The sequence below is a fragment of the Argopecten irradians genome, chromosome 6, assembly GCF_041381155.1.
Source record: "Argopecten irradians isolate NY chromosome 6, Ai_NY, whole genome shotgun sequence".
Taxonomy (NCBI): domain Eukaryota; kingdom Metazoa; phylum Mollusca; class Bivalvia; order Pectinida; family Pectinidae; genus Argopecten; species Argopecten irradians.
The window spans coordinates 44,174,449-44,296,344 of record NC_091139.1 but is presented as its reverse complement, the minus strand read 5'-3'; the positions used below and the strand labels follow the sequence as shown (position 1 = coordinate 44,296,344).

The window sequence follows — 121,896 nt, the reverse complement described above, 5'->3', positions numbered from 1 at the left end:
TCACAAGTTCACAGGTCATTGCTATGATTTTCACAATTTCACAGGTCATTGGTATAGTTTTATCAAGTTCACAAGTCATTGCTATAGTTATATCAAGTTCACAGGTCATTGTTATAATTTTATCAAGTTCACAGGTCATTGCTATAATTTTATCTAGTTCACAAGTCATTGCTAGGATTTTCACAATTTCACAGGTCATTGCTATAATTACAAGTTCACAGGTCATTGCTATAATTTTATCAATTTTAATTCTAATCACGAAGATTTTGACCAGTAAAAATAACCGAGGGTATATGGTACTTTATCCTCAGAAATTTTATGAAGATACTGTGAATATACATATTTTAGTCTTTTTGTCTTGTTTTGACATTGAAATGTTGATGCATTGCTAGATAATCTAATTAAAATTAGACTTGTAGTTCCGCTCCACTATGATACTCTACATTACGCTCCAATACAAGATTTAAGAGCCCTGTTCGGGGTCACCTCAGCATGACCCCTATGGTTAGCCAATCAGCGTGTCACCTACGGAATCTTCAGTGTGGTTGATTCATTAAGAAGTGTACGTCCCGAGATGCTCCGATTCTAGACCAGATGTCATTCTGAGGTGACCCCAAACGGGCATCGTTAGATCTTGTATTGGAGCGTAACGTAGATTATCGTAGTGGAGCAGAATTACAAGTCTAATTTTAATTAGATTGCATTGCTAGACTATTGAAATTTTTAAACATGTTTTAAGGAAGTACATCGGTATGAGACTGTTACAGCATCTGTTTTCTTCCTACAGAAAATTTAAATTCTCAGCTCAAATAAATTAGTCAAAAAAGACAACAAAACATGATTTCAATCTTATGCAGATTTTTGTTTATTTAGCTCAAAATATGAACTTGATACAAATTGCTAAGTGAAGTAAAAGCAATCTTTAAAAAGATTTGCGCACACATCTCGATCGCCTTATACGGCTTTAGTTGTGCTACATTCTCCTGTTGCTATAGTAACATAGTGATGGACAGACTTTGATTACAAAAAAAGTATTTCAACTCAAAAACTCATTGTATGTTCCAATGTCTATAGTAAAACAAGAAATTTGTGTAAATATATCCACACTCGGCACACATCGCAACTCTGTATCAAAATTGCATAGACTGGAGTCAACATATGAGCGTCAGCGTCTAAAATCAATAAAACAAGCATTGGTTAACGGGAGACGGTTGTATTGGTCTCTATAATGATGAACATTGGTGCCACATAATTTTCCTGCAAATCATCGTCAATGTTTCTTTCTATAAAGTAGCCATTTGTAGCGTTCCGATTGTAACCAACTACAACCTTAACAAAAATGTCAAATAGGGTGAAGGTCACACATTGACAGTCAGGTCAAGGTCATACTCCATCGTAATGACAGCGAAGAAAATTACAAAAGGACCGGCCCTTTGTTTAGATCATTAATATCAAGGAATAACAAGAGTAGCTACCTCTACATTCGCCGAGTTGGCTACAGTCGGAAATAAATATACTCTGTCGGAATGCTTTAGGTACGTAAAGCCATCATATCACTGCCAAATAGGTTTCCATGGCGACACTGCTGCTACAGTAACAAAATACTTTATAGATGACCGTAGTCTTCCATCACTTGTTTCTTTGTTATTATTTATTATTGCCTTGTTAAGCTTCCAGTACAAAAACACCCCTGGAATATCGAAAAGCAAAACATATCTCGAAACAATTTCTTCCAAGAATGACTCCCCCACACTTGGTCCACCAATATCTTGCTCATGTTGGCAAATTTACAAATCTGAAATTTGTTCTTTGTAAAATGCAATACAGTTTTTGTCTTTGGTAAGAAGAGAGGCACTTTAACCAAAATCACATCAGCAATTTCCATACCATTTCATTCCTTCCACATTCGTTTTAAAAAAACTGTCAGGGGAATTGATATTGAATTATAAGTTGTTTTCTGTTTCCACTGCCATTCTACCGTTAGTACTCAACAAAAGAAAATGAGATTCAAAAGTCCAGGCATATATATATATATTATATATAACATATATCAACGTTAAATGCATTTTTATGGTATTTTCCTCATTACCTTTTATATGTGCAGCTTCCAGCCGTCATGGGAAGTAATTTCACCAACAGCAAACAAGAGGGCATTTTGTGTTATTGTTTTACATTTTTAAAACTTTTTTGGAAGGAATAAAACTTAACAACTATATAAAATTACCTTTTTAGTGAAGAACTGTTATGAAACTTCAAACAAACAAAAAATAATAATATAGAAAGTGACACATTCTCTGATTCATACCGTACAAAACTTGTGAGAATATGTCACCAGTGTGAGTCTCACCTTTCCACACTATAATGAAATCACAGATCGTCAACGCTGTAGGTCCGTGACCAGCGTGTTAACCCACCCGTTTACCGGCACACATGTGCCTATTCTGTACACAATCAAAACATTACTTTGGAAAGTAATTATAATAATAAATTAATAATACCTATGTATACAAACTTATTTACAAACTATAATAAAACTGTACAAGTACCTAGTATACACACCGACCACAATAACTAAGCAACACAAAAAAAAAAAATATACATCAACTGGAAATCAAATTATAACACCAGCAAGATGATGAATAAATACAGCGACCACAAATATACATAGACACCGAAGGGCAAGGACATCATTGTATAGCACAGTTGTCAGTTCATGTTCTCTCTCCAAAAACATCATCAACAACAGAAATATCACACATGACGAAGATTTGGCACTTAATATTTTGTGTTATCATGTTCACCATGCAAAAGACACGAGTATCAATCTTTGGCAGAAAGTTTCAAGTCGAAAATTTGTTTATGTTGCTTGGAAACCAAATTACCAATGACAATGGAAAGGTCAGAATCGAGAAAACCGTCGAAGTTCTAGAGATTGAATTGAGCCATCGATATTTTAGATACGCAATAATACACATAAAAGAGCAACATCCAACCCTTGAAATGAACAGTATATTTGTGGGAATTAACGGTGATACTTGTGGAAGACTTGAGTGCTACACATATAACATGTGAATTTCTAGGTGCACATTGTTTTGATTACATGCCAGTTTGATATACACCACTTAACAATGTAAGATTATATACTGTTTCATATAAACTAGTTCCCGTCCCATAAATACTGTGTCGAAATCTTGTTTTACAAGAACTTGACCCAACACCACACTGACCATCATGTCAAGCAGTACACATAATGTCCAGTGTGTCAAAAATTTACTGGGGGAAATCAATCAAAATAATAATTTAACAAAAACAAAGTTGAATACAGGTAGCACTTATGAGTTTGGGATTTGGGGTTATATATATGACAGACTGGACCACCCACTCAGATGTTTAACACAGTCTTAGTTCTCTTTCAATGGCAAGAAAAATCTCCTGGTTACTGCTGATTTGGCCACAGTGAACTTAATAATACTATGAGTAACCATGACTTTTAATGTCGCTCACGATTTCTTCAAGTCACATGACCAAAATTCACACACTTAATCCCATCCATTCACACAAACATAAGGTTACAAAGACATACATAATATAACATGTGTCAAGGGAAGGTCTCCACAACTATACCTCACTGGCGTGACAACATGGCCGCCGACAGGTTTTACAGTTGGAAGGTTTCACGTAGCGTCGTTTGCGTGATGCGGTGACAACAAACAATAGAAATAACTACACAGAATACATAACTGTGTGACAACAAAAGTTCAATATCAGTCACAGTTCTCACAATTAAAATCATTTGTTCATTAATGTTATAACGTTATAATAAATAATAAGGATGAGTGATAAAAATAAATTAAATATGCGACAAGCATGTTAGCGAGGATTTCAGGATGACATGGAAATAACATTATCACAATTCAACTCCTTGAACCCAGGGTTCACAACAAAACAACTTATAATGTAGATGCCATTTAACAAAGCAAAGGGTAGACAACTCTACACCAACATGTGTTCTCGCCTAACGTACAGGGACTTCAAGTATAGGAGCCAACAACAAACTCTAAATATCTACAAATGTAGACGTCTTCGTCTCTAATTCTAAACAAAAATAAAATCAAGATTTAGGATTTTCTGGATTTATTTTTACACTGGCCTAGTAAGCTGCTTTGTGATCGAGGTCAAACCAAGGTCAAGACTGACTAAATGACTCGGTTTAGATTAGAAATAACAAATTGATGAAATTTGACCAAAACAAACTATACTGATGTCACTTCCTTTTCCTTATAAATCTTTTGAAAACAGATCAGATATTTTTCCCTTCAATATTTAATGAAAATTGCAAATTTAAATACCAAATTTTTAATCATAAAAATTCCCTCCTGGCAAAGATTTCTAACTGACTTTCTTCACGGATCACCTTCAAAACTTAAAATTTTGCTGTTGAAAAATAATCTTTGTCCCTTTTCTTGTCTATTCACACATAAATACACACACACTTGCATGACAAAATATGTCACAGAATGGCTTGAAAACAACCATATTGGTGAACACAACGTTACATCGTTGACCAGTACAAGGGAAGATAACTCAATAACTAAAACTGTGAAAGACTCTCTAGTAGTTATATACACATACAGTCTTATTATACATAATTAACCATCGGTACAGAAATCACCAGGCATTATTTTCCATTATTGCTGAGAAAGAAATCATTACAAGCAGAACAAAAACTATTTTCTATTTTTAAATAATCAATAAGTTTCAAGGTCAAATATTCCAAAAAGTGAGTGGAACCACCGTCAATATCTCGACGAGATTTTGCATATTTGACATCAACATCAACTGTGCTTGGCATATATCATAGATTTATTCCATGAGGTAGAAAACTTGGTTTCAATATTTACATTTTCAAAAATTTTGTCTGGTAATCTTTACTGAATTGAAGAAAAAATCCAAATCAAATCAAATCAAACTTTTGGCAATTCTATCCATGTTTGTACATACGTGACTGAATAGTCCCAGAATTATTGCTAGCATTCTACAATTAACACAATACATTAACAACATCAGAAGGAACAGAAAATATATTTATCAACATCCATGTTTTAATGGCATCTGCCTATAGTAACTTTTAGAACAATGTTTGTGACTTCAATAAATCTAAAAGAATTTCTTTCAAAATTATCATAATCAAAGGAAATATCAGTGACTACTGAAATACATAGAATAGACTCTCGTAACCTTGGAAACTGTTTGTAATTTTATTCCATTATTTTTCAGAGAGGTAGTTATAGCATCCATGCATGCTATAGATAAATTTCATCAGTTTGTGTCTGGTCGCCCACACACCATAGGAAATCTGCCATTCTTGTTGTCAGAATAGCAAAGGTCACATGATCCATCCTGAATTTTGTAGTTTCATTACATGAAAGAAAATTATTTGAGGTACATGGTTCAAATATACATTATATAAAAAATGGATGATGATTTTTACAGATGAAGAAAAAAGTTGAAGGGTATTTCTTCATAATGACAACATTACATCTAGATAGGTTGACAGAAAAAAAATGAGTAGCACTTGGACTAGGTGTTAATGATGAAAGGCGACGACGATGATGACGATAATGATGATAATGATGATGATGGGGAGGACTAGTTTGAACAACATTTCACTAACACTAGTGTTCTGGGCACACAGAACATAACAGATGTCCGTAATAACAACTATTTACAGAGGCCTCTTCTTCCTTATATGGTCATAACAATTATTGTAATAATTATCACTCACATTAATTGATCATTAACATACAATACTAGTACTATTATAGGGAGTCTCACTACGCATTGGAGGGGAAATATTTTAAAATCGTTAAAAGAAATGAAAATCAAACAATTCATACTGGCATATTATAAAAAAAAATTGTTTATGCAAATTGCATAGGTATTTTTTTGTACTTTTTGGAATTCAAGAATTATTCAACAACTTGATGTAACTGTACAGCATGGTTACTTAGATCAGGAGAACCTTGTCCCCAAACAACGGTAATAACTTAAAGTCTCATACAATCATTTACAAGTATTTGGCTTGAGTGATTACATATAAATACACTGGACAATGTACAAACATGCTAACCATAATACTACAGACATTTAAAACAAGGTAAAGCTCAGTAAAATCTCAAAATGCTGTTTGAGTAAAAATCAGTTCAGACATGTTAAAAAGACAAGTAAACACAAATTCTCCAGGCCGATACGTTTATCACATGTATAGCCTAACTCGCTCAGGTCCACATTCCTGGCACGTCATTTGGTGTAACTAGCTGATAGATTCTAATGAAATCTGTGGTATGGTCAAGTCTGGAAATTTAGCCTACAATTGATCACATGATGAGACTTTGAGTACATGGTATACACCATAGCTAGAGATTTGAAGTTCTGTTAACCTGTCATTCATAACAATATCTGTATCCTTCTGTAGTAATTTCTTAGAATAGTATTTTTGTGTATAAATTTGTAACAACATGTACTTTTCAATGTCACACATATAATTTTCGAGGTCAAGGTGACATAATCGGTGGATACAGGAAGTTTAATAGTAGTCTGCTATCACAGCCAAGCAAAGCAGGGTTTGAGGGTGGGGCTCACATGCCCCACCCCCTCGTTTCCCCCTGTCAAGTCTGTTGGTTCTGTGTCTGTTTTGGGGTGTTGGCCACTGGGGTGGGCGGTGCCGGGGGTGGAGCTTGTCCTGAGTGTGAGGGTCCGGGTGGCCCAGAATGACCATTTCCAGAGCCCTCCATTCCATCTCCTGGGAAATAGCGCTCTGTAATGGCAAAACATTGGTTATTTTATACATAACTAGAAACATGACATGAATGACACTGCCAACTACATGTTTATTTCTCCAGCTTGTCATTGTCAGAATCTTTGAGGATTTCCCTGTTAGACATGAATGACACTGCCAACTACATGTTTATTTCTCCAGCTTGTCACTGTCAGAAACTTTGAGGATTTCCCTGTTAGACATGAATGACACTGCCAACTACATGTTTATTTCTCCAGCTTGTCACTGTCAGAATCTTTGAGGATTTCCCTGTTAGCTTGTTTGGTTATAACCATAGTACTTGATTAATTGATGGACTTACTATCCTATTTCAATCAATCAATCTTGTGGCTATTTATATTTATATCTATAAAGTATCCGAGACTTTAGTACATATTGGTGTATAGAATTTAATCCAATAACTAGAATTATTCCAGTAGAAATAAACTATTTCTATTTTCACCCATAATTTTATGATTGTAAAGTATTAATACTTATCAATGTTTATCAAGTTAATTGGTTTGAATGGAAAGGGGGCTAACTCTAATTAAAAAATCATTTTATCTTTGTTTGAAAATATATAAGAAATTTATTTTAAAACACATCATGTGAATTGTAATTCAACCTAAATTTCATCATTGTTTACCTTTAGGCTTTTTTATCTAAATGAATTAAAATTCATGAGAAAAAACAAATTCTAATCAATTCTTTGACAGACTCTATTTATCACATAACTAGATGGCATAACTATTTATGTGATAAATATAATCTGTTAGTTGTGGCTAAAATGTATTAAACATATCACACGCCATTCACGTAAGATCCTCTATTAGTGTAAGTAAACAAAGGTAGTACAATCTATCTTACCTTCGTTCAGTAGAGGTTCGTCGTTGTTGACGCCATGCATGATGTTGGCCAGCATATTATAATCCATACCCTCATCGAGGGGTATGAATGGCGTGGTCCACCGGGGTATGGGTGTTGACCGCGGGGTGGTTCTGGGTGTGGCCACTGGAGAAGCTATTAGACTCAGAGTGGTCGGGCTGATTACACCACTGAGGGCGTTCACAGGGCTAAGACTGGGGTAAGAAAACACCTACAACAAATATTACCGCCGTATTATGATATTGTCAATCTTGATTTAAGAGTAAAGAAAACACTCATTGATATTTTTATATTTTCTAGTCACTTGATGACATGACAGAGCTATATCAAAGCTGTATGACAAGTCCAAAAAGCTCCAAGATCAATTTTAATTTTTTGGCTACAATGTAAATTTTGAACCTTTATGATATATGTGAGTGAGTGAATTTACCCTCTCATCTCTATACAGTACTGGTTTTCTGTGGCTTATCATATTTGGATTTGAAATACCCTTGATAAAATTCGGACTATGTATTGATTAAGTGACATATGAAATCCTTTTGTTTTACTGAAAAACCACATCAAAATGCGGTACTCAAATGAAATTTCATCAACTAAATAATTTCCTTATACCAGAATTCTTTCACCAATTTCATTGTAGAAGTCTTTCCATGACTGTTTATTACATTTAACTGACAAACAGTTTCCAATTTACCTGATGTCCTTGCGGGTGTATGTGTGCAAAAGCATGTTCAGGCCGCGTCAGTACAGAGAATGGACTGGACATTATAGTACGGTTAAACGGGGGTGTTCCAGGCGACGAGCTGATGCCCTGACTCGAATTGTTATTATTTGTTGAACCTGTTAATAACAAAGCATCACATCAAATATAAAATCCAAAGAATCAGGAAATAATTTCTGCAAACTTTTGAAGTGAAACATTTGTTAACAGCTGTAATTTGAAACCCATCACTTCCCTTCAGTAGTGATAGGTTAAGGAAAACAAAAACATTAATAGCATACAACTGAAATTAGACTTGATAGTTCACTGTTATAATTTCTACAGCACTATGAACGTTGATTATCAAACGACCATCAACCTGATGCTATTTTAAAGCCATTTTGTAATCATATTATAGTGATATTGGTTTTTTTTGGTTTTTTTTTTAGAATTTCTTAAAGGGATAATTCAGTCTAAGAGAACGTTAAAATTTGTACATATATCAGAAAAAACCCAGTTCTAATGGAAATTACATCAGTCAGTTTTACTGTGATATGCCTGAAAAGCCCATGGTTGTGACATGTGTGTAGATGTTCAAACTCGCTCGCTTCCGCCATTACACATTGTGGTCGAACTTCTTGTATACCGAACCCTGTCCCTTGCTCGTAGAGTAATGCAACTTTTGTCTAGAACTGCTCAAATCGCTCTGACAGTAGTGTGTTTACCTTATTAGGTGAATTGTCTTGCCTAAAAATCATTTTATCACCGTCTCGGTGCTTATGTAGTTTATTTGTTTTAACGTGTGTGACTTTGGCTCTGGTATGGGTACAGCGTCCATATTGTACCTGCTTTAACGTATTGATCAACGATTTGATATTTCAACGATATTAATTAAAATACTAAACAATGACGTGGAATTTGTCAATATTTTATGTTATATGTTTCATAAGAAATGTAGAACAATACATTTATGCCCTATTTTGCTTATTGATTATGTAAAAGAATTAGTGAATTGTCCCTTTAATATTAATCTGTAAAATATGTTTCTAAAAGCATTTGGAATCTACTCATGTATTTTTTTATATATATATATATTTAATCGTAAGATCATCTCTTTCTTTTTTCCTACAAAATGATGACGTCACAATCAATACATACCAAAAAGAGCAGATCATTCTGGTGTTATGTAAATACTGAATGTGTTTACTCACTAGACACAGTTGATGGTGTTATATAAATAGGGAATGTGTTTACTCACTAGCCACAGTTGTTGGTGTTATGTAATACTGAATGTGTTTACTCACTAGACACGTTGAGGTGATATTAAATACTGAATGTGTTTACTCACTAGACACAGTTGATGGTGATAGTAAATACTGAATGTGTTTACTCACTAGACACAGTTGATGGTGATATGTAAATACTGAATGTGTTTACTCACTAGACACGTTGATGGTGTTATATAAATACTGAATGTGTTTACTCACTAGACACAGTTGATGGTGTTATATACTGAATGTGTTTACTCACTAGACACAGTTGATGGTGTTATATAAATACTGAATGTGTTTACTCACTAGACACAGTTGATGGTGTTATATAAATATGAATGTGTTTCCTCAGTAGGTAAATAGAATGTGTTTACTCACTAGACACAGTTGATGGTGTTATATAAATACTGAATGTGTTTACTCACTAGACACAGTTGATGGTGTTATATAAATACTGAATGTGTTTACTCACTAGACACAGTTGATGGTGTTATATAAATACTGAATGTGTTTACTCACTAGACACTTGAGTTATATAAATACTGAATGTGTTTACTCACTAGACACAGTTGATGGTGTTATATAAATACTGAATGTGTTTACTCACTAGACACAGTTGATGGTGTTATATAAATACTGAATGTGTTTACTCACTAGACACAGTTGATGGTGTTATATAAATACTGAATGTGTTTACTCACTAGACACAGTTGATGGTGATATATAAATACTGAATGTGTTTACTCACTAGACACTGTTGATGGTGTTATACTGAATGTGTTTTACTCACTAGACACAGTTGATGGTGTTATATAAATACTGAATGTGTTTACTCACTAGACACGTTGATGGTGTTATATAAATACTGAATGTGTTTACTCACTAGACACAGTTGATGGTGTTATATATAAATACTGAATGTGTTTACTCACTAGACACAGTTGATGGTGTTATGTACACACTGAATGTGTTTACTCACTAGACACAGTTGATGGTGATTATATAAAATACTGAATGTGTTTACTCACTAGACACAGTTGATGGTGTTATATAAATACTGTATGTGTTCACTCACTAGACACTGTTGATGGTGTTATATAAATACTGAATGTGTTTACTCACTAGACACAGTTGATGGTGTTATATAAATACTGAATGTGTTTACTCACTAGACACTGTTGATGGTGTTATATAAATACTGAATGTGTTTACTCACTAGACACAGTTGATGGTGTTATATAAATACTGAATGTGTTTACTCACTAGACACAGTTGATGTTAAAGGTGTAGGGGCACTGCTGACCACTGGCACTGACCACTTGTTGTCCATCCGATGTCCGCAGAATGGCCACAGGTCGCGCCAAATTTGGTGGCGGCGGTGGGGGTGGGGGAAGCATCCCAGGCGAAAAGAAGTGTGGAAGTTTGGTGGGGCTTTTCATAGGAGGCGTTGATGAGTTAGACTAGAAACAGAAAAAGTACATTGTCTACAACCCCGACAACACATCACAACTACTCTCTGATGCTTATATATATATAGGCTACTACTGGGCATTCATCCTTCTATCGTCTCATCTTATTCTGCATTCATAAATAGCAGTGTGTGTGCAATTTGATGCAAGTGAAAATAAAGGGGTAAATTATTATAATTTTTTTACATTTTAATACTTACAGGAGTTTCATAATCTATCTTATCTGATTAATGTACAATATGAGATCTCTTAATTGGCAAGTCTAATTACAGCGTCAAGTTCTACCATTATATACAGCATAGTATTTAATACACTTCATGTTAATCATTTCTAATATACAAACAAAAACAGATAAAAAGCAGTAAGGTATTAGCAAGTTTTCCTTCCATACAATGTAATAAACAAGGCCGGGTATATATTTGATGTGTTATTACTGAAGAATTAGCTAATAATAACACATACAATGTAATAAACAAGGCCGGGTATATATTTGATGTGTTATTACTGAAGAATTAGCTAATAATAACACATACAATGTAATAAACAAGGCCGGGTATATATTTGATGTGTTATTACTGAAGAATTAGCTAATAATAACACATACAATGTAATAAACAAGGCCGGGTATATATTTGATGTGTTATTACTGAAGAATTAGCTAATAATAACACATACAATGTAATAAACAAGGCCGGGTATATATTTGATGTGTTATTACTGAAGAATTAGCTAATAATAACACATACAATGTAATAAACAAGGCCGGGTATATATATTTGATGTGTTAATACTGAAGAATTAGCTAATAATAACACATACAATGTAATAAACAAGGCCGGGTATAATATTTGATGTGTTATTACTGAAGAATTAGCTAATAATAACACATACAATGTAATAAACAAGGCCGGGTATATATTTGATGTGTTATTACTGAAGAATTAGCTAATAATAACACATACAATGTAATAAACAAGGCCGGGTATATATTTGATGTGTTATTACTGAAGAATTAGCTAATAATAACACATACAATGTAATAAACAAGGCCGGGTATATATTTGATGTGTTATTACTGAAGAATTAGCTAATAATAACACAAAAAGAAAACTACATAAACAATGATTCTTTAAATAGCATCAAATGGTTTTAGGACTGGGGCGATACTGACCATAGCTCATGTGTTTATTTTAAATCATAATGGCATGAACTATTTTCTGAAAACAACTTTTATATGATTAATTCATTTGCCCCAAAGGTACATTTGAACTCTGACCAGTACATGACGAAATTACATGCTGGAGTAAGATAAAGGTTTTGCGGGTTTTGTTTATTTCGCTGTATGTTGGTCACATAAGATGATGATAATGGAAAATGAAGATTGGAAGAATTGATAAAGGTTTAAAGAAATCTCTGCACCAATAAAGTCTAGCACAGGCATCAACTAAGGTACAACATAGGAGCTTTTACTAGAAATCACACAAAATCAACATAAATTCAGTAAAAACAAGGACACTATACACTGTATTTTTCTCTTCATCAGATTTAAAGGGCATAGATGAAATACAGAAAGAAAGAGCAAACTAAAGCAATTTAGAAATGAGATCTAGGTTAACAGAATTCATTGGTTTTTATTTTGTCAATGATCTTAAAAAAAAAAACAACAACTAACAAACAAAAAGTTTCATTCTCAAGCATTATGTAAACACTGACTAGGAAATCACACAACTAATTTGTACAAAGAGTTGTCTCCCTTTACATTAACTTACATGAATGTGTTCATCGCCCTGCAATGAACGAGATGAATAATCTTAGATACTTATAGTGTATTAAGCATGATTGGGTTTACGTAACAAAAAACATAGTATACATAGATATAGGTAGAAATATACCTTTTTAAAAAAAATTATATTAAAAGTAATTTTACAAGTTTCTCACTCCAACTTTTAACACTTATAGATTGCAATGTAAGATTTGAAAATCTGTATCACAGCAGTACAAACAATGGAAGTGACATTGTAGAGAGGATGTGTGTTATTGGGTAGTTAACCTATTCTGTATAACGATGGAACACTGGATGTGATGGAGCTAAAGTAGGAGAATGAGCAAACGTTAGAAATACACAGCAAGTTGGTAAATCAGCCAAAACTTTGTGAAAACTTGTCAATAATGACCAAGGTATTGACCAAATGAAATCAGAATCTGTCTCAAATGACCAGTCATAACACAGATACCTTATAATAGAGAATTCAACAAGCAAAATTATTGAATTTTTTAGAACTTAATTATACAAATTAACGAGGATCGTTGTATCATATGCCAGACTTGGTCATTTTCAAAGCAGTGGTCTGAATTCCACCAGGGAGATGGTCATCATAGGCAGGCCATTCACTAAAAGGTGTGGTCACTATAAGGTTTGACCATTATAGCTACCATGTTGCCGTGACTAGAAGCCTGGTCTCGTAACGTTGCTGAATTAAAGGCCGTCTCAAAAAATCGTAGCACCCCAGGCTTCTATTCAAGGAAAAAATGTATGATGATGCAAGCAAATTCAACATTGTAAACTTTAAACAGGTATTAAATTGCTCTCACAAACATGCATTCCCTTTTTAGATCGCTGCCAAAATATTTGACAAATTTTCTAATTTCTCAAAAAACCAAAACATTGAAAAACTGTTAAACTATTTTGGCAATTCAAAAACATCATTATTTTTATTAAAATGAAATAATTAGATTTCATTAAAACACAATTTAATGGTTGAGTATGAACAAAATATTGTATAAATTTACCAATAACTTGTTATTTTGCTGATTCATTTTTTTGCAATCACAACAAAGTTCTCTGTGAAATCCTGACTATGGTCTCTATAATTGATGCGAGCAATACAAAATGTCTTATTCAATGATTATCTTGACATCCTAACATTCTTAAAAAAAATCTGATGAAATTCTAAAAATCACTTACTTTTATAGGCCAATTAGAATCATAAAACCACAATGGCTATAGTCATTTCATCTATGGTTAAGTAAGGTCAGCAACTAAGCATTTGGACTTGTATTCGTTTGTATTTTTTTCTTGCATTCAGTATTGTAATTGAGAAGTTAGAATTTGTTATATTCTGGCAGCAAATTTTCTTTTTGTCAAATGTGTTACATACAGTTTTCATGCAGCTTATTTCAGCTGTTTGTTTTTGGTTGTGAATTAACAGGACAAGAGAGTCCAAATCTTGACCTCCCTTGTCGCTGTTCCCAGTAATTTACTGTTATATATCAGTTTTATACCATGACCTGAATTACTAATATATGCCAATAATAAAAAGTAGGTCACGGCTACCTAGTTATGTTATACACACCTGTCCCTGTGAGTTTTGAGCCTCCTGACATACCAGCGAAACAAAGTCGGAGAAAGTGTCGCCCCCGGGGTGCTCCTGGTACTTCATGGAGGGGTGTGGCCCCGGTCCAGGTCCAGACATAGCCATCTGTTGTAATCCTGGAAACACATCTCACATCAGTCACGCTAGCCAGACATTACTGACACAATTAACATACAATAAAGCACTTACAAACAGTAAAACTACAAACAATATCAGCATGTTTGGCCATGGTAATAGCAAATTATTTTGACAGTGTTATGAAGGTTATAATTGTTGAACTTTTTGGTTCTTAAAGCATCAGTGTCAGCTGATGTTTTAAGCAACAAAAAGATCCTGCTAATGTTCCAGTTTCCGATATTGTATGTGTCAACTTCCAATATTCTGTCTATGTATATAAAGAGTTATCTGCCCTTGTAGGAAGGTATTGATTTTGACTTCATGCGTTTGCTATCATAATGTCATAGTTGGAATAAAAATCTGACATGAGTTTTGATCAAGATATGATAAAGTCACAATCGACACCTTCCAGCAAGGGGAGATAACTAATGTAAAACAGGAACTGTAAATGTGCTGATGTTTTGGTTATCAATATATTTATCATCATAAAATCTTGTATGTCACTATGGTTTAATGTAGAATGTCCAACTGTACAGTGGTTTTTTAATTCTGTTAAATTGTCAGCAGATGACTTTTTCATTTCAAGAAAAAGACTTAACTAAGCATACATCCAAAAGATTTAAATAAAGATCTTTTTCAATTGTACATATTGCCCATTTGTTATCCTATCTTTTACATAAAATCTTTCATCCTAATCTTGGTTGAATGATAAAAATGAAGATGATGAGGAGGTAAGCTACTGTTTACCTCCTACCTAACTCCGCCCATTAGTAGGCTTTGTCCTACAGTTTCAGGTCAGGAGGTAAGCTACTGTTTACCTCCTACCTAACTCCGCCCATTGGCAGGCTTTGTCCTACAGTTTCAGGTCAGGAGGTAAGCTACTGTTAACCTCCTACCTAACTCCGCCCATTAGTAGGCTTTGTCCTACAGTTTCAGGTCAGGAGGTAAGCTACTGTTTACCTCCTACCTAACTCCGCCCATTGGCAGGCTTTGTCCTACAGTTTCAGGTCAGGAGGTAAGCTACTGTTTACCTCCTACCTAACTCCGCCCATTAGTAGGCTTTGTCCTACAGTTTCAGGTCAGGAGGTAAGCTACTGTTTAACCTCCTACCTAACTCCGCCCATTGGTTAGGCTTTGTCCTACAGTTTCAGGTCAGGAGGTAAGCTACTGTTAACCTCCTACCTAACTCCGCCCATTAGTAGGCTTTGTCCTACAGTTTCAGGTCAGGAGGTAAGCTACTGTTTACCTCCTACCTAACTCCGCCCATTGGTAGGCTTTGTCCTACAGTTTCAGGTCAGGAGGTAAGCTACTGTTAACCTCCTACCTAACTCCGCCCATTAGTAGGTTTTGTCCAACAGTTTCAGGTCAGGAGGTAAGCTACTGTTAACCTCCTACCTAACTCCGCCCATTGGTAGGCTTTGTCCTACAGTTTCAGGTCAGGAGGTAAGCTACTGTTTACCTCCTACCTAACTCCGCCCATTGGTAGGCTTTGTCCTACAGTTTCAGGTCAGGAGGTAAGCTACTGTTTACCTCCTACCTAACTCCGCCCATTGGTAGGCTTTGTCCTACAGTTTCAGGTCAGGAGGTAAGCTACTGTTTACCTCCTACCTAACTCCGCCCATTGGTAGGCTTTGTCCTACAGTTTCAGGTCAGGAGGTAAGCTACTGTTTACCTCCTACCTAACTCCGCCCATTGGTAGGCTTTGTCCTACAGTTTCAGGTCAGGAGGTAAGCTACTGTTTACCTCCTACCTAACTCCGCCCATTGGTAGGCTTTGTCCTACAGTTTCAGGTCAGGAGGTAAGCTACTTGTTTACCTCCTACCTAACTCCGCCCATTGGTAGGCTTTGTCCTACAGTTTCAGGTCAGGAGGTAAGCTACTGTTTACCTCCTACCTAACTCCGCCCATTGGTAGGCTTTGTCCTACAGTTTCAGGTCAGGAGGGGGTAAGATACTCTCAACTCAATCACCCCTGAAATTGCATAATAGACTTGTCTAGTCTTTGATTTAGAAGAACCTAAATGTATCTTCATGGGTGTTAGAGTTAACTACATTATAATAGACTTGTCTAGTCTTTGATTTAGAAGAACCTAAATGTATCTTCATGGGTGTTAGAGTTAACTACATTATAATAGACTTGTCTAGTCTTTGATTTAGAAGAACCTAAATGTATCTTCATGGGTGTTAGAGTTAACTACATTATAATAGACTTGTCTAGTCTTTGATTTAGAAGAACCTAAATGTATCTTCATGGGTGTTAGAGTTAACTACATTATAATAGACTTGTCTAGTCTTTGATTTAGAAGAACCTAAATGTATCTTCATGGGTGTTAGAGCTAACTACATTATAATAGACTGGTCTAGTCTTTGATTTAGAAGAACCTAAATGTATCTTCATGGGTGTTAGAGCTAACTACATTATAATAGACTTGTCTAGTCTTTGATTTAGAAGAACCTAAATGTATCTTCATGGGTGTTAGAGTTAACTACATTATAATAGACTTATCTAGTCTTTGATTTAGAAGAACCTAAATGTATCTTCATGGGTGTTAGAGCTAACTACATTATAATAGACTTGTCTAGTCTTTGATTTAGAAGAACCTAAATGTATCTTCATGGGTGTTAGAGTTAACTACATTATAATAGACTTATCTAGTCTTTGATTTAGAAGAACCTAACTGTATCTTCATGGGTGTTAGAGTTAACTACATTATAATAGACTTGTCTAGACTTTGATTTAGAAGAACCTAACTGTATCTTCATGGGTGTTAGAGTTAACTACATTATAATAGACTTGTCTAGACTTTGATTTAGAAGAACCTAACTGTATCTTCATGGGTTTAGAGTTAACTACATTATAATAGACTTGTCTAGACTTTGATTTAGAAGAACCTAAATGTATCTTCATGGGTGTTAGGTTAACTACATTATAATAGACTTGTCTAGACTTTGATTTAGAAGAACCTAAATGTATCTTCATGGGTGTTAGAGTTAACTACATTATAATAGACTTATCTAGTCTTTGATTTAGAAGAACCTAAATGTATCTTCATGGGTGTTAGAGTTAACTACATTATAATAGACTTGTCTAGTCTTTGATTTAGAAGAACCTAAATGTATCTTCATGGGTGTTAGAGTTAACTACATTATAATAGACTTGTCTAGTCTTTGATTTAGAAGAACCTAAATGTATCTTCATGGGTGTTAGAGTTAACTACATTATAATAGACTTGTCTAGTCTTTGATTTAGAAGAACCTAAATGTATCTTCATGGGTGTTAGAGTTAACTACATTATAATAGACTTGTCTAGTCTTTGATTTAGAAGAACCTAAATGTATCTTCATGGGTGTTAGAGTTAACTACATTATAATAGACTTGTCTAGTCTTTGATTTAGAAGAACCTAAATGTATCTTCATGGGTGTAAGAGTTAACTACATTATAATAGACTTGTCTAGTCTTTGATTTAGAAGAACCTAAATGTATCTTCATGGGTGTTAGAGTTAACTACATTATAATAGACTTGTCTAGACTTTGATTTAGAAGAACCTAAATGTATCTTCATGGGTGTTAGAGTTAACTACATTATAATAGACTTGTCTAGTCTTTGATTTAGAAGAACCTAAATGTATCTTCATGGGTGTTAGAGCTAACTACATTATAATAGACTGGTCTAGACTTTGATTTAGAAGAACCTAAATGTATCTTCATGGGTGTTAGAGTTAACTACATTATAATAGACTTGTCTAGTCTTTGATTTAGAAGAACCTAAATGTATCTTCATGGGTGTTAGAGTTAACTACATTATGCCTATCTAAATTTAATCTACATCACTTCAGATTAATGTTAAGGGTGGGACGTTTTATGATTGATGTGTTATCTAATAAGCTAACAGAAAAGATGAAACATAATTAAATTGCAGATTTGAAAATATCTCATCATAAAATTCTTGTTACAAATAATATCACAGACTTAATGATATCGTATCATTACATTGAAACATTAAATTCTATCATAGTGCTGAATACAACTTAACAATTTGGGGAATTTGTTTTAATTTTTTTTAATTTTCTTGTTCTGGGTTTGGATTCACACAGCAAAGCTATTGTTCTCACAATACTGTTCAACCTACTATGCAGTTTTTCTCTTGATTTTTTTATCCCTAATGTCTGATTCATCAAGATTTAATAATACAAGAATTAACATCCAGGTATCAATATAGTATATCTACCGACTAATGTCTATCATCATAAAGGTGTGTCATTTACTTTGATCTACAAATGTATTAAAACAATATCATAATTCTATTGTTCTCGCGACTTTGTACAATCGGACGAAACCATCTACACAGAAGAAAAGATTTTGTAAAGTTTTACAAATTTTATGAAATATGATAGAAACACAATGCTGTTAGGAGACAATGGTGAACTAGGTGGAGCGTGAATGGACACTAGGAAGGCCGCGAGGTGTACATATATAGGTATTATAGTTGCTTATGCAATGGGACAATACCTGTCTGAATACAATACATACACACCTGTAGTACAGGGTCAGAAATTCTACAACTAGGCACCCAACAAATCACCTCCTATCTCCTAAGTCAGTTTATCGAGCTCACAATACAGCCTATAATTACAGAGCCTGACCCGCGGCCGTCACTGATCCGGCCACTCAAGGTCCAGTCACTGACCCATACCTGGTAATCTGGTATATATAATGCACCCCAGTACTGGATGTGTCGGGTATTTACCCCTGTGTATTAGCATGAATGGGCGGGTCTCAGTCCGTGTATCAGCCATAGAGGGCGGGGCTCTGAATCCTAATTACATCCCATTTAGGTATACTACGGCAGTTATTATATTTGATTTAACACCAGAGGGGCCTTGTTAATAAAGGAAGGGGGAAATACAAACATATCCCTAATCTAACAGGCATCAGTTATCTGTAGAATGGTGTGAAAAATTAGCAGAGGAAGGAAAAACAATCACAAGTAACATTAAATTACACAGGATGTTATGAAATTGGATGGAAAGATTTTCTACAAGTCAAAGGACAAAAAATGTAGGTCATGCTATCCCCATTAGGTGAAACTAGGACCCAAATATGAAATTTAAGTAAAATGTCCCACCGAAGCTTTTCATTTGATGTAGGTCAAAGATCAAAATATAGGTCAATGACCCACTTCTGGTACAAATGTGACCTAATTGTCATTGACACCTGCACCCCCACCCCCTTCAAAAAATAAAGTGAAATTAAGACTACAATTTAAAAATTTATGTTTCCTTTCCCAGAAACCCTCATTTTCTATGACATGAATTTAAATTCAGTTTAAATCTGATACCATGCGCACACTAAATGGCGAATGGTGCTTTCGATCGCAACTTTCATTTTGTGGCTGATGGGAAATATGGACAAGACTCACAAGAGTACACACTAAAACGCTTAGAAATGATAACATTTCTGTTATTTAGGAATCTTTATCATAGATATATAGTAAGTATTCATAAAACCTGTATAGACATCGCTAAAATGTTGTTGCCAGTTAGTCTTCATCCACACACGTGTGTGGGGCATTCAAGTGACACGTTTTGTTTTGAACATGGCATTCTGGCTGTTTCTATGTGTAAACACTCAGCAAACATGTCCTAAGTTGTCCAATACAATAAATTTAGTTCTTATACAAGATGATATAGATATGTTAGCATCAAACTGGTGTGACACAGTATTTTATTAGCATCTGCAATGACATGCACAAAAATCGTATGAAATTAGTTGATTTTTTTCCAGCAAATAACGTGGGGGCATCCTTATTAGAGGAGCCGCTCTAATAGGGAAAATACGATAATTTACTGGAATATTTATGGTAACAGATATTTACTATAACATTACAATGTCTTTATTGCAGACAGATCTATATTAAGAGCATCAATATATAATTATTATAATATTAACAGAACATTATTTCTATAATTAAAACTTTTAAAAAGTCAAAGTCTGTTATATGTCTGTTACAGTGAGTTTCTTTTTTAGTTGTAACAACACACTTCCGGAAGGAAAAATCTCCATCTTATTTACAACTCAAACTATGCTTCCATGTTTAAGAACCGCTAACATTCCTGAAACTATTACTTCATTTTAAACAAATCCGTTTGTCAGAGCTTTGCTGATACAAACACACCATCACCTTTACTTTAAGACTATTAATACAGGCGAAAACTTCCCAAAAATTTATCGCTACTGGTTATTAAGCAAGTTCACTTGCAGAGAACATCTGCTCTGAGAACCTATGATATATCGACATTATTGCTGCTCGTATTTTTCTATATTTATCACTTTTTAAACCTAATGGAGAATTTAGAGGCAACAGACAGAAGACCTACACAGAACACGATTTCACTATCTCTATGTAAACCATGTGCACCTGCAGTGATGGTGTTTATAAAGCTACATATGTAAGAATTGAACACTAGTAAAACTCGAAACATTTCTAAAGAAACAAAAGTCACATAGCTTAGTATTTTACAGGAAACGTGTAAAATATCATTCAGTAAATATAAGCATAAAGTTATGACATGAATGTGTTAGCAGCAACTTTCATATCATTTGTTTTTTAAAGGATTTTTCTGCAAGTTTTCCAACTTGGATATGATTACAATGTTTTCAGTCCAACATAATTGGTATATTTATCTCATAATAACTATAATTGTTTGAAGATCATTTGTTGAACATCCTTCACACAGGATGTTCAAATCTAAATACATTGAAGCTGATATTTCCTCCTCAACAGGTTTTACATAAACAAATGACTTCAATTTATAAACTGTATGATGCATCTATATCAATTGAGAAAACGAAACCTTAAAAACTTAACAATATTTTTTTGCAAACGAATTGTAAACTGCTTGCACATGCAAATTTCAGAGGGTGAAAATGAAGCCAAACAAAGGTTCTCAATGGAAATGGCTGCCTATTAGAATTTCTAATGATAATCTTTTAATTTCTTATGATATACTTTGTACTTTTGAGTAGTTATTTGACCCAATCAGCGCTCCTAAAACTAACAGGTGCGTCTCCTCATTTTCCCCCCTCAATTTCACTTACATCAACTTAAATACAGACTAAAACTATGGACACTGTGTAGGGCTATCTGATTTCTTTTGTTAATTTATAAATGGTTAACTCTGTACAATAATTTTGTGAAAGATTAATCAAAATTTGGTTATTTTAAACACCCCTTCCTATTTTTTATTTAATCTTTAAAGCATCATGGGCGCTTATAGAGTCAAATAGAGTAAACATTAAAGTAATTAGCTTGAATATTCAGAATATACAAAGTTTTAATAGGATCCTGCTGACTCCATGCTCATATGGTTTGACAGTATCCATAAAAGCAGATAGCTAGGAAATATGTAAATACAGCATACAAATATCACAATATACTAGTGAGGACTGTGAATAGAAAATATTTTGGTTTAATATTAGGAAGGTTTATATAATTAAAAATGAATTAAATGATTAGATGAAGTAAATGTTTAAATTCTTGTTGACATTTATATTTTGTCCTGACCACATACCTGAAGCCATAAACACACCTCTACCTGAGAGGGGCGGGGACGAAGAAAGTGGGCGTGTCCCTGCTGGCTGTGGGGTGTGACCACTCAGGGGCCGGGGAGGGCTTCCCCGCTCGTGCTGAGATGCATGCTGGGACAATGATGTGACAGGGGTAAACCCTTGGGTGTTTGATGGAGAAGATGATACATCTACCGTAGGTTTACTAGCATGGAGCAGATGATGAGGTGAATGCATGGCAGCACTATTTGTCAAACCTGTGTACAAATGATATAACACACAAAAATGCAAACGGACACTTAAAACCTCCAACCCTCAAGGCAACCCAAGGCTACGACAACAAAAACATTCAAGGCTAGCCATGCAGTTTTATCTTAACACAAAACCAATGTCCAAGGCTTTTTAATTTCCTTTCCTAGTGACTAACAATGAACTTTTCATACATCAAAAATAAATATGGGCAGATAACTCTCACTATTACATTTCGGTAACAGGAAAACACCAAAAGAAATTGTCGATTCATAATGTTCTGAAATGAAGTTGAGTGAATAGTGAAGACAAGAACTGAAGTAAAATATGAGCCCAAATTATCCATCATTCTTATATCTATTGTATTTCCAGCATTCACATCAAATTTTTATGTACAATATTAAGTCTTTGGTAAAGGAATATAAAACAAAATATTTTTATACTGTTTCCACTGCTGAATATTTAGATACAACAAAAGGTCGGTGCCTTTGTGACTGATCAGATTACAACATGACTAGATACCTAAATCTTCTAGACAAACACAGAACATATGTTCCCACTGTGAAAGGAAAATAGAATCGTGGATTAAAAACCAAAATGTATAACTCTGTGAACCTCTTACTACTGTGCCCAGCGATAATGAAAAAGCTTCACTACAGCCATCAGCAACACAAAAAAGTGGTGCAGTATAGTAAAGATGCATTTGATAATAAGTTCAAAATTTAATAAAAAAAATGTCAAGAAAAAATGCATGGCCAGCCTTGGATAGCAAACTAGAGAAAATAGGTGATGCAGTATACAATATACATCAAAACAAAGTAAATTAGTAGGTTAAGTTAAAAGATTTTATGTTAGCCATGAATATTGATGAACAAAGCATGATACATGAATCAATGAATTATATACTGCAGTCTGTTAATACTTATCCATTAATGATAATGTGTATCTACACAAATGCATTATGCAAATGAATTCAAATTAACAACGTTTTAATGAGAATAACAATAGGAGTAAACTAAAGATAAATTTCTTTTCAATAGATGGCATACAAATATAATTGAGAAAAAAAGAAACTGAGAGAAGAATTAGATGGTACTGATTTGGTAATAATGTAAACAGCTGATTGTGAAGATGATATGTAAGTATGACAGTGTGAGGAAGACATTTATCATAGGAGGTGTATGGAGATGTGATCATGTGTTATACTCACAGGGGTATGGAGATGTGATCATGTGTTATACTCACAGGGGTATGGAGATGTGATCATGTGTTATACTCACAGGGGTATGGAGATGTGATCATGTGTTATACTCACAGGGGTATGGCGATATGATCATGTGTTATACTCACAGGGGTATGGCGATATGATCATGTGTTATACTCACAGGGGTATGGCGATGTGATCATGTGTTATACTCACAGGGGTATGGAGATGTGATCATGTGTTATACTCACAGGGGTATGGAGATGTGATCATGTGTTATACTCACAGGGGTATGGAGATGTGATCATGTGTTATACTCACAGGGGTATGGAGATGTGATCATGTGTTTATACTCACAGGGGTATGGAGATGTGATCATGTGTTATACTCACAGGGGTATGGCGATATGATCATGTGTTATACTCACAGGGGTGTGGCAATATGATCATGTGTTATACTCACAGGGGTATGGAGATGTGATCATGTGTTATACTCACAGGGGTATGGCGATATGATCATGTGTTATACTCACAGGGGTGTGGCAATATGATCATGTGTTATACTCACAGGGGTATGGCGATATGATCATGTGTTATACTCACAGGGGTGTGGCAATATGATCATGTGTTATACTCACAGGGGTATGGCAATATGATCATGTGTTATACTCACAGGGGTAGTTATGTATGGATATGATCATGTGTTATACTCACAGGGGTGTGGCAATATGATCATGTGTGTTATACTCACAGGGGTATGTGGATATGATCATGTGTTATACTCACAGGGGTATGGGGATATGATCATGTGTTATACTCACAGGGGTATGGGGATATGATCATGTGTTATACTCACAGGGGTATGGCGATATGATCATGTGTTATACTCACAGGGGTATGGGGATATGATCATGTGTTATACTCACAGGGGTATGTGGATATGATCATGTGTTATACTCACAGGTGTATGGGGATATGATCATGTGTTATACTCACAGGGGTGTGGCAATATGATCATGTGTTATACTCACAGGGGTATGGGGATATGATCATGTGTTATACTCTCAGGGGTATGGCGATATGATCCTGTGTTATACTCACAGGGGTATGGCGATATGATCATGTGTTATACTCACAGGGGTATGGGGATATGATCATGTGTTATACTCACAGGGGTATGGCAATATGATCATGTGTTATACTCACAGGGGTATGGCAATATGATCATGTGTAATACTCACAGGGGTATGGCAATATGATCCTGTGTTATACTCACAGGGGTATGGCGATATGATCATGTGTAATACTCACAGGGGTATGGCAATATGATCCTGTGTTATACTCACAGGGGTATGGCAATATGACCTTGTGTTATAATTACAGGGGTATGGCAACATTGTATTAATGATATAATATTGTGAATAAATATGTAATATTCTGATAGTATGTTATGCTAAAATAGTCACCTTCAGATCTATTGCCAAAAATTCTGTTTAAGTTGTTATATAACACAACCCGATAACAATGACAAGAACAGGATGTGCCTCGATCAGCTAAGTTAGCTGAAAATCAATTAAGTTGTCTATTACAGTAACAGATAGTGTGTAACACTAACATAAAATGGGTCATATTGAAGTATGTGCAATTCTCATCAAAATGATATATATGTATTTTAGTATATATACCGTAACGATATTGATTATACTTAGACGATATATCTAGCATACTAATAATTTTGTTAATTGCTCAAATGCTCTATGTAGGTTACTATTTGAATGTTCTATGTAGGTAACTATTTGAATGCTCTATGTAGGTAACTGCTCAGATGATCTATGTAGGTAACTACTTAAATGCTCTATTTAAGTAACTACTTACATACTTATGTAGGTAAATGCTCAAATGCTCTATGAAGGTAACTGCTTAAATTCACTAAGTAGGTAACTATTTGAATGCTCTATATAGGTAATTGCTCAAATGCTCTATTTAGGTAACTGCTCAGATGCTCTATGTAGGTAACTACTTAAATGCACTATGTAGGTAACTATTTGAATGCTCTATATAGGTAATTGCTCAAATGTTCTATGTAGGTAACTGCTTAAATGCACTATGTAGGTAACTATTTGAATGCTCTATGTAGGTAACTGCTCAGATGCTCTATGTAGGTAACTGCTCAGATGCTCTATGTAGGTAACTACTTAAACGCTCTATTTAAGTAACTACTTACATACTTTATGTAGGTAACTGCTTAAATGCTCTATGTAGGTAACTGCTTAAATGCTCTATGTAGGTAACTTTTTAAATACTCTATGCAGGTAACTACTTAAATGCTCTTTGAAGGTAACTGTTTAAATATTCTATGCATGTAACTGCTTAAATGCTCTATGTAGGTAACTACTCTGATGTTTGATGTTGTAACTACTCAGATGTTTTATGTTGTAACTACTCGGATGTTTGATGTTGTAACTACTTGGATGTTTTATGTTGTAACTACTTGGATGTTTGATGTTGTAACTACTCCAATGTTTGATATTGTAACTACTCAAAGGTTTTATTTGTAACTACTCGATGTTTTATGTTGTAACTACTTGGATGTTTGATGTTGTAACTACTTGGATGTTTTATGTTGTAACTACTTGGATGTTTGATATTGTAACTACTCCAATGTTTGATATTGTAACTACTCAGAGGTTTTATGTTGTAACTACTCGGATGTTTGATGTTGTAACTACTTGGATGTTTGATGTTGTAACTACTCGGATGTTTGATGTTGTAACTACTCGGATGTTTGATGTTGTAACTACTCGGATGTTTAACGTTGTAACTACTCGGATGTTTGATGTTGTAACTTCTCGGATGTTTGACGTTATTAACTACTCGGATGTTTGATGTTGTAACTACTCGGATGTTTGATGTTGTAACTACTCGAAGGTTTTATGTTATAACTACTTGGATGTTTGACGTTGTAACTACTTGGATGTTTGATGTTGTAACTACTTGGATGTTTGATGTTATAACTACTCGGATGTTTGATGTTGTAACTACTCGGATGTTTGATGTTGAAACTACTCGGATGTTTGATGTTGTAACTACTTGGATGTTTGACGTTGTAACTACTCGGATGTTTGATGTTGTAACTACTCAGATGTTTGATGTTGTAACTTCTTGGATGTTTGACGTTGTAACTACTCGGATGTTTGACGTTGTAACTTCTTGGATGTTTGATATTGTAACTACTCGGATGTTTGATGTTGTAACTACTCGGATGTTTGATGTTGTAACTTCTCGGATGTTTGACGTTGTAACTACTTGGATGTTTGATGTTGTAACTACTCGGATGTTTGACGTTGTAACTACTTGGATGTTTGACGTTGTAACTACTTGGATGTTTGACGTTTTAACTACTCGGAGTTTCTATGAAATATTGAGAGGATACATTGAGATAAGCAAGATTTGTGCTATAAAAACACTATAATGATATTGTATCATTTAATACGAGGCTTCAAGATGAATGAGAACATTAAAAATTCTGGGAATAATCACTCATTGTCATTGTCCTTAATTATCAGTAAGGACCAACCTTATGCTGATTTTTTGAGAAAATCCGCCCATGTATCAGTGTTAAAAAGTCACTATAGAACACTTATTTGATACGACCAAGACAATTTGTGAAATAAATCTTAGTAGTTACAAAACACTATAAATACAATAAATCGGTCCCAATCAATCAAAAGTCTATACCATTATCTTAAGATGGGGTAGAAGGGTGATCAAAGATATCTTACAGAAATTGTCAACAATATTGCTAGTTTATTAGTATTAAAACCTATAACAAAACAGTCTCCACCAATACTAACACAAAGTCTGGAAATCTAAACACTTTTGGTAGATTTGAACAGTGTACAGTCAAAATTTAACAATCTCTACGTGGATCATTAAGGTTCAGAGTTTCCATGTACTAAATGATGCTCCAACGCCTCCATGCCTAGTAAAACCTAACTTGATGCCATCCATCAAAGACGATTCAGGGTTATAGAGAAATGGAGGTTAGTACATGCTAGGTTTGCTAGCTGTGAAATAAGTATGGAATGTTTTGAAGACATATTACACAGAAACTCTTCCCCGCCCACAGCACCTTTCATTTAGTCTCCCGGACTTTGAGAATCAAATGAAAAATTTTGTACGTGTGTCTGCGTAATTAATTATCACGGTCTTGATCACTTTCTACCAGTATCATTTACATCCATATCACGGCCCAATCAGAAAACCAAACGCTTATAACCTCTTAAAAGTTAAATACCCAGAACATCTCTGGTTGGTGCGTAAACGCTATCTGTACAGACACTGACTCATATCTCAGTTAGAATCTCTACAATTTGTTAAATTGTTTCTCTACATATAAACCTGCACATCTACATCAGGACTACTTAATGGCTGATGTAATGGGGGCAGACATATCAAGAGTTATTGTCCTTGATATACATTGACATTAATAATTTCTAATTATAAACACCATTCTTTGTAATTACTATCAAATGTGAAAGTACTTCAATTATAAAATCACTGATCTTATCTACACAGTGTATTAAAAGAATCTTTTTTGTTTAAATAAACTGTTTTCTTATATTTCTTCTGTCCAAAAATACACATAGAGTCAGATTTCCTGTTTTAACTGGTTCACTTTATGACATCTGCAGGTACCAGAAATAAATTTGGGTGATTTATATCCCATGTGACATTGATATATTTTATGTTTTCAACTACATGCTCAATTATTCTTTAAATTCAACTTTATTGCAAAGTTTTTTCTTAACAACATATGCGATGAAATTTTATTAAAAAATATCTTTTATGGAAATTTGCTATACGAAATATTTCTTTCAAAGGAATAGCTGTAACATATTCAAATCAAAAAACTGCATCAAAAGATAAATCTTAAAACAAAATATGAATAAATCAGAACTATTCTGCTAACAGTAAAAAGAGATGTAGTGTTTGAATCTTGATTTCAGCTGTAAATGAATCACTTTTACAATAACTGATTTATCATATCGTCAATGAAATAGGACTGAGGATCATTTGTCTTTGGTAGTGTCTATACAAGTTTTAAACTGACGTACGAGATCTACTCCCTGCCGAAGACTTCCCAATCCCCTTGGCATGCCCAGGGATTAGGCATTTCACATCAAACTTTTACTATCTATAATTGAAGCATCTCAATCTAAATGTCTCAACTTAAAACTTGCTTTACAAAGAAAACATCTCAGGCAAAAAAGGTTTTAAATCTATTTTTTTCTGTCGTATACATCATGATTATATTTTGTAAAAATCTTGATTTTATTCACCAATTTCCCAATGGTTCCCTTGGTAACCATTAGCTAAGAACATGTGTGCCCATGGGACATCTCAATCTAGAAACAAACCACAAAATTTGGGAATTCTGCATAATTTTGAAATAATTTTGGTACGTGAAAGGTCTGCGAGATGTAGGCATATTGATTTTTTAGAAACAGAACTCACAGCTGCATATCAAATAGTGTTTGTGACGTATAATGTGTCCGTGGAGTACCATAGAATTACCTAACTTGTAGGTATCGCCTACCTCCCTGTTCTGTTTATCACGGCCTACCCACACACACTCTCCTACATCAATGGGAAAAAAATAGAACTCGGGACACAGAATTTACATCATTTCTTTTAGACATCGAAGGCTTAGCAATCCCCCCTTATAAATTTGTGATCAGGAAACACATTCTTTTCAAAGCTAGCATCCTCATTAAATTTGTATTACTCTATTGGTACAGATGTCATCCCAAATTGTTCTTGTTTTTTCTTGGATTAAAACGTACTCCAGGGTAACTTTGTTATTTACGATATTCTACAAGTAAATTAATGGGCAGTAATTCAGTATTACTTTGAAAGACACAAACATGAGATATCAATTCAGATCCCTAACTTTGCTATCTCTAAGGAAAGGCAGAAACTTTGTGGCTTTTGAAGGAATTACTGCACGACAGTTTGCCGATTGGTCAACTTGGCTGAATGAATTCGGACACTTGGACATTACATTATTGGTCAAAACTAATGGTAGATTAACAGACCAGGACCAATTTACCTTTTAACCTTTTAACTATCCATTATTATTGGCTCTATGTAATACGGAGGTTTCTAGATACATAAACAATGTAGGTGCAAGGACAATTTACCGTCGATTAGTTCCCCATTCCATTCACTGTGACGTCACAATTATTGAGAAATGGGACTAATCGGCAGTAAACATACTTCAACCAAATCATTTTGGTGTCTTGAAATTGACGTCTTCCAAAATATTTGTATTTGTGTATAGATGTTTGTGTGAAGGAATTGCCTTTAGGTTGAAGTATGGTCAAAAGCCTTTGTGTTTAAAGGTATGTAAATGTCTTATTGTGATATTATGTAAATGTCTTATTGTGATATTATGTAAATGTCTTATTGTGATATGTTTCTATATTTGTCGGTGTTTCACTTTCATAGTGTACATATGTTGAGTAGATGTTACAGATATCTGACTGTATCTTACCTGGATCCATGTGCTCCCCCTGCCACCCTGATGACCCGCTGCCACTCAGGTTAGCCGGGGACTTGCCATAGTAGTTGCTCATCGTCTCGTTCTCATCACCAACACTCTCCACATCATCCTCCGCCGACGAGATAGAACTCATGGTACTGCGCTTTAGCCGTTTGTGTGGGTGGCCAGAGGGGCTAAGGGCAGACTGACCGTTGGGCATTCCCGGGTGTGGCATACCTCCCACCACCTGGGACTGTTCCTGAGGGCTGTAGTTATAGTAACTGGGACTGTCCATCTGTTTACTGGGCGGCATCATAGGTACTGTCCCGTTCTGTGGCATCATGATGGAATCTACAACACATAAGGACTTAGGTTAAAGCATTGATTCTGGAGAAAGATATTCAATAAATCCGACATTTTCAGTTCACATTCAATCTTCTTTTATCCTTTTAAATATTATATCACACACAGGGAGAGCAATAAAACATCTTATTACAATTTTTTTTTAATGTTCTGTGATGATGCATAGTTCCAATGAGATTTATTCATAAATATCTATCAGGTTGCACAAGAGTGCAATATGATGTTTTATCACAAACAAATTATCTATCGTTTATAGCCATATCATTCGGTTCTTAATTCGTCAACAACAAATTATTTTTGACACTGCGATTTGTTTCTATCAGTACGAAGATTGTAAGGACTGAAGGTAATCAAGATCAATCTCTGTCAATATTGATTACTTTCCTCACTCCTTAAATCATTATATCTACTACAAACAAATTACCATGACTGAGTAATGTATAATACCTGATGATATTGACCCCTGACCTACAATAAATAAACAAAAATGTATAAAACCTGGTGATATTGACCCCTGACCTACAATAAATAAACAAAAATGTATAAAACCTGGTGATATTGACCCCTGACCTTCTACAATAAATAAACAATAATGTATAAAACCTGGTGATATTGACCCCTGACCTACAATAAATAAACAAAAATGTATAAAACCTGGTGATATTGACCCCTGACCTACAATAAATAAACAATAATGTATAAAACCTGATGATATTGACCCCTGACCTTCTACAATAAATAAACAATAATGTATAATACCTGATGATATTGACCCCTGACCTACAATAAATAAACAAAAATGTATAAAACCTGGTGATATTGACCCCTGACCTACAATAAATAAACAATAATGTATAAAACCTGATGATATTGACCCCTGACCTTCTACAATAAATAAACAATAATGTATAAAAACCTGATGATATTGACCCCTGACCTACAATAAATAAACAAAAATGTATAAAACCTGGTGATATTGACCCCTGACCTACAATAAATAAACAATAATGTATAAAACCTGATGATATTGACCCCTGACCTTCTACAATAAATAAACAATAATGTATAAAACCAGGTGATATTGACCCCTGACCTTCTACAATAAATAAACAATAATGTATAAAACCTGGTGATATTGACCCCTGACCTACAATAAATAAACAATAATGTATAAAACCTGGTGATATTGACCCCTGACCTTCTACAATAAATAAACAATAATGTATAAAACCTGGTGATATTGACCCCTGACCTACAATAAATAAACAATAATGTATAAAACCTGATGATATTGACCCCTGACCTTCTACAATAAATAAACAATAATGTATAAAACCTGGTGATATTGACCCCTGACCTTCTACAATAAATAAACAATAATGTATAATACCTGATGATATTGACCCCTGACCTTCTACAATAAATAAACAATAATGTATAAAACCTGGTGATATTGACCCCTGACCTTCTACAATAAATAAACAATAATGTATAAAACCTGGTGATATTGACCCCTGACCTTCTACAATAAATAAACAATAATGTATAAAACCTGGTGATATTGACCCCTGACCTTCTACAATAAATAAACAATAATGTATAAAACCTGGTGATATTGACCCCTGACCTTCTACAATAAATAAACAATAATGTATAAAAACCTGGTGATATTGACCCCTGACCTTCTACAATAAATAAACAATAATGTATCAAAACCTGGTGATATTGACCCCTGACCTTCTACAATAAATAAACAATAATGTATCAAACCTGGTGATATTGACCCCTGACCTTCTACAATAAATAAACAATAATGTATAAAACCTGGTGATATTGACCCCTGACCTTCTACAATAAATAAACAATAATGTATAAAACCTGGTGATATTGACCCCTGACCTTCTACAATAAATAAACAATAATGTATAAAACCTGGTGATATTGACCCCTGACCTTCTACAATAAATAAACAATAATGTATAATACCTGATGATATTGACCCCTGACCTTCTACAATAAATAAACAATAATGTATAAAACCTGGTGATATTGACCCCTGACCTTCTACAATAAATAAACAATAATGTATAAAACCTGGTGATATTGACCCCTGACCTTCTACAATAAATAAACAATAATGTATAAAACCTGGTGATATTGACCCCTGACCTTCTACAATAAATAAACAATAATGTATAAAACCTGGTGATATTGACCCCTGACCTTCTACAATAAATAAACAATAATGTATAAAACCTGGTGATATTGACCCCTGACTTTCTACAATAAATAAACAATAATGTATAAAACCTGGTGATATTGACCCCTGACCTTCTACAATAAATAAACAATAATGTATAATACCTGATGATATTGACCCCTGACCTTCTACAATAAATAAACAATAATGTATAAAACCTGGTGATATTGACCCCTGACCTTCTACAATAAATAAACAATAATGTATAAAACCTGGTGATATTGACCCCTGACCTTCTACAATAAATAAACAATAATGTATAAAACCTGGTGATATTGACCCCTGACCTTCTACAATAAATAAACAATAATGTATAAAACCTGGTGATATTGACCCCTGACCTTCTACAATAAATAAACAATAATGTATAAAACCTGGTGATATTGACCCCTGACCTTCTACAATAAATAAACAATAATGTATAAAACCTGGTGATATTGACCCCTGACTTTCTACAATAAATAAACAATAATGTATAAAACCTGGTGATATTGATCCCTGACTTTCTACAATAAATAAACAATAATGTATAAAACCTGGTGATATTGACCCCTGACCTTCTACAATAAATAAACAATAATGTATAAAACCTGGTGATATTGACCCCTGACCTTCTACAATAAATAAACAATAATGTATAAAACCTGGTGATATTGACCCCTGACCTTCTACAATAAATAAACAATAATGTATAAAACCTGGTGATATTGACCCCCGACCTTCTACAATAAATAAACAATAATGTATAAAACCTGGTGATATTGACCCCTGACCTTCTACAATTAATAAACAATATTGTATAAAACCTGGTGATATTGACCCCTGACCTACAATAAATAAACAATATTGTATAAAACCTGGTGATATTGACCCCTGACCTTCTACAATAAATAAACAATAATGTATAAAACCTGGTGATATTGACCCCTGACCTTCTACAATAAATAAACAATAATGTATAAAAACCTGGTGATATTGACCCCTGACCTTCTACAATAAATAAACAATAATGTATAAAACCTGGTGATATTGACCCCTGACCTTCTACAATAAATAAACAATAATGTATAAAACCTGGTGATATTGACCCCTGACCTTCTACAATAAATAAACAATAATGTATAAAACCTGGTGATATTGACCCCTGACCTTCTACAATAAATAAACAATAATGTATAAAACCTGGTGATATTGACCCCCGACCTTCTACAATAAATAAACAATAATGTATAAAACCTGGTGATATTGACCCCAGACTTTCTACAATAAATAAACAATAATGTATAAAACCTGGTGATATTGACCCCTGACCTTCTACAATAAATAAACAATAATCACTAGAACTCCAGACAACTGTGTCAAAATACATGTACGCTCGCAGGCAACTCTTTTTATCGTATTGCATGCAACTGCTAATTGTTTTAGCCCATAGTTAATCAATTTCTAATTTGAAATCCCAGACATCAGAACAAAAACCCATCATGTTTTATAGTATTTCTTCTAATTCTACTTTCACAAATTAACACATTTTTATTTAGACTTAAAAAATATCTTTATTGCTATTGTATGGTTAAGTGCTAGGGATTGTGATTTAATTTTGAGATGTACTTTGAAACAGGCCGCTGTATTTCCTAACACCTAAGATTTTATTGTAATAATTGAATTACTAACCTTTACAATTACAGACTTGACTATTTGTTCAGCACTGACAGAAAGCCGGGATTAATTACATTCAGGATAAAACAGAATATGACATGAATGCAACACATTAGATTTTAGTACTTTTTCTTGCATTCTGCAGGGCTGTAGAATAGTATAATGGCCCTCATACATATAGTCCTTCATAGTCTCATCCAAAATTTAAACTCAAACTTGGGAACAAGATACCATTTATTCTGATAAAAGAGTCGCCATATCGCCAACACAGACTCAAAAAATACCCCAAGGAACGGTCCCGAAAATTTCAATCTTTAAAGCCATTAAAAGGAAAGCTGCTCTCTGCCATTACCACTACATGCAGAAAGCTCTTGAAAGTGCACATTTTGAAAATTTCCTGAAATTGAGGGTAAAAAAATCAATTTTAAGAGAACATATAAGTATATCTAGTCCCTGAGCAGACACTGTTTCTAACACAGGCCCATTGTATGATCAATACAAATGAAAAAACCAAATTCTTTTTTATTTTCTTTTTAATTTTTTATTTATTTCTTTTCTGTCTGATTAAAGCTATGCTTGGTTTCTTTCTGAAAACATATCTACAGACAAGAGTACATTCAAGTTCCAAATGACATTAGCCCAATTGTCGGAGAGGTATTTAAATACTGAGGATTGTATCATGTCTTACAGTATCCGTGTGCTTGGTGAAAAAATGAAAGCCTGTTCTTAAATTCAAGTGACTGTCTTATCCAAAAATAAATAACTATCATTTAAATGTCATATTACACTAAATCATCATTTGGGACCAAATCAACAAAACTATAGCGGTGTTATTTAAGGCTATATGTGGTATGCAAGAGCTAAGTCCAATATTTTAGTAAGCTGTTTTACCGAGACATTTAAGAACAAATAAACTGTTTATGTAAACAGAGAAAGAAGTGTCTCACAGTATTGTTCCCATACAACTTCAAATTTACGTGAATTTAACGTGGAAATTTCTGTGAGTGTTTTGTTTCGCGATTTGCAGATATGATCTTTCATGGTGGTGTAATTTCCATTATAGATGTATTATAATCAAAGCATCTACTTTTGGAAACGGTTCATTCATAAAACAGAGAGAAAATTTTCACAGCAATATGGATCAGTAATTGGTGTTAATTCCCCCTTTGTGTTTCACCCTTACATTGTCCATTGTCACATTTCTTTTTCTCAGAGAAATAGACACTGTTCATGTCGGGACATTTCCATCATTCCCATCAATGGCTCAGGACAGCATACAGCTGACTGGCTTATTTCTACTCATTGAGGGAGCCACTAACTACTATGCTCTGCATTTAATACTGTATTCGACCCAATTAGCAGGGCGTTTAAAAAATTGAAAAAAAATGAAAAGGTACTAATAAGACAAAATTATTGCAAATATATTACAGTTTTGTGTAGTTTTTGTCTTTGTTTATGCCTGGGCAATTGAAATTGAGGCTTCAAAAAGAGGGAGGGGGCTTATAGGGATAAGGGCGTTTATTGGGTCGAATACAGTATGTCCACTTCAATGTAGAGGCTAATGAGCTGCTAAATTAGCATGCAGCTCTATGCTGATTAAATGATGCTATTTCAATAATATGGATGCTGTAATATCATATTAAAATGCTACGTTGATGAAACCCTTACAATTTTGTGGCCTGTCTAAAACCCACCATCGGTAACCAAAAATGAATGCCTTCTACATCTGACCCCTAACCACCCTGATGATTTATAGAACTTGTAAAACCCTAATTAACTACCTTAAATGTTCCTACATATGTCTTTATTGATACAATCACCAGCCACACTGCTTTGTTCTCCTTTTACAGATTAAATGACCCATTTTGACTGAAGGAATGACCTTCACAGCGACCAGTCATCAGATACTATAGACCAAGGTGCCAGCTTATTGTAGGTCTACCTTGTTCCCAAGACAATAGCTACATGCACCATCGCACCTGACTGGGTAAGATGTAGGCTATATAGTGTTACAGTATCTATAGAATGGTACAACATTTTGGCTTTATAGTACCAGTCAATGGGCTCTAACTTTATACTTCCTTATACATACAAGATATGGCAAACTCACAGTAATAAAAGTCAGTTCAGCATGTAAAAACAAATCCACTTGCATTTCACAATGTATGTAGTAATCAGCATTTTCTTGAGCAATTCAACTTATCTTAGCATTAATTTTACATAGTTAAAAAAAAAATTCAGATCTTAAATTATTTGTCTAAATTACATCCTCCTTATTACTCTATAAGCTTAAATTTTGAATTAGATTCATTCAGAGATATGGTCACAAATTTTAATCTTGTGCATTTCTTAAAAAAAATATTTCTTAAGAGTGTTCATATTCAAGTAATCTATATAGAGTATGTTTCAAAGGCAACATTGTAAAGTTATAGGAAACATGAACACTGGGTGATTTTTAGTGCACATTAAATCCTTATAATATGATGCATTTTCGCGATGTTTTTTCCCCAAACATATTTCAATTATAGACACAAAAAAATCAGGTTATAACCTCAATAACAAAATACTAATGCAAGTGCGTATACACTGTAATTTTATTTCAAAAGAGACATAGGTTCAGCTGATTAAGCAATTTGTGAAAGAATGAATTTTAAAATCCACATGACTTCTATTATCTAAATTATTAGGTGTGGTAGGGTTAAAATAAAGAAATTAATCTTGTACTTAAATGTACACAGTAGCACTTGTTGTTAATCTGCTTTAATCTAAATGACCTTTTGAGAGGTAACCTTGAAAGTTATATAGAATTCAGAAATTAACCTAGCCTCAGGACTTAAATCTTTAATAGAATAAAATTTATTTCATGATCGGTTTGAATGGCATATGGCTAAATAAATGTTGAGCATAGTACATTGGTGTAGGTGATAAAAAGAGCTGTTTCTTGTTTAATTTATTGTTTTTATTTGTATGAAATCCCTAAATAATGTATCTATGAATGTAAATATCTATGTCTTCACCCCTGTAATTCAGTAATGAACTGATCCAGTCTAACAAATAGAAGATTTCATCTTCAGTATGATTATCAGTTATACAGAATATTTTCATTTATGATGTAAAATTTCCATTTAAGATTAAACTAATGATCAATTAGATTTTAGAATCATAATGTATCCTCAGATTCAATCTTAAATCATGAATGAGCTGGAACCAAATTGTATAGGCAAACACCATACACGGACTGTGTACATATTTCTGTGTAAGATATAGCTGATCCAGAGGTCCTAATCACATGGCCGGGGTGATACATACACTCGTGTGACAGACATATGTATTACTGTATATTTATAGATCTGACAAAAGAGGAACATACAAAAATGGCCTTTACATCATCTCTGTGCCAAATAAAATCAAATTGGTTATGGATGAACGACAACGTTTTATTCTGACTAATATTGCCAGATTTCACTGAAAAACATAACAAAAACTCCATCTATCTAAATACCTTGGCAGCAAACCCAGTTTGTAAACTGCCAATCAGAGGCTCTTAGGAAGTCTTCAGAAGATTTAACCTTCTTCAGAGGGTCTCAAAGGGAGGCTACTCTCAGTGTTTCATGGACCAATTATCCACAGAGCTTGTAATTTGATTACGCATCACTTTAATTTCAATTACATTTATTTTCTCCCCTGCGTCTGATTTGAAATCTTTTTAGCGCTTCTCTGGACTTTGAATTAGGCCAGACGTTTGCTGTAGAATACCTGCATGCACCGAGTGAAATTCTCTCTGGGATGTTTGGAGGTGGAGACTGCCAGACAATGTATAGACATGGTACAGTGCCTTAGGCCTTGTCTTTCTGTATATATACGTCTAATTACCTCGCCACCATCTGGCAATAGTTTACTTATGTAGCATCAATACACACAAGAAAACAATCAACTGACCAGTCTCAATACATCAACTTTATAACGGGATAAACTTCTATTAAAGAAAGGATAATAAATATATCTGTCATGTTTTCTGTTCCGACTCACAAAATGTAACATTGAATCCATTGCTGGTTTTAATATAATGACAGGAGGTTTTATAAATCATGAAATGAAATGAATACTAAATCATTAATATGGGTTATGATACCGCTGAATAGTTCTATATCATATCCTTTCGTAATAAGAACAAAATTTCTGAAAGCAAACAGATGTGGCTATAGCATTGTTGAAGATCTGTTCTATCATATACCTGGTGGAGATTATGTGATCTATTTATTGATATAGACCAAATTAACAAGAAGAACAAAACGGTCTCTTGCCACAAACATAAGGCTGTCAATCTCTTTTTCAGTTATGTGACACCGATTTTAATTTAATTTAAATTTAAATTTGTCAGCTCTTCAAATTTTAATATCCTATATACAGAATTAATATTGGTTCATTACAAATCAGTCTTACGTCTTTTTAAAGGTCTATCTGTTGGCATTTATCTCCCTTTACTATTACAAGAGTAGGCAGTTAACTCCCTTTTTGATACATAAGTTCAGTTATCCTCCCATTGTTTTGATACATGATTTGGGGGTTATCTCCTCTTTTAGATTCATGAGTTGTTATCTCCCTTTATCAATCAATATCTATATTCTTTCATTTCATAGTACAGAACTGTGATCTGGTGATTAGTTTTCTCCCTTTATCATTGATATATTACTTAATTCCCTTGTAATCTATACATGAATTCAGAATTTGCTAAAATGACAGCTGAATGATAACAATCCAGTCATTTTACCATAGTAAAAAAAAATACTTACGCCGCGTGACACGAAGTAGTTCCCTAGCAGAGAAGACCCCCGTAGCCATGATGCTGTCATTTCCAGAAACCCCTGAGTGAATGTTTCCAGGCACTGAAAAACATAAAACATCCAACTTTGGTTAAAATCTACATACACAAAAAACATAAAACATCCAATTTTGGTTAAAATCTACATACAAAAAAAATGAAACATCCAATTTTGGTTAAAATCTAACATAAAACATCCAACTTTGGTTAAAATCTCACATAAAACATCCAACTTTGGTTAAAATCTAAAATAAAACATCCAACTTTGGTTAAAATCTAACTGATAAGGTAACAAAAGGGTTAGTCAAAATGACAGGTATACCTAAATTTGTAAGTATCTCCCAATATCATAAGTGCCCTCATGAGTGGTACCTAAATTTGTAAGCATCTCCCAATATCATAAGTGCCATCATGAGTGGTACCTAAATTTGGTCCCAGTAAGCATCTCTCAATATCATAAAGTGCCCTCATAGGTGGTACCTAAATTTGGTCCCGGTAAGCATCTCTCAATATCATAAGTGCCCTGAGTGTTTATTGGTCGAATATGGTATTCACATGTATTTTAGTACAATATACAGATTGTAGCTCGTTATAGATAATCCTACCTGATTAATGTACAGCTTATTCACAGGTGTGTACTGGATCTCTCTGATAGGAACAATTACCCACAAATTTTCTGATAGGATACAGCAATTTTTACACATGTGTGTGTTATATCCTCTCTGATAGGAACACAATTTTAAACAGGTGTGTATAGGATACACTTCTGACACAATTTTACACAGGTGTGTATATCTCTCTGATAGGAACACAATTTTTACACAAATTCTGATAGGAACACAATTTTACACAGGTGTGTATATCCTCTCTGATAGGAACACAATTTTTACACAAATTCTGATAGGAACACAATTTTTACACAGGTGTGTGTATCCTCTCTGATAGGAACACAATTTTTACACAAATTCTGATAGGAACACAATTTTACACAGGTGTGTATATCCTCTCTGATAGGAACACAATTTTTACACAGTGTAATTCTCTGATAGGAACACAATTTTAACACAGGTGTGTATATCCTCTCTGATAGGAACACAATTTTATACAGGGTGATATAGATAGGAACACAATTTTATACAGGTGTGTGATATCTCGTCTGATAGGAACACAATTTTATACAAATGTGTGTATCTGATAGGAACACAATTTTACACAGGTGTGTATATCTCTCTGATAGGAACACAATTTTTACACAAATTCTGATAGGAACACAATTTTACACAGGTGTGTGTATATCCTCTCTGATAGGAACACAATTTTACACAGGTGTGTATATCCTCTCTGATAGGTAACACAATTTTACACAGGTGTGTAATCTCTGATAGGAACACAATTTTACACAGGTGTGTATATCACTCTCTGATAGGAACACAAATTTTTGTATACACAAATTCTGATAGGAACACAATTTTACACAGGTGTGTGTATCCTCTCTGATAGGAACACAATTTTACACAGGTGTGTATATCTCTCTGATAGGAACACAATTTTATACACAGTGTGTGTATTCCTCTCTGATAGGAACACAATTTTAAAGGTGTGTATATCCTCTCTGATAGGAACACAATTTTACACAGTGTGTGTATCCTCTCTGATAGGAACACAATTTTACACAGGTGTGTGATATCCTCTCTGATAGGAACACAATTTTTACACAATTCTGATAGGAACACAATATCCTCTCTGGGAAGCAGGAACACACAATTTACACAGGTGTGTATATCCTCTCTGATAGGAACACAATTTTACACAGGTTCCTGTAGGAACACAATTTTACACAGGTGTGTGTATCCTCTCTGATAGGAACACCAATTTTTTACACAAATTCTGATAGAAAACACAATTTTTACACAGGTGTGTGTATCCTCTCTGATAGGAACAAATTTTTATACAGGTGTGTATCTCTCTGATAGGAACACAGGTTTATACAGGTGTGTATCTCTCTGATAGGAACACAATTTTACACAGGTGTGTTATCCTCTCTATAGGAACACAAATTTACACAGGTGTGTATATCCTCTCTGATAGGAACACAATTTTACACAAATTCTGATAGGAACACAATTTTACACAGGTGTGTGTATATCCTCTCTGATAGGAACACAATTTTTTACACAGGTTAGTAGTGTATATCCACTTTTTACAAGGTGTCTCTGATAGGAACACAAATTTTACACAGGTGTGTATATCTCTCTGATAGGAACACACAATTTTACACAGGTGGTGTATATCTCTCTGATAGGAACAACAATTTTTACACAAATTCTGATAGGAACACAATTTTAACACAGGTGTGTGTATCCTCTCTGATAGGAACACAATTTTTTACACAGGTGTGTATATCTCTCTGATAGGAACAACAAATTTTACACAATTTTACCACAGGTGTGTGTATCCTCTCTGATAGGAACACAATTTTACACAGTGTGTGTATATTTTTACTCTGATAGGAACACAACAATTTTACAACAATAATTCTGATAGGAACACAATTTTACACACACAATGTGTGTATATCTCTCTGATAGGAACACAATTTTACACAAATTCTGATAGGAACTACAATTTTTACACAGTGTGTATCCTCTCTGATAGGAACACAAATTTTATTACACAGGTGTGTATATCTCTCTGATTTTAACACAGGTGTGTATATCTTCTCTCTGATAGGAACACAATTTTTACACAAATTCTGATAGGAACACAATTTTATACAGGTGTGTATATCCTCTCTGATAGGAACACAATTTTTACACAAATTCTGATAGGAACACAATTTTACACAGGTGTGTGTATCCTCTCTGATTTTGAGGAACACAATTTTTACACAGGTGTGTATATCTCTCTGATAGGAACACAATTTTACACACCGGTGTGGTATCCTCTGATAGGAACACAATTTTACACAGGTGTGTGTATCCTCTCTGATAGAACACAATAGGAATTCTGACACAATTTTTACACAGGTGTGTATATCTCTCTATAGGAACACAATTTTACACAGGTGTGATGTATTTTTACACAGGTGTGTGTATCTCTGATAGGAACACAATTTTACACAGGTGTGTGTATCCTCTCTGATAGGAACACAATTTTACACAGGTGTGTGTATCCTCTCTGATAGGAACACAATTTTACACAGGTGTGTATCTATCTCTGATAGGAACACAATTTTACACAGGTGTGTGTATCCTCTCTGATAGGAACACAATTTTACACAGGTGTGTGTATCCTCTCTGATAGGAACACAATTTTACACAGGTGTGTGTATCCTCTCTGATAGGAACACAATTTTACACAGGTGTGTGTATATCTCTCTGATAGGAACACAATTTTACACAGGTGTGTATATCTCTCTGATAGGAACACAATTTTACACAGGTGTGTATATCTCTCTGATAGGAACACAATTTTAGTAGCTACATTTTATCATATAATAGTTTATGGTCAATCTTTTTTACTGAAGGTGCTACTCTATACAGAGGGATACATGTACAGAAGTTATAGCAGTGCAGTGCTCATGTGTCTAACGTTAACCCTCCACCTCATTGGGATAGTCTGCCACACATCGGTTGGTGGTTTTGCTCTTGGTGTTCTGGGCTTTTCCCAACTACCAATATCAGAAATACCCAAACTAAACTGCAACGCACTGTATTCAATACAACAGCCATGCACCCATAATGCTGTACAACTAAAGGATGTGGTAGGGAAGCCACAGAATTGTGCCCTTTTATAAGGTGTTCCATAGACTGGACATGTTCTATGGGCAGGGCCATGTGGTGGGTGTCGACCCTATGGTCTGTGTATGAGTAGGTCTGATATGACTGGACATGATCTATGGGCGGGGCCATGTGTTGGGTGTCTGACCCTATGGTCTGTGTATGGGTAGGTCTGATAGACTGGACATGATCTATGGGTGGGGGCCATGTGTTGGGTGTCTGACCCTATGGTCTGTGTATGAGTAGGTCTGATAGACTGGACATGATCTATGGGCGGGGCCATGTGTTGGGTGTCTGACCCTATGGTCTGTGTATGGGTAGGTCTGATAGACTGGACATGATCTATGGGCGGGGCCATGTGTGGGTGTCTGACCCTATGGTCTGTGTATGGGTAGGTCTGATAGACTGGACATGATCTATGGGCGGGGCCATGTGTGGGTGTCTGACCCTATGGTCTGTGTATGGGTAGGTCTGATAGACTGGACATGATCTATGGGCGGGGCCATGTGTGGGTGTCTGACCCTATGGTCTGTGTATGGGTAGGTCTGATAGACTGGACATGATCTATGGGTGGGGCCATGTGTTGGGTGTCTGACCCTATGGTCTGTGTATGGGTAGGTCTGATAGACTGGACATGATCTATGGGCGGGGCCATGTGTGGGTGTCTGACCCTATGGTCTGTGTATGGGTAGGTCTGATAGACTGGACATGATCTATGGGTGGGGCCATGTGTTGGGTGTCTGACCCTATGGTCTGTGTATGGGTAGGTCTGATAGACTGGACATGATCTATGGGTGGGGCCATGTGTTGGGTGTCTGACCTATGGTCTGTGTTATGGGTAGGTCTGATAGACTGGACATGATCTATGGGCGGGGCCATGTGTTGGGTGTCTGACCCTATGGTCTGTGTATGGGTAGGTCTGATAGACCTGGACATGATCTATGGGCGGGGCCATGTGTTGGGTGTCTGACCTATTGTCTGTATATGGGTAGGTCTGATAGACTGGACATGATCTATGGGTGGGGCCATGTGTGGGTGTCTGACCCTATGGTCTGTGTATGGGTAGGTCTGATAGACTGGACATGATCTATGGGCGGGGCCATGTGTTGGGTGTCTGACCCTATGGTCTGTGTATGGGTAGGTCTGATAGACTGGACATGATCTATGGGTGGGGCCATGTGTTGGGTGTCTGACCCTATGGTCTGTGTATGGGTAGGTCTGATAGACTGGACATGATCTATGGGCGGGGCCATGTGTTGGGTGTCTGACCCTATGGTCTGTATATGGGTAGGTCTGATAGACTGGACATGATCTATGGGCGGGGCCATGTGTTGGGTGTCTGACCCTATGGTCTGTGTATGGGTAGGTCTGATAGACTGGACATGATCTATGGGCGGGGCCATGTGTTGGGTGTCTGACCTATTGTCTGTATATGGGTAGGTCTGATAGACTGGACATGATCTATGGGCGGGGCCATGTGTTGGGTGTCTGACCCTATGGTCTGTGTATGGGTAGGTCTGATAGACTGGACATGATCTATGGGCGGGGCCATGTGTTGGGTGTCTGACCCTATGGTCTGTGTATGGGTAGGTCTGATAGACTGGACATGATCTATGGGCGGGGCCATGTGTGGGTGTCTGACCCTATGGTCTGTGTATGGGTAGGTCTGATAGACTGGACATGATCTATGGGCGGGGCCATGTGTGGGTGTCTGACCCTATGGTCTGTGTATGGGTAGGTCTGATAGACTGGACATGATCTATGGGCGGGGCCATGTGTTGGGTGTCTGACCCTATGGTCTGTGTATGGGTAGGTCTGATAGACTGGACATGATCTATGGGCAGGGCCATGTGTGGGTGTCTGACCCTATGGTCTGTGTATGGGTAGGTCTGATAGACTGGACATGATCTATGGGCGGGGCCATGTGTTGGGTGTCTGACCCTATGGTCTGTGTATGGGTAGGTCTGATAGACTGGACATGATCTATGGGCGGGGCCATGTGTGGGTGTCTGACCCTATGGTCTGTGTATGGGTAGGTCTGATAGACTGGACATGATCTATGGGTGGGGACATGTGGTGGGTGTCTGACCCTATGGTCTGTGTATGGGTAGGTCTGATAGACTGGACATGATCTATGGGCAGGGCCATGTGTGGGTGTCTGACCCTATAGTCTGTGTATGGGTAGGTCTGATAGACTGGACATGATCTATGGGTGGGGCCATGTGTGGGTGTCTGACCCTATGGTCTGTGTATGGGTAGGTCTGATAGACTGGACATGATCTATGGGCGGGGCCATGTGTTGGGTGTCTGACCCTATGGTCTGTGTATGGGTAGGTCTGATAGACTGGACATGATCTATGGGTGGGGCCATGTGTGGGTGTCTGACCCTATGGTCTGTGTATGGGTAGGTCTGATAGACTGGACATGATCTATGGGCGGGGCCATGTGTTGGGTGTCTGACCCTATGGTCTGTGTATGGGTAGGTCTGATAGACTGGACATGATCTATGGGTGGGGCCATGTGTTGGGTGTCTGACCCTATGGTCTGTGTATGGGTAGGTCTGATAGACTGGACATGATCTATGGGCGGGGGGCCATGTGTGGGTGTCTGACCCTATGGTCTGTGTATGGGTAGGTCTGATAGACTGGACATGATCTATGGGCGGGGCCATGTGTGGGTGTCTGACCCTATGGTCTGTGTATGGGTAGGTCTGATAGACTGGACATGATCTATGGGTGGGGACATGTGGTGGGTGTCTGACCCTATGGTCTGTGTATGGGTAGGTCTGATAGACTGGACATGATCTATGGGTGGGGCCATGTGTGGGTGTCTGACCCTATGGTCTGTGTATGGGTAGGTCTGATAGACTGGACATGATCTATGGGCGGGGCCATGTGTTGGGTGTCTGACCCTATGGTCTGTGTATGGGTAGGTCTGATAGACTGGACATGATCTATGGGCGGGGCCATGTGTTGGGTGTCTGACCCTATGGTCTGTGTATGGGTAGGTCTGATAGACTGGACATGATCTATGGGCGGGGCCATGTGTTGGGTGTCTGACCCTATGGTCTGTGTATGGGTAGGTCTGATAGACTGGACATGATCTATGGGCGGGGCCATGTGTGGGTGTCTGACCCTATGGTCTGTGTATGGGTAGGTCTGATAGACTGGACATGATCTATGGGCGGGGCCATGTGTGGGTGTCTGACCCTATAGTCTGTGTATGGGTAGGTCTGATAGACTGGACATGATCTATGGGCGGGGCCATGTGTTGGGTGTCTGACCTATTGTCTGTATATGGGTAGGTCTGATAGACTGGACATGATCTATGGGCAGGGCCATGTGTGGGTGTCTGACCCTATGGTCTGTGTATGGGTAGGTCTGATAGACTGGACATGATCTATGAGCGGGGCCATGTGTGGGTGTCTGACCCTATGGTCTGTGTATGAGTAGGTCTGATAGACTGGACATGATCTATGGGCAGGGCCATGTGGTGGGTGTCGACCCTATGGTCTGTGTATGGGTAGGTCTGATAGACTGGACATGATCTATGGGTGGGGACATGTGGTGGGTGTCTGACCCTATGGTCTGTGTATGGGTAGGTCTGATAGACTGGACATGATCTATGGGCGGGGCCATGTGTGGGTGTCTGACCCTATAGTCTGTGTATGGGTAGGTCTGATAGACTGGACATGATCTATGGGCGGGGCCATGTGGTGGGTGTCTGACCCTATGGTCTGTGTATGGGTAGGTCTGATAGACTGGACATGATCTATGGGCAGGGCCATGTGGTGGGTGTCTGACCCTATGGTCTGTGTATGGGTAGGTCTGATAGACTGGACATGATCTATGGGTGGGGCCATGTGTGGGTGTCTGACCCTATAGTCTGTGTATGGGTAGGTCTGATAGACTGGACATGATCTATGGGTGGGGCCATGTGTTGGGTGTCTGACCTATTGTCTGTATATGGGTAGGTCTGATAGACTGGACATGATCTATGGGTGGGGCCATGTGTGGGTGTCTGACCCTATGGTCTGTGTATGAGTAGGTCTGATAGACTGGACATGATCTATGGGTGGGGACATGTGTGGGTGTCTGACCCTATGGTCTGTGTATGGGTAGGTCTGATAGACTGGACATGATCTATGGGCGGGGCCATGTGTGGGTGTCTGACCCTATAGTCTGTGTATGGGTAGGTCTGATAGACTGGACATGATCTATGGGTGGGGACATGTGGTGGGTGTCTGACCCTATAGTCTGTGTATGAGTAGGTCTGATAGACTGGACATGATCTATGGGCGGGGCCAATTTTTCGTGTTGGGTGTCTGACCCTTTGGTCTATAAATGAGAAAAATCAGACTTATTAACGCAGAACCATACAAGAGAACCACTCCCTCCATTAATTAGTGCCGAATTAGGTTAAAGATATATACAGAATAGTCCCTGAGCTGGAGAACTCAGACTGACCTCTAGACAGGCTACACTGACCGGTCAGTGGAAGAGTGACCATCATCAACCAGACAAACCTGATGGACATAAATGATGATGCTTTTAGGCTGATAGGCAAAGGCAATGTGTAAAGTGTGGACAACAACTGACAGAAAGTACTGGTCAGTTAATAAGCTGTTTGACCATTGTGTTACACCCATTTACATTAAACAATTTCCTTATCTGCAGAAAATGGATATGTGATTGGACAATATATTAAGGAATTTCATATGTGGTAGGACCAGAATGGCACCACCGACTGTGACATTCTCCAAGATTCAATGACAACCACATATAATGAAATATGAATTGCTTTTATCATAAGAGAACTGCAATGTTGCAGTGGCTAGTTTAAAAGTGGTATGAAAATCTCAAAATATTGTGTTGATCATCGTACAGTCGCAATGACATGAGTTTTAAGTTAAAAGAATATGATACATACATGACAATGGAGATCTAGAACTGATATGATAACACCTACCAACATACAGCATATATATATACTTCTGGTCCCAGAACAATTGGCCAACACGTGATACTATACAGTAAGATTAGCTTTTCTTTATTTTTTCAATCCCAATTCTAGAATTAACCACTCAATGTTGTTACATACAACTTGAGTTGACAATGGTGTGTAAATGTATCCAATCTTATCTACTGTTTTTTCCTATATACAACTATCTCAGGGTTAAAACACTATATCTCAAAGTGTTAAAAGGCACAATCTATAGAGCCTTAGGAAAGTCCAGCAAACTCCAGGCAGTATTGTACACACATCATGTTACTGGTGGGCCAGAGTAGGTGTATCCAGCCGCTGTCAGACCCTGATTAGGGGGCCAGTTTTATCAATAAACAATTCATTACCAATGCTCCTGATTTAGATCTTTTCACCCGAGATAACTTACAACAGTTCTCACCGCCAGTTTATAAGAAACTGATGCAGGAACTGACCACCAAAAACCCAGCCAAACTTACTGAAGATTCAAACACTCAACACACTCCCTTTAGAAAGTCGTGCACAGTGACGTTCCAATAAAGTCATAACGATATGACAACAGGTATGGAAATCTGGGAGGCACTGACTGTTAACATGTACCCTCTTCATTATCATTCAATCAATCAATCAAAATATCTTTAATAATGCCGAAAATTGATATTCTGGTTTTCTCACAACTGCCCTATAACAGTGTGACAGCCCTAGTAAATTCTCTAGTCACTGTTGAAATCTAGACTCCACATATTGACTAATCTTTATTAGGACGTGAGGAATTGTTGGAACTGATTTACATCAGACCCGGATTCCATTGATCCCAGCACACAGAAACAATAAACATTGTCTACAACATTAAACACTTCAACCAACAAAATTCTCTCCACTACCGGACCCAGTACCTGATTTCTTTGGATTCATCAGCAACAGTTTTGTCTTAGTTTTATTGAATATTTGGAGAGCTAATAACTCAAGTTTCAAACCATGTCTGTTCAACATAAGAATGCCACAGCCTCTAGGTTTACTAACCAGAGACTATGGCGACCATCTTGGATGCTTGCTCCATCAAAAAAGAGAGTTTGGTAAGAATCACTTTGGTAGTTCCTGATTAGCCTGAATCGAGACAGAGTGGCTACTAAAGGACATAGACAATATACCAGCACGACATAAAATGACGTACATATCCATGTGCGAGCAAGGGGGGTGGATAGATACCGCTTGACGATCGCTCTATTGCACAAATGGTATTACAATATGTCCAATTTGTAACCCTACACAAGAAGTAGCCATCATCATTTTGGATGAGGAAAACTGACGGGGGTCACTGTACTGGCTTGTCTGTTTATATAACTTACCAATATGCTGTAAGTTGTGTGAAATAATGATATATGATGACCAAACATTGTTTAACGATACGTCAAGCTGGTACTGACTGAGGGCTGTTTATACCTGAGCTGCTAAAGTTGATTGACTACAGGTGTAAATCTACACACCTGAGGCCCAGGTGAGTGTCCAACACAGGTAAAACTTGACCACAGGGTAGGGAGAAGTCGCCTGGACACTTCTAATTGATTGACTCTACACCTTTAAAATTTATGACCATGTCTAAACACGACGTTTCCTCCTTTACTATTTATAATTACACTTGTTGATATTGTCGTTTGGTTTGTTGTTATCTTTTTTTACTGTTAATATTTTTTGTTGTTTGATTGTTGTTTATTTTCTTTACATATACACTGTACTGTATTGTAAGTGCAAAATATTCATTGTTAGTACTTTTTCTTTCTTTTGAAGTTTACATGATTTTTCATGGTATAAATAAACTGAAACCATGACTTGAGTGTAAAAATAAACTGAAACCATGACTTTAGCATATAAATAAACTGAAGCAATGACTTGAGTGTAAAAATAAACTGAAACCATGACTTTAGCATATAAATAAACTGAAACCATGACTTTAGCATATAAATAAACTGAAGCAATGACTTGAGCATATAAATAAACTGAAACCATGACTTGAGTGTAAAAATAAACTGAAACCATGACTTGAGCATATAAATAAACTGAAACCATGACTTGAGCATATAAATAAATTGAAACCATGACTTGAGCATATAAATAAACTGAAACCATGACTTGAGCATATAAATAAACTGAAACCATGACTTGAGCATATAAATAAACTGAAACCATGACTTGAGTGTAAAAATAAACTGAAACCATGACTTTAGCATATAAATAAACTGAAGCAATGACTTGAGCATATAAATAAACTGAAACCATGACTTGAGTGTAAAAAATAAACTGAAACCATGACTTGAGCATATAAATAAATTGAAACCATGACTTGAGCATATAAATAAATTGAAACCATGACTTGAGCATATAAATAAACTGAAACCATGACTTGAGCATATAAATAAACTGAAACCATGACTTGAGTGTAAAAATATAACTGAAACCATGACTTTAGCATATAAATAAACTGAAGCAATGACTTGAGCATATAAATAAATTGAAACCATGACTTGAGCATATAAATAAACTGAAACCATGACTTGAGCATAAAAATAAACTGAAACCATGACTTGAGCATATAAATAAACTGAAACCATGACTTGAGTGTAAAAATAAACTGAAACCATGACTTGAGTGTAAAATAAACTGAAACCATGACTTTAGCATATAAATAAACTGAAGCAATGACTTGAGCATATAAATAAATTGAAACCATGTCTTGAGCATATAAATAAACTGAAACCATGACTTGAGCATATAAATAAACTGAAACCATGACTTGAGCATATAAATAAACTGAAACCATGACTTGAGCATATAAATAAACTGAAACCATGACTTGAGCATATAAATAAACTGAAACCATGACTTGAGCATATAAATAAACTGAAACCATGACTTTAGCATATAAATAAACTGAAACCATGACTTGAGCATATAAATAAACTGAAACCATGACTTGAGCATATAAATAAACTGAAACCATGACTTGAGCATATAAATAAACTGAAACCATGACTTAAGCATATAAATAAAATTGAAACCATGACTTGAGCATATAAATAAACTGAAACCATGACTTGAGCATATAAATAAATTGAAACCATGACTTGAGCATATAAATAAACTGAAACCATGACTTTAGCATATAAATAAACTGAAACCATGACTTGAGCATATAAATAAACTGAAACCATGACTTGAGCATATAAATAAACTGAAACCATGACTTGAGCATATAAATAAACTGAAACCATGACTTGAGCATATAAATAAACTGAAACCATGACTTGAGCATATAAATAAACTGATGACTTGAGCAATAAATAAACTGAAACCATGACTTGAGCATATAAATAAACTGAAACCATGACTTGAGCATATAAATAAACTGAAACCATGACTTTAGCATATAAATAAACTGAAACCATGACTTGAGCATATAAATAAACTGAAACCATGACTTGAGCATATAAATAAACTGAAACCATGACTTGAGCATATAAATAAACTGAAACCATGACTTGAGCATATAAATAAACTGAAACCATGACTTGAGCATATAAATAAACTGAAACCATGACTTGAGCATATAAATAAACTGAAACCATGACTTTAGCATATAAATAAACTGAAGCCATGACTTGAGCATATAAATAAACTGAAACCATGACTTGAGCATATAAATAAACTGAAACCATGACTTGAGCATAAAAATAAACTGAAACCATGACTTAAGCATATAAATAAACTGAAACCATGACTTGAGCATATAAATAAACTGAAACCATGACTTTAGCATATAAATAAATTGAAACCATGACTTGAGCATATAAATAAACTGAAACCATGACTTGAGCATATAAATAAACTGAAACCATGACTGATAAAAAATAAATACTGAAAAGAAACCATGACTTATGAGCATATAAATAAACTGAAACCATGACTTTAGCATATAAATAAAACTGAAATGACTTGACTTGAGCATATAAATAAACTGAAATGACTTGAGCATATAAATAAACTGAAACCATGACTTGAGCATTAAATAAACAAACCATGACTTAGCATAAATAAACTGAAACCATGACTTGACTGAAACCATGACTTGAGCATATAAATAAATAAACTGAAACCATGACTTGAGCATATAAATAAACTGAAACATGACTTAGCATAAATATAAACTGAAACCATGACTTGAGCATAAATAAAAACCTAAAAACTGAAGACCCATGACTTGAGCATATAAATAAACTGAAACCATGACTTGAAACTGAAACCATGACTTGAGCATATAAATAAACTGAAACCATGACTTGAGCATATAAATAAACTGAAACCATGACTTGAGCATATAAATAAATTGAAACCATGACTTGAGCACTAAGTAATATTTTGAACACAGTTTCTAAATTCATATAACAAAACCTTATGTAAAACAATCACATTAGAAGGCTGTAAAAGATATGTAAAAATCGTTTTAAACAATGTCCTAAATATGTTTCAATTTTTCGCACCAAGATTTCAAATAGAACCAATTTTTTGAATATTTGAAACAAAATTTCCCCAATTTCCTGTGACTCAACTTTATCAAAGCCTTCATTATCTGTCAAACAATTTGTTGAAGATCTGACATCCGTTCTATAAATATCAAGTAAAGTTCAAAAGATCATACAAAACATCATTAAAGCATCTAAAGGTTATAATGAAGAAAAATAGCCAAATAACGATGTAAAGTAATCTAATAATAGCACTATATCAACCAATCAGAACCTCCGATCACCAAAATTATATATACCTATACATGTATTCATTTCACTAGTTTAACCTGTTATTTCAGAAATGAATTGAAATTTTGAAGGAAAAGAATGATTTTTTTTCGAGGGAAGTAGCACTTGAAAGGTAAACTATGGGAGTTTATCTAAGACTTACTGGAAATGACCTTATTTGTTATACAAGTACATCAAGATAATTTCACAGATCTTTGATAAATGTGACAAAATTATTATCATTTCATTATTCATAAAATACATTAATTGACATTTAAATGAAGTTTTCTCTATTACAAAAAATTGAGATAAAATCATTTTCTCCAAAATCTAATTTGACAATAAATTTCTTTGCTTTCTGGAGCATAGATCAAAAGATTTAAATCACAAATGAGTAACAATTTAAATGATATTTTGTATCACACAAACTCTAGATTTCTGATGTATGTCGTATAGGAATATTACTTTCCACCTACACTCAGAAATATATGGAAAAGTACTTGTGTATAATTCTGATTACTTTAACACAGGAAGTAGAGAATTCACCAAAAATGTTTAAAAGACTTTAAACAAAAGTGCTTCTTCACAGTATTTTTATCTGATCTTCACACAGTATAAAGACTGTTTAGCACCACCTGTTTACATCAGCTTATGTTACAACAATTACTGGGTTTTCCCCATTCAAGTTTTTTTCTAAGAACCATCGCTCATTAGAGCGAATAGGAATCAATTTCAGCCATGCATGTACGAGTGAGGCACAGACTATATCAAAGTTGTTCCCTTGTTACGTAGCAGAGATCTGGTCAAAGTCAAGTTCCTGTAGGTGTCGGCCATTAGTGTCTCAACACAATGCAAGTTATTTCTTCATCACAGCAGCAATTTACAATGTCTGGTAGACCTGGGCATTATCAATCATCAAATTAAGACAAGAAAAAACCGTGTTCTTTTAAGGTTTTCATCCCTTCTCTAGTTAAATCTCAGTTCCATCAAATCCAATCTTTGTTTATATAGGCCCAGTGAGGGATTGCAGACTTCACTTTTTATGAGGAAGAATCAGTAAAAGTATAATTACATGTTTATGTTTCATGTTGCCGAATTTTATACTGAACAAATTGTTAAAACAGGAATATCATTGTGTTTGCACGGATAACAAAACAGCTGATCTTCAGAAACTAAAATCAGTCGAAAATTGGCTGTGTGATGGACACAAAAAATACAGGCTACATCCCTCCGTAGACCTTGACAACAATTTTGACTTAAACAAATTCTACACGATTAACTATTGATACTAAGATCACACTCGCCAGTATTTTTCTGACGCCCATTTAGGAAGAAGACAGTAAAATATTTCCCATTGGGAATCGCTTGCCCTACATTGCCTAACAATTACATTAATTTGTGTGTCCGTATATGTACGCTTGTCGGTAATAACTACAGCAACAAGTCGTTGGTCTAAGGTTCATCAGTGGGGTAAATACAGTGGGTTACATGAACAACGAATTACGCTTAGGACATGGATCACGATGGTGAATCGATCAGTGGACAGTTTAGTATGTAATGGGCTAAGTGTCCAGCCAGGGCAGAGGTGGACTAATCGTCTAATTGTATATATGACAGCGACTATTGTAGAGTATACACTCAGCATAAGTTTGGTCAGGCTGATGTAAGGTTCGTTTACAGGCAAAGAAAACATATCTTCACTCATGTAGTTTATAAGTGGACAATTGAATAATAACTCTTGACCACGGCTAGATAAATTATCACAAACTAATATATCGCCCTCAGATAAAAGCTGAAGTAGGCAGATAGAAGGACAGCTCTAGTGGGACAACTGAAGTGTAGACTAAGTACAGTTGACATCTGGATATCTGAGACATAGGAACAGTTGAGACATCAGGATAGCTGAAATATCTGGATATCTGAGACATAGGAACAGTTGAGATATCAGGATAGCTGAAATATCTAGATATCTGAGACATAGGAACAGTTGAGATATCAGGATAGCTGAAATATCTGGATATCTGAGACAAAGGAACAGTAGAGATATCAGGTTAGCTGAAATATCTAGATATCTGAGACCTAGGAACAGTTGAGATATCAGGATAGCTGAAATATCTGGATATCTGAGACCTAGAAATAGTTGAGATATCAGGATAGCTGAAATATCTGGATATCTGAGACCTAGGAACAATTGTGATATCAGGATAGCTGAAATATCTGGATATCTGAGCCATATGAACAGTTGAGATATCAGGTTAGCTGAAGTATCTGGATATCTGAGATATCAGAGCACCAGTCATACCAGGGCAGCTGAACTATATATTGGGTCAGTGATGCAATATTTGTTAACAACTTATAAGTATTTGGAAACTTGTGGTACAGCATGTGTCTCATGATGGCCATCAGCCATTCTGACTACTGGTATGTACCTTACAAGACCTGTTTGTTATAATCAGGGTAGCCATCTACCATCCCATCACCAGGTGTGTACAGGTAGATAGGGTTACCTCCAGTAGTATATCCTTATTGTTGTGTTAAAAGGTATATACCTCTGTACCTGATCATCGGAATTGACAGTCCCATTGTCCACATCATTAAAACACGGCCTTTGATCTTTAGTAATCCTTCTCCTAGGGATTTCACCACCTTGTATCTTGTATCAGTTTTAGGGTCATGACTTCATTAGTCCTCAGGGACACTGTAGCCAGACTAAACATTTACAGCACCCCTGGTCCAGACTGACCCCAATAAACTTGACCAGCTAAAGCCAAGCAGGTCAAACCTCCCACACTCCTCTCTATCCTAGATAATTACATCTGTTACAACGTCAGCTATGTCAATATAAGGTTATGGACAGTCAACATTTACACATACATTTAGATAATACTTATCAATTACATCACTGGACTATTTACCAGCATAAACATAAGGCTTGATGTGAATAATACACTTTAACAACTTATTTGCATTTTCATTCCCGACTTCTTTGTCATGGCAATTTGATTTATATGTGGATTAAAGTTGTATGGCTCTACTGTACCTACATGTTCTATAATTCTATGGTGTAAGTTTTTACAATATTAACTCATTCACCACTGAAGACATGTTTAGGCTGTTCTAAATAAAAGTCTACACCTGTCCATTATGAAATTTCATAGTACATTATACATAATACATGATACATGATACATAATGAATATAACATTAATACAAGATGTATACCCAAACTTAAAATATCACTACTTAAGTTTCTCACAACGAGTCCTTGACTCAAGCTTTTCCTTCAGAAATATGTCCACAGTTTGGCCCACCGTAGATTGGTGGTTTTCCATTGGAAACTCTTGATATTCCTCCACCTCTTTAACCAGGCACATCCTTAAATGACCCTGGCTGTTAATTATATGTTTTAAAACAATGAAAAACAAACAATCAGCACTATTCAAAGATTAATGTGTATTCTATAAAACTGGTTCTCCTTGCTATGTATCAAATAATTGTATGTATACATTATAAACGGGTTTACCAGTCCTTGCAGTCCTTGACTATAATGACACAATGTTGGTTATGAACACTCCAGGATGTATCTATAGGATGTACAAATTTTATCTCCGTTAATCACTAACGACAGTCATTTTAAAAAAAGTTCTATCACTCAAATTGTTGATGAAGTAATCCTACAAATATCTAATTACACTTACAGTACACATGTCCATGTAATGTTACAAAGCTGTGTACTGTCAAATAATCTGGTTGGCTGTATATAAAGTATAGCTTAAAGTAGACTACATAAATACAGCATTAATATAAAGGCAAGTCAGTTATATCAAATAGAGCACAACGACTAGAGCACAACGACTCAAATATAGACAACGAATTCAAATGTCATCCGGCAATCTGGGACAATTAACTCAAAAGCCCATTTAAGTGACAACGAATTTTTAAACCTAATACTAAGTATTGGCCAATTGCATTAATGATCATAGACAGAAAACTCAATTATAGAGCATTAAAGCATTTCAGATGTGGCAATCATATTTTGGGTCCAATCTTCTAACTCAAAAGCCATCAAAATATAAGATGACCGCTGAAATAATGTACATATCTGACCTCAAATAGAGCATAACAGAAGTGATTTTAAGTCAAATAATAAAAATGTGTGAAGATGCACTTTAAACCTAATACTAGAGTATTTATTGGTTTTTAACCCATGCCATGCAGTACAAGCTATCACCAAATAACCAAATGTGTGTGAAAAGTGACATATCAATAAGGATAACTTCTGTGTAGAGGGACAAATCGATCTGTAATCAGAAAACTCAGAGATTATAGAGATTAAAGGAGAGATGTGAATCCATTTCAGATCTTCCTAATGTACAGACAGAGTTATATTACTGAAGGCGACATACCACCGACTTTAAAGTCAATGAGAAATGTGTTTATACAAAGTTTTGTTATGTAGAAACTTTTATTTCTTAGGGAGGTAACCATTTTTCTAAGACAATGAAGTTTCAGATCATCTAACAGTACAAGATATTGTTAAGCAGCCCCCTATGGTTAAAGTACACATAGCATTAAGCACATTTTGTACCAGAAATATATCACTTATTTCATTTTCTGTATATTGTGCATGCTATTAGCATTAAGCACATTTTGTACCAGAAATATATCACTTATTTCATTTTCTGTATATTGTGCATGCTTTTAAGCAATTTTTTGCTCTTGTTCTTAATTAAGATTGGTCAGAATCAATGTGACTGTGCTTACTATAGTATGTGATATTTGTGACTTGTCAGGCTGGAAGAGGGGAGGTATTTTTATGTTGTGGAGAAGTAACGAGAGGGGGAGGGGATATTTCTAAACCCACAATGTCTCACCAGACAGACCAGACTTGAGAAAGAGGTCAATGATGGCTAACAATCAATGAAAATGATGGTTATAAGATCTGAAATTCAACCAACATATGTAAACACCTTTCCTATATATACCATCCTAAGAATCCATAGAATACTATCACAAAAGAATTTACTAAGAACTCAATTTGACAGGTTCTACACTGCCACAAAAAGACTACCGGCAAAAAGCAAACCTTAACAGAAATCTAATTACTATTGACTTAAACACCTCCACCATTACAGCTACCTTCACACACAATTGATTTACACACAAAATATGAGGGTGGAACTCCTGACGATTATAGACCGATTCCTGCACCCTCTATACTATCTGCAGAGTGATGTAGGATCTCATCAGAGCTTGGAATCAAACATATTTCAACTTTTGGACTTTACAAGAATCCTTAGATAGTTTGGTAATTCCTTTATTTATGTTGGTAATTCTTTCCATTTTTTTAATCAGTATTTACAGAAAAGTTACTAAGTGTACATGTTGTGTGATAGAGACATCACATTCAAAGTTTCACCTAATTGGCATTCAAAGGTAAATTAATTTTACGTGTGTTTTTATAACACATCTTATTTAGGTTATGTCAGAAAACTTATAATTATAAAGATAGGAAGGGGAAGTAGAACTAGAGATAGTTATCAACGTTGTTGATTATAACTCTGTAATTTGGTGGTTATAAGATAGCCTGTTTCAATATAAAATGGAATACAGATAAATAGATAAGAATACATCATAATAGACAACATAGATATTCAATTATCAGCCTATTACATTTATAGACTGCGCTAACTTACAAGAGTTTTTCGAAATGAAAATTGAGAGGAGAAATCTGCTTATCTACATTCCTGACGAATCTGATATGCACATTAGTACATACTTTGAGTAAGTTACCTTAGAAACCAAACACTTTATGAACCATATTTTATGTGAGTTTTATATAAAGGGATTTATGCTAAGGAAGCTGTAAGTTAAATCGGGGATGGATTACAGCGCATCAGAACATTTCATGGGTAAAGGTAAATCTGATCTCTCCCTAGCTGTACAGCACCAGCCAGTGGTATCAACAGCCATGATGTGGTTCTGTAACAAGATTTAGCCCTTCCCTACACCAATTGGACATGCCCATCTCTTGTTTAACTACAGTGTGGTTTGTCTCAATTTCTAAATTCCTATTTCACTTTTAAATTTAGACTCTAAGATTTGCTGCAGCTTCCTCCACAGTCTCAGCAGTCTACACAGATTATAGCCATCTGTCTATAGCCTATAATTAGAACTGAAATTGCAGCCAATTAGGATGGTGAGTGACCAGTAGAGGAGTGGTAGACTGACCACAGCCTACAGAGTCACTGAAGGTTATTAGTGTATCTATCTATGAGAAAAAGGGTGTTACATTTTGGTCAATATATATACATGTATAGGCATGCATATTGGTTAACAAAAGGCTCTAAGTAGCCAAATCAACTGACAGCCGATTTCCATGGTATGGATCAGATGTGAAATAAGGTCCAGTTATTGAAAATTACATCAAGCAAACAGATCCATAAATTACTCAAATACATCATGTAAAGCATGGTTCATCTTTTGATTCAAATTACTTCTGCAGAAATTTCAAAAGACAATTAAAATTGTTGTTGGCTTTAAATGAAAATGTTTCGGGTCCTAACCCCTCAGACTTTAAATGAAAATGTTTCAGGTCCTAATGTTAACCTCTATCTCCACATTTGTCTCCTTAATTCCTACATTCTATTTTATCCTCAAGGTTACAGCAACCTTTAATTCACTTTTGTTGTTTAAACAACAAAGCCCAATGTCCTTATCTTACAACTTTTATCCACTTCAGAGAAATTCAACATTTAATTCAACAGTTGTACAGATTCTGTAAATTCTATAATCTCTATTTAAGAGAAGATACCAGCCATATCCTCTCTTTGATCCCCTTTACCTGGCCTCACATGACCTGACCTTCTGTGACCTCTGACCTTACATGACCTATGGCAATACAATGAACTCTGATCTATCTGCAATCTAAGATCCTCCCCACTTTCCCCACCAGTCCTGACCAGCACAAACCTCCATGCCTACAGCATGAAGGAGTGTTTGGTTAGCTTAACATGTCACTTCCACTTGTTTTCGTTCATTTTTAGCACCTGAACATCACTTAATGTATACCAGATAATGCTCATCTCATAATTAAGTTCTTTAACAGTCATTTTCATTTGCTCTGAATGAACTTACATAAGCTGTTCAAGTGCTGAAAAAGCCTTCGTTCAAACTTTCATCATGGTTACACTTCTCTGATAGCTAGGTTTACTGATATATTTGATTTATAGATATTAGAATATATCTCAGAAAACAAACACTTCAAAGACCCCAATAGTAAGAGATATTATCAAACCCATTCTGTATTTTTTTTAGTTATTTCTGTATACATTTCCTCGCTGGTTTCCCCCAGTAAGCTAACCATACCTACACAGGCTGTTCTCTGCCTCAGAGAGCCAGTATTTGTGTCAGTGTGTTAATTTTTCACCCCTCCTCTGTACTGATAACAGTCCACTGCACTTAGCCTGCAGGGGGATCCTAGCCCTTCTATTTATAGATCACGCTACCAGGAGGGTTGGAAAGTGATGACAAACTGGTACTATTGGAGCACAATAAAACAGGTCTTCTGGTCAGCAACAAGGAAATTACTTATTCTGACCATCTAATGAAATGTCAATGCAAAAATGGCCATCAGAAACATCAGTGAGATCTTTAGTAATACAGTGATTTACTTGTTTGTTCATTAAAAGTTCATTTCATAACAATTGTTGCCGACATTGATTTGGTTCCAGTACTAGAACCATCTCTCTGTTATTATTTGAAATGGTATCTAAGTTTAGAGGTTAATGTAAGATTTTAGATGTATTTTAAGTCAGTAGACACAGTGAAGCCCTACATTATACTTTTATTTCCACACCAAGTCGAGACCACGGTGCTCATGCACTCAGCTTCACTCCTCACAAATAAATCTCTCCCGCCTCTCAAACGCAATTTACTTAAGCTCTAATCTTAGGTATTTTAATATTTTTTAGCCTATTTGCAAATTCTTGAAAAACTAAGTGTTATTTTTGAAGTAATGAAACTGGTTATGAAACAAGGTCAAGGTCAATGGTGTGAATCCCTGCAGCAATTCTAATATAATGTCTTATGAAATTGCTTTACAAAGCAGACAGTAAAATCTACAGAACTACCAAAAACTCACTTCATGAATAATTTACAATGCTATATTATACAATGGATTTATTCTTATAATAAAATGTATTCTTTAAAATTCTTAGATTCTAATGACCATAATGTCTACATCAAACATTTATTCTGAAATCTATATTTGATATATGATTTGGGATTAAATCGCTTACAAATCACAATCTAAATACTATTGACAGAGAGTACAACTTATTTCTATTCAAATATGAAACAACAACATTTTGTATTTTTGCCTTAATCAGCTATTTTCATCTACAGATGGAGTGAAATTAACTTCAACATTTATACCATAAATGTCTTAAACATTAAAAATTTATTGAAAACAAAAGCAGCCTGGTCGGACTCATCATCAGGCATGTATCTTTAAAATCTTACAGCAAAAAAACAACGAAATTTATTCCTCCAATTAAATGTCTGTGTATGTCTTGGGTATAATTATACAATATATGGACGTCATTATCTAAAATTCTATGGTGTGTTCTTATTCTCCTTTGGGAAATATCAATGATTATTATTCAATCTAACTGAGTACTACCTATATGTGATGGATACCAAAAACTCTTCCTTCAAAATCTATACACAGTTTATCTGTATCTCTGTAACTTAATTTATCTCCTACCAGCAATCTCCACTTTTTACTGCAGAATCAACATGAAACATTTTTACAACTTGTTTAATTATCTATCTGATTTACAAAAATAGTTTCCCTTTTTTCTTACACTAAGCACATTTGTTGGACACATATTCAAACCTCGCTATCCAATGAAGTGTAAATTATGTATTCTATATTTACTGGAAATATTTCTATTTCCCAATTTCAAAAATTATCTTTAATGACTTTTCAGATTTTGGTTTTTCATGTTTATCCAAATTTCAAATCGAGGTCACAGTTACAGTATTTTCTCTCCTCACATATTTGTTCAAAATATATATCATAGAGGTAGGGCTTTGAAAAATATAGAAATAACAGAAAGTAAAACTAATCATAATTAACAACATTTATCCAGTGCTAATGATTAAGTCAAGGCGTTTTTAAACTCTCTCCTTGTTCTATAGTCATACCTAGCTCCAGACGAAAACGATACATCAAAAATACATTCCAGTTGCCAACGTCATCACTTTTCGTGCACCTCACAAAACAATTTATCTACGGTGATTCATAAATAACGTACGTCATGTTACGATATTATTTTATTCTGTTGGTTTGTTTGACTATTTTAACATCCTATTAACAGCCAGGGTCATGTAAGGACAGCCTCCCATGTATGCAGTGTGTAGCGTGTGTGAAGTGCGAGGTGCGTGTCTTGGGAGACTGCAATATGTTCGTGATGTGTCGTCTTCTTGTATAGTGGAACTGTTGCCCTTTTTATAGTGCTATATCACTGAAGCATGCCGCCAAAGACACCAAGCAACACACCCCACCCGGTCACATTATACTGACAACGGGCTGTCGGTATCATTTATGAAATTTAAATAAGAGTCTGGTCCAAATTAAGATAGGAAAATAACCGGGGATACGGCTAAAATACGGGAAATGTATTGATTTCAGTTTTCCCCATTTTGCCACATTTTTTAAAAATAAAATGGCACTGATTTTGTGTTGAATGTAAGAAACTCTATGGCTTGGACTAAATAGAAAAAAATGTGTGCTATTGAAAATTTTGAATTTTGAATTATATTAATGAAATTTACAAATAACAAAAATAAATATAATGAAAAAAGAAACATGATATTTTGTAGTTTCCATAAATATCATTATAATCTATCTAATCGTCCACTTAATAGTTAGATGACAAAAGGCGTTCCTGGCGATGATATTTCTGAAGTTATAAAATTGTCGGTAACTTCTTTACAAAAACATTTGGGCTGAAAACAACCCCACTAAAATAGCATTACAAAATTTATCTCCAAATATTAGCACTAACTTTGTGAGCTAAATACTGGCTTGAATATTGTTTATTGTAACTATCATTTAGCAATGAGAAGGAAAAACCAGCCATATATAGCCAGGTAAGTGACGTCATCGCTTTCTGTGCAAATGACGTCAGCTGGAAACCAAAGTGCGCGATTATTGATGTGGGCCAAAATAAAGCCCTGTACGATATAGTAAATTATAGTTATTACAGTTATGCAATTAAATAACTCTAGATCTAGAGTAATCTTGAATTTATTCAGCTGCTGTATATATAGGGTACTATACTCCTGTGAGTCATTCGAATAAAACATTCTAAATTTACTTCTGTGACCTAAAATCTGCAGTTTTTTGCGTTTTACCAGGAATGGTAGTGTTAACATTTCAATAACTTTTACATATATAGTACTTTGGTATGAACTACCTTACACGTGGAATAGAAACATCCATAGGGACAACCCAAAACATCTTATCCCAGCATCTCTGTAAAATACATCTTTTAAACTTGACAACGCACAAAGATGGATTTTAAAAACAGAAACATTTCTCGACACATTTTACTAAGATTCAATATATATGTATTCTGTATATTTCAATCAATAATTCTAAAGTAACATTGGTTGAAAAATAGATCTCCAGACAATTGAAAAGTATTAATATTTCATATGGGGTAGTTCAGGGCATGTGTTTTGAGGAGTTTCTCACCCGCCGCGTGAACGATGACATTCACGTAACCTGATGTAAATACTCAACATACAGGAAGGCTTACCCACATGTATCATACACAATTGTTTTCTAGATGCAATTATAACAAGTAGTTTTATATAGAAGACATCTCCTGTTAACGATGATTTTTTTTTTTTTGTATAAGTGAGCTGCCACCCACATGTATAGAAGATATACTATTGTTTCCATAATCAAACACTGTGACATATGGTGCATATGAACACACTAACAAAAATATATCAGTCAAATGTGTTCATATCTTATATTCTATAAATAGCTCTGCGCTCATTTAAAGATGTGCACTTGGATAAGGTGGTTTAGGAAGGCCAGAAGCTGAAAGTTCCAGCAGAAAACCACCAGACTACAACCAGTATATATCTGTTAAGTGCCCTTGCTGAAGGACCTTAAATTTGTACCCAAGAGGTGCACACAGAAGGTCAAAGGAAATTGTTAAGACACCTTAACCACTTCGCCAATTAGGCCTATTCATTATCTTGAAATAATAGGACCTGAAAACCTTGAAATAGTATTTTCTGTGATAAATATTTAAATCAATTTAATTAAATTGTTTCAAGGTCAAAGGACTTCCTGATAATATGACTGAATACTAACACAGAATAACATACACAGTAACATCTATCAAGACGGTGCTAAAACTGAGAGAACCAAGACGGTGCTAAAACTGAGAGAACCAAGACGGTGCTAAAACTGAGAGAACCAAGACGGTGCTAAGATAAAACTGAGAGAAGATCATGTCTACCTAATGAGAACAATACCCCTATAAAAATTTCCACAAATTCTCTGGAATGTACTTCCTGCCCCACATATGGAACCCACCAGGGTACTGCTAACTTCACACTGAAAAGAGTGCCGAAGTAATTAACCCCACAAAAACATGGAACAGCATTTCTATGCCTTTAATTCAAAGTTCCTGAGTATCAACTATCTCTTCACTTCACTTTTCAATTAACTTGATTTTGTCTGACAATTATTTTTAGCAGGTAGAAAAGATTACATTTGTTTTCACTTTCAACAGGTATCTTTTGATAGACTCGACATTCCTCAGCCCCAGACCAACCCTTCAGATTAAAAGCTTGTACCTAATTTTTTTTTCTCCCTGACACATGTACACAGCAGTCTGTGTTGTTCTCACATTAAAGTTTTAACACAATGATCAGATTCACCTTGTATCGGTAAGAAACCCTTTAATTTCTCCGTATTCATCAAGGCTTTTCAGATTAACAGCGATCCAAATCATCAATGTTCACAAAACTGGCCTAAAATTTTAATTCAACAAAAATATTTCACTGACAACCCAACAAGTGCCCCTATCCTTATAAATGCCCTTCCACTTTTTGAATAATATATATTGAAACTATGAAAACCATGTAGGTTTATTTATTTAGTTCTTTCCTAAACTGAATAATGGCTTACTCTTTGCAATAATTTTATGAAGGATAAGCCCAAATTTGGTCTTTTTAAGCGCCCCTTTTAAAAAAAAATTGGGTCAAATATTGTAATGAAAGAAAATTCTGAATAATCCTGATTTCAAACATTACTATGATATTGATTTCTACCATTCACATCAATAATGGTTTGATTTGGATTTATATCATTACTTAAAGGCCCAATATCCGTATCTTTCTTAGTTTTTTCTTGATTTAGAAGAATGTTGAAAAAAAATCCTGTTGTAAATCATGCATAGACATGACTAAATCGAAGTCAAGATGAGCGATAATGATTCGTAATATTTCTTTAAAAATCAAATAAATATTAACTATCGCTAGGTGGGTCCCACTTAGTCAAACAAGCCGAAGTTAGCCGACAATGTAACGTCTTTGCCGAGAACGTCATGTGACTACTGTAACTACGTAACGTCTGTCCGAACTCTTCCGAAAACGGGTCATGAACTTTCCGACTTCCGTTCGGCAATACTCGTAACTTCTATGGCGACCAGTTTAAAATGAAGGCATGTTTACATGTATCGACTTTCAACAACTGCTGTACCAAAGTTATCAAAAAACATTATGAATATTCTTTAATATATCTTAATTTTAACTACATCTACAAATACTAACAATATCGGAGTCGAATTTAACTTGAATTTTTGTTGATAGTTACGTATAGTGTGGCTTTAACAGCTACGATCATTTAAAGATATTCTTATCACCTAAGTGTGTGTATTTGGAATTAAAATTAAATGCAAATGCCAAACTTATGACCAAGCATACAGTTTTAATATATTAAACAAAAAATCACTTTACAGTTTATACTATTCAATTATAATAATTTTCATGTTTAAATGTCTATATAGCATGTAATCTCCTAATCCTAGGGTTAAAAACATGGATTTATTAAACTGTTTGAGGTATATCTGTTATTGAATTATCAATTTATTTCCAACATTATTGCATCTTGAAAACTTACACACCCAGGAGTATATAAAGGAAGTAATTATTTAATGAGAAAATTAAAATTTACCCCTTATCAAGGTTTCATATTTGACTGGTTTTTTTTGCCCGGTAAATGGACAAACTATCTAAAATTGATATTAAAATTTGCTCAATCATTTTAGAATACAATACATAGAGCAACATATGGCTGATACTTCCCTATAGTTAACCGTAGACCGTACACATAACTCAGCACTATTCTATAGACGTCCACTACAATACCATACTTAGAGTATAAGCTGTACTTTAAAATGCTTTAAATGCATTTCTATAAGTATTATCTACACAGGTATAAACCGTAACAAATCGTGTTGCAGACTTTAAACAGGACAAACTGCTCAAGCGAATAAGGACATCCATACATGTTAAACCTTCACAGGAATGTATTCTAACTGCGATTCATATTTTAAATTATATTCAATGCAATATTGTAACGGGAATGCTATCAACATTAAACAATAGACCATTGTTAATGACTGTGTTCTGAATCAATAACTTAAAACAAATTCTTCGGGATATTTAACCTGTAAAGGAAATACAAAATTAAAGACGAACACATTCATAACGACAGAATGAACAAAAACAAAAATCTAACACCAAGTTTAACATTTTAACAAAACTAATGTCTAATTACCATCAACTGTTCTTTCTTCTGTATCTACAAAATTTTGAAAGAATTATTTGAAATAAAACCAGGAAACTAACAATGCTTTCACCGTATGCAATACACAAGACAAGCGGGTAGTGATATGTATATACCCATTAATCAATTACACAGCCAGACAGTGATATTGATAAAGCTTTATGAATTAAGCCCGCAGCATTAAACCAAACTCAGAAACATTAAGGAATTACACCAAACATACATGAAATTAACCCACCTAATAGAATTTTTTTGCAATTTAATTTTGGAAAGTTAATATTGTTGATAAAGGTTTTCCTTTTTGAATTCTGATCGCCTATATAACATTCCATTGCTGTTTTTTACATGAGAGTCTGCGCCTTGAACCAGGCTGCAGGGCATGGGCCGTGAAACAATTTCACTAGCTCTGATTGAGGGAATACATCCGTAGTGCTTCCTACCAAGAAAGCTGAGGAATCGCACCCCTTCAAACGACATCAAAGGCTCGGGGGAGATAGGTACATGTAATGAAGAAACAGGATCAATCCCATGTTCACCTGGCTCTAACTAGCATAAGGCTGATAAGCTTGAGAAACATGTCGAGATGCTTCAGAAAAGATATTTCACTACTTCAATAAACACCATTTGTATTTTCCTAGATTGTATACTACTGAAGCTGAATGTAAGTTCCAATCAATGATCAATACCAGAGTAAGATATACTCTTGAAACCTGCTTTTTTCCCTTGAACATAAGAAAGTATGACATGCAATACTGTAGCCTGTATCTTTGATTTTGTGTTATATATACCTCCCCACACTTCTATAAAAACTCCATAAATCTAAGGGATCACGGTTCAAATTCCCTTTCTCAGACACCGTTCTTAACTTTGCTGTGCTCCATTTACAGTATATTCAGCCTCTTGCACCAGGTAATCTGCTCAGCACGCCCCATTTCACAATTCTGGTACACCGACCACGAACAACTCTATTAACCGTCTATTTTCAGTAAATAAAACTGAAAGACAATTTGATATATACCTGAAGATGTGAGACACGGATCTGTCTTCAATCAACAGTAATCGTGAAATAAATTGTTTGACTGTACTAGAAATATGAATTTTATTGATATAAACAGCTTTATTACTTGTTAGATCATTCCCAACATCTTACAGCAAATAAAATAAATATCTGACGTTTTATCTACAGGAAGATAGCATTATATTACAGCAATGTGTTCAGCCGAGTACAAATATTTAAACTAGCTCCTATGTCTGATTTTCTCTTCATTTGTTTTATGCCCAGATTCATAAATAAATCCAAACACACTTACAAAATAATCCCACTCAGAATTGAAGATATCAAAATTCCATAATCCTTGATATAAAATTCTCTATATAAGAAAGCATTAACCCTTTAAGCGCTATAAATTAATTGGAAGAAATACAGAAATTATGAATACCTTTATTTAATGCTCAATAATTCAATAATAGACATATATACTATATAAGATGGTTAAGTCTCTAAAAATTTGTTAAGGATTTACAGGTAAAAATTACAGGTAAATTAATCTTAAGGTGTTAAGAAGTTAAAAAAAAATCTAAATATCTGTGACCTAATATCTGAACCTTTGAACTCAAATCTTAGGTAAGGACCTATGAACCCATTATATTCCCAAGTATGTAAATAAATTAAGGTTAAACCTGAGAAAAAATTGCCTCCCCCTTCATCTAAAACAAATATGGTGCTATACCTCTGGCCAGTATTCTTGGTGACCTTTAACCCTGCAAATACCAATGAACTCTATTCCTTTTGACCTTTGTGGCTGGGCTAATGATAGAAACAGCTAGCCTAGATGTACTGAGTGATGAAGCCAATTAAGGCTGCTGCCCCTCCCCTACCTGTAATTAGTACAACCCTGGTCCATCAACATCTGGTCTCCATCAATACACGGTCTGTCCTTTCATCCCAAAATCAGGCTTTCAATATTCATTTTTATTTAACAGTATTATTTACACATGTGTTGAGCTTCATTTTGTTTAAGCTACAGATATTTCAGCCATTACCAGTAATTCCATTCATTTCAACATGTTCATCCCTCAAATTCTTTAATGAGCCATTTAGATATGAGAAATATTGTACTTTTACTTTTATTAATGGGAATTAAATTTCACTTTATTTGTGGCCAACTTTCGTTGTATTGCCTATTGCTGTTAGAAATTGACAAATTTGCAAACAAAGCAAAATATAACGCATAATAGTATCAATGAGATGATTGCTGAATTTTCTCCTTACACAATTTAACAACTATACAATAATCAAAACAGGTCAAATGTATGTTTATAGGTGAATAAATAAATCCTCCATTTTTGTTTAGCATTGAAATCTGTACCACACGATGAACAGAAATTATTTATCCGATGAGATTGACCACAAATCATCAGATCTTCACCCAGCCTCCTCTTCCCTCAATAATACAGTGGCCATTTTGTTACCCCTATACCATTGGCTCTGCAATAATTCCAAACCGCATACATACATAATATTCAAAACACCAGGAAATATCCCCAATGTGCTAATTTGTATAGATGTAGCAATAAAATGCTACCCATTACAAACTTATTTTTTGTCTTTGAATGTCCCATGGAAACTATTCCAGCGGTCTAGCCGGTCGTAGTTACATCAAACAGAAAATTCTCTGCAGAGCTGTTTCATCTCCAAAATATATATGACCGCATTTTCTCATTCGAGCATGCAAAAAAAAACCTGGTCTATGTTTTGACGCAACCTACATATGTATGGATTGTGTATTTGTGGAAATCAATGGTGAAAAGCCTGGTATATGTATATAGCTATTACGTGAACATGTAACACAGTAAATGTCATGTTTTACCTCACAGTACTTAGTGGTTGTGATATAGCAGTGGGAGAAGGTAGATCGGTGGGAGAGGGGTATAATATCCCTCTACGGTCCTCACTTTACTATTGCTGTACAAAAACCCATCACCATCAACAATCACATAATTCTGACAGCATGCCCACTTATAAACGGTCATGCAAAAAATATCTTCACAATATACTGCCATATCAGACACAAAAGAAGGTGAAAACTGAATTTTTGCACTCGCTGGTCAATAAAATTCAATTTATTTTTTTACAGAAAACAGGCCCCAATAGTCAGTACTTCTGTCTGATAGCCGACATCTGTATACATACCTATATAACAATAGGCCAGATTTCTATAACTAAGATATATTAATTGTTATGTCAGCTTACCTTTGATATCTTCGCTCATCTGTAAATCTACATAGTCCGCTCTAGGATCCGGAACTGGAAACCAAAGAAAAACAATTCACATGAAAGTTTCAATGCTATATATAATGGACTTTTTGTTCAGATGATTTTTATGTACTAGTTCATTATGAGCTTTTCTTGTGTTGAATTAGAAATAATTACCAGAAAAGATGGACCACTATGATACTTGATACCGGTTTTAGGGTGTATGGTACTGGGTGTGACTTGACGTTTTATGGACATTTACAGTATCTGGTGTTGTGTGTGTTTCATGTTTTATGAACATCTATACGGTATCTGTTACAAGGTACTAAAGTAACATGTGTATATGTATATTAGTGACAACTTCTGGTACTGTGTATGTTTGTGAGTACTGGGTTTTATAGTATAGTACGTACTGGGCCTTAACTACTGTGTGAGTACTACACACAAGCACTACTCTACCAGCTCACAGTCCAACATGGCTACTCCCTGGTAAATCGTGAACCGACCAGGATAACTAGTCGTAACTTACAGGAATTATAGAGTTCTGGATGGTTAAATATTCTCTATTCTAAAGTTGATATCATTAAAGAAGTGAACAGAGGGGAAGAATGTAGTCGCTTCCTATAGGCCAGCTGAATTAATCATATCAAGCCAAAGAGACTGTTCATTGATAAGAGTGGTTCAGATATCTGATATCCTATACGGAGCTGGGCAGTGGCACAGTGGTTAAGGTGGTCCAGAGTATATTACTACTAGCCCGATCCGCCGCTTGGTTATATATAATTACAAGTTCAAAATCCTTATGTGGGGCATGTATTAGGTACTGACTGCTGATTGATGATTTTTCTCTGGGTGTTCCGGCTTTCTTTCTCTTTCAAAAACATGATCCTGTCTATCAAAGTATCAAGCAATTCAGCATACTAGGAATGTTAACTCATACAATCTCAATATATCAAGAGTATTCAATCTTAAATTGATGACCTTCATCGCAATGATTACACGAGGTTTCAGATTTTGTTATTTGATAATAACAACTACTTATAATATTGTACATATGATATCATGTAACAATAGTAACTGACAAGAGATAAGGAGTTTTCTGAGAACCAGCCCCAAAGTGCTTAAACATCTCCACATGCACATGTCCCCCCCCCCCTCTTTAAGAAGAAAACAGGATTAGTATACAACAACCAAATAATAACTCTTGCATAACATACACCGATGGACAAATTGCCAGCGTGACACACTTTAGCTGGCAGAACAGGTAGATGCATTTTTACCTGTACAAGATGATAGCCGAGAGTAAAGGAGGCAGATAATCAAGGTCAGCTGGTACAACACTTAATCCAATAAACTAGCTTATAGCCATTCTGTATTTTTAGCCTTTTATTCTCTAATACATGTGATGGTAAGCCTACATTTCTAACCAGCATATCGTACTCCCCATAGTAAAACATGTTAACATGCTATTACTATAGAAATGGCCAGCCCTACACATTGAATGCAGAGTTACAGAGCTCCAGCCAAGATCCGAACCCCTCCTCACTACACCTGTGTATTATGTAAACAAACGACCATTAAACCCAGGGCTTTCATACAGAGACAGCCTTCTATTACACCATAATTACCAAACTATTACTCCGTAATTATGATTTTAAGCAGCCAATAATTCCTGGTAGCGTGTACTGTAGCGAACAATAGGCCAGCCGTCACATTGGCCATTCTAACATGATAGTGTGTACATATTCTATACCCTATCACCTATAGCAGATTTATGTAAGCATACAGCAATAAAATAAATCATGTTAATATTTAATACAACAACACCTTTGTGCCATATAATCTTTCTTTACCTAAATATCCTATATAACAAATGTCTTATGTCCATGAATTCTCATATACGACCTTGAACACATAGGTGATAAGCTATTACATATTATGAGCTATTGAGGCAGCTAACACATATAATAATGCATGTGCTAATATGCCCATATCACCATGTTTTTAATTTTTCACCTATTGATTGAGATATATACATGTTCAATGATGACGTAATATTCATAAAATGTCTTTCATAAAATGTCGTCCTGGCCTTACATTAGCTGATAACCTGGAGCTCTCATGAGATAATGGGTAAAGTGTATATATATATCACCTCCGTCACAGACTAGACATACGTGTAGCACATCAATCTCCAGTTAACTAATGACAATTCCCAAATACAATTACAACTTTCAGCATCACGACTTATAAGCATTCTAAGAACTGGTCTGTTGTGAAAACATACTTATTACTGACAATTAGGGAAAGTTGTGTAGCTCTCATGGTTTTCACACGAAGCTATTTTGAATTAAGGTAATACAAAATAATCTGACATGGAAGGATATATATTTCTTCTGCCATTATAGGATTAATGTCAACGCGTGCATAAAGAGCATCAAGGCAAAATGCATTATCAGAATGTATGCAAAGTGATCATGATAATTCCTACTTTCACAATTATAGGAAGGAATTTCATCAGGACAAAAGCAATACCAAGGCTCTAGAACAACAGAGAAAACCTACAAGGTATTTAAGGCAGCAGAGGATGGGACATCAGTCCTCAAAGGAGGTCACTAAAACAACAAATCTGACCTGAACAACTACAGATGTGCTAAATGGGGCTGATCTTGAGAAAAGTTCTGTTTTTCACCAAATCTTGTAAAATCACTTAAAACCCCATACCATAATCAATAACAGCCACTATATAGTTATGTACGTTTTTCTAGTAAGTTTTCTAATAAGAATAATGAGTTTGGAACATAGTACTCCCACTTTGGGTACTGCAACTGAATTTCAACCAGTTGTCATTGTCACTGACATTCCTGTAAGTTTTTTTAACGGTTTGATGTCCTATTTAGGGCCGAGGTCAAATTAAGTTAGTTCTGTATTTTACAGGTATGATTATGGTACATTTTATGTGTATTTATGGGAGGCTGCTGTATATTTGTATTTATCTCTATTTTACAGGTATGATTATGTTACATTGTATGTGTATTTATGGGAGGCTGCTGTATATTTGTATTTATCTCTATTTTACAGGTATGATTATGTTACATTGTATGTGTATTTATGGGAGGCTGCTGTATATTTGTATTTATCTCTATTTTACAGGTATGATTATGGTACATTGTATGTGTATTTATGGGAGGCTGCTGTATATTTGTATTTATCTCTATTTTACAGGTATGATTATGGTACATTGTATGTGTATTTATGGGAGGCTGCTGTATATTTGTATTTATCTCTATTTTACAGGTATGATTATGGTACATTGTATGTGTATTTATGGGAGGCTGCTGTATATTTGTATTTATCTCTATTTTACAGGTATGATTATGTTACATTGTATGTGTATTTATGGGAGGCTGCTGTATATTTGTATTTATCTCTATTTTACAGGTATGATTATGGTACATTGTATGTGTATTTATGGGAGGCTGCTGTATATTTGTATTTATCTCTATTTTACAGGTATGATTATGGTACATTGTATGTGTATTTATGGGAGGCTGCTGTATATTTGTATTTATCTGTATGGCACTAGACCGGAGAATGGAAAGACATGCACAAAATATTGACAAGAATCCCATTCACCTTAGAAGTGTTCACAAAACTTACCATAGCTGTGAATAAAATTAGCCAGGTAGAGGTCTAATTCTCGCACAGAAACACTAATATGATGCGGATTGACACACAATGTAGGGTTCATACAATCGGGGGACTTTTCGAGTCTCTCCCCGTCAGTACTTTCCAGCGGTAACGCTTTAAACAAAATAACCATCACTAGATCCAGTCTCCAAACCTTGTCCGCTTGCCGTAAACAGTCGATCCGACGCATTTTCCCTTTCTGGTCAGGGTTACTGCTTACACATACCGGAGGTCGTTTCCCTGTTATACTAAGCACAAAATCTTCTCGACATTCCTGAGTTATATCTTTCCGCAATTTTGCCAGAAGTCTTGAAGCCCATTTCTGTTTTATTTCCGGTTTTTCGTTCTGAAAGTAATAAGGTATATATAGATCACAAAAGTTTATAATTTTCAATGTACTGCCCCCGCAATATGTAAAGCATAAAATCGTATATAAGGACATGGACAAAATATTCTTTGATGTAGGTCAGTGGTGGAAATATAGGTCACTGTGATCTACTTTTGGTACTAAGTGCAAACCTGTCACCTAAGCAAGCCCTAATGACAAGCAATCAAAGTGTAGGTGGAAACATATATACACTGAAGGTAAGAGAGCATGAAAGATACAGAACAAATATTATTATTTGCTCTTGAAAATCTAAATTTATTTGCATACCCTATCAATTGCAAAGATCTAAATTTATTTGCATACCCTATCAATTGCAAAGATCTAAATTTATTTGCATACCTATCAAATGCAAAGTAACCTGGTATGATCTAAGAAGTTTTTTCCTTATCCAATCTCTAATAACTAGTCTGAACAAGAAAATCACTGTAAAAAAACTCGTTCACAACAGGAACTGTCATTTTGAGTTTCACATGAAGGTTACATTTAATGACTTTATCTAATTACATACTGGAGTTATTACAACCCAACATACCCGACCTAGTACCAGCTAAATGGCAGGACAAGCCTAACTGATTTTGATATTGGAGGTATGCTATGCAGAGCAGACCCAGAGAAAAACCACAGACCTACTGTCATTACTGGACATAAAACATCAAGTATCTGATATCCAGCAGCCACAGCGGTCAAGGTGTTGTAATACCACTAGCACTACACCTTGAAATCCATGTGGGACAGTGATAATGACCACTATGTGTAGGTCAGTGGTTTTTCTCTGATAACTCTGGTTTTCCTCCATCTCTTTCACCTGTCACACCCTTAAATGACAAACAACTCTATACATATATATATAACTAGCTGTAAATAAAAGAACAGTAACCAAAACTCTAATCTCATAACCAAGAGTGGCAGTGTTATATTATTAGTCACTGTACTATGTGCCACCACAGCATCAGATATGTTCTCATCCTTACGCTAATGTATACACATATTACTAACGGAGTAAGACCAGCATTTTACAAGTATATCTCCTGGTCATGTCACTTAGATCTAACATAAACTGAAATTAGAATCTATTTTGACTAACTCTACAGCTGTCTGTACATATTTATCTACACCTATCCTATCTACCAGTAATTTATCATTTCATATAAAAAGTTATGAAAATACTAATTTAATCTATAGCCGATAAAAATTTATCTATCAAATATTTCTGGGATACTATAACTTTGTCTTACTTTCAAAATCTTCACCTACTGTTATTGACAAATTTAACTTCACATACCGTAATTCACACAAATCACTTCACGTACCGTAATTCACAAAAAATAATTTCATTTATTGTAATTTACACAAATAATTTCACAAACCGTAATCCACACAATTAGTGACCACCAATATCATCCTGTAATAGTGTGTAGTAATTTACTGTAAATAAACACACTAGTCATTTCTCTGGAGTGTAACATATGTATAAGGAGGTCATGTGATGGTATTTATGATAAGGAAATATATCAACAAACTAGAAATGAATGAAGGACATGAATTCCTTCACCTGCAATGTACTGGTGGGGGACAGACACAGCAGGATTCTTTATCATACATGGACATGGGGGACATCGTGTGCCTCCCCTCCCCACATTTTGATGTAAGAACATGGAAATAGGATGAATATATATGTACATGTTTAGAGACCTCATTCAACATTCCATAACAAGCCACACAAACCATACCATGACCTGTCACCATCAATGATTAAAACACCTTTTCATGTATGCAGTGTGCATATCGTAAATATCTACTCAATCAATCAAAGCTTTCAAAACCTGTGACATAATAATAAATTCCTAAACTATTCTAAACAATTCACTATGATAGACTTATTACAGTTCTGTTTAATTCCCTACGATAGAATTACTACAGTTCCGTTTAATTCCCTACGATACACTTATTACAGCTCTGTTTAATTCCCTACGTTAGACTTATTACAGCTCTGTTTAAATTCCCTATGATAGACTTATTACAGCTCTGTTTAATTCCCTACGATAGATTTATTACAGTTCTGTTTAATTCCCTACGATAGACTTATTACAGCTCTGTTTAATTCCCTACGATAGATTTATTACAGCTCTGTTTAATTCCCTATGATAGACTTATTACAGCTCTGTTTAATTCTCTACAATAGACTTATTACAGCTCCGTTTAATTCCCTATGATATAGATTTATTACAGCTCTGTTTAATTCCCCAAGATAGACTTATTACAGCTCCGTTTAATTCCCTATGATAGACTTATTACAGCTCTGTTTAATTCTCTACAATAGACTTATTACAGTTCTGTTTAATTCCCTACGATAGATTTATTACAGCTCTGTTTAATTCCCTACGATAGACTTATTACAGCTCCGTTTAATTCCCTATGATAGACTTATTACAGCTCTATTTAATTCCCTACGATAGACTTATTACAGCTCCTTTTAATTTCCTGCGATAGACTTTCTACACCTTCGTTTAATTCCCTATGATAGACTTATTACAGCTTCGTTTAATTCCCTACGATAGACTTATTACAGCTCTGTTTAATTCCCTACGATAGATTTATTACAGTTCTGTTTAATTCCCTACGATAGATTTATTACAGCTCTGTTTAATTCCCTACGATAGACTTATTACAGCTCCGTTTAATTCCCTATGATAGACTTATTACAGCTCTGTTTAATTCCCTACGATAGACTTATTACAGCTCCTTTTAATTTCCTGCGATAGACTTTCTACACCTTCGTTTAATTCCCTATGATAGACTTATTACAGCTTCGTTTAATTCCCTATGATAGACTTATTACAGCTCCGTTTAATTCCCTATGATAGACTTATTACAGCTTCGTTTAATTCCCTATGATAGACTTATTACAGCTTCGTTTAATTCCCTATATTTCCATTCTACTTTCAGTTTCCCGTTTAATTTATGTTAAACCAGATGGGCAATATCTGGCTATGAACTCCAATCTGGTCAAGCGTATGAATATTTGACGTTTTTGCTGCGTCACTGAGAATGTATACACTGTATACTTACGCCTATACATAACGGTCAAATATTTTTAAAAGTGGTTTTAAAGTTGTGCGGTCTATGAAATCTAATGGTATTATCGTATTGACAAAATAACATGTATAAAAAATATTATCGCATAATTTTCATTTGTTAGCTTGTTTCAAACCGTTTTGTGTTGAACTATATTCAGAATCTGATGCTATGGCTGTTCCGTTTATTGAACTTGGTGACGTCAACACTAGCGCAAGCGGGAAATTCAAAAGATATACATGTATAGTTTTGAATTTGAATGATCGTAATGGAAATATAAGTAATAAACTGTTACCAGATTGGACATACAGTTGATATGAAGCCCATCCGTCCGAAAGATAAATATTCATGGCGCCCTAACGGGCGCCATTCTATTTATCTTCCTTCCGGATGGGCTTCATATCAACTGTATGTCCAATCTGGTAACAGTTTATTGCTTAAATGATAGACTTATTACAGCTCCGTTCAATTCCCTATGACAGACTTATTACAGCTCCGTTCAATTCCCTACGATAGACTTATTACAGCTTTGTTTAATTCTTTTTAATATTTATGCAGGGGACACATGTACAGTGGTCAGGTGGTGAGGCGTTTCATCACATTCCCACTAGCGTTTCATCTCTGGGCCACAAGTCCGAATCCCATATACATGTCAGGTAGCTGCCATGTAGGTGCTGAAATGTCTGGTTTTTCTCTGGGTATACCAGCTTCTCTCCACCTCCAAAATCTGGCAATCCCTTTAATGACCAAGCTTTTAGTAGGATATAAAAATAATTTAAAATTTACCACAAATATTCAAAAGTTCTTACACTTCCCTTTCTTATTTATTAAATACAACTTAATTTTCATACATGTACACTTGTATGCACAGTGTATTAATTATTAAACTTACCCTAACTGAATAAAATGTTTGACACACATGCAATTTCTTTAGCTCCAATATTCATCAACTTAAAAAAACCTAATGTATATGCATATTCAGAACAAGGGAATGGGCTATTTCAGACTTACAGGACTTAAATGCTATTTAGGTAGACATGTATAAGCTAATGTTTAGTCATTAATTTTTACGTGTACGAGACAATCTCCAGAGAAAACATTTTTATGGGTAGTTTTTGACAAGCAACATATAAATTATGTGGAGATATATTGATCCATGTGAAGAAGCATGTAATTTTTTGTAACTTTTTGTCAGTACCAAGTTCTAAATTTGACATGATACACAGTTCTCTATGTTTTGATATACATGTTTTCTGATTTTAAATCTTCCATCTCCATCACTTTAGGCATTCATGCTAATTTTGTTTTAAATTTTGAAGTATATTATCAGAAATATTTAAATAAACTCTTAAAGTTTGGGAACTCTAAGTGATCTTCAGAAACAGGTCACATTAAAAAAAATCAATATTACATTTCCATATATGTAATGATATTTTAGACGTATATTGTAATGATATAACCTTAAAGTGCATACCTTTATACCAAAGCCTGGATTAGTCTTCTTCATAGACAAATATTCCACATACCATTTATATACACCAACAAACACAAAATCAGATTTTAGCAAAAACTAGAAACAACTTCTCCAAATGAAAGAAGTTTTTAAATTTTATAACACATCAAGTGATACAAGAATTTACATTCTGCCCATAAAGCTCTAAAGTGCTTCAAGTCATTGTAATTTACTCTGATAATAGTTGACACCACACAATGATTCGTGTCAGTCTACAAATCATTGCTCATACATTTTAAATAATTTCATGCATCTACTATAACTATCTAAGAATTATTTGAAAGACTTAATAAATATACACAAATATTTATATTGTGTAACAGAAATATGTGGACCTTTTAATTTAATGGTTATAATTAAAGGTTAGATTTAGAATGTGGAGGAAAGCCAGAGTAGCCAGCTAATACTGTAATTAGTAGAATTACTGTGTCCCTTCCCCTATAATACAACCCATCCTTTACAGGGATTGTCTTACCGAGCACAATGCCCATATATTGCTAGTCTCAATAATTTATTTTGTACATATAGAACCCTGACTCTAACTCTGTTACAGACTTGTATTAATTGCACCCACTCATATAACCACATGTATGTACACTACAAAATTATTCCTGTCTTACATTTTGTAACAGATTTCATTTCCACTTTGTAAAAATGACATTTTTTCCAGAACATTTTTAAAACCAATCTTTTTAAGGGCCTTGGGCACAAATTCGAGTCAAACAATATTGACAGACATAGAGCTCACTGAAGCCAATTTTACAGGACTTTTCCTACCTGTAGTTCTTCCTTTACCCTGCGTTCCTCATCCATTGACATACGCTTCTCATGTTTTTTGTAGTACTTGCGTTTTGCTGCCTGGAGGTTGAACCATGTGTAGGAGAAAGCCTTCACATGAGGAAGCAACGCCTCGATGAAGGGGTGGAATTCATCCTGAAATGGACAAAGGTCATTGATATCAGACAAAGGTCATTATTATCAGACAAACTGAAAGGACAACGTCATCAATATTAGACAAAGTAAAAGGACAAAGGTCATAAATGTTCAAACTTACAATAGCATATATATATATAGAATGATACTGCAAACTTCCATACTTCTTTTCAGTTTTATTTTTGACATTTTAAATATAATGGGAGACTTCACTCCAACATCTCATTACGTACGCATGCTTATTGTTTCTAGTCCAAAAGAATCTTTTCAATACATAAGATAAATGCATGTTACAGATATATAATTAACATATTTCTGTTACAGAATACAGAGTATGAAATGGGCTTTTTTCTGACGACCAGTTGTACAATTAAGTCATGTAGTCCTGATTTTGTCGATTAGATACAACAGGTGCCCCTTATAGGGTCAAGTCATCCCTTTAAATATGATGATGCGATGTAACATGTGCCTGCATGCAGGCATTATACTTCAAAGTATTACGAAGTAAATGGGTTATAACGCAGCTTTCCATAATGAGTATATGAAAACATGTACATCAGTGAACTAAAAAAACATGAACCACGCATATGTATCACACGTACATGTATCTAACATTATTATACCAAACCCATACAACTTTATTCCCTTTATTAAAGACTGTGAAGAAGTTGTAAAAAAGAAGTACTGATCTTCTGCATACCATCAAGGATTTATGGAACAACGGTATTCTATAATAGATGGACTAGAAATTCTGTATGCATTTTTTTTTACACAGATGTACATTAAAGAGAATGGATATAAACTGACTTTTCGGTCTAAAATACAAATAAAATATATATATATATATATACCATTACATTAAAACACACTACCCCGAAGCCTTGCCATCCCAATGTGATATATAGGACAGACAAATCGATCAGAAACTGACGTGATTTGTAGCGATGGGTACCTTGAACCATTACAGACAAAATCCTAAAATTATCCCATGTAAAAAGGGCTCTGAAAACTAGCGAGCAATTACACAACTAACTATTATAGCCTACCACAGATGATGGCCCCTCTCTATCAGCTGACAGTCCCAACCTATCCGAGGACATTTTAAGGTGTCAAAATTGTCTAGATTGGGTAGAAGAGTGGTCATTATTATATATAAACTACTGGCTAGTCGCTAGCACTAAGTATCTTCTGACAAATCATAATGGACAAAAGTCAGCATCTCGTTTCCTCGTATTCACAAGCTTCTTCATGATCAGAGAACTCCGATGGTATAAAAAGTATATATCATGGTTGATGAGCCCCGCCACATGTGCATTGTACACTCAGCAAAACATATCAATAACTATATCTCACAAAGAAAAATTCATTTTCATCTTTCATTTTCATGATCATTTTGAAAGTTTTAAAACTTGAATTTTTGTTTTTTAATTAACTTTGATTTAAAACTATATAATTTTGATACGTCTCTCCACATGGAACTAAAATGTTCACAACAAAGTACCAGTATTATCCAGAATGGTTTATTAACTTAAATTTCTTAAATTTTATCATATTACCACAATTAAGTCTTGGACAGAATACTGTGAAAACAAAGTGTACAAGACTTACACTGATCTTATTATACTGGTAAATGTTAGTAATCAGAGAAATTATTTTCCATGAAATGTTAGTATCCGTTTCTTTCATCTAAAATTGATCAAAATTTTCATACAAACCATTTAGCCTATTTCTTACCTAATAAACCTTTTTGTCTATTTAGAATATATTGGAGTACATTAAAATTGTCTAAAACAATTTAGCTGTATATAATTCACTTGTATAAAGCAGCGTGTCTTAATTATCTAACCAGGTCATTAATCACTTACACCGTTTTATTATCAACTTGAAAATTAAAATAAACTGATATGTAATGAGTTATAAATAATGTATTTTATCGACAGCAGAAATTTCAAATGTATGATTAATGTTTAAAGATATAAATAGCATAAAATTTATAACTATGTAATTTAGTTTAACTATATATGCATGAATTGGGAAAGATATGAATGTATTCAGTTTTGTAACTTGATTTAAAATTTTCAGTATTCTATCATTTGCAATCTGTAAGAAAATGATTTGTTTTAAACTCAGTTTATTAGAGTGCAGTTTATGACAGAATATATATATTTGTACCCTACTGTATATGCTATCTAGCTAACTACAATATAAAACAAAATTTCAAGCTAATTGACTTTTATCTACCCCATTTAATTCTGTAAAATTCCAAATTTCTTGCGGAACTCTTTTGTTTTTAAGTTAAAAACAATCACTTATATCAGTACATGTGTATATGCCAATTTGATGTTTGTTTGAGGGACATATATGGGAGCTTTTAATATAACATTAAAAAATATTTAAAACATATACTATTGTAAGTTATAAACTGTCATCTAATAAAGTGTCATCTATTAATTAAAATTACAATATCATTATTTTTGTTCTTGCCATACACCGCACTACATATACCCTGAATATTCAAGCCAAAAATTTAAATCTTTTGAGCCACCCTTCAACGTTTTACAGTTACCGGTACATAATGTATATTATATATGCACTTAGGATTACATTTTATAATTTTTCTTAATTCAGCATTGATTGTTACATTGTCAGGATACCAGTAAATTAGGCTGGTAATTGTAGTTTAACATTTTTAATAGCATTCATCATCATGTCAAAAATATTGAACAATTATTAATTACCTGAGTATATAGTACTGATTATTTTTAACAACACGCAATATAGCATGACAGCATTCTCACCTTGAACATAAATTATACTCCGGTGTATATATACTTAATACTCTACTATTCCATATAACTTCATTATATCAAGTAAAAATATGCTGTATTATAGTCATAATTTAGAATAGACGTGATAAAGCAGAATGCTTCTGTAGCTTTGTACATAAAATTTCAGAATAAAATATTTAAAAAAGAAAATGAATTAAATGACAAGAAGTTTTTTACTTGGGACAAAATGAAGATGAAATAAAACACTTTGTAAGGTGGAGTTTTTGTCTCATGGAGACACAATATATACAACTAAGGTTACATACTTAAAGACCTGCAGCCATTTTCTCTGTCGACCTTCATTTACCTGAGGATAAAAGTCTGATGTTCATGGTTTTATCAGGAAGACTGAGTGCTCAGATTACACATTTAGCCATATTAGATTATGTTAACTGTCTGAATCATACCCACTACTAAGATTTCCTCCAATGGAACAGGTAGAGCTATAGTAAGGTGCTATTACCACACGCTTTGATGTCCGATTTTCACTGCTAGTTTTTATTAGGTTATTTGTAACTTTGGTCGGGGAGACATAAATAACAGAAACACAAGACAATCTAATTCTTCGGTACAAAACGTACTTAGAACCATCCCAGACCAATTTTTTATCAGATTACCGACTGGTCATCAATCAACAAACAAACAATATTAGTACTACACTTGAGAGTTTTACATTGTCCCATATAGTATTTAGTAGTCTGGCCCCACACAAATTATCTTTATTTGTTTGTAGGTCATCACTCTCCCATCAAACAAACTTACACAACAAATATAATGGAGTCTCAAACCATATGTATCATTCTAGTTTTATTGTATAAAACCTTTCACCATACCATATATATATACTATATTTATGTTGAACATACATAAAACTTTTATCTTTTTTTAGCAATATACAATTTTTTTCTTACCTAAATTAGTCAATATTGAAGATTTTTCAGGCAATATTGAAAAGACATGATAATGGATTTTTCAGGCAAAGTCCACTACAACACTTACCTTTGTTAGTTCTAATTAGGACAAGAATATTTTGAGTCTATATCCTATTCCTAGCTGCCAACTGAAGTTTATTTCTCTTATGTATTTGTTTGTACACATTATCATCGTAATTCAGCGAAACTTTAAAAATAATAGTCTGGGTTCACATGAAAAATCTTATTTTATATGATTATAAGTTGCTATTCTGACTTGAAATACAAAAATTAACTAACATTACGACACAGAAACCAACTTTCTTCAGCATGTGATTTACTTTCACCAATTTCGCATGTATATTTGCAAAAGTTTATCTCTGTTAATTAATATCTACAACATTTATATTGATAGGAATTTCCATTCATTTTTAAATCTGCAATTGCTATTCTTCGTGAACTTGTTTTGAAATGGAAATTACAATAATATGTAGCCACAAAAAAATGACATACTGATTAACAAAATATCAGTCACCTGAATCATATGTACCGGGGGGAAGATAACAGGGGTGTGGGTGGGGATATAACAACTACCTGAATCATATGTACCGGGGGGAAGATAACAGGGGTGTGGGTGAGGATATAACAACTACCTGAATCATATGTACCGGGGGGAAGATAACAGGGGTGTGGGTGGGGATATAACAACTACCTGAATCATATGTACCGGGGGGAAGATAACAGGGGTGTGGGTGGGGATATAACAACTACCTGAATCATATGTACCGGGGGGAAGATAACAGGGGTGTGGGTGGGGATATAACAACTACCTGAATCATATGTACCGGGGGGAAGATAACAGGGGTGTGGGTGGGGATATAACAACTACCTGAATCATATGTACCGGGGGGAAGATAACAGGGGTGTGGGTGGGATATAACAACTACCTGAATCATATGTACCGGGGGGAAGATAACAGGGGTGTGGGTGGGATATAACAACTACCTGAATCATATGTACCGGGGGGAAGATAACAGGGGTGTGGGTGGGGATATAACAACTACCTGAATCATATGTACCGGGGGGAAGATAACAGGGGTGTGGGTGGGGATGGGATATAACAACTACCTGAATCATATGTAACAGGGGTGGGGTGGGATATAACAACTACCTGATAACCGGGGGGAAGATAACAGGGGTGTGGGTGGGGATATAACAACTACCTGAATCATATGTACCGGGGGGAAGATAACAGGGGTGTGGGTGGGGATATAACAACTACCTGAATCATATTACCGGGGGGAAGATAACAGGGGTGTGGGTGGGGATATAACAACTACCTGAATCATATGTACCGGGGGGAAGATAACAGGGGTGTGGGTGGGGATATAACAACTACCTGAATCATATGTACCGGGGGGAAGATAACAGGGGTGTGGGTGGGGATATAACAACTACCTGAATCATATGTACCGGGGGGAAGATAACAGGGGTGTGGGTGAGGATATAACAACTACCTGAATCATATGTACCGGGGGGAAGATAACAGGGGTGTGGGTGGGATATAACAACTACCTGAATCATATGTACCGGGGGGAAGATAACAGGGTGGGGTGTGGGGGGGAGATATAACAACAACTACTGAATCATATGTACCGGGGGGAAGATAACAGGGGTGTGGGTGGGGATATAACAACTACCTGAATCATATGTACCGGGGGGAAGATAACAGGGGTGTGGGTGGGGATATAACAACTACCTGAATCATATGTACCGGGGGGAAGATAACAGGGGTGTGGGTGGGGATATAACAACTACCTGAATCATATGTACCGGGGGGAAGATAACAGGGGTGTGGGTGGGGATATAACAACTACCTGAATCATATGTACCGGGGGGAAGATAACAGGGGTGTGGGTGAGGATATAACAACTACCTGAATCATATGTACCGGGGGGAAGATAACAGGGGTGTGGGTGGGGATATAACAACTACCTGAATCATATGTACCGGGGGGAAGATAACAGGGGTGTGGGTGGGGATATAACAACTACCTGAATCATATGTACCGGGGGAAGATAACAGGGGTGTGGGTGGGGATATAACAACTACCTGAATCATATGTACCGGGGGGAAGATAACAGGGGTGTGGGTGGGGATATAACAACTACCTGAATCATATGTACCGGGGGGAAGATAACAGGGGTGTGGGTGGGGATATAACAACTACCTGAATCATATGTACCGGGGGGAAGATAACAGGGGTGTGGGTGAGGATATAACAACTACCTGAATCATATGTACCGGGGGGAAGATAACAGGGGTGTGGGTGAGGATATAACAACTACCTGAATCATATGTACCGGGGGGAAGATAACAGGGGTGTGGGTGAGGATATAACAACTATCCTGACAATGGTACGGCACCAATCAGGACACTACTATAACTACTTTGATGACAAAATCCTGACAATGGTACGGCACCAATCAGGACACTATTATAACTACTTTGATGACAAAATCCTGACAATGGTACGGCACCAATCAGGACACTACTATAACTACTTTGATGACAAAATAATATCATAACACATATAACAGTATATCCAGGTATGAAACATCAAAGTTACACCTCTACTCAGTATAGGTATATTGTTATATACCTGTAGTTTCAGGTACAACTACCAATGTAATATACAGGTTTATCACAAGTACAACTACCTTTATAGTATACAGGTAAGGTCCGTTAGACCACAGGTATATTGTTATATACCTGTAGTTTCAGGTACAACTACCAATGTAATATACAGGTTTATCACAAGTACAACTACCTTTATAGTATACAGGTAAGGTCCGTTAGACCACAGGTATATTGTTATATACCTGTAGTTTCAGGTACAACTACCAATGTAATATACAGGTTTATCACAAGTACAACTACCTTTATAGTATACAGGTAAGGTCCGTTAGACCACAGGTATATTGTTATATACCTGTAGTTTCAGGTACAACTACCAATGTAATATACAGGTTTATCACAAGTACAACTACCTTTATAGTATATGGCTAATGCCTGTTGCATGTACCTTAAGTCCTGTTGTATACCTGTAGCTTCATCACAGGTACAATTACCCTGATATTATGCCCGATAGTATACAGGTTTACCCTGATATTATGCCCGATAGTATACAGGTAAGTCCTGTTGTATACCAGTAGCTTCATCAGAGGTACAACTACCTTTGTAGTATACAGGTAAGTCCTGTTGTATACCTGTAGCTTCATCAGAGGTACAACTACCTTTGTAGTATACAGGTAAGGTCCGTTAGACCACAGGTATATTGTTATATACCTGTAGTTTCAGGTACGGCTACCAATACAATGTACAGGTAATTTATACTTGCCCGTTTTCATTACCAGTGATTTGTTTGGTTGCATTTGGAGCTGAAATTCATATTTTCCCAATTTCACCTAAATATCTTCCCAAATATAGAAAAATCTCTGCTAAATATAGGCATTTCAAGGAAGGAAAAATGTAGGATTTTCCCAAATCAAAAGGTACAGGCCACTGAAATGATCATATACAAAAATCACTGCATACTTTCCACAGATGGAAGTTAACTCTCTCAAACATAGATTTAACCAACAGATTACATGTACATTATGTCTATCATTCATATCCCATTTTAATTCATGTAACTAGCAAAAAATATCATCTTTGACAACACTTATATCAAATGAAATGCTTATTTTACCTGTACTAGTCTACAATGCGTAATTTGATTAACCTGACAGAATCACACCTGAAAACCGAGATGCTACATTCCCCAAATATCATGACGAACTCCCACAATCCAATAATGGCAATTATTAGCCATTTATTTCATACACACCGTCTCTAGCTGGTCAAGTGTCTAAAAATGAATATTAGCATTTTTTTTTTTTCAATAATGACAGTATATTGAACAGTTGTTCAATATCCATATCAGTACATGTAGTAGTATGTTTCTTTATTAACTTATGATGATCAGGGTAAGAAGTAGTCCTGTGCACAACATTTTCTTATAGAGAAACACTGTTACTATATATATCAGTAATTTATAGGATTGTAAGTTCACCTGTAACGACCTTGTAAAACCTGATTGGGTGTTAAAACGTAGGTAAAAGATAAACAGGTCCTGTTCAACCAGTTAATCCGAACAAATCTCAAATAATGTTTCCATACATGGTAAGTATACCGAAATATAACCCAGGAATATTTAACAGATAACTGAATGAAAGCAATATATTCAATAATGTCACTTTAAGACTAAAACCTTCAGGATATGATAATTTAGATCAGAGAGATGATATTTAAATTTCAGCTTCTTGCTTATTACAAAACTACCAGTAACCTGCATGAACATGTCATCATTGCACATCAGATCAGCTAAACATTTTTTTTACAATGATTCAATTAAGATATGATAATTATTTCAGTTTTACCTGCCATTTTGAAATATGCATAAAGCATACATTACAAAAAATTATACCTTCATATTCTATAAAAGATTAATATCTGCAACTTGGAATATGCACATATGTGTAATTCTAGCACACAATTCCTCAGAACAATATAGCATGATTGTTAACTGCTATTTTGACACTATAAAACAAACTGTGAATTCTGAAGTAGAATTAGGTTAACAATTGTAGTAAATTGAAAATAAAATAAATCAAATCTATGCATTATACTCTTTCATACACATGGCTAACTAATGCTTCTTTATCATGGTTGTTTCCCATGCATTATAGAATATAGCAAATACACACATGCTTTGTTGATGATAGAATGAAAATATGATAGCAATTGGCTGTTTTGAAAAACATTTTATATTAAAGTTTGGTAAATAAAGAAAGATGTGTATACCATAGCTGTATGCTGACTCCACAACATAACATCAGTTATAACTTTAAATATTCCATCAATAGAAAATATCTCTCCGAACAGGTGTCACCAAACGTGTACAAAGCTCACTACTACTGGGCCACACAATACACACATTTAAATCCATAGAACATATATCCCACACAATTCTGTGTCCATTGATTCTGAATTAAGTTCCGGTTTTATGCACAAATCATATTTGCTAATGACAGCAGATTTTTTACCTCCTCACAACGACTTATGAGCAGTGGCCCATACCATGTGTATCACCAATATATAAGAGTAGGTAATAACTTCCTGTTATCAATAATATACAGCAAGATCTATAGAGTTCCTTGAGTTTTAAAATTATTAATTAAACAACTCAGGAAATTTGTGAGATTGCACGACGTAGAAGGGGTGCATTTTTTTTGCTTCACACTAGGTAATGTTACGGGACTTTTCATTTTGCTTGTGCTAAGGGGCCTTCATTTTGACAGATCAAATTAATACTGCATCCCGTTAGATGTACGGTTGGATAAACACAAGAATGTTGTTATTAGTTTTATATTAACATATTTATAACTTTCAATTAACTTTTGTTAAAGTTTTTGCTTAGTTTATCGAAGTTTTAAACAGGGCAGTGCTCACTTTTTACACGGTGTATAAGCGACCCCGGCCAACATTTCAGCTTCAATACACATCTGCCTTTTAAACCAGCCATTATTTCGCCTATGCACGCAAATATGTGAACAACTTTATGGTTGTAGAAAAGAACATTACATATAGGTCATTTTTATTAATATATACAACACGTGTATCTGCCAGTAACCTATAAAATCGAAATAGTACCCCTGCAGGCACGCACAGACACGAACATCGAGTTTTGGCAGCCATTTTGGAAAATAATCCTTGACGAAGAACTACGCCAAGTACTTCCCTGCCAATTTCTAATAATAAATATGCATGCTTTACGTCTGGATGGGAACAACAAAACATTGGCATCAATATCTGACCCAATCCAAGCGGACAATTTCTGATTTTAGAAACGGTTGTTTCAGCACTTTTACTCTGCTCGGCTACACTCACCATGGTCATCTTCTGATAACTTTCATGTCCGAAGTGTATTTGTTTTCATCCGTAGATAAAATAATCCATATTCTCGTACTCGAACTTATTTCATGGATGTTGGTTCACTTTTGATCACAGTTTTCCTCTAGCGTTACACTGGGAAACCCGCCAAAGTTACTGACCCCGGGTTCTCCTCTGCTAGATTCTATGGCGTAGTATGTTTTGAGAGGAGACTATTGTTGTTGTCGCTTTCCAAATATGGAGGCAATGGGTATCACTCCTCCGCGTTTGACCAATCACATCGCGTGTATTTTATTTACAGTGGGAATGATTGACATTCATGTCTATGAGTGTCCTACGGGAAAATCCATTCAAGGTTTGAATGAAATCTAATATTTATCTCATAAAACAAAGTAAAGAAGGTAAATAGTTGAGGTAATATAATTTTGAAGCACACTATAATCCAAAAGGAATAATTATCCAGTGAATTATGCATTCTCTCGCGAGAAAATGCCATATTCAGGCCAATTTACACGAAAGGAAAAATTGTGACGAGACTTAACGTTAAATAAGGAAAATAACGTTTTATCCAAGTAATCTTTAAATTAGATATTTTAAGCATTTACATTTTAATAATTGACTATAATCTATAAATACGATATGACGATTGCATCCTCAATTCTTAAATCGAAACTAAAAGTAGGACAGTCCATTGCTACTGAATATAGACCTGATTGAATAATGATTGATGGTTAACCACGCCCACTTACGATAGAATCCATTCATTCATACTATTTGCCAGATTTGTAAAAAGATAGTGAAAGCGGGACATGCGGTATGCCAATTAAATAGCACGCGCGGCAAATATATCGGTTAGACTTCATGGTTTACAATGAACTAATTGATAAAGAGAATAAACGACACACGAATTACGTACACAATTCTAATAAAGAGATTATTAAATAATATAAAAAGATCAATCATAGCGTATTGTAATACTATTTCAGTCAATTTGATGTTTATATAATTAATCTAATGCTGATTTATCATAGTCTACTATATATATTTTTTCAAATCACAAAGACAAAAAAAAGAAAGAATAATATTTAAAAAAATGTTGTGTTGTGTAAAAAACCGGAAATGGGTTCTACAACGTATCATATATAGATATAGATAGATGTCTAAATAGATCTAGTCCGAAAAAAATGCACATTATATATCTTATTTTTTATCTAAGAATTTATGCATATTACATAGATATAAGATCATAACTAAGTGTGTTAATTGCATATATTTTCATATGCAATTAACATTTTTTTTTTGTATTTTGTAATTGTTTATCGCAATCTTCATATTGCTGATGTTTGTAATTTGTGTTGAAGAGTGTTTTATACAAGTTTGATAAACGTTTGCTCTAATAAATTATGTTTCACCTAAAACAAAGGACTGTGTATTGTTTGGACCGTTATTGGTCCCAAAACTATTACACGTGTGGGAACAGAACACCAAATATCACCCATACTAGACCTACAATCTATTACACGTGGGGAGACAGAACACTAAACATCACCCATACTAGACATACAATCTATTACACGTGTGGAGACAGAGCACTAAATATCACCCATTCTAGACCTACAATCTATTACACGTGTGGAGACAGAACATTAAATATCACCCATACTAGACCTACAATCTATTACACGTGTGAGGACAGAACACTAAATATCACCCATACCAGACCTACAATCTATTACAGGTGTGAGGACAGAACACCTAATATAACCCATACTAGACCTATAATCTATTACACGTGTGGAGACAGAACACTAAATATCACCCATACTAGACATACAGTCTATTACACGTGTGGAGACAGAACACTAAATATCACCCATACTAGACATACAATCTATTACACGTGTGAGGACAGAACACTAAATATCACCCATACTAGGCATACAATCTATTACACGTATGGAGACAGAACACTAAATATCACCCATACTAGACCTACAGTCTATTACAGGTGTGAGGACAGAACATTAAATATCACCCATACTAGACCTACAATCTATTACACGTGTGAAGACAGAACACTAAATATCACCCATACTAGACCTACAATCTATTACAGGTGTGGAGACAGAACACTAAATATCACCCATACTAGACATACAATCTATTACAGGTGTGAGGACAGAACATTAAATATCACCCCATACTAGACCTACAATCTATTACACGTGTGAAGACAGAACACTAAATATCACCCATACCAGACCTACAATCTATTACACGTGTGAGAGACAGAACACTAAATATCACCCATACTAGACATACAGTCTATTACAGGTGTGAGGACAGAACACTAAATATCACCCATACTAGACCTACAATCTATTACACGTGTGAAGACAGAACACTAAATATCACCCATACTAGACATACAGTCTATTACAGTGTGTGAGGACAGAACACTAAATATCACCCATACTAGACCTACAATCTATTACACGTGTGAAGACAGAACACTAAATATCACCCATACTAGACATACAGTCTATTACACGTGTGGAGACAGAACACTAAATATCACCCATACCAGACCTACAATCTATTACAGGTGTGAGGACAGAACACTAAATATCACCCATACTAGACATACAATCTATTACACGTGTGGAGACAGAACACTAAATATCACCCATACTAGACCTACAATCTATTACAGGTGTGAGGACAGAACACTAAATATCACCCATACTAGACTTAGATATCTATTACATGTGTGGGGACAAAACACTAAGTATCACCCATACTAGACATACAATCTATTACACGTGTGGAGACAGAACACTAAATATCACCCATACTAGACATACAATCTATTACACGTGTGGAGACAGAACACTAAATATCACCCATACTAGACCTACAATCTATTACAGGTGTGAGGACAGAACACTAAATATCACCCATACTAGACCTACAATCTATTACAGGTGTGGAGACAGAACACTAAATATCACCCATACTAGACATACAATCTATTACACGTGTGGAGACAGAACACTAAATATCACCCATACTAGACCTACAATCTATTACAGGTGTGAGGACAGAACACTAAATATCACCCATACTAGACTTAGATATCTATTACATGTGTGGGGACAAAACACTAAGTATCACCCATACTAGACATACAATCTATTATACGTGTGGAGACAGACTACTTAATATCACCCATACTATACATACAATCTATTACACTTGTGGAGACAGAGGACAGAACACTAAATATCACCCATACTAGACATACAATCTATTACACGTGTGGAGACAGAACACTAAATATCACCCATACTAGACCTACAATCTATTACACGTGTGAGGACAGAACACTAAATATCACCCATACTAGACCTACAATCTATTACACGTGTGGAGACAGAACACTAAATATCACCCATACTAGACCTACAATCTATTACAGGTGTGGAGACAGAACACTAAATATCACCCATACTAGACCTACAATCTATTACACGTGTGGAGACAGAACACTAAATATCACCCATACTAGACCTAAACAATCTATTACAGGTGTGGGACAGAACACTAAATATCACCATACTAGACCTACAATCTATTACAGGTGTGAGACAGAACACTAAATATCACCCATACTATACATACAATCTATTACACGTGTGAAGACAGAACACTAAATATCACCCATACTAGACCTACAATCTATTACACGTGTGGAGACAGAACACTAAATATCACCCATACTAGACCTACAATCTATTACAGGTGTGAGGACAGAACACTAAATATCACCCATACTAGACCTACAATCTATTACACGTGTGGAGACAGAACACTAAATATCACCCATACTAGACCTACAATCTATTACACGTGTGGAGACAGAACACTAAATATCACCCATACTAGACCTACAATCTATTACAGGTGTGAGGACAGAACACTAAATATCACCCATACTAGACCTAGATATCTATTACATGTGTGGAGACAGAACACTAAATATCACTCATACTAGACCTACAATCTATTACAGGTGTGGAGACAGAACACTAAATATCACCCATACTAGACATACAATCTATTACACGTGTGAAGACAGAACACTAAATATCACCCATACTAGACATACAATCTATTACACGTGTGGAGACAGAACACTAAATATCACCCATACTAGACATACAATCTATTACAGGTGTGAGGACAGAACACTAAATATCACCCATACTAGACATACAGGTGTGAGGACAGAACACTAAATATCACCCATACTAGACCTACAATCTATTACAGGTGTGAGGACAGAACACTAAATATCACCCATACTAGACCTACAATCTATTACAGGTGTGAGGACAGAACACTAAATATCACCCATACTAGACCTACAATCTATTACAGGTGTGAGGACAGAACACTAAATATCACCCATACTAGACATACAATCTATTACACGTGTGGAGACAGAACACTAAATATCACCCATACCAGACCTACAATCTATTACAGGTGTGAGGACAGAACACTAAATATCACCCATACTAGACATACAATCTATTACACGTGTGGAGACAGAACACTAAATATCACCCATACTAGACCTACAATCTATTACAGGTGTGAGAGACAGAACACTAAATATCACCCATACTAGACTACAATCTATTACAGTGTGGAGGACAGAACACTAAATATCACCCATACTAGACCTACAATCTATTACACGTGTGGAGACAGAACACTAAATATCACCCATACTAGACATACAATCTATTACACGTGTGGAGACAGAACACTAAATATCACCCATACTAGACCTACAATCTATTACAGGTGTGAGGACAGAACACTAAATATCACACATACTAGACCTACAATCTATTACAGGTGTGGAGACAGAACACTAAATATCACTCATACTAGACCTACAATCTATTACAGGTGTGGAGACAGAACACTAAATATCACCCATACTAGACCTACAATCTATTACAGGTGTGAGGACAGAACACTAAATATCACCCATACTAGACATACAATCTATTACACTATGTGAGGACAGAACACTAAATATCACCCATACTAGACATACAATCTATTACACGTGTGAAGACAGAACACTAAATATCACCCATACCAGACCTACAATCTATTACAGGTGTGAGGACAGAACACTAAATATCACCCATACTAGACATACAATCTATTACACGTGTGGAGACAGAACACTAAATATCACCCATACTAGACATACAGTCTATTACACGTGTGGAGACAGAACACTAAATATCACCCATACTAGACCTACAATCTATTACACGTGTGGAGACAGAACACTAAATATCACCCATACCAGACCTACAATCTATTACAGGTGTGAGGACAGAACACTAAATATCACCCATACTAGACATACAGTCTATTACACGTGTGGAGACAGAACACTAAATATCACTCATACTAGACATACATCTATTACACGTGTGGAGACAGAACACTAAATACCACCATACCAGACCTACAATCTATACAGGTGTGAGGACAGAACACTAAATATCACCCATACCAGACCTACAATCTATTACACGGTGTGAGACAGAACACTAAATATCATCACCCATACCAGACCTACAATCTACTACAGGTGTGAGGACAGAACACTAAATATCACCCATACTAGACATACAATCTATTACACGTGTGGAGACAGAACACTAAATATCACCCATACTAGACCTACAATCTATTACACGTGTGGAGACAGAACACTAAATATCACCCATACTAGACCTACAATCTATTACAGGTGTGAGGACAGAACACTAAATATCACCCATACTAGACATACAATCTATTACACGTGTGGAGACAGAACACTAAATATCACCCATACCAGACCTACAATCTATTACAGGTGTGAGGACAGAACACTAAGTATCACCCATACTAGACATACAATCTATTACACGTGTGGAGACAGAACACTAAGTATCACCCATACTAGACATACAATCTATTACACGTGTGAGGACAGAACACTAAATATCACCCATACTAGACATACAGTCTATTACACATGTGGAGACAGAACACTAAATATCACTCATACTAGACATACAGTCTATTACACGTGTGGAGACAGAACACTAAATATCACCCATACTAGACATACAGTCTATTACACGTGTGGAGACAGAACACTAAATATCACCCATACCAGACCTACAATCTATTATACTATGGAGACAGAACACTAAATATCACCCATACTAGACATACAATCTATTACAGGTGTGAGGACAGAACACTAAATATCACCCATACTAGACCTACAATCTATTACACGTGTGGAGACAGAACATTAAATATCACCCGTACTAGACATGATTTTAAAATTACAAAAAGACTAAATGATTTCATACCAGATATTTACATCACTAATGTAAAAAAGGACTTTGGCGCTAAACCTGCACGAGTTATCTTTCTTGTCCTACTATCGTCACTCTATAGCTGGCGATGGTCGCTACAGTAGCAGTAGTCTAAAGAAACGATATATCAAATCAGCGATTTACCCCAAGATAATATTGTGATGTATTTTATTAACCTTCTTGTGAGTATTAAAGATAATATTGTGATGTATTCTATTAACCTTCTTGTGTGTATTAAAGATAATTATGTGATACATTTTATTAACCTTCTTGTGCGTATTACAGATGATATTGTGATATATTTTATTAACCTTCTTGTGCGTATTAGAGATAATATTGTGATGTATTTTATTAACCTTCTTGTGCATATTAAAGATAATGTTGTCATGTATTTTATCAACCTCCTTGTGCGTATTAAAGATGATATTGTGATGTATTGTATTAACCTTCTTGTGCGTATTAAAGATAATATTGTGATATATTTTATTAACCTCCTTGTACGTATTACAGATGATATTGTGATGTATTTTATTATCCTTCGTGTGCCTATTAAAGATACTATTGTGATGTATTTTATTAAAACTGTTCGTGGTAAATGCAAAATGCTTTCTCAGAATTTATCACAAACCACAGAATTGACCAGACAGGACCTGTCTAATTCCATAATAAAGAGTACGTGCTTTCATTCCAGGTAAAATTTCAGAGATTCCCAGGTGAGGTACAAAATGTACGCACGTATGCAAATCACAATTTATTTCTCTATGCATTACTTTTTTACTCAAACACATAAGAAAATTATGAGATAATTTTGAGATAAATATCGTCAAAAAAGTAAAAGTAGGGGCAGCGTTTAGCGTTATCTGTGATTTTTGTTGAATCAGTACCATTCCACAGCGAGCTGATTTGAGATATGAGGAATATACGCAGGTGTGTATATATCCTATTTTTATCTGAGGTATAAATCAGCCGTATGAAATGGCGTACTACTACCGTATCACGACCGCTCCAATCGCCGCGGCTTTAAACTAACTCATGGTTACCGTTTTTAAAACATTGACAAGAATTCGAGATAAAAATACATTTAGTATTCTGCTCTAGGAGCAACCCCTGTTTTATACCCGATCGAGAGATATCTGTGATCTTAACTCCGAATCGTCGGTTTTAAGTGCATCAATGTTTATATTTCTCTACAAGAAATGTTTTGTTTCGTAAACCTACGCCATTCCGCCATAGATAGTGATCTAATCGGGATTTATGGACGAAAATAGACGAGTCGGATGAAAGTTGTGATAACTGGAACATCTGGAGCTTAAACTTACAAATCACACACGGGATGTTTGTTAATATGGCGGAACAATAAATAGTGTTAAATATTTGTTTTAATTGGGAAAAGGGAATCCTTTGACCTGCTCGGGACTAGAACTCGGACCTTCGAGCTCTAGACTGACGCTTCATTTATTTTTAAACCAAATTTGAATAAAAGTGATATACAAGCTCCAATTTGATAAGTTACACATTCAATGACGCACATGCTTGTAAATTCAACCGCGAAACCTTTATTATCTCCCCTGCTGGGATAACATTTATATCACCCTCTCCTCTCACCCAACTTACACCCCTCCTTTAGATTACATTTCATGTTATATAACATCCCCTGTTAAACTACTCCATTTTAAAATTTCTGTCCTTTTATAGAATCGATATACAAATGTATTATCTCCCCTGTTTTATTGTCTCCCTTTTCATGGGATCGTTGGCTTATTCCGGTTCTACCCGACCGACCTTAATTTTTTACCCCCGACCCTAATTTTTAATCACTTTTCTACAAAAAAATAATAATTGAAAGTCGGGATTTCGATCTCAGACTCCGGTTCCGGTCATTATTTTAGAGTGAAAGACACTTCAAAAAATATCCCGACCTACCGACCTTATTTTTTGGCCAATATATCCCTATCTTAACAGACATATATGGGACAAAGAATTAATTCCAACCGTGTGGACAAAAAAAAAATGTAAAAATTTTCAAGGCGATCTGCCCCTTTATCAAGACACACAAAACGAACACGATTACATATTATGACACGAACAGTAAATTTAACAACGCAATTAACCCTTCGGAAAGTGGTAGCCGAAGGCCGGATCTACCAAAAAGTAGCCATATATATTTTTTGGGCCTAAAGACTAATAAGGCTGAACTTATTTACAGACGATAACTACCCTAGCCTAGTGGGCCTATTTCAATCACACGATGTGCGGTATAAGAAAATTGTTTTGTGGTCGAGCCTTAAAATTCACAGATTGGAAATGTCTTTTCAAACATTTGAAGAAGTACGCCAAGGTGATGCCATTTGCTTAAACATTTTTGAATAAAAAGATATGCATGTGGCCTACGTTTCAGCTGTGTCACTATCCAGTCATGAATTGAGTGAAGTCTCCGACATTTGAGATTATAGTGTAAGACTTGTCTTTATAACTATCGTTGGGGACCACCATTTCCTATGCCGCTAAACCTACCTATTTAAAAACACCTAAAAATTTAAGCAGGTTTAGCGGACTTGTGACCCTATGGTCCTACTCGTTCCGATTCGTTTCCGGTGGTATGATAGAAACGGAAGGGAGATGACTCTAATAGATCAGAATGGCGTCTGCTGACGGAGTATAAGGTCCAGGGGAAATAACTCTGGTAGATTACATGTTTTTTCACAAATATCTGAACCATAAATTCATGTGTTTTACAAGTAAAAAGTGAGTTCGCTTCACTCATTTAAGTTGTGTGCTACGAAATCTAGATCATTACCATCGTTATATCTCGGCTACTTAATAATGTACCTGCCGGGTGAATTACTCGAGTTAACGCGCGGCTAAATACGCCTCATCACGAGACTCCCCAGGGCGGAGCTATGCTAATTACCCGGCGATTAGGACCTTCATATCTAGTCGATGTATACTTCCATGAATTTTAACTTCTGCTTTTGTATTTATCATTTGATATCACAATTTGATGTTAATATCACAGAACTTGATTTAAAAGAGCCAACACGAAACTGAAAACAAAATGAAACATTTGAGAATTATCCGTAACTTTAAGTAGAGATAATAAAAACAAGTTTCCGACTATGCAAGAGGGGAGATATATCCATAGCATTATCAGAATGGGGAAGAAAAAACAAGTAGAAATAAAAACTTAACACTGTTTCCCTATTATTATTATTTTTGCAATAATTTTCACATATAAACGGAAATGTTCTTTGAAAATCGCGATAAAATCTACTACATTACAACCATTGAGTTTTAAGTTCAGCCGTAAAAATCGACAGACACTGCTTTTTAATTTGTCAGAAAGTTTTTCTTTCACGTATATTATGCAAGTTATCTATGTATTGCGAAACTGGGCCGTAAAAACCGCAGCCATGGAGCAAGATACCAGGGTGTATTTGACGATAAATGAAATTGGAAACAAATACATTGGTTACATCGCCGCTGAATCGTGTAATAAAATTGCCGACAGCGATAATAGAGTAACGCTAATGTCTGACGGCTGAAACTAGTATGTACGGGATCACACCTGTATAGGCAGGGAGACAGTCAGGTACAGAAGGTATCAATTCTCTTTAAATAATTAAAATGTCTATAAATAAGTAGTAAAAGTCATACAGTTTTCACTGAAAATAGTTAAACTAGTACAGAGGAAAGTGTAAGTAATATAAATTGGATAAATAAATTAATAACATCATTTAACATCTCAAATAAATAAATAAATAAATAAACAGATAGACAGATACATAGATAAATAAATAAATAGATTTATAAATTAATCAAATAATTAATAAACATATAGGATTTTGAAATGATCACAAAACAAACATTCCTCGTGTATCATTCCCATTGTTTTATTAATTTTAATATTAGTTTTTAAACATCCTGAAATTACACTCAGACTAGGACTTAAGTGAAGGCACTCGACACAGGTAATTACGACAAGGCATTCGACACAGGTAATTAAGACAAGGCACTCGACAAAGGTAATTACGACAAGACACTCGACACAGGTAATTACGACAAGACACTCGACACAGGTAATTACGACAAGGCACTCGACACAAGTAATTCGAAAAGGCACTCGACACAGGTAAATACGACAAAGCACTCGACACAGGTAATTACGACAAAGCACTCGACACAGGTAAATACGACAAAGCACTCGACACAGGTAAATACGACAAAGCACTCGACACAGGTAATTACGACAAAGCACTCGACACAGGTAATTACGACAATGCATTCGACACAGGTAAATACGACAAAGCACTCGACACAGGTAAATACGACAAAGCACTCGACACAGGTAAATACGACAAAGCACTCGACACAGGTAATTACGACAAAGCACTCGACACAGGTAATTACGACAATGCATACGACACAGGTAATTACGACAAAGCACTCGACACAGGTAAATACGACAATGCATACGACACAAGGCACTTGACACAGGTTATTTCTAATAACTTAATACCGTCTAACGTGTGTTTACTCGCACGCGTATTATCTATGTGCTAGTATGCAATATTTCTATGGCAATAAACTCAACCCAATAAAGAAAACGATTACGATGAAAGTATTCCGGCAATTACGATATTCAATACGTATCCGCCTCTATCTAAAACAGTAGGGTACTGCATTACCGAATGTCGAAGTTTAATCGAAATGTTAAAGTTCCTTAAACTCTCAAATGAGGTCTTACTTATTTTAAAAACCTCGCACTTAAGAACGTATGTATCAAGAATTTACAGATTTTATTTTAATATTTATAAGAGCTTTGGTCGACTTTCGTTTATTAAAATATTTTGGCAAAGGCATTGCAAAGGTTCTGTGTTAGTATTGAAGAGTGTGCACTCGTGAAATGAGAAAGTTAGTTAATGTGCACGGTCTAAGTAGGCAACAAATCCGGAAGACTGGTTTTTAAGTTGACTTCTGGATTACAATTTTAGTATATGTTAAATAGTATATTTTTGTTGTTGTCAAAAGAAACCTGTATACAAAACAATTTACATTTAATTCAGTACTGATTCTAATTAAAATATTTCAAATTCAATACTCATTTTCTCGTTAAATGCATTCTGATCTGTCAGAGTTAACTCCCTTCGTTTCACTCCGTCCACTCCGTCAGTACTGACGGAGCGAAACGAGGGGAAACAACTCTGATTGGTCAGAATTATTAAATGCATCCAATAGTCCCCCACCTCAGGGTCGCGAGTCAAGCTCCACGTAAAACCATATATATATGTTGTAATCCAATTCATGTAATATTATATTTTTTTCTCTGGGAACTCCGGTTTTACTCTCAAATATCACTGTGCACCAATAAATAACCATATTGCTATTAAACACGTATATTAATTAGTGTATTAACACTATTGACGGAGGTTACAGGACTTAAAAATGCAAAATGTCAAGTATTTACTTATTCCAGCAGTTGTTTGATTTTCATACGTGAACTTCAACTTGAATTTAACAAATGGTGTTTCAAATAGTATCAAGTACTATGTTCTCTTGTGTTATAAAAAAAAACATTTGCGAATGAACAATCATTATGTACTTCAAAAGGGTGTTGAGAAGCACGTAAGTTTTTTTCAATGCTAGAAAATGTTGTGTATAAAAAAGGAAAAAGGGTTATTTAATAATCATGACTTTAGAGAACAATGAGTATCGTGTTCCGTAGATAACTATCTGTAGCGTGTCAAATGACCGTTGGTACTTTTACAGTTGGGTGGTGTCCAGTTCCGGTCTCCCCGGAATTAGCCCTACCCTCGCCTTGCCAGGATGATGAATTATTAACTGACCCATGAAACCTGGTAAATTGATACCGGAATAGAAAAAAGGAGAAATTTCGTTTGGGATATAAGGAGGAGGATCGGGAGGAGGGGAGAGGAGGGGGAGCTGGAGGAGGAGGGAGAGGAGGGGGAGATGGAGGAGGGAGAGGAGGGGACTGGACGAAGGAGAGGAGGGGGCTGGAGGAGGGAAAGGTGGAGGAGCAGTGGGGGATATGGCTTAGGACACGTGATACTATCCGTAATGGCTATGCTATCTTGTGGGGACTTAATCAAAAGCCTTACAGATAGAGCGTTTGACCCATTGCATGATTGTAAAAGGCGACTAAAAAGGCGACTAAAATCAGGGTATTATTCAGTATTTGCGCATCGCCGCTATAAAAACGCTCTAGGTTATGTCCCTTTGTACATCGCATATGTCTGAGAAAATCACGTAATACTACAATATTACACTATTATAAATAAGCATGTTTTTCCTTGACAAGGATATTTCCCTTGACGCTATGTTTGTTAATGACCAGATTAGGACGTTTCTGTATGAAACGGTGTGGTTCACATCTACAGATAGAGGTTCAAATCTCATCTTTAACTTATAAATAATCAATTTCTTTTTGGCACGATGAAGAAATCAGTCGAGACTAAAACATGGATAGGTACCAAATGCTCATGTATAATCCGCCGAAACTATCAACATTATGGTTCCATCGGAAAATGCTCAACTATCAACATTATGGTTCCATCGGAAAATGCTCAACTATCAACATTATGGTTCCATCGTAAAATGCTCAACTATCAACATTATGGTTTCATCGGAAAATACTCAACTATCAACATTATGGTTCCATCGAAAAAGAAACACCTCATGTACAATCCGTCAAAACTATCAACATTATCGTTCCATCGGAAAATTCTTGTGTATAATCCGCCAAAACTATCAACATTCAACATTATGGTTCCATCGGAAAAAGCTCAACTATCAACATTATGGTTCCATAGGAAAATGCTCAACTATCAACATTATGGTTCCATCGGAAAATACTCAACTATCAACATTATGGTTCGCTCGAAAAAAACTCTCATGTACAATCCGCCAAAACTACTCTCATGTACAATCCGCCAAAACTATCAACATTATCGTTCCATCGGAAAATGCTTATGTATAATCCACCAAAACTATCAACATTATGGTTTGATCGGGGAAAAATCGACGTTAGTCTGATATAACAATTAACCTCGCGTTAATCTATATTTATTACAATAAGCATAACAGTCGGAACACTGACCATAGTTATTATGACAATAAGTGGAGAAGCTTCACAATGGTTAATGTAACAAATATTACAATAAACGACATTATTGTAACATTCACAACGGTTAATGTAATATTTACATGTACATGTAAGTAGTAATTCAATTTTGCTTCTCATTGGCATAAAATTGTACTTCATCAATCCATAGAAGCAAAAACATGGCGTCGCCGTTTGTAACGTGGCGTTGGCCGAGATAACGGTGTAATGATTTTCATAGAAAAAAAGTCCCATGAATGAATTAGGAATTTTGAAGAGAGTATCTTCATTTAGTTGAATTATAAGGATAATTTGAATAGATTTTTTGTGTTATGGAGATATAACACAAATATCTGAGTGTACTTAGATCATAAACCGCTTCGCAGTTTATCTAGGGTACACTTAGATTTTTATGTTACCTCTTTATAATATCTAATCAAATTAATCCTTAAATCTTCGGAAGCTGGTCTGATATAGACACAAGACTTCGAGATAATGAATTCTGTTTCTTTTAGAGGTTTACACATTGACTGGTTCCTTTACTCCCATCAGCCGACCTAAACAGCAAACGGCCAGCACCCCGTGAATGTCGTCCTCAACATACCATTACAAGACTCAGTTATAATGAATTGTCAGGATATCATGTAGGAAATAAAACTGTTTATTCCTTCAACCCAATACATGTAGTACAAATTGTGATTTACTTTATTTAATGATTTTTTGCTTCAGTATAACATAACACATTTTAATTTACAACACAAGAAAATTGATGACATTTCTTATCAACATCTTTCAAGAAGATTAAAATTCTGATTAGGATTCATTTTAATTTCATGTTTTTAATTCCAGGTGCCATTTTCTATGATTAATCTGACTTAATGTGATATTTACGGATACACTTTCTTGCCAATAAGACATTTATCATTCGATATTATCTTTATCTTTTATCTTTACTACCAAGATCATATTGATACAATATCAACATATATCGCAGGAAATAAGGGCATCAATATTTCAGAAATTAGATTTAAAAAAAAGACATCAAAATTATAACGACATGGCAATAACAGTAATTTATCATTTATTCTTTTCCTAATAGAATAGGGACTAAATATGAATATAGTACAATATCGATTTTTTGGTTTTAGCAAATACACAGAATTTTCTTTATATTTAAATTGATTTGCATGAATTGTTCTTTATAAAAAACAGATATTCGAATATATCTTCCTTTAATTTTTCACGCAAAGGTTGCAGATAAAAATGCGTTTATTTAAGGATTAAAGAATGTTTCTGTTGGTTCTATCGAAGGATAAAGTTGAGTAGGGTATTGGTATTTGGAATGGACCGCCATGTAGGTACTGATAAATGTTTTTCTATCTTACATTTGATTGACGTAGATTATGTGTTCATCTTTCCGGACCTATGCGACAATGTCCATTTTTTTTGTTGCATTCGGAAAAAAACACAGGAAAGTCGCAACGTTTAGATAATTTGTCACTCGACAGGTGGCGCTCTTGACAAAACGATGTGAGCGACACCTGCCGAGGAGAAGTTATTTAATTAATGATAATTTTAGTATAAACTACAGAGAAAAAAACATCAACCTGACATGTTTTGTTCATTACACATATATATTTCTCAGATCACGAAATGGACATATGGATATAAATAAATCGTACAAATAGCCATATTGAGGTTAACTACTCCAGTACACCATCAATTTGTAGTGAGTTAATTAATTTGTGTTGATGACCATACATTTTGTGTGTACCTGGACAATAAATCTGACGATGAAAGAGAATCGTAGTGTAATAATGGGTTAGAGAATAATAAAATCAACCAAGCGTATCGGAAACTGATGTTATAATAAATACATACACCACAATCATCATCAACAACATTGGACTGATGAAAGAGGCAGGGTTATCAAGCCAAACGGTTTCAATCTTCTGCACAATTCATTCCACTAAAGTTTTCTGCAATACATTTTTTACTAAAATGAAAATAAAAATCTTCAAAACAGTTTTACTTCGATTATCATTATGTTTATACAATAAAAGCTTTGTCTGATTTAAGGTTTTGTTGATAAAAATACGCCGAAGTTCTCTGAAAAATACCAACGACCTACGACCAAGGCATTGCAACTTTTCCATGCAAGTGTGGACTCTAAGACTGTGGTAGAATGTCGGACACCTTAGCCACACGACTTTATGTGCCTTCTTAGATTGAATAAAGTAATACGTTTGAAGTTTTGATCACCATTTTGTACTTAAGATAATTACAATTAACATTAACGTTCGCTTTGACGTATCTTTACAAATCATGACTTTTAAATCGTCGCTGATATTTTTTCACATGGTAATATCCATGTTTGAAATAGTCACAGTTTCCTCTGTTGTTGCGACCTTTGGAGAGTATGCCTATTTATATTAGTCAGGGAAATCATTATACCGTAGCGGATAACCCGACATTCATCATAGGCCGTGTTCACTGTTATAATTAAATATTTTGTAAATATGAACCTCAGTTTCTGTCCTATCCACAAATGCATCAGACAATTCCATTTAAATGCTCTTACCATTTTATCTAATTTGTTCGCTTCTTGTTCCGAAACCAAAATATAGACCACACGATCTCCTTATATTATACGTAACACCCGCTTACATTAAAGTCCAAAGGCAAGAAATATACATTTATTAAGAACATATACCAAAATGATAAATACGTTTTGAGATAATTAAATTATAAATTTAGAGATAATACGCAGACACTTCACATTAAATTAGAAGTGATAGCTGGGTACTTGGAGTAATAGCATCCACGTAAGTCGATGTCTAGGTGGAGATTAAAAACATAAAATATCTCAAGTACTCTTTATTAATGTAACACTGCTTCAACACGTCCAGGGCCTTTTACACGCGAGGGATTAAAATAGCAAATAGGCTTAAGTGGGTGACACGTGCCCTATCTACTCATTTAACAGGGTATATACTTACTTATGAGAGTCATCTTATTTATGGAAACTCGACTTTATACTAGTGAGGCTAAATTATAATTGTTATGAAAATTAATAGATAAGGAAAGGTGAAAAAAAAATCTCCATGTATTTAAATTTTGTTTCTCTTTCATTTTTTCTATTGATTAAAGCTAAGAATGAAGTGTCGTCGTCCCATGGAGCTATGTTAAGCTCTTAGACGTTACGAAAAGTATAAAAATATAACTCATAAAACTAAATAGTACAATTATTTTACAATAATTATAACGAAAATACCAGAAACGAGAAAACGTCAGAAATCACACAAATATGTTCAACCAAAAACATTCATAAATGTTTAAATTACGGTTTCAAATGGCATCACGTTTGTTTTAATTGTTATTGGTATAAATTCCACGCGGGCACGTGCATGGAACGAGTTATGAGAGAGGTAGTTAGGGCACACACCGACCCACATGTTGATAGAACAGTAAGGAGCCCCTCGGTGGTTCTATATACACTAAATGCAATGCACGCGCGCCGGCTAAGTTTACCCAAGGCCAGGCAATATTAATGTGTGGTGAACGGCTGTCTGGGCCAAAAGGGAATATGGGGTTTGTTTACGAGTGGTCTTGTCGAGTTGGAACTTACATGTGATGTCCTTGAAGTATCAAATGATTGCGAACTATTTGTGTGTTATATACGTGAGAATACACAATATCTCTGTTATCACAGACAATGGCGCCATTATAATAAAGTAAGACTACCTTGTCATTTTTGAAACCTGTAATGGTCAACTGCGTTTATTCTTCAATCGATTGTCGTCTCTTTCTTAGCAAAAAAATGGCGATGGTCAAATGTTGTCTCTCAAACAAGAAAATAAAACGGTCAATTGTCATATCATAAGAAAAGACAATGGTCAAATGTCGTCTTCCAAAAGAAAAAACAATGGCCAAATGTCGTCTTCTTAGAGAAAAAAACAATGGCCAATTGTCATTTTCAAACAAGAAAAGACATGGTCAACTTATCTTTCAAACAAGAAAACACAATGATCATATTTCATATCACAGGTAAATACAATGGTCGACTGTCATCTAAAAAATCATAGACAAAAGAGTCCCATGAATGAATAAGGAATTTTGAAGAGAGTATCTTCAGTAAATTGAATTATAAGGATAATTTGAATAGATTTTTTGTGTTATGGAGATATAACACAAATATCTGAGTGTACTTCCATCATAAACCGCTTCGCAGTTTATCTAGGGTACACTTAGATTTTTATGTTACATCTTTATAATATCTTTTCAAATTAATCCTTAAATCTTCGGAAGCTGGTCTGATATAGACACAAGACTTCGAGATAATGAATTCTGTTTCTTTTAGAGGTTTACACATTGACTGGTTCCTTTACTCCCATCAGCCGACCTAAACAGCAAACGGCCAGCACCCCGTGAATGTCGTCCTCAGCATACCATTACAAGACTCAGTTATAATGAATTGTCAGGATATCATGTAGGAAATAAAACTGTTTATTCCTTCAACCCAATACATGTAGTACAAATTGTGATTTGCTTTATTTAATGACTTTTTGCTTCAGTATAACGTATACACATTTTAATTTACAACACAAGAAAATTGATGACATTTCTTATCAGCATCTTTCATGAAGATTAAAATTCTGATTAGGATTCATTTTAATTTCATGTTTTTAATTCCAGGTGCCATTTTCTATGATTAATCTGACTTAATGTGATATTTACGGATACACTTTCTTGCCAATAAGACATTTATCATTCGATATTATCTTTATCTTTTATCTTTACTACCAAGATAATATTGATACAATATCAACATATATCGCAGGAAATAGGGGCATCAATATTTCAGAAATTAGATAAAAAAGACATCAAAATTATAACGACATGGCAATAACAGTAATTTATCATTTATTCTTTTCATAATAGAATAGGGACTAAATAAGAATATAGTACAATATCTATTTTTTGGTTTTAGCAAATACACAAAATTTTCTGTACAAGAAAAGAAATGGTCAATTTATCTTTCAAACAAGAAAACACAATGATCATATTTCATATCACAGGTAAATATAATGGTCGACTGTCATCTCTCAACCAAGTAAAGACAATGGCCGACTGTCATCTCTCTACCAAGAAAAGACAATGACCGACTATGATCTCTCAATCAAGAAGAGGCAATGGCCGACCGCCACCTTTCAACCAAGAAAAGACAATGGCCAACTGTCATCTCTCGACCAAGAAAAGACAATGACCGACTGCCATCTCTCAATCAAGGAAAGACAATAGCCGACTGTCATCTCTCAACGAAGAAAAGACAATGGCCGACTGTGAACTTTAAACCAAGAAAAGACAATGACCTACTGTGATCTCTACAAAGTAAAGACAATGGCCGACTGTGATCTCTCAACCAAGAAAAGACAATGGGCGACTGTCATCTCTCAACCAAGTAAAGACAATGGCCGACTGTCATATCACAACGAAGAAAAGACAATGGCCGACTGTCATATCACAACGAAGAAAAGACAATGGCCGACTGTCATATCACAACGAAGAAAAGACAATGGCCGACTGTCATCTCTCAACCAAGAAAAGGCAATGGCCGACTGTCATCTCTCAACCAAGAAAATACAATGGCCGACTACCATCTCTCAACCAAGAAAAGACAATGGCCGACTGTCATCTCTCAACCAAGAAAAGACAATGATTGACTGTCATCTCTCAACCAGGAAAAGACAATGACCGACTGCCATCTCTCAACCAAGTAAAGACAATGGCCGACTGTGATCTCTCAACCAAGTAAAGACAATGGCCGACTGTCATCTATCAACCAAGAAAAGACAATGGCCGACTGTAATCTCCCAACCAAGAAAAGACAATGGCCGACTGTCATCCCTCAACCAAGAAAAGACAATGGCCGACTGTCATCTCTCAACCAAGAAAAGACAATGACCGACTGTAATCTCCCAACCAAGAAAAGACATGGTCAATTCATCTTTCAAACAAGAAAACACAATGATCATATTTCATATCACAGGTAAATATAATGGTCGACTGTCATCTCTCAACCAAGTAAAGACAATGGCCGACTGTCATCTCTCAACCAGGAAAAGACAATGGCCGACTGTGATCTCTCAGCAAAGAAAAGACAATGGCCGACTGTGAACTTTAAACCAAGAAAAGACAATGGCCGAATGTGATTTCTCAACCAAGAAAAGATAATGGCCGACTGTCATCTCTCAACTAAGAAAAGACAATGGCCGACTCTGATCTCTCAACAAAGAAAAGATAATGGCCGACTGTCATCTCTCAACTAAGAAAAGACAATGGCCGACTTTCATCTATACCAAGATATATGTCATATATATGTCATATTTCATATCACAGGTAAATATAATGGTCGACTGTCATCTCTCAACCAAGTAAAGACAATGACCGACTATGATCTCTTAATCAAGAAGAGGCAATGGCCGACAGCCACCTTTCAACCAAGAAAAGACAATGGCCAACTGTCATCTCTCAACCAAGAAAAGACAATGACCGACTGCCATCTCTCAATCAAGGAAAGACAATAGCCGACTGTCATCTCTCAACGAAGAAAAGACAATGGCCGACTGTGAACTTTAAACCAAGAAAAGACAATGACCTACTGTGATCTCTACAAAGTAAAGACAATGGCCGACTGTCATCTCTCAAACAAGAAAAGACAATGGCCGACTGTCATCTCTCAACCAAGTAAAGACAATGGCCGACTGTCATATCACAACGAAGAAAAGACAATGGCCGACTGTCATATCACAACGAAGAAAAGGCAATGGCCGACCGTCATCTCTCAACCAAGAAAAGACAATGGCCGACTGTCATCTCTCAACCAAGAAAAGACAATTGCCGACTGTCATATCACAACGAAGAAAAGGAAATGGCCGACTGTCATCTCTCAACCAAGAAAAGGCAATGGCCGACTGTCATCTCTCAACCAAGAAAAGACAATGGCCGACTACCATCTCTCAACCAGGAAAAGACAATGACCGACTGCCATCTCTCAACCAAGTAAAGACAATGGCCGACTGTCATCTATCAACCAAGAAAAGACAATGGCCGACTGTGATCTCTCAACCAAGAAAATACAATGGGCGACTGTAATCCCTCAACCAAGAAAAGACAATGGCCGTCTGCCATCTCTCAACCAAGAAAAGACAATGGCCGACTGTAATCTCCCAACCAAGAAAAGACAATGGCCGACTGCCATCTCTCAACCAAGAAAAGACAATGGCCGACTGCCATCTCTCAACCAATAAAAGACAATGACCAACCATCATTTCTCAACCAATAAAAGACAATGGCCGACTGTCATCTCTCAACCAAGAAAAGACAATGGCCAACTGCCATCTCTCAACCATATCCTTAGACCCAATCAAATACATGTAATAGATAATAATATTGATAAAAAATAAAAAAACAATGAATTATTATCATATCTCTACAAAAGACAATTGTCAATTATTATCTCCGAAGCAAAGACAAATATGAACTATTGTCTTTCAAGCAAGGAAAGCAATATTCAACCATTCTTTTTCAAACTCGAAAATTCCACGTCTATCTGTTTGATTCATAGCAAAGTCACTTTCATCAACGTAAGAATTTAATATGTGGAAAATCGTAACGATAGCCCCAAAAATTGGACGTCCTTTGTTGGACTTCTTCTCAAACCGTGTAACACGATAACAATTAAGTGACCTGGGTGTCTAATGGTCCTTCTGACTGTATGAAGCTTTGTTCAGACTAATTGGACAGTTTATGAACCACCTAGCTCGTACATTTTAATGTGTTCCAGCACTAACGTATAATTGTTGTTGTTGGCCTCCTCAGTGATGTAAGCGGCATTCCCAGACTTACGTTCCATCAGGTCGCTTATGTAATCACGCACAAACTCCTTACCAGCACTTACGTTTTTATAGCTAATTAATTGTAATGTACATAAGTCTGTCTCGTACAAGTCTAAATACGAGTAAAGATATAGTTCTTGAAACCCAATGCAATACCAAAGCATTTTTTCTGCGGAACAAACCCGAGATTTCTTAGATCATTATCACATGGCAATGATATAAATGATACTTATCAACACGGGAGATCGCCCGATCTGTAGATCTGTATTTCGTGGCTTCATTTTAAGCTTCGAATATAATGTCAGGATACTTAATATGAAATTAGTAACAATTCATTTGTAGTAATCATGAAAATATCGTAGTAGAACGTTAAAAACGAAGGTATGACACTGTTCGATTTGTACTTGTAATATAGTAAAGTGGTTGCCATTCTGCATTTCACCTGTTGGAGTTTTCTATGTATCCACGACGCGGAAACCATGACACGTTTATTGTGTAAAAACCCACAACGTTCAGTGTTCATGTCAGTCCAGGAAACGAACATCTCTATTGTGTAATACCATGCCAACATAGACATGCGTTAATTTGCAGCCTTACTATACGTGCACCAATGAATGACTCTGCGCTGTAGTAGTGGAAAGCGGCATTGACAACTGTTGCTTTGAAACAGATTCTACGTGACGTATACACATGTTAGCAATAAGTGATGACGTTCAACACGTTGACCTTCACATTTCACTTGATATTTTTTTTAATTTTTTTATAAGGTTTGTGGTAATTAATGTAGCAGATGTCTAACACTGATGTAACATGGTGTACACCACTTATATCCGTGACTTCTTTAGGTTATGCAATACGACGGACCAATTCAAAATACTTTGTTGCTATGCCGGGGGTCAAAGACGCCATTCCTCACTCTAAAGAAAACCATACCACAACTGAACTACTGATTACAGATTGAAACAGAAATGTCGGCTAACATCTGTATTCAGTATAATACGGTTTCCTGCTGACCAATGTATTGACACTTGACATTAACAAAGATGATGGAAACGTCTAGATACTCAATGGAGTACATTTCTATGCACATGAGTTGTGTTTCCTCCAGCACAGCGGTTATTTTAGGTGTACGGAAGCAAAAATATTTTGGCGCGAGAAACATGGACATTCATTCTGTTGTCATTTTGGCACATTGTGCATCATTTCTATCCATACATATCTATATCAACTTACATGCGACAACTTGGTGCACTGATTTCGGCAAATGACCAGGGTACCATGGGAAGGTATTTAGTTGGCAGCATACTTGTGGGATTCTCTCTCGGGTGACTCCTGTGTGGGAATCAGTGTCACGAAGCGTAACGTGGCTCGTGTGCGGTAATTTCGTGATTGTCAATGTTACTCATGTGTAGTAGGAACTAGTTTCACGTTACATAATGATCCTTGTGTTCGGGGACCGATTTATGAACAGCCGCATCAGTGCTAATTGGTCATACAACAAATGCAGTGATATACGTTGTATTAAGTAACGACGCCTCTATTATTATCAAGGACACCGCAGACGTTCTCAGATCGAGGCTATATCGAGTACGTCAGATAAAGTGTCATTGACGGAGATTCTTTCTCGTGGCCAATGGCATTTACAGCTTTCTTATTGCTTCCGGAACAGTTAGCCGTTCCGAGACGAAAAAAGGAACGGATAAAAACTCTGTGACACTTTCTAGTACTGCTCGTGTAGACACGGTAATGAGGCAGCTTTACAGCAACATTCGTCATCAATTACATCTATCAGATCCCCACCCTGTCAAAGTCAGAGGTTAAGCTCGTCAAGGTCAAAATAATTACTCTTTCAAGGCCACTAGCAGCGACTGATAAGCGTGAACCGATACGGATTGTTAGTGTTGAGGTTAGGGGAGTAATTAACCTGACGCTGAGGTCGTGATCGTTTACACAGTCGATTTGGTGGAGAGATGAAGAACTGTAAATGGAGATTGACAGGGAAGAACGCATTTGGTTCCTTATCTCTGATGGTATCGATAACGATAACCTGACGAATGAGGGCGTGATCAAATGGATGTTGGTGAAATATTCCCTGGAACTGAAAGAATCATATAGTAAATATTATTTTCTCTCCCCTTTTCAAATATAGTGAGATGATATTACAAAAGACTTTGAACTCTAATGTAAATCTAAAGTTTGTCTAGCTGATTAGATAAGTAACTAGCCAGGAGATTAATTTAACAGGTTTCCAATAAGATGTTAACACTTCCAATTGAATACCCACAGCGATAAATTAACAAGTGATAACAGTTAGATTGTTGGAGCACGTCGACACACTGGTCGAAAGGGGAGGGTTTGAAAATATATTTGTGTAAGTTTTCATGGGAACAGAAATACACTAGAGGCATTAAGATTCCACGTAGTGATTTAGGTACATCTGATGTTCGATCACTAGCCCTTCACCTTTGGATTAGGAGTTCAAGGTCACGAGGGACAGTTGCCATTTAATGGCCGTATGGGAATGGGTTTCCTTTGGGTCTATTGTGTTTTCAAATCACAACAACCTGTCACCCATGCTTTAATTACCATAGCTAATTAAAACTTGTAATATGGCGTAAAAAACTAAAAGTTTACAAAACCTAAAAACAAACATAACGAAACTGGAGAAACTACTGTATGAAACTTCCATGGTAATGCATTTTTTAACGCTTCCAAATACATACACAGATTACGGTCATACCACACCACCACACAAAACATACTATACACAATACTATGGGAACTTGTCTTTACAAAAAATATAAGTTTACTAAGTAACAAGTAGTGGGCGATGGGCGTAAGCCACTTGCGTTTCTTTGTGGTTGTTCTTAGATAACCCTGACAACAAGGTCGCAATGAATTGGAATGATGGGCGGAAATCGTACGTCCTTTGTGGTCAGACGAGGTCAACTGCAGAAAGTAACGGCCTTTGTACAAATGTCTGCGTAATGAGTTGGTAAGGTCTTTTAATACATGCGTTATCATATAACCCGGAATGTAAGGACTTTATTGACTACAAACAAAACAAACCAAAATGTCATTCAGGTACACAAAGGTTGCTTTTGTTTTGAGCAAAATGTTTTCCATAAGTGTTTATTTTGTCATTCTGTTAAAAAAAAATAAAGAATAAGAGCATAATTGAAAAGAAAATCCGAAAAGACGAAAATGTTACAAATACAAACCCAATCGCTCTGGGAAAGTGTTTTCTTCATTAACTAAATCTATCATAAAGATCTAGGTCAACTCGGCACTCTCTATGTAAATGTAGGTCATATCGACACCCATAATGCAAATCTAGGTCGCATCAACAGCCGCCATATATATCTAGGTCACATCGACACCCACTATACAAATCTAGGTCACATCGACATCCTCCACACATATCTAGGTCACATTGACAACCATCATACAAATATAGGTCACACTGACAACCACTAACTAGATCTAGGTCACATCGACACCCACAATACAAATCTAGGTCACAGCGACATCCTCCATATAAATCTAGGTCATATCGGCAATTTCCATACAAATCTAGGTCACAGCGCCACCCGTCATATAAATCTAGGTCACAGCGACAAACACCATACACATCGAGATGAAGAATCTTAATGGGGAAGAATATCAGAAAGGATAGAATAGCTCTCACATACCAATTGGTTAATTTCTATGACACATTTCCCGACTTCTAGAATTCCACAAAGCACAATTTCTCAGATTTGAAATTTCGTTCTGCAGAACTTGCTTCGCAATTGTTATAGAAGATGTTTTTTTTCGAATTCACCGTTCCTCTTTGAACAAAATCGCTAGAAGTTTGATGGACATGACTGCTGTACCTTAACAAATACAGCTAGTTATACTTGGTTTACAAGAAATACCAACGCCTTCAATTTCAAAAGAGAGTTGTGATGACGCGCGGTCTAGTATTGTAAGTTATGATTGATGGTGTGTGCCATATTCTTTCTATCTAGGATGTCGAGCTGAACGGGATAGTCTGGCTTTGGACATTGATTTAATTAACGACCAGTGATATTATTTATCATACATACACCCTAATTTTCTCTCTTTCTTAGACAAGACCAGAATTTCCATATCGCGGACGATTGTTGCATTGTGCACGGCGACTGTTTGTCGACATGTCGTTCTGGTGGATAATTCTGTGATCACGGTCAGTAAATTATTTTTTCAAGTACGTTGTGCCCGACCCAGACACATTTAGAAATAGGACACATTGCTATTTTATTATATCTTCAAGTAATAAGTAAAAATTGTATTTCGATTGAAAAAGATTGAGTTTTTTGTTAGAATGACAAACACGCTACATCCCTGTCAAAGTGAGAAATATGACTCAAGGGAATAGGGATGTGTCGTTTTATACATTTATACCACACAATAGGATTAACTTTACACTACAATCAGCCTCCGAATGGTTTAACTTTGCATTTCTTTTTATAGAAATAATGGATTTTCGATGATCTCGAGGGGATGAAAACGTTGACACGTCCTTTACTACTTTTCATTGTTTCTATGAGGAAAGCTGAGGATTCTATCATTTATAATTGTAAATATAATGTGATAGTTCAAGGTCTAGTAACATTGTTTTAGTTGCAGATTATTTACTTCTTCATAGTTTAAACATTGCTTAGTCAACTATCATCATTCTAAATCTGCCTTTTCTTCTGCACACAAAACCGCCTCCCATCTCCCATACTGCACACGGCCATCAAAACAAAATTATCATTGGTTTATAGCGTTGAGTTAATGCAGTGATAATCCTAGAATAATCTAATTATCTTGATAGGAACAATCTTAAACATTAATCAGATATTGTTTTAAACGAACAATATCATTGTTACGACAACCTAACCACTGTCTTTTTTCCAGTCTTCAAATGTTGCCACTTCCCCTGCTAACATTTTTGAGAGCACACGTTGCCCAATACCATTCGATATTTAGTCTGATGATATAATTACTTGGACCTCAGGGTCAACGCAACAAACTAAGCATCATTATATTGCCCTGCCACAATTCTTTTTAAAACCTATTAAAATCAATTAGACAATTTTATCTTTTGATGCTGCCATTTTTATCAACATTCTGAACATTACCGAGTCAAAGGGACAATAATGATAAAAATCACATAAATGGAACATAAACGATTCAAAGAAATATTTTAAAGAGGCCAAGTCAGCCAGCTAACCCAATAAAAGCTGTTGTTATTGCTGATGCTGTATGTTTTCATTAGTGCTCATAATAACTACTTCTATTGCCCATTTAACCCCTACAACGTTAATAGAAATCAAACCTTAATGAAGTTTTCGTACAAAATAAAAGGCGTTTTGTAGAAATTCAGGTCATAAAACAATTGAGGATGTTAAACTTGGTCTTATTGATGCACTTTGGTTGTTAAGGCTGAATGGTTTGACCATAAGGTGTAAAAACCATTGAAGCGGAACCGTTAGAACCTTGTGTGGATGATTATCTTTTGATTAATATCCTCCAGCTTTCACATAAAACACGTGTAGACAAAAAGATAGCTGTTTACGCATCAATGAACGGTTAATACCACTAGTCTCCGCCAGATGTTGCGTTGGACAGTTTCAATCGAGTCTAAAAATAATATCAACCATCTAGAAATGACGGTGTCTTGAACATTATGACGACTTTAAAGTCTGTCTATGACGATACAGTAAACCAGTATTGTAATATGTAATTATGTGTAGTTGCACCTTGCTATCGATAACAATAGTGTTTGTTTTATATTTGAATTGCCTCCATACATCTATAATTTGGTCCATTTTAGTAACAAATCTGAGAGTTAAAAACACATTTTTAATACTTATGATGTGGTGTCTTTATACTATTTATTGTTTAACCTATTACAAATGCGTTTGTTGTAGAGGATGAATTGGCCTGTTTTCTATTGCAGTTCATCGCGCAGATCTCCTGAAATGGGTAAGTTTTGGAAGATTTACTTAACATTTTGTAATGTTAATGTACGTTTTTGCTTTAGAAATCATAATCGCTTGTTTCGTCCTCTCAGACAAAGAGACAACATATCTAACCAGTCCCGGTCTTTATCAAGAAAACCTAGCTCGTCTTTAAATAACTCCTTTGTTAGAAAGTAAAGCAACGACAGTGTAATTGATTTCAAACGACGTTCGACTTTGATGATTTTCTTTTTAGTTCAATATCAGATTGTTAGCCCCTAGTCTGCCAGGCCACTGTTTTGCCATTGGAATGAAACGAAGGGAAATTATTCGGAATGAAATATCCCCAGTTGACCCGAATTTGACTTACATGGGTATGACAAGGGTTCACCGATGAAATAGGGAATGCTTACGCAACGATCTATAATGTATACATCTGCTTTAATTGTCATTTAATTTTCACTTTTTAGGTTTTGATATCAAATATTTGTTTACAATTACGATCAATTTTAAAAAACAAATGCCAGAAGGATTACATAGCTGGCATTGCCTGTATAGGTCTTATCGTTAGGTTTTGATAAATGTCAGTTTTAGTTCCTATTTCTCTGAATAGATACTACCCCATATATTCACTAGTAAACGTGGTCTTCCACCCTCCTTCTTCACAGGTGTATTTATAATTGAGATAAAGATATACCATTCCGCTTGGAAAGAGAATATGATTATTATTTTCCATTAGGCGTACATTGGGACTACACACATGCACAGTTAGTGTCAGGGGCTAACAGTAAGTCTTAGCTTCCTTTCTGAACATTTAACCTCCGCATAAACCAACATCCCACACCGAAAATCAACACTTTCTGACATCTCGTAAGGATTTAGTATGTAGCTATCTAGTGGAGTAGACATTTAGTAGGAATAACTTTTAACAAGTTGGCTGATGTGTAGAAAAAGGCTGCACTTTAGCCGTACAAAGTCATCATTTGTGGGTAATAATGTAATGGGTTAGGTCTATGTAATCACACTAGACGGCCCTGTTAACCCCGCCAGAATTAACACTGATCCTTGATGTTATAACCGACATAAGTAAAACATTACAAACGTAATTAAGTGTCTCGGGGATTCATTTTTTTGTAATCATGTTTTTTTCCAAAATATAATGATATTAAGCAATTAAATAAATAAAAAACGATAAATGAAATAAACAGCAAAGAAATTGTGTTACCTGAACGTCCCCCTATCCCCACTAAAAAACATAAAAAAACCCAATATTTTAGTAATTATTTCACTTTCCATAAAATTGAGATTAATTATTGATACTGATCTCATTCATTAAGGAGCTATATTGAATCAGACATATTTCATTGTAATACTTTTTATTATAATGTTACACTTACACACATAGATGAACTCCCTTCTGGTTGGTTGTTGTGCATTTTAAAACTCTATTGGTTAATTTATAATTTTTAAAGGTAGATAATTTGGTTTAATTTAGATTTATTTTGTTTCGTGTCATTTAGAGACGTGTTGTGTTTAGGATATTTAGGAAAGCCGGAGAGAAAAAAAAACTACGAACAACGGTCAGAACTTCCCCTCATGAGGTTCGAATATATAACAACATAATAGCTAATTATAATAATTGCGATAGATAGTGAATGTACTGCTTACGAATCAGTATACAGAAACGGTTTTTATCACATTTATAATTTAGCGATGTATTTCAATACGAAAACTTCTTAACCAAAGTTTACCACCACAACAATGACAATCTGTGGGTGTTAAATTGTACTATACAGTTATTTACACCTTCTTCAATGATGTAGCTATTGATGATCGCGAGCAACTAAATAGAGAACATCAAACAAAGAGTACCATAATTTTTTTTATAAAAGCCAAAATACCAAGGACAGGCACAATGTAAAAACATTTTAAATGAAGTTTACACAATGCATTTCAAGATATAATGCAGCCTTCAAACGAGGAGCTGTACATTATTGTGTTGTAGAGTGGACCCTGTATGATGTTCGTTCCGGGATGATATATGTGGAACACTATTTAATGTTCAGGTTTAGACACAATGGAATCCAAGTGCATGTACCGTTAACTGTAAAAACCACCTAGGAGTCCGTCTTACGCTGTACCGCCTCCGAGTCATGTCTTAGACGTAGCGGATCGGACACACACGCCTCAATGTTTCCTGACCAGGATCGGGACATGCCTCCGTGTGGTTCACTTCCCCTCATGTCGGTCAGAACAGGTTATTGCACCCTAACGATATATATGCAGTATAAAAGAGGTTGGATGCTGTTTGAGAGTAGGTGGTTGGTATGAAATATCTTAATGCACTAGATGATGGTCACGTCGCGTACTTTCGTTTAAACTTTATCACTAAAATCTTCACATTTCATTTCCTACAGATGTTAATTAGTTTGAAAGGGATCAAGAAACAAGCAAATAAACATTGCTGTATTTCATCTGATATTAGAAAGATTTACCCCCCTTACCATCGTAACTCTGGAAACACTTGCACTTATTATAATGTCAAAGGGTTACTTATTTCACTTGGCTTTGGGTGGAAATAGAGGATTTTACATGAGTTCAATAATTTGATATGCCACAAGGCTTTCAAATTATTCAACGAGTTTTATAAATATTACACTGCCATGAATAAAAGATTCTATTTATCACATGACTTTTTAAATGTTTGTCAATGTAATGAATCAGATATAACCATTGTTTTCAGATTTGATCCAAATTTTGTCATTGTTTTGATCCCCATTTTGTCATCGTTTTGAATAAATAAATTACCCGGGTTTTGAACCACATTTTGTCTTGTTTTGAACTACATTTTGTCATTGTTTTGAACCACATTTTGTCTTGTTTTGAACTACATTTTGTCATTGTTTTGAACCACATTTTGTCATTGTTTTGAACCACATTTTGTCTTGTTTTGAACCACATTTTGTCATTGTTTTGAACCAAATTTTGTCATTGTTTTGAACCACATTTTGTCATTGTTTTGAATCATATTTTGTGATTGTTTTGAACCAAATTTTGTCATGTTTTGAACCACATTTTGCCATTGTTTTGAATCATATTTTGTCATTGTTTTGAACCACATTTTGTCATTGTTTTGAACCACATTTTGTCATTGTTTTGAACCATATTTTGTCATTGTTTTGAACCACATTTTGTCATTGTTTTGAGTTATATTTTGTCATTGTTTTGAATCATATTTTGTGATTGTTTTGAACCACATGTTGTCATTGTTTTGAACCACATTTTGTCATTGTTTTGAACTACATTTTGTCATCGTTTTGAACAACATTTTTTATTGTTTTGAACCACATTTTGTCATTGTTTTATCACAGTTTATAAGTGTGTGTATATTATCAAAGTTTATCAGAGTTTTGAATGATATTTCATCATTATTTCTAATAATCTTTTGTCATTGTTTTGAATAAAAATTTTGTCATCGGTTAAATTAATATTTTCTCAACGTTTCGAATACTAGTAGTATTTTTCATATTACCATTTTGCTTTTTTGAGAATTCAGTTGAATTCGACTGTCTTGTGACATTAAGCATTGAAATTCAGGGTGATCTAGAATAAGGACAATGTTGCTGGCATTCTAAGATAGCATAGCCTAAATCCTGACACGTTTATTATTTGGTCTAATTGAAATAGTATCTCCACTTGGTTTCAAGCTGATCTTAATGTTATTTTTTAGTAAAGCTTTTCAAACCGGAATAGTACCTCCGTTTAAACACTTCCTGGGAATTGTAAAATTGCAAAAGGCTCGTTAACAATTGATAATTAGTGAGTTCAAGTGCTTCAATTGTTACTTGGACAGATAATAGTGTATTAATATAACGGTAAATAAATTTGTAAAACATCATTATTGCAATAATCTGGAATTTCATGACAATTAAACAGATTTTACTAATGTTATTCTATTCTTTAGGATAATGCTTGAAGTCTAACGTATTGAGTATGTTTCCCTGGAGGTGGACGTCCCAAAGTGTGTATTCTATAGTTCTACAGAGCGTTCTCTACACCAAAGCTGTGGTATGTTTGCATTAGCTATATTTATAACACGCCAGTCTTCAGAGGATAGTTTTTATGCCTTGGTGTGTTCCGTGGGCCTGTCTGAGGGTGTATGTATCTATGTATATAATGTTGTCTTGTGCGTGCTTTCTTAATTGAGCATTGCCGAGCTATAGGTAATAGACAGCGGGGTGTACTATAGGTGATAAATAATTATCTAGTTTTACCTGCTCGCTTCCTCATATGTCTGTATCTAAACATATGGATATCTATACCGTGGATATCTGGACCAGATCAGAAATAGTTCCATTAACTAATGAACTAATGACCATGGTTGATGCACATACAAATTATAAAATTTAGGTTTATATAATTGTTCGACGTTACCATGGTATAAGTATACTAATCCTGTTATAATTTAGGTCAGACACAGAAACAATCTAAGGTACAACACGCCATTAGGGTCTGAACAATTGTGTGAAACAGCATAAGAAAATTATCATTATCTGACATTAAATTATTCGTATCATGGTTATGCGAAAACATTTAGTTTCTTTCACGAAAGAGACTCGGTCAATCGTAAAAAAAATCAAGATTCAGTCTTAAGAAGTGAGTATTTACAGTGAGTATTACTTATCAGTCACTCTAACAGAACAGCATCAGTGTATAATGCTGAAATGGAAAAGTCAGACGTATGAATATGAGCATAATCAGTATGATGGTATCCATACTTTTCCTGTAACGAGTGATTTTTAAGTAAGAAATTTCGTTCCAGCTGAATGCTACAATGGTATATAAACCTTCTGTTAACACAAGCCATAATTCTAGGTGAATAGCTATGATTGATAACTGTCTGTTTACAGGGGCAACAAGACGCGTACGGCTTCTTTTTTAAATTTACGGTCTCCGCGACATAAAGATGTACGAGTTTGTGACGTGAATAGTTTACACCTTTCGCCTCCACTAAAGTTTGACTGTCTGGTATTAATAATAGAAATATGGGGCGGGCAGGATAACGACTAGGTGCTTGTGGTTGTATGGCTTGTTTAATGTGAACTCTCTTTAAAACTTAATTCTCTGTGC

General features: G+C 35.3%; 1 protein-coding gene across 1 annotated transcript; it reads right to left on the bottom strand.

Annotated features, from left to right (window-relative positions):
- Positions 1-841: 841 nt before the first annotated feature.
- Positions 842-89,532, bottom strand: LOC138326007 (nuclear factor 1 X-type-like). The gene is made up of 13 exons (XM_069272087.1): positions 89,313-89,532; positions 79,427-79,582; positions 73,644-74,019; positions 69,981-70,034; positions 39,268-39,360; positions 31,006-31,026; positions 30,208-30,546; positions 22,205-22,456; positions 14,496-14,632; positions 10,980-11,133; positions 8,397-8,542; positions 7,685-7,913; positions 842-6,817 (listed from the first exon to the last, which is right to left on the bottom strand). Exons 1-13 carry the CDS (start codon positions 89,319-89,321, stop codon positions 6,669-6,671), a joined length of 2,115 nt encoding a protein of 704 aa, XP_069128188.1. The 5' UTR covers positions 89,322-89,532; the 3' UTR covers positions 842-6,668.
- Positions 89,533-121,896: the final 32,364 nt, after the last annotated feature.

Bases quoted from the DNA above. Each gene is read 5' to 3' on its own strand.
- LOC138326007 (XM_069272087.1), bottom strand. The intron at 22,457-30,207 runs GTAAGATACAGT...ATTTGTACACAG, and splicing joins GGGGGAGCACATGGATCCAG to GTTTGACAAATAGTGCTGCC. The intron at 8,543-10,979 runs GTGGTCAGCAGT...TGTTATTAACAG, and splicing joins ACAACAAGTGGTCAGTGCCA to GTTCAACAAATAATAACAAT.